Source organism: Cupressus sempervirens, chromosome 5 (genome assembly GCF_028749045.1).
Source record: "Cupressus sempervirens isolate cs-2001-9-10 chromosome 5, ASM2874904v1, whole genome shotgun sequence".
Classification (NCBI taxonomy): domain Eukaryota; kingdom Viridiplantae; phylum Streptophyta; class Pinopsida; order Cupressales; family Cupressaceae; genus Cupressus; species Cupressus sempervirens.
Genome location: NC_143122.1, coordinates 373,905,952 through 374,050,130, shown reverse-complemented (window position 1 = coordinate 374,050,130; position 144,179 = coordinate 373,905,952). Strand labels below are relative to the sequence as shown.

The following is a 144,179-nucleotide window of genomic DNA, read 5'->3' as shown; positions in this document are numbered from 1 at the left end:
TCTAGAATGCTCTAAATCTCAATTATATTCATCTGGCCAAGTCGCACCTTCTAGGTCACCAAAATGATGGTCAAATTGCATGCTCCTATTTTTTCGGGATTTTCAAATGCACTGATAGTTGAACTATGAGAGTTGGAACCTTTATTTGAGCCAAATGGGTATCCAAAAATGTAAAGACATAAAATAGAAACTAAGTCTAAGTACATTTTTTTGGGTGACACAGGATTGCCCTTATACCTCTGGATGCTCTTGCATCAGATATGGGTTTTCCTAAGACAATCAAGCACCTTCAAACTTGACTTTGAAGCATTCTTAGGAGGTCTCCAAAACCCGAAAAACTGTAATAACTTTCAAACCGTGGGGCCTTTTGACCTGATTCTTTTTCTAGAATGCTCTAAATCTCAATTATATTCATCTGGCCAAGTCGCACCTTCTAGGTCACCAAAATGATGGTCAAATTGCATGCTCCTATTTTTTCGGGATTTTCAAATGCACTGATAGTTGAACTATGAGAGTTGGAACCTTTATTTGAGCCAAATGGGTATCCAAAAATGTAAAGACATAAAATAGAAACTAAGTCTAAGTACATTTTTTTGGGTGACACAGGATTGCCCTTATACCTCTGGATGCTCCTGCATCAGATATGGGTTTTCCTAAGACACTCAAGCACCTTCATTCTCTTTAGGGGAAACTCCAATCAGTTAGATGATTCATCTCCCAACTCACTGATAAATGCCAACCATTTACACATCTACTCAAAAAGGATCAGAACTTCAGATGGGACCCTACTTGCTAGCACAACTTTGAGCTCATTAAGAAATACTTGGCTAACCCACCTATTTTGGTTCCTCTAGTTGCAGGGTGTCTACTCATATCATACATTACAACTACTCTTACAACATTAGGTGCTCTTCTAGCACAACTTGGTGATGCAAGCAAGGTAAGGGCTATTTACTGCATCAGTCATACCCTAGTGGGATATGAGCTCAATTACACACCAATGGAAAAAAGGCTTGTTTAGCCATGGTGTTTGCCACTCAAAAGTTGTGTCATTACATGTTGAGCCACACTGTGCAACTAATCTCCAAAATTGATCCACTAAAATATATGTTATCTCACACAGTACACACAAGGTGCTTGGCTAAATGGGTCATGCTTCTCAGAGAGTTTGAAATCCAATATGTTGATAGAAAGGCTATCAAAGGCCAAGCTATTGCAGATCACTTGGCAGATGCACCCTTGGTTGTAGACAACCCTCTCATTATGGAATTTCCATATGAACACCTATGTTTGATAGAAGAACAACCACCCTGGAAGTTATATTTTGATGGATCTTACACATCCCATGGCTCTGGTGTTGGCATACTCTTGGTCAAACCTCAAGGAGACTAGATTCCTAAATCTTTCAAGTTACAACTTTAGTGTACCAATAATATCTCAGAGTATGAAGCCCTTGTTGTAGGGCTCAAAATAGCCATTGAATGGAATATCATAGAATTACAAGTCTACGATGATTCCCAACTTATCATCAAACAAGCCTTAAATGAATACCAAACCAAGGATGACAAGCTACTACCTTAAAAAGAGTTGGTTGATCAATTAAAGGAACATTTTACTCAACTCTAGTTCATATAGATACCTAGACTATAAAATGAGGTAGCCAATGCCATGACTACTATTGGTTCCCTTTTGGAAATATCGCGCGAGGCTACACAGTATGAATTCTTGGTTGAATAGCTACATGAGCCCGCATATGAGAATGACAAGTCAACACGAGTATGCATCTTGGTTAGTCCCCAATCCCCATGGTACCATGAAATTCATGCTTACCTATTAAATGGTATCATATCTCCCCGTCTCACACGAACCCAACACCAAAACCTTATTCGTAGAGCTTCCAATTATACTATCATCACCCAAACCCTATATCATCGCAGTTATCATAATACTCTCTCTCGATGTCTACACCAAAACAAGGTTGCAATGGCTCTCAAAGAGGTACACACTAGAATTTGTGGTGCTCACACGAGCCGGATAGTTCTAGCAAAGAAAATCCTTTGAGCTAGGTATTATTGGCCTACTCTAGAGCATGATGCATGTGAATTTGTGAAATGATGTTTACCCTGTCAACAACATGCTAATCTAATTCAAGCCCCAACTCAAGATCTATAACCTATAGCACCACCGTGGCCTTTTTCCTATTGGGGGTTTGACCTTGTTAGTCTTATCACACCTCTTTCTTCAAAAGGACACAAGTGGATAATTACCGCCACTGATTATTTCACTAAGTGGGTCGAAGCAGTTCCCCTTGTCACTACCATCAGAGTTTAGGTGTCCAAATTTATCCTATATCATATCATATATCGCTTTGGCATCCCAGCTACCATATTTACTGACCATGGAGGTAATTTAAAAAACCTAAATATGGAAGAATTGTGCACTTCCCTTTACATCCATCATCATTTTTCTAGCCCATACTTCCCACAAGGTAATCGTCAAGTAGAGGAAACTAATAAAACCCTACTTAAAATCCTCAAGAAAGTTGTTAATGATTTCGGCCGTGATTGGCATTTACAAATCAATCCTGCCCTATGGGCATGCCACACCTCATTCCATACATCCACTGGCATAACCCCATACTCCTTGGTTTATGGTGTTGAAGTAGGATTAGCTATTAAGGTTGAACTCCCATCCCTCCACATTTCTTTACGGGGTCAAATATCAGATGAGGATTATAGAGTGGCTCAACTTACTCATCTTGATCTACTTGATGAAAAAAGGAAACACGCCTATGACCACCTCATGGTCTACAAAAATTGCCTCAAGCGTAATTTCAATAGGAAAGTCCATCCGCACCACTTTCAAGAGGGAGGCATGGTCCTCAAAGAAAACATGAAGGTTCAAACAGATCGAGAAAAGAAAGGAAAGTTCAAGTCCACACGGCTTGGACCTTATGTGGTCACAACATCTTTTGGCTCAGGGGCCTATCAGTTATCTACACTTGAAGGTGAAGTCCTAAATGATCCTACCAACATCATTCACCTTAATTCCTAAAAGAAAAAATCGCATTAGACAACAACAAAAAAAAGAGGTCAAGAAAAACAAGCGTCCAATGGTGAAAACTTGGCAATTCAAGCACCTTGGATAGGTACCCTAGTGAAAACCTAGCAATTAGGAGCCAGGTATACTTAACCTTTTTATTATCTATCAATGACATGCATCTCCCCCATCACTACTCCATATCTCATCACCCATCTCCTCGTGTTTTCAAGGTGTCCCTCATGGTTTCACTTTCATACCCCCAATCCAACTCACAACGCTTTCTTTCCATCTCCACCCCTTTGTAGCACCCCACCTATATCCTATATTATAGCTCATTCCAATATACCCCATGTATCATATCAGATGTACCCTACCATTGTACTCTACCACATGTATCTTATCAAGTTTTTTTTTTATCCTTGATCTTTACCATATATATCCTACTCGGCAAGTAGTATTCTGTGTATCATATCCTTGTACTAACAATTGTATCCTCTATTTCATAATCTTGTAAATACAACAGTATCATAATCCTTGTAACACTAGTTGTGTTGTACATATCACACCCCTGTAACAATAGTTATACTATAACAATGCTATCTCCTCATCCAGAGCTTCCCCCCTTTCATATGCACACCTGGTATTGTATTTTTTTGTATGTTCTTGCATCCCATTCATTGTATAAGATGTGCTTGTACATATTATTCAATTTTGGAAATATAGATAGAGTAACTGAGAGGGGGGGTGAATTAGTTACCACAAAAACAAATCCACATATCCCTTAGATTTCTTAAAAAACTAGTTACTGCTGTCATTCAATAAACACACAAAAAAATATTGTAACTCGGTAGATGCAATATATGTTAACTTATTACCAATCTTTAAGCATTCACAGTGATTGACATGCAACCATAAATAAAATAACATGAACACATGAGATACCAGATTTGACCTGGAAACCCAATATGGGAAAAACCACCATGTAACTAGCTACTGATTTTCACTCTTCTAAAGTGAGCCCTATTAGGAGCCAACCCTGTTAAAGGTTACAAAACACACTGTTAGGTGTGACCTTGTTAAAGGATTTAATCAACCTGCTAGGAGTGGCCTTGCTAGAGGACTTTAGAACAATTCAATAGAACTATCACCTTGTTAGAGGATTTACAAAATGGTTGCTAAACCGACTCTATTAACAAATTTAGAAATCACTGCTACAATGGTGAGAAAGTAACAATGAGTTGACTTGAATGAGATGCAACTGAATTGTTGATATAGATCTCAGTTCTATTTCACTAGATTCTCACTGATCGGATAAATCTTTGCTACTCCTCAAGGATATATGATCCTTCTTCAAAATTCACTTGCACTTTCCTCTTCACACAATCAGTACACTTGCATGCTTGCTCATTACACTTTAGAATTCACAACTTGACCTTTTATTTATACCTTACAAATTGTCAAGTCAACTCATTTGCAAGTTACAATTACCAATAATCATTACCTCAGTTGGCTACAATCATTACTTAAAACAATTAAGCTTTATTTTCCAAAATAATGAAATCCTTCATTGGTCGACCCTACTCAGTAGACACTACTCTAGAAATGATTTCCAGTGTTAACTAGTTGAAGCTCGGTGAACACTGCGAACTCTGCAAAATCTTTTGGAGACCAACTGAACTCAGTAAACACTAACTTTCCTTCGATAACCTTGTGATCTCAATTACCACTGACTTCTTCCTCATTTTCCTTTGATGATTGAGTGAGTTCAATAGAAATTGTTTCCATAGAGTAATTTCCAAAAATGCTCGGTAGACTCTAAAATTTGATATGCTGACCAACTGAGCTTGGTAGACTTTGTAATTTTCTTTGTTGACCAACTAAGCTCGATAGACTCTGTCTACAGACTGATATGATATTTGTGTTACATCAAAGACAACACACAATTGAACAATTGTATCCAACATTCTCCCTCTTTGGCATTGATGGAAACACAACATGTCATAGCAGATGAAATTTGAAAACAATTCTTTTTCTAATAGAATATTTCTCCCTCTTAGATTTTATGTCAAAAACTTCTCTAATGCACTAATCTCCCTCTGTAAAGGAATTACATACCTTCTTTCCTAAACAACAAACTCTCCACAAACAAATTCAAATTTCAAAAAGATATGATAGTACACTCTCCCTCTTTGAAAACACATGCCAAAGACAACACATATCAAATGAGTAACAATGTACCTTGAGTATTGATTCATATGCAATGTTTCCATGACTATGCTACATCAACTGATAGATCTTCAACTTGGTTCCTGTTGATACATCACTAAAACTTCATTTTAGTGAGCTTCAGATAGGGGGATGACCCCTAGCTTACCTCTTAGATACAAGAATGCATCCTTAGGTAATGGCTTGGTGAATATGTCAACAATTTATTGCCTTGTATGAACATATTCCAATCTAATCTCCTTATCTTGCACCAATTCTCTGACAAAGTGATATTTTATTGCAATGTGTTTGGTTTTGGAATGCATTACTGGGTTCTTGGATATGTTGATTGCACTTGTATTATCACAAAACATAATAACTAGTTCTTTGATCTCCACCTTCATGTCTTCCAATAACTATTTACACCAAACAATATTAGAACAGTTCATTGCTGCAGCAACATACTCTGCTTCTGTTGTAGATTGGGATGTACAATTTTTCTTTTTACTTGTCCAAGAAACCAACCTCTTTCCAAGAAAGAATGCTCCACCACTTGTACTCTTTCTGTCATCAATATTTCCTACCTAATCAGCATCAGTAAATACTTTCAAGTCCAGATTACCTCCAAATTTGTACCACAATCCATAATCTTTAGTGCCTTTCAAGTATCTCAAGATCCTCTTGATTGCCATCATGTGATTTTCTCTTGGTTTTACCAAAAATCTTGCTACAATACCAGCTACAAAAACAATATTTGGCCTTGTATGAACTACATACTGCAACTTTCCAATCATTGATCTATATAAGGTTTGATCTACCTCTTTTGATTCATCATCTTTGGTAAGCTTTAGTCCAGTACACATGGGAGTTCCAACTAGTTTACAATCTTTCATACCACATTTTTTGAGTATCTTTTTGATATATTTAGATTGAGTGATGTAGATACCATTCTTGCTCTACCGAATTTGAAGACCAACAAAGAATGTAATCTCACCAAACATTGACATCTAAAATTCCTTGTTCATTTGTTCTGAAAATCTTTGCATAGATCATCATTCCCTATAAACAAAGTATCATCCACAAATATTTTTTCCAAATAAAAATCTTGTTATTTGGTCCTTCCTTGATATACAAGCTACTGTTATCATTAGTTCTCTGAAAACCAATCTAAATAAGATAGTTATCCAATCTTTCATACCATGCTCTAGGGGCTTGTTTCAAACCATATAATGCTTTGTGGAATTTGCAGACCATGTCCTTCTTGTCTAGATCAACAAAACCTTCAGGTTGCTCACTGTAGACTTCTTCATCTAGAATACCATTGAGAAATGTTGATTTGACATCCATCTGGTATACCTTAAATCCTTTGCATGCATTATATGCAAGTAAGGTCTCGACACCTTCCAGTCTTGCAATAGGAGAAAAGGTCTCTCCATAGTCTATTCCTTCTTCTTGAAAGTAGCCTTTACATACCAATCTAGCTTTGTTTCTTGATACCTTACCATCTTCATTCAATTTATTTCTGAATACCCACTTAGTTCCAATCACATTTTTGTCTTTAGGCCTAGGTACAAGAGTCCATGTTTTATTCTTCTTTATTTGCTCTATCTCTTCATTCATAGTCTCAATCCAACTTTCATAATTTATAATGCATCTTTGACATTTCTAGGTTCAGAATCAACAAGTAAACATGTACCTTTTAGCTTCTTTTCATAGTACCTTTAGATCTGTCTCCAATAATTTGATCCGGTGCATGACATCTCCTGACATACTTGGCCAATATAGGTTCTTTGCCTTTTGACTAAGTTTTGTTGTCTTCATTTTGAGTTTCAATTTTTGGCTTTGGTTGATCTAACTACTACTCAGGTCCTTCAGACTCGGTAGGCATTGTCTTGGTAGCATCTGAATGTGACTTAGGTTCCTACAATTTGGTTTGAATTTCTTGCAACTCAGTGACTGAAGACTCAAGAGAAGTTTCTAGATTAACAAGTGTATTTGGCACTATATCAGGTTCAATGAAAACAAATCTCCTGTAATCTTTTGGTTCCTTTTTCTTTCTTCTTTAGTCCTTTCTGCAAACTCATCAACTTTTACCTGTGCACTTTCTATGACTTTGTGAGTAGACAAAGTCAAACATCTATATGCCTTACTCTTGCAAGAATATCCCAAAAATATGCCTTCATCACCCATCACATCAAATTTTCCTTTTCTAGATTCTTTCAAAATATAACATTTGCTTCCAAATACTTTTAGGTAACTTACATTGGGTTTATAGCCATACCATAACTCATAGGGGGCTTTGAATGAGTCCTTCAACTATACTCAGTTCAAGGTATGAACTGCAATGTTGATGGCTTCCTTCTAGTATTTGATAGCAATGTTCTTTTCAATCATTAGAGTCCTTGCATAGTCCATGATAGATCTGTTCCTCCTTTCAACTATTCCATTCTACTCAGGAGTTCCAGGAGTTGATACCTATCTTTTGATTCCTCTTTCAATGCAAAAGTTATTGAATTCATGAGAGATGAATTCACCACCTCTGTCTGATCTCACTATTTCCTTTTCTACTCTGGCAAAATACTATTTGAACTTCTCAAATGCTTCTGATTTCTCTCTCAGATACATGATAGTCATCATTATAGAGTAATCATCAACAAAAAGAATGAAGAACTTCTCTCCAGTATAGCTCTCAATTCTAATAGGTCCACACAAATCAATATGCACAATTTTCAAAATTTCCTCAGACTGATAGTTTTTACTTTTAAAGCTAGTCTTTCCCATCTTACCAATCTGACAATTCTTGCATAGACCAACATCAGGTTTCTTTATACTAGAAATTCCTCTTACTTTCTTGAATTTTCTTATTTTCACCAGGTTATCAAAATTCATATGACATAACCTTTTGTGCCATAATCAAATTTCTTCAACTTGAGCAATAAAACATGAACATTCACCAAGTTCAAGATAAAACAAGTTACCTTTTGTTTGCATGCCTAATCCAATAAGCTTTCCTTTGTCATCCACGAGTCTTGCCTTTCCATGCATGAATGCCACCTTGAATCCAATATTGATTAGTTGTGCCACACTCAACAGATTGTGTTTTAGTCCTTCAACCCAATAGGCATTATCACATACAAGCTCTTTGGTTAATGAGATTCTTCCTCTTCCTTTTATGCAACAAGGTTCATTATTACCAAACCTCACACTGCCACTATCATAGTCTTCAAAATTTTCAAACTTTTTTTTTTCACTAATCATATGATAAGAGCAACCACTATCTATGATCCATGTATCATTTTTTCTCACATGAGAGATAAGTGCCATCTTGTCTTCCTCGTCATTATCAAATTCATCTTTCATAAAAATGTAAACAATTTCATCTTCACTATTATCAGAATCCTTAGCCATGAAATATATTTTCTTACCTTTGCCCTTGAATTATTTGAAGTCTTTCTTGCCATTACACTTGTGACCTTTCTTCTCATCCTTGTTTTCTTGATTGGGCATCTAGCAAAAATATGACCAATTTTATGACATGAAAAATAGATTAGAGGAACTTTACCTTTGTATTTTCCTTTGCCTCTGAAATATTTCTTTGCAAGTAGAGCTTCAACAACCTCAAGATCACTGTCAGAACTCTGTTCTGATTCTTCTTCACTTTCTAACTGAGAATCCTATATCTTTTTGCCCTTTTCTTTGAGTGAAAGCTTGGCTTCAGATGCTGATTCAATGTTCTTTAAAGCTAGAACATAGTTGTCATAGTTGTCTAGCTCAAATACAATCAATCTTCCTTCTATGGCATCTAAATTTATCTTATGATTTGCTTCACATCTTCTTTCTTGAATTGCAAAAACCCTAACTACATAAATGGGAAGCAATGTTCTAAGAACTTTACTTACAACTATTTTCTCTTTGATATCTCCTCCAAAGCCTTGATTGCACTAATGCTTACTTTGACTCTTTCAACATATTTAGCAATGTTCTCATCCTCTCTCATTTTCATCTGATCAAATTGTCCTCCTAGACTTTCTATATTGGCTCTCCTCACATTGTCATCACCTCCATAGATATCTTTCAACTTTTTCCACATAGCAAAGGCAATTTTGCAATCCTTGATATCATCAAATTCTTCATAGCTTAGGGTTGATGCAATCTCTATCATCATGGTGTTATGTGTCTTCTTCTCAGGAATTTCATTAACAGATAATGTACCAAAAGGAGTTACATATACTTCATCAAGATATTTCAATCTTGTATCTCTAATGGAAGCCAGATGGAGTCTCATGAGACCTTGCCAAGCTGAAAAGTTATTCCTATTAAGCCTTGAAATTTCCCTCTTGTAAGACGTCTTGATCTTTAGCTTAGAACCTTGAAATCCTTCCTGCAAGCACCAAATTCTCTGATACCATTTGTTGGAAATATAGATGGAGTAACCGAGAGGGGGGGTGAATCAGTTACCACAAAAAAAAATCCATATATCCCTTAGATGTCTTATAAAACTAGTTACTACTGTCACTTGATAAACACACAGAAAAATGTTGTAACTTAGTAGATGCAGTGTATGTTAACTTATTAGTAATCTTTAAGCATTCAAGATGATTAACATGCAACCATAAAGAAAATAACATGAACACATGAGACACTAGATTTAACGTGGAAACCCAATATGGGAAAAACTACCAAGTAACTAGCTACTTATTTTCACTCTTCTGAAGTGAGCCCTGTTAGGAGCCAACCCTATTAAAGGTTACAAAATACACTGTTAGGTGTGACCTTGTTGAAGGATTTAATCACCCTATTAGGAGTGGCCTTGCTAGAGGACTTTAGAACAATTCAATAGAACTGTCACCTTGTTAGAGGATTTACAAAATGTTTGTTAAACTAACTCTATTAAGAGATTTAGAAATCACGACTACAATGGTGAGAAAGTAACAATGAGTTGACCTAAATGAGATGCAACTAAATTGCTGATACAGATCTCAGTTCTACTTCACTAGATCCTCGTTGATCAAATAAATCTTTGATGCTCCTCAAGGATATCTGATCCTTCTTCAAAATTCACTCACACTTTCCTCTTCACACAATCAGTACACTTGCATGCTCGTTCATTACACTTTAGAATTCACAACTTGACATTTTATTTATACCTTACAAATTGTCAAGTTGGCTCATTTACAAGTTACAATTACCAATAATCATTACCTCAGTCGGCTACAATCATTACATAAAATAATTATGCTTTATTTCCCAAAACAATGAAATCCTTCATTGGCCGACCCTGCTTGGTAGACACTGCTCCAGAAATGATTTCCAATGTTAACCAACTAAAGGTTGGTGAACACTGTGAACTCTGCAAAATCCTTTGGAGATCGAGTGAACTCGATAAACACTGACTTTCCTTCAATAACCTTGTGAGCTTGGTTACCACTAACTTCTTCCTCATTTTCCTTCGATGACTGAGTGAGCTCAGGAGAAACTGTTTCCACAGAGTAATTTATAGGAAAGCTCAGTAGACACTGAAATTTGCTATGCTGACCAACTAAGCTCGGTAGACTTTGTAATTTTTTTTGTTGACCAACTAAGCTTGGTAGACTCCATCTTCTGACTAATATGACATTTGTGTAACATTAAAGATAACACATAATTGAACAATTATATCCAAAAATTCAAGTCTCGTTGTGACACCATGTGTCCCTAACCCATCATCTATAGAAAAAAATTCATTGTCCCTTTTTGTCAATACCCTATACTTCCTAGCCTTAAAGTCCTTTCCAAATGTCTATTCCATGTTTTTTAGCCTATCAATAGCCAATCATCTTGATCTCTTTAGCAAAAGGTTACTTTTTCACACTTTTGTTCTTTCTTCTCATCTTTGGTTTTTTGTATATTTTTCTTTGGTTGCTTCTACGTGATTTAGTTGTTCCCTCCTCAAGGTTGTCATGGTCTTTCATATCATGGTGTGTTTTGACTGGGGGAACTCAAAGGCATGGTTGTGATCACGATCTTTTCCTACTTGTGAGTCAGTTGGATATCACCCTTGCATATTTCAACCATGTTTATATTTATGATAATATAATGAACTTGGGTGATATCATTTGCTTTTGGATCACCCCAACATGATTCCCACATTGATCTCTCTAGGACTCATGTGTGATGCTGGGGCAATCCTTGCATGCTTGTTTGATTCAATCCTATGTAATATTGGTGAAAAGGCCTTGATGTTCTTAGTAATCTTGGCAGGTCCCTAATATTCCTATATCAAATAAAGTGCTCACACTACATGGTGGTACTTCTTCATGAAGTACTCCACTCTCAAGCTTCCCATACACATCACATTTGTTTACTTGTTAGTTTTCTTCCTTTTCCTATTATAACCCATTATATCATCTTCCTTCACATCACCTACCTCTCTCAAACATCTGATTTTCCACTATCAGAATCTTTTGATTCGAAATCCTTATCATCAAACATTGACTTATCTACATTATCCTACTCTTACACCTTTTCATCCCTTAGGCTACGATTTCACCCCCATCATGATGTGATCCTTATCATAAGTCACTATCCTCACTCTAATCTCCATTATCCTCCTGACTACGAGTTTGTTGGTCACTCATTTTCCAACACCATCCCATTAGAGTTAGTATCTCCTATGTTTACAATCATTTTTTTATCATAGCTCATTATCCTAATTCAAGTATTGGTTTTCCCATCCCACCATCATCATTTGTCCTATCTCATTATTGTCATCATATCCTACATCTATTTACTATCTCCCCGCATCCTAGAATTTAGAATGTTGTATTATCATAGCTTGTGTTCATCTACCCTGTTATCATACCTTGGATCTCTCATTAGCATTAATTCTTTCATCCAATGATTAGATATTTCAGCTCACTTCGCACATGACATCATCAAAATTTATCATAAAAATTCACATTCAATTGTAGTTTGTGTTCATTTTAGCTTATCATAAGAATAATGCTCAATTGTGGTTTGTGTTCATTTTAGTTTATTATAAGAATCACATTCAATTGTAGTTTGTGTTTATTTTACCTTATGATAAGAATCACATTCAATTATAGTTTGTGTTTATTTTACCTTATCATAAGAATCATGTTCAATTATAGTTTGTGTTCATTTTACCTTATCATAAAAATTAGAATTTCATCTTTAGTTTGTGTTCTTTTTTAATCTATAATCCATCTTTAGTTTATGTTCATTGTAAATCAGAATTTCATCTTTAGTTTGTGTTCTTTTTTTTCTATAATCCATCTTTAGTTTGTGTTTATTTTTTAATTTGTAATCCATCTTTAGTTTGTGTTCATTTTAAATATGTCAGTCATCATTAGTTTGTGTTCATTTTAAACATCCTCTATACACATTCTCATCATCATAATAACAACATATCAAAACTATCATAGTAAATCACATCAAAACATATCACATCACATCTGCAATATCATAAGAAAAACACATCATCAAAACCACATCAAAAACATATCACATCATATTTGCACTATCATAGGAAATCACATCCTACATCAAAAACTATCTACAATATCATATCTATCCTCAAAACTCACATCCTGCATCACAAACTATCAGCAGTATCATATCTATCCTCAAAAATCACATCCTACATCACAAACCGTCAACAATATCATATCTCTCATCCCATGTCCCATCCTACATATCAAATATATCAGTCTCTCATCTACATCTAACCATATATAACCATACTTATGCAATCATAAGTCCATAACACATATCCTGCCCTAAAGAATGACCTGCTCTATATATATATCCCTCTCCTCCACAAATAATAAATGAATACAATCCATCAAAGTCCAAATATACAATCTCCATATCATACATATCACTACAACGGGTCTGTGCCCGCACAAAAATAGACATATATCTCAAAACTATCAATACATACAACAAAATACTAATCATACAAGTGAACCCAGCACTATCACTGGTCTCCCTGATCTATCATCTTTGTACATGGATCCTCCTTTGTATCCTTCCCTGCCTTTGGTGCTATTAGTGGTGGAGGTGGTGGTCTCATCAATCCTCCTCCTGTCCCCAAGCTCTCTGCCTCATCCCTCCTCCCCCTCATCCCTGTGTCTCACCTCTAGCTCTGTCTTGTCCTATGACTATGCCCTATATACCGAGACCTACCTGTCCTCTGTGAGCCCCTAGTGCTCCATCCATGCTCTCCCCCTCCATGCATATCTGTGTGGGTCCCAGCTGTCCTTGACTATGTCAATCGCATGTACTACTCTATCTGGTCTACTAGAACCAGTGCATGGTACCTCCCTCGATAGAATCCTACCCTCTCCCTTAGATCCTCCACCTCTACTCGTAGCCTCCTCAAATCCTCCATCCCTCCACCCACTTCCATCTACACTCTTAGCATCGCCACCTCCACCACTATTTTGTCCCGCTCCTGCTGCATGGCATCTAGTCTTGCATGTATAGACTACCTCTCTGGATTAACCACATCCAGCCTCCCCTCCATCCACCCCACCTTCATTTGCAGTCTCCCCACCTCTATACCTGTGCTATCAACCTGACCCTGTGCTACATCTCGCTCCTGTTGTAACTGATCTCACTCTATCCTAAGTTGATCTCGCTCTTGTTGTGTATCACGTAGTAGCTGGCTAGTAGCATCATGTGTCTATTGCAATGATGCATAATGGGTTGCCCATCCATCATCCCGTCCCCCTGCAAATGACCCTCCTCCATCACCCCCTGCTTGCCTCTGTGGTCTTGGCTCCCCCTCCTCCTACGGTCTCCTCTCCTTCACTGTCTCCTCTCCTCCTCTCTCTGGCTCTACCTCTCTCTCCTCTCCTCTCTCTAGTTGTGCCCCTCTCTCCTACCTCCCTACCCTTTGCCTCTATCGCACTGGCCCCTCCTCCTGTGCAATGACCTCTGCCCATTTTTGTAGCCCTCTCGCTACGTATCTCCCCTATTGCACTACTTGGGCTAGCTCTCCTACCACCACCACTGCCCTCATGACCTATGCTCGGCCTATTGGTCTCAGCCATTGAAACCCATCTTGGTACTCCTGAGTGGAACCTGCATCTGCTGCCTCGCCGAACCAGTCCCACTGCTGTGGCTCTAACTCTAGCTAGCCCCAAAGCAAACCCTCTCTCCGCAATGTTGGTCCATACATCGATATTGGCTCACGCATCACTCACTGATACTAGTTTGGCTCTCCGAGATCCACATGTCTCCCCTATTTAATTAATTAATCATCATCCCCCAGTTAATTAATTAATTTAATTAACTATAGTCCAATTGATAAAATCAAACGATAACCCAAAATTAATTTATCAATTAAATCCCTATTCCTCTATTAAATTAAATAAATTCTCAAATCTATTTAATTTAATCCCATGTCCCTATTTTATTAAATAAATCATTTAATAAAATATCTAAAAACCCTTAAATCATCCCTAAACCCTATCCTAACCCCTAATCCAACCCATTCACCCATACTAACCTCACTTAGCCACCTAACTAACTCATCCCATCAAAGCTAAGCTATTTGCCCTCCTAACCCCCTTTTTAAGCTAATCCCAATCCCCCTTCTAAACATGTGCACAACTTAAAGCAAGGGTTAAGACTTGCTAACCCAGGCTAAAGTCAAAATATCTTCTTCCCTCACCCTCCAACATTTATGACTCTTACATCCCCTTTTATGACTCTTACATGCCTCTTACATACTCAACCTCCCTCTTAGCTCCCTTGACCAACCCTTGTCCTATCCTCTCACCCTTGTCCTCCTTGTGACAAGTGTCACTTCCCTATTGGCTATAAAAAAGCACAATCCATGTGCCCCCTTTTGAGTGCATCTTGACCCTCCCTCACTACTTTTTCATCCTTGCATCTTGACCATCCATCTCTCTACCCCTTGGCCTATAAATGAAAACCTCTCCCTTCACAAAGATCATCCACCTTTCATGCAAAGTTATAATGCTATTTTGAGAGCCTAAAAACTACCACAATACCATCATAATGTTGAAATCCCTCCATACTTCCATTGTTTGAAACCCTCGTCCATACACACACTTGGTAAAAACCCCATCCTTTGGAAGCTTGAGCACATGAGCATACATCCTCTCCCATCAGGGACACCTCCACTTCATCATGGATTATACCATAAGGAGCCTAACATTCTTGGTTTTCTCCCTTTTGTGGTGATAACCATTAGTCCTATCTTAAGTGTTAACTACTTATGTTTTGTTAATCTTCTCATTTAATGGTTAGTATTCATGTTACTTTACTAGATTAGGTGATATAGAAAGAACTCATGGCATCCCTCAATTTGAGTGTATATTTCCTCTTGCAAATGTTTGTTTTGTCATGAATGCTCATGACAAAGCCTTGGTGTTGGATCTTTTATTGTTTCTTGCTTTTGCATTTTTTCTCCATTGTCTTAGGAATGGCATTCGTTGTTTAGATGCCTCAGATATTGTATTATTAGAATTTATTTTTCCTTGTGGTATTACATTCCTATTTTCCTATTTCTATCTTATTGAGTATGTATGTTCAATTTTGTCTTTAACCAATTATTTTAAGATAATTTAAATTTAAATTAATAAAATAAAATAAAAATGTTGTACATGTCATATTATGTCTCATTTACATTTCCCTATATCTTATAAACATATTTACTATGTCTCTTTTCCAATTAAATTATGGGCATATTTATATTCCCTTTTACATTACCATGAATGTTAAATCGTAAATATGGAATGTACTTTACCTAGTCTTACCTCGGTTTGTGGTGTTGATTTCTCTTTGAACAGGTGATGTGGGCACCTTTACCCAATAACTATTGTATCTCTTGTTTAGGGTAATGGGTCCAGAGAAGTCTGTACAACTACTTTTGAAAAGGACTTAATTCTATGTAGGTCGTCCCTTCCCACCAATTGCTAGGATTGGATGCACAACTTGCATTGGCATGGATTCAGTAGGAATCAATGGTGAAATCCTATGTACTCCTCTCTATCATTTATTTTCTTTAATGTATTTCCCCATGCTTTGTTTCTTCTTTCTTTGGCAGTTGGTCCCTCACATTGTTGACATATTCTTAGATGACCAAGTTGGTAGGGTCTCTTCTATGTACCAAATGAAGAAAGAAACATCATGTTGTGGATTCTAGTTAGCTCCAACCCACACAAGGTGGTTTTTGATAGTAAGATGGAAGATTAAAGCACCACCTAGCTTCACCTTCAACTTCTGCAGTGCCACATATTCAAGACTCTAAGCACTAGTGTAGATATGACAAATGGCTGCCTCCATCTTCACCCTTCATCCAAACTCTCACTACCTGCATCCTATGCAATTTATTGTGAAGTCGATCATGGACTCTACCGATGTTGCACAATGTTTTTCAGTGAGAAGATATCACAAATATATATCTCAAAGTATCCTTTCACTATCTCGTGCACAGTTCAATTACAATAGTTTATAATAGAGAATGATATTATTCTCCAAATCTTATGATACATTTTTTTTTCTTATTTCTTATTTACATTTTTTGTTGGCTCTAATACCATGTTATTTCAAGGATCATTTCTGCAAATGTAAAATCATAGCCATTGTTATCGATGATTTTCCAAATGCAGATTTGAGGACTCATACATATGAGAGGAGGAGACATGTCTCATGAAGAGACATATCTCTATGGTTAAACATCACTAGTTAACATATTAATATGATAATAATATAAATAAAAATAAATGTAACTCATTTTAAGTATATATGTAATATATTATTATATTATTATCTAATAATATACAACGTATAATATGTTTAAGATATTTATCTTAAAGATGATTTACCATCAACAAGGTATCTTATGTTAAAATCAATTTGATAGAAGCTAAAACCTTAACAATAATGAACTATGTCAGATTGTTGGAGAGGGCAAAGTTAAGATTAAGTTGCAGAATGAAAATCATTGGCTACGACATGAGGTAAGACCTGTTCCAAGGCTAAGTAGGAATTTAATTTTAGTAGGGAAACTCAGTGACGAGGGTTGTGTAGTTACTTTTAATGATAAAAATTGGAAGGTTTCAAAAGGTTCCCTTGTAGTAGAAAAAAGTGTGAAAGTAGGAACCTTATATCTTTGTACAAGTCATACTATTCCTTTGACTTTAATTGTTTCATAGAAAAATGAATGTTCAGGAATAGTTGTTGTAGTTAAGCGGGGAGAAAAATAGTTGTTTTAGATTCTAATTCAATGTTATGGCACAATAGACTTGGTAAATGAGTGAGAAAGGTATGAAATTACTTCATTCAGAAAAAGTTTTACTAGGCCTTAAATCTGTCGACATGGAATTATGTGAAAGTTTTGTGTATGGAAAATAAAAGAGAGTGAGTTTTGTGAAGAGTGGGAAGGGAAAAAAAGATGAGAAATTAGAGCTTGTGCATACTAGTAAAAGATTAAAATGTCTCAAATATGATAATGATGGTGAGTATTGCAATCATGAATTTGAAGATTATTGCTCCACTAATGGTATTCATAGATAGAAAACTGTTCCAAGGACTCTACAACAAAATGGAGTGGTTGAACACATGAACAAGATAATAATGGAGAGTGCAAGGAGCATGAGATTACATGTTGGGCTGCCCTTAAACATGTGGGAGAAGGATGTCAATACTATTATATATTTGATTAATAGAGGTCCCTCTACTTCTTTGTGTTGTGGTATTCCAGAGGAGGCATGGACTGGTAAGAAGGTGAGGTATTTTTCTCAAAACCTTTGGTTGTGAAACATTTGCACATATAGATTTAGAAAATAGAACCAAGATGGAAGCTAAGTCAAAGAAATGTGTATTTTTTGGATGTGGCATTGATGAATTTGGTTATAGGCTTTGGAATTTTAAAAATTGTAAAATTTTAAAAAGCAAGGAGGTCATATTAAATGAGAAAGTGTTGTACAAAAATCTGTTGCAACAAAATGAGAAGAAATAAAATGATTATGTAAGGTTGGATGATACTCCAAAATATGATGTTCCATCAATTCCTCATGATCTACAATAACTGCAAAAATAAATACTACACACCCAAATGAATGCTAGACAGAAAAAAAGGCTAAGTAGACCTCCATAAATATTTTCTCCCTCTTTGTACTCTATTTTACTAACTGATGTTGGTGAACCTGAATCTTATGATGAAGCTGTGCAGGTGGATACTAGGATTCAATGGGTGTCTATGATGGTAGAAGAAATGGAATTCTTGCTAAAAAGTAAGACTTTGGATTTATGTAAGTTGCCTGTAGGTAAAAGGGCTTTACAGAATAAATGGGTTTACAAGTTGAAAGAAGAGGATGAAGGTAAGAAAATATTTAAAGCCAAGCAAGTTGTAAAAGGATTTGCATAGAAAAAGGGCATTGATTTTGATGAGATATTTTCTCTTGTTAAAATGACTTCTATTCGTACTATTTTAAGTATTGTAGCTACTAAAGATTTGTATTTGGACCAGCTTGATGATAAAATAGCCTTTCTTCATGGTAATTTGGGTGAAGATATTTATATGGCATAACCACATGGATTTAAGGTCAAAGGTAAGGAGAGCGTAGTGTGCAGTTTGTAAAAAAATTATATGGATTGAAGCAAGCACCTCGACAATGGTATCTAAAATTTGACAATTTTATGCTTGAGCATGGATACATTAGGTGTCATTCAAATCATTGTGTTTCTTTTAGAGATTGGATGATGACAACTACATTATTTTATTTTTATATCTTGATGATATGCTTGTAATTGAGTCTAACATGGATCACATTAAGAGGTTAAAACAATAGTTAGCACATTTACTTTTTATGAAGGATTTGGGGGAAGAAAAACAAATCCTTGGTATGAAGATTTGTAGAGATAGGAAAAATAGAAAATTGGTATGATCTCAGGTTGATTATATTGAGAAGTGTTGTAATGTTTCTCTATGAAGAATGATAAATTCGTTAGCATACCTTTACCTGGTCATTTGAAGTTGACTTAGGAGATGTGTCCAAAGAAACAAGAAGAAGGAGATAAGATGTCCAAGATACCTGTAATATGAAAAATATAGATGAATAGGGTTTAGAATAATGCACATAAAAGAGACCCTAAAACAATATTCTACACATACATATAGATTCTTATGATATGGGATGTAAATAGAGGAGACTAATATTGAAATTAAGAAATAAAAAGGTACTTACCTCCAAAAAAGAATTGACTGAAAACCCCATCAGATAGTCTCAGAAAGTAATGATTTTTGGGATCCTGAATCAAAATTGTGAGATCTACAAAAAATAGAAATATTTTTCTTTTCTGAGCCAGGTCGACCTTGACCTAGGTCAAAAAAGTCAACCTTGACCCAAAAATTTGACCTTGACCTACACTACTTAGACAAAAATTTTGTTCATGGATCCCAAAAGTTCATCAAAAAGGGTACTTAAATCTACACTAATATTTGATATCCTGCACCTGCTCTTGCAAGAAAATGGGTTTTTCTATTGGGAGGGGGGGTTTCCTTGGTCAAACCTCGATTTGGAATCAACCTTGAAATTGAAATTGTGATATAAACAAACAAAGTAAATGGAACTATTCACCTTGCTTATGTTGTAACCCTTGTGGAGGATTTGAATCCTTAAATACATAAGTATGGATGCTCTAAATGAATGTAGAATAGAATGTGAGATGTCTCAAATCGATCGTCTTAGATCTTCAACACCAATATTGAATGGATCTTGGATTAGGAAGAGGCTTGAATGGAAATGGATGAATCTTCAACAAGAGGGCTCCATAGAGCTTGAATCCTTCAATGGCTACTAATGGATCTCCTTGATGAATTAAATGCTTGAAGGCTTGAATGCTTGATGATGGATGCTTGAATGCTAAAACTTGATAGATTGATTATGCAAAGAGCCCCTTCCAAAATGAGAGAGGATGGCTTCCCTTTATAGAGACCTAGGGCACAAACTCCTAGAGAGGCTAACATATGATAAATAAATTCCCATTAGGCCCCTACCCCTAGAAATGGACCTAGATTAAATTGTATTTAAGAGTTTACCATTTTAGAGACCAAAATAGCCAACTCAAAAGTGGGAAAACAATTCTTTCGAAAAACCTGACATTGAAAAATTATGGAACCTTGAAATTTGGACCTGGGGTCAAGGTTGAGGTTGAGACCTAGGTCAGGGTTGAGGTCATCCTTGACCTAGGTCAAGATTGAGGTTGACCTTGACCCTAAGGTCACAAACTTTAGGATCTCAGTCCAAAATGCTAGAAAAATATAGAAAGTAAGTGGAAAAGGGTGCACAATCAGGGGAAAAAAACCAGATCTAAGTCCAGGACCCATTCAAGGTGCTTGAAATGACCCCAAATCACTTACTCGAAGGGCTAAACTAGTCCTAAATTGAAGTGCTTCCATTTTCTAGCGATACATTTAGCCCCCACTTTAGCAAGAGTATGGACTCAATGCAAACTCATGGTAAAGGAGATCACAAAGAAAAAAATAATCTTATTGAAATCAAAGGGACAAAGGAATCCTCAAGCCCCTAGGGACTCAAGTCTTCATCAAATCCAAGATTACGATAAGAGAGACATCACTAGAAAGAAAAGAAAAAGGAGAGAGAGGAGTGGCTAGTTCACCCATTAAGATGTGTGTATCTCACTGTAAACCACACAAAGGATAGGATGGCCCACCAAGAAAGCACTTGATAATCACCCCATAAAGTTGTACACCTCCTGGTGACTTTGTGCATGTATGTAGTGCATTTTCTGACTGCTTTTATAAAGTACCCATGGACCCATATTCTCATATCACCATAGAATACATTTGTAAAATGCATATCTCTTTAAGATTTAGCAACTTATGTGTGTTACCTTTTGAGGATTTAGCATATTTGAAATTGAAAATGTGTGTCTCTTCAAGATTTAGCAAATTATGTGCATTACCTTCAGAGGATTTAGCATATTGAAAATTGAAAATGTGTCTCTTTAGGATTTAGCAACTTATGTGCATTACCTTCCAAGATTTAGCATGCTGCAAAACAAAAGGTTAGAGCAAAAATGCATAATATAGAATGAGGGAGGTCGTATATATTCCCCACTCCTTTAGATGGAAAAAATACATACTATTTTGACATGTTAAGGAAAGAAAAGAACAAGGATAAAATCTTCTTCAACATCAAGACAATATACATAGACAACACCCAGTCCAATCCAAGAAGGTCACAACTCCTATGAGGCCATGGAAGGGATGATTGCAAAGAGATATCATGCAAGAAGAGAAAAAGGTCACCCTTGTGAGGGATAGCACACAATTCAGCTTCCAAGGTGAGAGATTTGTCAACCATGGAAACCCAATGTCAAACAACAAAATAGGTTATGATTAAGGACAAAGATCCTCAATGCAAACCATAGCTTTCATGTATGATTGAATATCACATAATAGATAGATATTTCTTAACCAAGGAAAAGTGGATCCCAACAAGATAGAATAGAAGGAGATGGCATCAATTCCCCAAAAGCATAGGAACAAGGATGAAAGGGGACCTATTATATTGCTCACAACACTATACGATACAAAAAGCCCCCAAAGATTAGGCTAACATTGTTTACATAATGTGGAGCTCCATAATAGGAACATAAATGTTATTTAGAGAAAATAGGATTGAAATACAACTCATTGCTACATGATAAATAAATAACTGTACTATCAATGAGCTGCCTAATCTTATGATGTAAAGCTTGGCATTCATTAGTAGAGTGAGCATGAAATCTATGATATAAAAAAAAAAGGAAAAGTCGTCAAGTGTGGACTATGTTTCTTTTTGCGTTTAGGTCTAGTAATCATCTTAGCATGAAGGAGTTTAGGCAAAAGAACTTCTTGGTCAAATTCCTTCATAGGTTTATCATGTTTTGAAGTTTTATTTGAGATATTGTTAACATTGATTTGTTGTTGAGGATTAAATCCCAATCCATAAGAATGCTCATGCCCCTCATTTTGTAAGGGCATTTGAATTCCTTGTTTATGCTTACTACATACTTGACCATTGAATCCTTGTTTAACTAGGAAATGATAGCCTGAACCATAATAAGAAGCCATATCAGAAGGAGTCAATGGAACTTCATTCAACATTAGTAAGTTTGATAGTTTCATTGTGGATAGAAGCATCGACAATGTTGTTGCGAAGGGCATTAGAAGTAAAAAATCATTGTTCAAACTCTCTTTGTTGCTTCACAAAATCAAGATCAGAAACCTCATACTCTGTAATAAATATAGAATTAAAATCCAAGGTTCCCCAATCATCACCAGGAATAACATTAGAGGAAGAAGGATTACTATTAGAAATAGGATTAGTGTGGTTTTGAGTATTTAGACAAGGATTTAGTGCATCATCCACATGAAGTGTATACATTATGTTGTTATGTATAAACTTGACTTTACGGTGAAGGGTGGAAGGGATAGCATGCATCTCATGCAACCAAGGTCTACCCAAAAGAAGGCTATAATTGAGAGGTCTAGGCATAACATGAATAGGTGTATTTAGGATGACTAGACCTACTTTGATAGGTAAGTTAATAATTCCCAAAGTGTTCTTAGTAATGTTATCAAAGCCACGTATAGGAACATTGTCAAGTTGAATAGTTGAAAATTTGACTTTAATTTCTTTGAGCATGTCCATGCTACAAACATTAAGCCCGGATCCATTATCAATCAATGTCCTACGAATGATACTTTTATTGATAGTTACATCCACCATAAGGGCACCATATTGATTTTGAACTTCTTTAGAAGGTAAATCCTTTTGAGTAAATAAAATGTCAAGAGCACTCAAGGTAGCATTCCTGCATTATAAGAAGTTATTGATGTTCTCTTGATTAGGAGGTGGAGTGGGAAGAGTTGCTAGAGCTTTTTGCAAGGCATCATGGTAGGTAGGTGAAGTTTGAAGAAGCTCCCATAAAGATATCTTGGCAAGATTATTTTGCAATTGGTTTATCAAATCATACTCCTTTCTATGAAGACGAGGTGGAAGAGGAAGAATGGATTAAGAAGGTGGCAATGAAGTAGAAACCACCAAGTTAGGTTGAAGGTTACTTCTTGTACGATATGTGTGGGCTATAGAACATTGGTCATTGAAATACTCTAAAGACTCCATAGATTTATCTTTGATAGTAATGCAAGGAAAACCTTTGATAGTCAACAAATGTTTTGGATAAACCATGTTAGTTGTATCAACACTACAAACAAATTCATAAGAAGGAAGCAAAGAAGACATCCTAGGAGAAGCTAAGGTAGAATCTTCATTCTCATAAGATCATTAAGGAAATTTGTATCATTCTCCACTAATATCTCATCACTAGAAGGAATCCCAAATGAAGATAAAGCATTTATAATGTCTACATAAGGGGAGTATGTTTTAGAAAAAGAGTTATCATCATGTATGAATATGTCATCCATTAATAAATCACCCTCTTGTATGAAAGCTTCTTCATGAGGAGGGGATAAATCAATGTCTTTATCCATGGGATCATCCACAATGGTTTCATGAGGAAGAGAGTAATCAACATCCAAATCTTAAGGTTCATCCCAAATAGGGGGATTATCATCCCTATCAATAAGGCATTTGAATACACTTGAAAACAACTTCTGCCACATGATAAATAGTAAAGAAATGCATAGAAAATAGATCTAGATATGCATTCAAATGAACTTTATAAGGATGAGAAGGAAATCAAACATCAAAAACATAGTAAGGGCATCTAATTCCACAAAGCAATGTAAATGTTTTTGTATTTTTAAAGAAATTTTTTTTTTTTTTTTTGAGATATAAATGCAAAAGCATAAAAGAAATCTACTTTTGTAAGCATGTAAAATATAAGTCTAACACCAAAAAGAAAGAGTTGTCTATCGCGGGTTCACCAAAATGTAATATGAAGGTGAACACACAAGATAATATGAAGGGAATCTAACACCAAAAGCACAATAGGGCATCTAATTCCATAAAAGAGAGGGGGTAAGCTTGTCAGGTTCACCAAAATATAATATGAAAGTGAGAACACAAGATACTATGAAGGGAAATCTAATGCCAAAAACACAATAGGGCATCTAATTCCACAAAAGAAAGGGGGTAAGCTTGTCAAGTTCACCAAAATGTAATATGAAGGTGAACACACAAGATAATATGACGAGAAACATAACACCAAAAACACAATAGGGTATCTAATTCCACAAAAGAAAAGGGGTAAGCTTGTTGGGTTCACCAAAATGTAATATGAAAAATATAGATTAATAGGGTTCAGAATAATGCACATGAAGGAGACCTTAAACCAATATTCTACACATACATATAGATTCTTATGATATGGGATGTAAATATAGGAGACTAATATTGAAATGAAGAAACAAAAAATTACTTACATTTGAAAAAGAATCAGCTGAAAACCCTATCAGACAGTCCAAAAAATTATTGATTTTCATGTTCCTACACTAAAACTATGAGATCTACAAAACCCAAAAATATTTTTCTTTTCTGAGCCAGGTCGACCTTGACCCAAAAAGTTGGCCCTAACCTACATTTCTCTGATGGAAATTCTATTTGTGGATCTCAAAAGTTCACCAAAAAGGGTACTCAAATTTGCACTGATATTTGTTGTCTCGCACTTGCTCCTACAAGAAAAAGGGTTTTGTTTGTCCGATGATTGGGGGGGGGGGGGGGGGTTCCTTGGTTAAACTCCAATTTGGAATCAACCTTGAAATTGAAGTTGTAATATAGATAAACAAAGTAAATGGAACTATTCACCTTGCTTATGTTGTAACCCTTGTGGAGGAATCGAATCTTTGAATCCACAAGTATGGATGCTCCAAATGAATTTAGAATAGGATGCAAGATGTCTCAAATCAGTCATCTTAGATCGTCAACACCAATCTTGAATGGATCTTGGATTAGGAAGAGGCTTGAATGGAAATGGACGAATCTTCAAGAAGAGGGCTCCATAGAGCTTGAATCCTTCAATGGCTACTAATGGATCTCCTTAATGAATTGAATACTTGAATTCTTGAAGATGGATGCTTGAATGCTAAAACTTGATAGATCAATTATGAAAATATCCCCTTCTGAAATGAGAGAGAAAGGCTTCCCTTTATAGAGATCTAAGGCACAAACTCCTAGAAAGGTCGACATATGAGAAATAAAATCCCATTGGGCCCTTATCCCTACAAATGGCCGTAGATTAAATGCTATTTAAGAGTTTACCATTTTTGAGACCAAAATACCTTACCCAAAAGTAGGAAAATAATTCTTTCTGAAAACCCAACATCCATAAATCATGGAACCTTGAAATTTGGACCTTGGGTCAAGGTCGAGGTCATCCTTGACCTAGGTCAAGGTCAACCTTGACCTTGAGGTCGTAAATCTTAGGATCTTGGTCTAGATTGCTAGAAAAGTGTAGACAGAAAGTGGAAAAGGGGGCAAAATCAGGGGGAAAAAGCCAGATCTAAGTCAAGGACCCATTCAAGGTGCTTGAAATGACCCCAAATCACCTACTCAAAGGGCTAAACTAGTCCTAAATGGAAGTGCTTCCATTTCTGACAATACAATACCTTATGCTTCAATTGTAGGAAGCTTGATGTATGTTATGGTATGTACAAGGTTGGATACTACACATGTAGCGGGAGTCGTTAGCATGTATATGAATCATCCAGGAATTGAGCATTGGAATGTAGTCAAATGGATTCTCAGATATTTAAGAGGAACATCTAGTAAGTGTTTACACTTTGGGGGCTCTACTACTGACTTACAAGGCTATGTTAACTCAAATTTGATAGGGGATATTGATACCGAGCGAAGTAATATAGGTTATGTATTTATTGTTGGTGGGGCAGTAGTGAGGTAGGTTTATTGATTATAGAAGGTTAATTCTTTATTCACTACAGAGCTAGAGTGTGTTGCTTCTATAGAGGCAGCCAAGGAGATGATATGACTTCAGTTCTTCCTGAAAGAATCGGGATGCCCTTAGAAGGATAGTTATTTGTTTACCGATAGCTAGAGCCATCTTGCAAAGAATTATACTCCACATTCAAAGACAAAACACATATAGTTGCGGTACCATTTCATTTAGTTTGTTTGGATGATGGATAGTTAAAGATGGAAAAGATACATACAGATGAAAATCCAACATATATGTTTACAAAGGTAGTGACAAGGGAGAATTTGTACTCCTCTTTAGCTTCAGTTGGTCTTCTAGACTAAACAAAATAAAAGAACATCAGAGAAAAGGGTGGTTTAATACTCCAGTGGGAGCCTCATGGAGTAGCAGCATCACTATAGGATTAGTCTCCAAGTGGGAGATTGTTGTTTAGTGTGGAGCTTGATCAGTCCCCAAGTGGGAGATTGTTAGTTTGTGGTGACTAATTAGGGAAGTACTATACATACTCCATATTCCTCAACAAAAATACTTTTATAAAAGGGCTCAGGGATTTCATAAGGTGTGAAGTGATAATTGCTTCTTGTGACAATATTGAGCTATAAGGGATTACAAATTGTAATCAGGTTATAATCATTGGATAATAATAATATTGGACTCACTGTTTGGTGGGCATAGCCCAGGGATTGGATGAACCACGTTAATTATTAATCTCTTGTGTTCTCTTCTATGCAACTTATTATTTTATGATATTGACTATATTTCCATGTAATTGTTATTTTTGTCTATGATAAATCCTACATGTCTGTGTGTGTGTGTGAGAGAGAGAGAGAGAGACTGTGATAGAGGAAGCAAAACCACTATTGATCTTTGATATTGAACTAGGGTTGCCTTGCCATTTCCTGAAATCAAGAGATTGACATAATAAACATATGAAATCAACATTCATCTTCAATGACCAATGTAGATGACATAAAAAGGTAATCTAGAAAAAAATAGGTAGTATAAAATGACAATCAAGGAAACATATACATGTAATGCCTTTAAAAAATGAATGGCAACTAACAAAGAAATGACCGATACCTAGAGGTTGTGTTACAAGACCCTATAGTCAATAAACATCCTCCATAAACCATATTTCTTAAGCATGATAGCAATAAGAAAGAAAATAAATGAGCATAATTCTCCAATGTATTATAGGTAGTATAAAAATGATAATCTCACATTCTAATATATATGAAAGTGTGAGTTATCTTACCGATAGTTTTACATTATCCAATGTTAAAGCTACCTTATCCATAATTTAATGCAAATGCATTAAAGTAGTGATTTGAAATTTAATTATTAAACCAACTCAAATAAACAAAATTTTATTTATTTAATGGTATACAAATATGCTTAACTAAAATTTGAAAGTATTTTAGAAGGTACGAAAGGAAATCAATCACCTAAGATTTAAGTCATATAGTAGGGTTATTCATTTTATTTGTTGATGGTAAAGATAAATTGTGTTGTTTTATGTATTGGTTTTGTTTAATTAATTGAATGAGCATGTGAAGTGTTTGCAAATTATGGTTACAACTTACAAGTGATAAGGTTGCATACCTTTGATTTTGGGTACACAAACAATGGATGTAAATAGTTGATAAACAATGGATGTAAATTTCCTTAATGAGCATATCAACCACATCTTATCTAAGATCATTCTTAGTCATGTTTTCTTTTACGTGAACCAAGTGTTGTAGCATGAATTTCTCATACCCATCACCTATTATTTCTACAACTTGAATATCTCCATATTCAAAACCTAACATGACAAGAATATGAGGCATTTTCATAAGATAAACATTTCTCTCCATGCAAATTTTGATGTCCAAAAACTTAATTTGACAAAGAAATAGTTGCAGTGCTTATAAAAAAGATGCAAGAAAATATGATCTATAGTTACTTCACTATTCAACATGTTGAGGTTAGAGGAAGAATATTACTAAGCTCTAATTAGAAGAAAGAGCTTTCCCACATCTAGTTGCATCTTCAAAATGCATTCTATCATTAGTGCAATAGGAAAAGGAGTGTTTTTAATGGCAGATAAATAAATTTAGTATATTATATCATAAAAGTATAAAGATAGAGTGTCATAAACCTTTGGCAAAAAACCCTATTTCTCATGTGATAAGGAAGTTCTTACCCTATTTATTTGTGATCGCGTCAGTTAGATACAAGAATAAGTTTTTAATGCAGCTCCATGAAGTCACATATTACATACTAGTAAACAGTTAAGAAGGCATAAGAAGAGACATTCCATTATGATTTTAAAGACAATGGAGAAAATATTGGAGGGAAAGAAGATAGTCCCTTGCATGGAGAAGAAGAAAATGTTAGAGCGAGGAAGGTTTGAAGGGGAATAACATTAAATTGAGAAGCAAAGGATAGTAAAAGTACAACAAAATAGCAAGAAGATGGCAGTCCATTGACAAGCACAAATAGAAGTCCCATGGAGATAAAATATGCATCTACAAGGGAACAAGGAATGGATATATAGTCAACTAGACAAATACATAAATACATGAATCATAGGAAAATCCATGAAGTCACCTATTACATGCTTGTGGGCAGTTAAGAAGACAATATAAGGGACAATCTATACTAATTTAAAAGACAATGGAGAAAATATGAGAGCAAGAAGATAGTCCCTTGCATGGAGGAATAGAAAATGCTATAACATTAAATTGAGAAGAAAATTTTAGTATACAAAAAACAAAAAAGCAAGAAGGTGACTGTGTTGGAATGCACAAATAATAGTCTCATAGAAGGTAGAATATGCATCTATAAGGGAAAAATGAATACATTCATAGCTAACTATGAAGGAAACTCAAGGGGCATAGGGAAAATGCAATGAACAAAAACAAAAGGAGAAAAGACAGTGGAGAAAAGAAAAGCCATGAGATAAACAAAATCATTGAAATGAAGAAGGGAAAAATATGTAAGGTATTTTCAATGTGAATTAAAATAAGCATTAAGAATCAAATAGGAATCCTTAGATCCTTTCACAATGTGGAAATGTGAAATATAACAATCATAAAGCAATGAGAGAGTGATTTTTGCTATCTTTTCAGTTCAAAACTCTATAGTAAACATCTTTTCAATTCTGAACTCTCTAGTAAACATCTCTTCAATTCAAAACTCTCTAGTAAACATCTTTTCAATTCAAAACTCTCGAGTAAACAACTTTTCAGTTCAAAACTCTCTAGTAAACATTTGATAACAATAAAAATAAATAAATTATATTAAAAATATTGTGTCATGGGATATTGTATACCTGAACTTAAATATAATAATATTTTTTATAAGTTCATGGTTTATGTTTAGAAAGTATAGGAGGTGGAATCTTCTCTTGAAATAAGATCAACATTTGAAAACATTTTGACATTTGAAATATGCTCTTGAAAGAGAAAAATAACACAAACCAAATTAGTTTGAAGCCAAATTTGGGGCTTTAGTATAAAATGAACCCTTAAGATACTATTTGAAGGTTCCAAGGATTGGGAGTGAGTATTGCATACACTTTCTTTAGAAAAGTGTGATATTTGAGGCATAAAAACTATTAATTTTGCCATTTTTTTGAGTTCCAATCCAAAATACCATGGCGTAATCTTTTGATATGTTAGAATAGAAGCAAATGGGTATCTGAAAGTGCATTTATTTTTAAGTTCTTTGAAATTTTTTTGAGAAATGAAATTAATTCAGTTGTTGGAAGCCTAATTGGCCTACTAGGCATAATAGACAATGTCAATGGTGTTTTCTTAACAATTGAGTTTGTGGGACTTTGAAACCTCGTTGTTTGAATTGAATTGGCTTAGTTGATACCTTAGGAACCCTTGGGGGTCATAGAGAAAGGTAAATACAAGTTTGAGCCATTTGGGCATATTGAATGTATTAAGGAGCATTGGCGATAAGCCATATTTGTTTAAAACATGTCTCAAAATCAGTATAGTGATAAGAGATTTTTATCTAGACGTGATCATAGTTTGAGAAGGTGATTGAATTTTATAGAATATACATGGATCCTAGGAGTACTTGATCATGAATAGGTCTAAGAATGAGAATGGTTGGATCTTGAATATTATCGAGCTTTTCTTTATTTCAAGGATAGTTTAATATTTTGTACTTGGTGTGGCCAACCACATGAAGGCAGAAGCTCAAATTCCCTCCCCACCCCCGAATATAAATATGAATTCCTCATTAATATCTAACATTCTTTCATTCTTTCATCCATTAATGAAATATAATGTTCATTCATAATCACACGAAGTAAAAATCCAACATCCAAATCTAACATCTAATATTCATTCATTTTTTCATCATTAATAAAATATAACATTCATTAATTAAAATGTCACACTCATTAAATATGTAACATTCAATAATATTTATTAACATTAGCACATAAAAGATTATATTGTCCAACATCATCATCCACATTACTTTGGCTATCCTCCACCTCATCTTGTTGAACACTCCTTGGAGTTGAAATACAAAAGGTTATATTAATCAAAAAGTCAATTGCAATTAAATTGTTTTAAATAGATTAAGGATTGATCATAGACCTCAACATTTCTTTCATGCCATTGATCTTCTTCTTCATCCAACTCATCATCGTCGTCGTCGTCGTCGCCATCATCATCCTCATTTTCGTCATCCTCATTACCATTTTCATCACCATCACCATCACCATCACCATCCTCATTTTCGTCATCCTCATTACCATTTTCATCACCATCACCATCACCATCACCATCACCATTGTCATAATCATCATCTTCTTCTTCTTCTTATTCTTCATGAACATCTTAATCAAGATCATCATCATCATCATCTTATTCTTCATGAAAATATTAATCAAGATCATCATCTACATCATCTTCTTCTTCTTTGATCTCTTCTTCTTTTACCACATTATACTTTACCAATCTTCCTCTTGGATCATGTCTAAAAAAAAAGACCAATCCAATTTATGTGGAACCACTAAGTAAAATTCCTATTTACATTGGCTTGGAATAACATAGGGCTCATCCCCAACTAGCTCAGATGACCTTGTATGATGCAGGAGCATCTTGCATGGTAAAACTTTAAAAAATAATAATAATAATAATAATAATAATAATAAATAAATAAATAAATAATTTAAAAAAATTTGGAGGAGAGAGAAAGTGACAAAAATTAGAGGAAAAAATAAATAAATAAAAAGGGAAAAAGGAGAAAAAAGAAAAAAAGGAGGAATTTCTATTTTCGAGGTGCATAGGTGGCATAAAATAGAAAAGTAAGAAATAAAATTTTAAAAATGGTTGTCATTCCATTTATCGAGGTGTGTTGGTGGAATTCTAGAAAATTATGGATATTGTAGAAGGTTATGGAAGTTGTAGAAGGTTGTGGATATTGTGTAGGTGGAATTCTAGAAGGTTGTGGATAAGTCATGCATTGGGTGGTAAGTGCCTATTTAAGCAAGGCATATGAGCATTTCTGATCAAGCTTGGAAAGGTGAAAGCTATGGAAGGTGAAGCTTGGAAAGCTTTGGAAGGAAAAGCTTCAAGGTGTGAAAGTTGGAAGGTGTGAAGGCTTCAAGGTGTGAAAGAGAAGGAGGAAGTGAAGAGTGAGTTTTCCTGAGTCTATGGACAGAGTGCCGAATGTGAGGCAGTTTACAGTAGGATTGTGATGGAGTTGTGAGTGTACACAGAGCGTCAAATGTGAGGCAATTTACACTTGGATCTTGGATAGAGTTGGAGAATAGCTAGTGCCTGCGGTTTAGAAACAAGGAGGTTGCTTGGTGGCTTGCGAGCATAAATTGAGATCTCAGAGGTTTCTACTAGAGTGTGGATCTAGACTAGCTTGGGCTTGGATTGGATCTTTAGAGATCTTGTAGAAATGTTATTGTAATTGCTATTGGATTTTCAAGTATAATCAAATTGCATGGGAAGCATTTTGTCTCTCTTTGTCTCATATTGTTGCATTCTTGGTTATGAGTTGGTAAGGGTGGTGTGGCCCTTCATCAAGTGGTATCAAAGCATACCTTCATCAAGTGGTATCAAAGTAGTACTACATCAAGTGGTATCAGAGCAGTACTGCATCATTGTATTAACCATTATAAATCCATTTTCATGTTCAATAATAGTTAGATTAGGATCATTTTCATTGAGTCATAGCCTATACCATTGGATGACGAAGAGAAACATTTTGAAGGAATTGAAGTCACATTCAAGTATATCATCCAAAATTCTATAATATCAATTTTTAGACTCTCCAGAATGTATGTCATTTCTTGATGATATATTTTACATCTCAAAGATTGTAGTTATCTCGAAATCACAAGTTTGCTTCATGTCATCCATATTGTTGATGCAAAATTTATAACCATTGCACCACATAGCCTTGTGGTATTTGAGCTACAATAATATGTCAAACATGTTATAAGAATGCAGTGTGACTTGATAAACATACATGTCATTAATAAATTTATACATACCTTGTGACCTCTTAGGCCATATGCTAAATTGATTTCCTTTTGTGTAACATTAGAATCTCCATTACGATAAGCTTATTTAACCAATAAAGGCACATTTTCTCATGTTACTATGTAACCAAATTTTTTACATCATTCAATCCATACCATCGTCCAATCAAGATTGTTTGAAAGATACAAATGCAATGCATCCCACTCTCAACCAACTATACAAAAAATAAATAGACGACTTCGAAATGATTTAATTTGAAGATTAATAATTAATTAACTTCAATAAAATCTTATATTTACCTTTCACTTTCCTTAATCATCTTTTCCCCATCAAGTACTCCCCTTCAAATTGGTTAATGGGGTTGGGATCCCAAATGCAATCTATATGGAACTTTGCTTCAGTCTTAGGAAAATATTTAGTAACATAAACCATAGTCCAGTATACCATATATCCTTTGGCCACCATAAAACCCTCAGGACATGCTCTTTTCCAAACCAAATCCTTTAAAAATATCAAGTGTTCCTTAACCATCCACATTGACCTAGTGCATACAGGTCCCCACATTTCAATCTCCTCAACTTGGTGTATGAGGTAGTGTTCTTGTGCATTGAAAAAAATTGAATGTAGACACTTGCATTTCACACATTGGATGAGGAGTTTTTCTTTTCCAATATTTTATATTATCTTTATGGATATATTTAGATGACAACCACCTCAAGAGATTCAAGACAAAAAATTAATAGGTACGAGACTTCACAAAATAATATATACAATATATTAAATAACAAGAAAAACAAATCACGAATATAATATACCTATACAACAAATTGAACAAATATCACTACTTACCTCATGTATTTTCCAAGATCATATATGACTTTCTTGACATTATTATTGAAGTGGTCTGGGAGACATAGAGGTGACACATAATACAACAAGTATAAATTGATTATTTCATTATTTTCTAACATATTAGAAAACAAATACATACAATTTACAAATATATAGTAAATATATAAAAACATCAATTATCTTGATGAAAGTTTGTCAATCATGCATTCTCAACCCTGGGCCAAATTCATCTTTCTTTCATAAGAGATTGCTTGTGTTTGGAGAAAATCTTGTGGGAAATCGCATATTTTGTATGGCTTCTTTTATAGCATTGCTTTGTTTCTTTGTTAATAACCAAGAATTGACATTTATATTGATATGATCTCCATGGGTATTTAATTGAATGAGATCTTTCATTGCATGAGTGGATTCATGAATGTCAATAAAAATTTTGACAATTTTTTCTGTTATGCTTTCCATCCAATATTTTCCATAATGTCTTTGTTACATTATTTCCAATATGCATAGAATCAAATAAATGCACAACTTGTACATCCCCACAATAGTGAAACCTATAAAATAGTGTGAAATAACTTTTTAGTCCCTTTGGAAGGTGGTCATTGATGCCTTGACGACCTTCATGGTCATCAGTTACGTTAGCAATAAACAAAACATAGTAGAAAAATATAATTTTCAAACATAAACCATTAGGTGGAATGACATTACCTTGACGATTAATTATATTATATTCAAACTTCCATAGCCAAGGTGTCATCCTTCGTAGCTTTGATGTAGTATCTTCTTTCCCATTGAAAAGATGGTTTTTCGACACTTTGACACTTATGATTCTTGTGGAGGAAGTGCCTACACTCATCAAACACTTGCTTTCTTAAAGTTTTTAAATGATGAGACTTCATCTTTGGACCACAAATTGGACATGTAAATTTTCCTTGTGTTTGAAATCCTATAAGATAATGATATAATTGGATTAAATATGTTTGTTTTCACAATTATAATTACCGTGCACAACTGGCATGCTTTAACATACCAATAAAATGTGTTATCGCTAAGACATAATGTATTATCCATACAAGCATCACATGTAATTGAAATTGTCTTTGTGGTACTACTCTAGAGACGTCATACATAGTGACACCCTTCCATAACTCCAGCATCTCATCAATATATACATTAATATATTTAACTTGGTACTAACCTAGTTGAATGAACAACATTACATAATTATTGTGATTGTTTTATTGCAAAATTTATAATTACATGTACATAACTATTAAATGGAAAAACAATACATGGAACAATCATTGCCAATATGATTTTCTCCCTCTTTATTGGCATCTACGAAGGAATGTTTTTGTTGATAACAAAAATAGGCCACACTGAGTAAAAAAATATTATCTCTTCAAATGGATTCACACTATCCATTGCCAATGAAAGCCTAAGATTATGAGGTTTTTCTTTATAGTATGGCCACTTTTCCTCTATGTCCCTAAATATTGAACCATTAGTATGCATTCAAATAAATTCATCTCGACTTCTATTTTGTGCATGGTAATCCATAAATTAATTCAAATCACTACACCTAAATAACCATTGCATACATGGAATAATGTAAATATAAAAAAGAACCTTGCAAGGCACATTTTTTGTTTTTTTGATCTATTTGATATCTACTCATCTGACATTTAGGGCATTCTAGTACAATTTCATGTTCTTTATCATTCATAATATGATCATTGGGATATACATCTATTGCTTGATACTTCATTCCAATATCTTTCATAATGGAAAATAGTTTTTGGTATGAGTGAGCCAGAATATTTAATAGTGGCAACAAGTATTCACTTATCGATCTACAACAAAATATAATTTGTTCATATAAATAATATTAACAATACATGATTCACTCTTTATTAACTATAATGAAAAATATGACATACCTTAACATACGTGATAATGTTATGTTAGATAAACCATTCAATATAACCTTCAAATTCACCCACAACAATACAACAAAAGGAAGATTTATTTGGGATCCTTCATAAAGGGTCACATCTACCTTCTCAAGTAGAGGCATATCATGAACACCAATGTCATCATCATGATCGTCATCACCTATGTTGGTACCAAATGTGTCATGAATCAATGCATTTGTACCATCATCTTCAAATGTATTTTATGGCGTATGATCGTCATATTCCATAGGAACATTTTCTTTAGCTTTGACATTCACACATCAATGTTCCTCCACTTCTACATCCATATTCTTTGTATTGTGGTGGTCCACATCATGTTTCCTATAAAAAATTATGGACATAAATTAAACATGACCACTGATTGCATCAAGAGATTTATTATCAATATAAACTACTAAAATGATATAATGAGCAACTTGCTAATGGATGATAATCGACCCCCCTTCAACATGACCATGGAGGCTACAATGTCTCTTAGTTGCTTTGATGTTAAATCTTCTAATCTTTAGGCCCTTGCAATTTTTGTAAGCATTAACATTTTCAATCACCTCTTCGTTTGAAGTTAGACCACGATCTAGCAAGTGTCTTCCTATTTTCTTCTTTGCTTATATTATGTGACATGATTCAATGGGCTATCAAAACTTTGGTCTATAACTATCTAAACCTAAGCAAAATGATGCTTTGAGTACACTAGTCATCGTAGACCTAGTTATATATGGAACTTAAAATATTAGTTATGAAATGACGTTTCAGTATAACATACAAAATTGAAATAGTTGTACATAAAAAGTTTGTAGAAAAAACCAAAAATATTGAACCAAAACCACCTTAGACATGAAAAAATATATGACTAATTTATATAAAGATAGTTTGATTAAAAAAATATATTATATGCCAAGAACTATTGTAGAACACACAATTATACTGAGAGGGGGGTGAATTAGTATAATAATGATTTTATCAAATTAATTTTTTAATCCAAAAAATAATTTAAATACTGAAATAAATAATTATGCACATGAACACAATAACACAAGATTTACATGGAAACCTAATGTGGGAGAAAACCATGACAAATAAATATTTTTTATATAAATTTGTTCTTTTATAATGTTTTATAGGCACCAACCTACTAGAGGCTCCAACCCCTATGTTTATGAGCACCAACTCACTAGAAGCTCAAATTCTCACACTTTGCAAGCTCCTACATACTAGAAGCACTAACCCACTGCACGCACACTTCTTTTCACCTTGGTAATGTCGCTAACTCAAGTAATGATGGATGCACTATATCCCAATTTAAAGCGAGCCATAATCTATACTCTTCCTTTGCACTTATATCTCTGACACAAAATTTTGAATATATGTATTTTATCTTCCTTCACCTTTTCTATTTCTCTATAATAAATATATAAATTAGATTTAAAAATCTAATTGTATATATATATTCTTTTTTATTTCAATTATGTCTTCCTTCGCTTATTCCACTTGTATTATTATTTCCATTGACTTCTTTATTGACTTCAATCTTCCTCTTAACACATTCTTCTTATTCCATAGTCTACACAACTCCTTTATTTTTTATCTTTTTGTGTTCGTTCTTCATTACTTCTCCTTTTTACTCTTTTTTTTTTAATGTCCTCTCCACATCTTCATATTTCTACTTCTGTTCACACTCTTATATTTTTCCATTTTATTCTTCACATCATTCTTAATTTATATAACACAAAGAATGTGACTTTTTAAGTTATAAAGATTATGCCTTCTCATAAATAATATTGTCTAATCATAATCACAAAATTTTATCCAATCCTTTAAATAAATTCTTTTCCTTAATATTAATAATATTTGTAGATAGCAACTATAAGAGGTTTTGATGCACAATATATCCTATGAAACATTTTGTCTTCAAACTCCAGATATTATCGTGTCATATTATTGTTGTACTAGCTATTAAATTCCAGTCAGCATCCTCGTGTACACATTGTGTTAGTATGAATGCGAATGGAATTACTTTAAGGGAGTATCCTAAGAATTGCTAGAACAATTGGGGAAATTACTAGCATGATTGACATGTTGTATTCATGATTGTGTTTGTCATTGAGGTCAACATAGCATTGTTTCTATGAAGACTTACAGAGTAGAAGATAGAGAACAAGGTTGTACAGACTGTATATTGATGATAAGGTCAACCAGAGTTAAGGATGTGTTGTACACTATATCTTGATGACGTGGACAAGTGCACATACAGAGAATTGAAGACATGCAGAAGATATGCTTGATTTATAGAAGACAATAAGAAGACAAAGTACCTGCTAAGTGGTTTATGATTATTGATTTGTATCTCTTACCAAGGATAGAATCATGATGAGCATAGTTAGACAGTGACTGTAGACATCCTGATGATGGTATTAGCGAGTGTGCAAGGTTAGAGGTTGCACGTGTGAGAAGTTGTAAAGAATGTGACCCAACAGTGTTGTGTAATTGTAAAATAATTAATTATCTTAAAGAGGTCCTATTATAATTAATTGGGAAAGACTCAAAGATGACTTAAGGACTTATTTTGAGGATATGGTATAAAGAAAGGATACTTTCCTTGTGAAGAGTGTATTCAAGTGTGTGACATGAAAAGTATTTAATAAATGTGAGTAACCAATCTGATGGATTATTGGACGTGAAGTTGGTGATTTGATATCAAGATCAGAAGAAGAGAAGTTTGGTCATTGGACAAAGAAGAAGCTATACACTTATATTATTTTGAAAGGAATAATACAAAGATTAGTTGGCCAGTGATTTCAATGGTCTTGCCCTTGAAGCTATTTGGATAGTGGGTCCATCTGCCTTCTACAACTCCTAACAGGGTTGGAATCTCCTAACAGGGACTGATATGTACTAAATGTATTTCATTAGCTCCTAATAGAGTTCATCCTCTAACAAGGAAATTTTATATTAGTACATCATTTTGTGGGTACCATCCCCACCAATGTTTTCCCTCTAATCAAGGGTTTCCCTAGTTTCTAATTATTTTGTTCACATGCTTAAGGATTAATAAGGTTGATAAAAAATGTAATAGTTGGATAAATGATTCACCCCCTACCGGACCTTCTCAGTTATTGCAGTGGACTTTACTTTCTAACAATTGGTATCAGAGCATCAGGTCCTTGAAGAGAAAGCTTAACAACTTTGGGAGATCAACGACAAGTCACTTTGGAAAAGAAAGTCCTAAATTTGATGGATTTAATTATGATAACTAGAAGGAGAAGATGAAAACTCATTTTCTATGTATGGGTCTAGGATATTGGTTGATGAAAAAGACTAAAAAGATGATTGTGGAAGAAATAAAACTTTAGGAATGCAGTGAAGCTGAAAGAGATGTGTTTATGTGTAACATGCTTTCCAGAGAAGCATTATTGTCATCTCTTCCTTAGAACACATACAATCAAGTAAAATCCTTAGAATCTACTTTTGAAGGTGATAAGCATGCTAAAAGAGTCAGACTACATAATTGGATATGTTTTTTTCAAGATGTTAAAATGATGCAAGATGAATATTTGAGAAGCTGTATTGGTAGAATATTAGAGATTGTTGCAAGAATTAAATCTTGTCAAGGATCTAAAGATGAAGATGAGATTATATGGAATATTTTGAAGACATTGACAGCACCATTCATAAAAATAATGCAGATGATTGAGCAAGTAATACCTTGCACTAATAATTTTACTGGAGAGACTTTACGTAGAAGATTGGAAGTAGCTAAAGTAAGCTTGAAGCAATCTGGAGAATTGTCCATAGTGGATATAACCTTTAGTGCATTAATTGTTTGTCCTTCTTTATCAAGAAGTGCAAGCACTAGTGGGGACTATGCTAGCAACAGTAGATCTAGATTTGAAGAAGATATAAAATTGAAGAAGGAATATTCCTACTTGTAAGAAGAGAGCTAGATGGTAAGAAAGTTTTAAAATGTTGGACATGCAATGAATTTGGTCATTATGCTTCTAAGTGTCCTAAAAGAGAGAAAAAGTATAAGAAGAATTTTAAATCTAGAAGACCTAGAGATTGTTTGTATGAAAATGAACATAATGAGTTTGAGGAAAGAGTTCAGAGAGAAAGTGGCGATGAATTATGATTCGTGGCTATAAAAGAAGAGAACTCTGAAAATGAAAATAGAGAAGAAAAAGCCCTAGCTTCACAAGTTGAAAAGAAATCTGATTAGATTATAGACAATGGATGTTCACATCATATGACTAGAGATATGAAGAAGTTTGTCAAGTTTAGAAATCATGATGGAGAAATTGCTAGAGTTGGTAATAATGCAACTTGTCACATCACATGCATAAGATCTACTACTCTTGAAGGAAAGACTAATATTGATGGTGTTTATTTTGTTGATGGACTAAAACGTAATCTACTAAGTGTTAGATAGTTGGTTGATAAAGGTTACTAGTTGTAATTCACAGAGAAGACATGCATTATGAAAGAAAAAGATTGTAAGTTGATTGAAACCAATATAAGATCCAGAGGTAACGTGTTTCAATTGAACCCTACAGAAATAACTTATTTTGTTGCAAAAGTGGATAATAATTGGCTATGACATAGAAGGTTTTGTCACATAAACTTTGGTAATATTGTGAAGGCCAGTAGTATATTTGCAATCACATTTTTTCCTAGTATCATAAAGCGTACTAATGTTGTTTGCAAAGAATGTATTATGGCTAAGCAGAAGAAGGTTTCTTTTCCAATGCAAGAAATTCACTACCATAGAGAAATTGGAGATTTTTCATACAAACTTGAGTGATCCTACTGGAATAAGAGAATTCTATGGAGAAAGGTACTTTATGAATTTTGTTGATGATTTCACTAGACTGATGTGGGTAGCATTTCTTAAAGAAAAGTCTGAGGCATTTGATAAGTTTAAGGTGTTTAAGAATAGAGTTGAGAATGAATCTAGTGTAAAGATTAAATGTTTGAGATCAGATAGAAGTGGAGAGTTTACTTCTAGAGAGTTTAACATCTTTTGTGAAGAAAATGGAATTAAGTATCATCACCCAAGACTCCTGAGAAAAATGGGATTGCAGAAAGAAGGAACATGTCTGTATCAAAAGCAGCAAGAGATGATGTTTGAGAATGATGTATCCAAGACATTTTAGAGAGAAGCAGTCAACGCAGTAGTATACACCATGAACATAGTACAAATCAAGAAAGGTACAAACAAGACTCCTTATGAATTTTGGTTTGGACATGCACCATCAGTTAAGTATTTCAGAATCTTTGGAAGTAAGTGTTACATAAAGAGAGATGATGATATTGGTAAGTTTGATCCAAGAAGCAATGAAGGAAGAACTAGATCTGATTGTGAAGAATGAGACATGAGAATTGGTTCCTAGGCCTAAAGACAAAAATGTTATAGGAACTAAATGGGTATTTAGAAATAAGATGAATAAACAAGGTGAAGTTGTGAGGAATAAAGCAAGATTGGTATGCAAAAGATATTCACAACAAGAAGGTATAGGTTATGAAGAGACATTTGTCCCTATTTCTAGAATGGAAACAGTAAGAATAAATCTGGCTTATGTAGCAAATAAGAAGTTTAAAGTGTATCAAATGGATGCAAAGACAACATTTTTGAATGGAGAACTTGAAAAAAAACTCTACATTGAGTAGCCCGAAGGATTTCCTTTGATAGAAGAAAAGGACATGGTATGCATATTGAAGAAAGCATTGTATAGTCTAAAGCAAGCACCTAGAACCTGGTATGCAACGTTGGACAAATATTTAGAAAAATTAAGATTTGCTAAAGGTATGACAGATAGTAATTTGTATTTGAAAGAAATTGAGAATGGAATACTAATCTTTGTAATATTTTTTGATGACATTTTGTTTGGAGGTAATGATGAAGCAAGTGATAAGTTTGTTGATGAAATGAAGAATGGGTTTGAGATGAGTATGATTGGTGAGATGAATTTTTTCTTGGGTTTATAGATTGTACAGAATAGTGATGGTATTTTCATATCACAAGAAAAGTACATGAATGATTTGTTGAAAATAATTGATTTGGAAAATTGTAAGCCTATTGGTACACCTATGATAACTGGTCACAAGTTATCTAGCAAATATGAGATAGCTACAATTAAGCAAAAGAACTATAGATCTATGATTAGAGGTTTGCAATATTTGACTCACATTAGACTAGATATAAAAAATGAAATTGGGATAGTAGATATATTTCAAAATGATCTTAAAGAATCTCATTGTGTAGCAATAAAGAGGATATTCAAATATCTAAAAATTACACCTGATTTTGGACTATGGTATGATAGATCAAGTGATTTCACTTTGTGTGATTATACTAATGTAGATTGGGCATGTAGTATGGATGATCAAAAGAACACTAGTAGTGGAGCATTTTTCCTTGGAGGAAGATTGGTTTCTTGGCTAAGCAAGAAATAGGACTGTATTTCACATAACATAGCAGAAGCAAAGTATGTAGTAGCAGCAAAAAATTGTAATCAGATCGTGTGGATGAAGCAAATGATGAAGGACATTGGAATAGAATTTTCAGAACCTATTATCATACTTTGTGATAACACAGGTATAGTGAGTATGTCTAAGAACCCTATATTGCATTCTAAGACTAAGCATATATATATCAAGTATCGTGTTTTGAGAGAGAAAGTTGCAAACAAAGAAATCATATTGGAGTATATAAGTACAAAAGAGCATATTGTAGATATCTTTACGAAGCCTTTTCCTAAAGTTACATTTGAGTACTTGTGAGGTATGCTTGGAGTTATGCCCTTGCCTACTTCCAAGCAAATGATGCAGAAATTGCATCAATCCAGTGGTACAGAGCACTATTGTTTGTCTGAACTAAATATGAGCAGAGTCATCAAGGACTCTTGATAGATGGTTTTGAACAATGTCTTTTGACACTTGAGTTGGTTGAAGAATTTGAACAGACAATTAACATAATAAAGCCTTTGTCATTGTTGTCAATGGGGGAGAAGTATACATGAAAAAATCTCTTGTGTATGGGGGAGAAGTGTTATAATGGATGAGAGTGATTGATGTCAATGAGAGAAACATTGAGTTGGGGAGAAATTGTGAACAATTGATTCCCATCCATGTAAGATTGTGAAAACACAGATGAAGAAGTTGTTCCTATAAGCGAGAAGTGTGAAAATTGATGACCATCCATGAAAGAATGAGGGTTGTTCCTAAGAGTTAGAGTGTGAACAATTGATGTCGATCCTAAAAATGAGAAAGCACAAACAAAGCAGTGTTCAAGTGGATTTCAAATTTGATTGATGAAGAGGATTTGAAAAGAAGAGAACAACAACAACATTAGTAGAGTTTGATTTGGTATTCTTAGAACTTGGATGTTTTTCATCTATGTTGTCATCAATGCCAGAGGGGGAGATTGCTAGCATTAATTTTGATGGTATTCCTTTGGGGCAGTATCCTAAGCATTGCTAGAACACTTGGGGAGATTATTAGCATGATTGGCGTGTTGAATTCATGACTATGTTTGTCAATGATGTCAACATAATTTTATTTCTATGAAGACTGGCAAAGTAGAAAACATAGAACAAGGTCATACATACTATGTATTGATGATCAAGTCAAGAACAGTTAAAGATGTGTTATACAATGTATCCTGATGACATAAATAAGTGTGCATACAGAGAGTCAAAGACATACAGAAGATATGCTTGATTTACAGAAGATAGTAGGCAGAAAGAGTACCTGATAAGTGTTTTTTGATGATTGATTTGTATCTCTTACCAAAGATAGAATTGTGATGAGCATAGTTAGATAGCGACAGTAGACATCTTGATGATGATGTCAACGAGTGTGCAAGGTCAGAGGTCGCACATGTGAGAAATTGTAAAGACTATGAGCCGACAGTGTTGTGAAATTGTAAAATAATTGATTATCTTAAAGAGGTCTTCTTATAATTAATTGGGAAAGCCTCGAGGCTGACTCAAGAAATTATTTTTAGAATATCGTATAAAGGACGAATATTTTACTTGTTGTTGCAGAGTGTATTCAAGTGTGTGAAATGTGAAGTATTTGGTAAATGCAAGTAAGTGATCCAAGAGATTATTGAACGTGAAATTGGTGATCTAGTATTGAGATCATAAGAAGAGAAGTTCGATCAGAAGACAAAGAAGGAGCTATGTATTTCTATTATTGTCCAGTGAGTTCAGTAGTCTTGCCCTTGAAGCTATTTGTACAGTGGGTCTATCTGTCTTCTAGAACTCATAACAGGGATTCAAAGTCTCCTGACAAGGACTGATATGTACTGAATGTATTTCATTGGCTCCTAATAGAGTCCATCATCTAACGAGAAAATTTTATATTAGTACATCATTTTGTGGGTATCATCTCCACCAGGGTATTTCCTCTGATCAAGGGTTTCCCTAGTTAACATATCTAATGTTACTGTGTATGAATATCGTGTAATGATTGTTGATTATATTGTTCAGATGCTTAAGAATTAATAAGGTTAATTATATGGTTGTTGATTATATTAAATAAACTTGGCCAAAAAAAATTTGACACTACCATATATGACATACACTATTTTTATTATCATTCCTTAAATAAGATGGCTACTTATGGACAAGCTTATTTCTCATACAGATCACAGCCTTCAATGTTTATGTTTTCCATAAACTTTTCCAAATAATGATTTCACTCATATTCCCTTTTTCATTTTATCGTTCCTTCTAAAATGTTATCAATGTCTTTGTATGATATTCGATTAAAAACAGCTTGTGTCTCCTAATTATTATTATTATTGGCATTAGTATTTGATAGTTGCTATGTACTCACTGGCTTTTATTCAATCTTATTGTTGATTATCGTTCAAACTCTATTTCAATATATTTTGTAATCCTTTTTTATGCACTTTCACCCTCGGTTCATGTGTTCTCTACGGGTGTACTTGTCTTACATAAATATCAATCATATCTGCTTAAAACATTAATCACTGATAAATTAAACTCTATTATTTATTTATGTTTTAATGTTTCTCTGTATCCATGTGCTAACATTAATCTTCATCTAGTCTTTTATCTCCAACCTTATTGCAAATACTTTCATCGCTTATGCAGAATTATTCTTTGACTTGTAGTTATCAGAAAACACCCAATGCCATTCTCTTGTGATCTTCAACAAATACACGTTGTTGCATCGTTTGGTTCTCTGGCTTTCTATCATCGAATTTCTAATCGCTCTAATTAGTGTATGTTAATGTTACTTAGATTCACATCATCTTCTATTGTTGAGAGAATCATTGTCACTTCTTACTAGGGTTCCATGTATTAATTACCTTAATTTGTTGGTTTTGCTAGCCAAGCATAGACGGTGAGTATGATTGTATTATATCTTTTTGTACCCATATGCATTACTTGGCTCTTGTGCTTAATAATAACCAACCTTTATACTGCCTAGGCATTCTTTTCCTCTATATTGAATATATATTCTTGCAGACTCTATCTATAAATAGTTTGTCTGAACATTATGTCGAGAAGTTGTTGTTTTGATAGGTATGAATAACTGTCCTCCTTTATCATATGGATTTGTCGTTACTCTACTATATTACATTATACCTTCTATGATATCTATATATATATATATATATATATATATATAGCATTGTTGTCTATAAATGCCTTCAACAATAATCTCATAGAGATTCCTTTCATTGTACCTTTGACATCGATGGTATTTACACTTACAATCTGTCCATCTTTGACATGAATGACAATATTTTTATCAATGTCCCCCTTTGTCATTGATGGCAATCTCATCTCTTCTAGTTCTCCTCTTTTTTTTTATCTGTCCCCCTTTGACATCAATGGAAAAGGGATGGCTATTAATATTTCATCTATAAAACTGTCATCAAATACTCCCCCTGTGAAAGTTCTAGAATACACCCGCTAAGAAAAAATCTTTATTATACTCCTGCATCTTCTCCTTTGAAGATCCTTCTCAATGCTTTGACATCAATGCAATCAACTATCCATCTTCTTAATGTGATCAATTTATCTCTCTTTTCTCAAAGGGTAAAATTATTACTCTCATAAGTATCTCCCCTTAAGCTAGTTATGCATCTCCTCTCAACTAGAAGGTGTATGAACTGCAAGTAGCACTTGCATTTGTCTCTCCTTCTACTTTAGTTATCTTTCTCCATACTTTTGTAGTCCTTCCCTTACAATTTTTTTGCCTCGAAGACCATAAGAATTCATTCTTTTCTTTGTTTAGCTCAATTTTATTTCTCCATGCAGAGAAAGATATTTCGTATTTGTTACTATTATAACCTCTCTTCTATTATGTATTTGATTCCATAAAGCAATGTTCGTAATGTTGTGCTAAGTGCCCATGGCTATGTGCAGGATCATGGTAGGCCAAAAACTAGAGATGAGAAAAAAAAATAGTCTAAAAAATGTTCAAAAGCAATTTGAAATTCACTCTAACATTTTCCCCCCAATCCTAATACCAATGCAAGAAAAAACCACCTAGGCATATTGGGTACCTAATAAATCATATACACGAAACCTATGCATAGGTTTAGAAAAATATCCAAACGGTTTTTATCATTTTCATTTCACCAACGACCTCCACTATTGAGTATAGGAAAATAATTTGGGTATAGAACACAAGCTTCCCATTTTCCACTCCACTTTGCATCCAACCACAGGTAGGTTAATTTTTTTTTCAATTGATTTTATTGATTTTAATTTTTTTTTAAATTAGGATTTTGTAATGAAAATAAATTGTTTTAGTTTTATTTATAAATTATTCATTCAAATTGTAATTCTATGTTTATTTACATTATAAACAAGCATGGTAGACCCTAACCAATCTCTTAACAATTCTGTGCCAAACGATGATCCTAAAAATAATCCACAACCACCACTACTCCTCCAAAACCCTCCTCGAATTTAAGAATTAAATTCAAGAAAATCTAAATTAATTGAGGGTTGTGCAACAAACATATAACACTATCCCTACTTTATCTTCCATCCTAGCCACCATTAATACTATTGGGGCTAATATTCAGACCCTTATCGAGCAACATTATGCAACTCTTAAATTTGAAATGTTGCTCCCGCCCGCATCACAGAAGCTCCCGCTCGTGTCGTCGCTGAAGCTCCCTGAGCAGAATGAGGATGGGCCAGTTTTGCCTACACCTAGCCCTGGCCTTGGCCTTGTTGACACTGCTTTGTTTTCTGGGTTGCGCGGCTGTCCTCCGGCTGTTCCTACTGGGTCGGCGGTTGAGACTCGTGGTTTTGCCTTATCATATGCAAATGTTGCTGCCTATGAGGTAACTTTAGGTGGTTGGAATGTGAGGTCGGATTCCCAGGGTGGCTTTGGGTGTCCAAAGGCGCATTTGGGGTCTAGGGATTCAGTGCCAGTTGTTGTTGGCAAATTGCTGATTCTGGAATTAGCTCTGTCCATTGTTGAGGATATTTCTGAACAGTTGGATGATTTCTCCTCTTCAACCGCTATATTCCGCTTCAAGGGTTTATGGCCCTCACTTTTGGACTTGCATGCTTGGATTGGTCATGTATGGGAACCCTTTATTTCTGGCATAGCTCAGATTTACCCTATTGCCAGGGGTTTTTTCATTGTGAAGTTTGATTATTCTGATGACAGAAATGCTATTCTTCGTCGGGGTTTCTCTTGGGGTGAGAAATTTCCCTTGATGGCTAAACCTTGGTTCAAGGACTTTGAACCATCGAAAGAATCCTTTAACAAGGTTCCTCTGTGGGTCAGATTTCTAAATCTTCCCCTTCACCTTTGGGTGGATTCTATTCTGGAGGCTGTGGGGGAGGCCCTTGGGGACTTTTTGCTTGTGGATACTGCTTATTCAAATGTGTTTCGCACCACTTATGCTCAGATCCTAGTTGAGGTTGACATCTCCAAGGGTCTCCCAGCGAAGATTTGTTTGGCTTCTCCGATTGGATCTTGGGTCCAGAGTCTTGGTTATGAAGGAATCCCTTTCCGTTGCAGGAAGTGCCATATGATGGGTCACCTTGCTGCTTATTGCCCCTTTGAGAAATCTAGACCTAAAAAGTCTCCTTCTTGGTGGAAGAATGCTTCGGATGATCACTACACTATGTGCAAAGACCCTTCCGTTGGGGATGGTGAATCTTCTCTAGTCTCTCAGGTGGTTGCCACGCCTGCTTTCCTAGATGGCTCTCTTGCGGAGTTAGTGCCCTCCTCTGTTCCACCCTTGTCTGCAGATGCTTCCTCTATTGATGCTTCTCTGGTGGAGGCGAAATTTGTTCTTCCAACTCCCTCTCCCGCCCTAGTTTTGGATGTTCCTCTTGGTCCTTTTGGGGGCTAGGACACTGTTGTTGCTCATGCCCTTGCCCCTGTTCTGGACTTTCCTCCTGGTTCAATGGGTGGCTTGTTGGCTTCGGGCTCTTCTAGGGAGTTTGTTGTTTTATCGGTTTCCCCTGGGCGTTCTACTTCTTCAAGGGATTGGACTGCTCAAGCAGCCAAGGTGGAGGATGGTTGGACTGCGGTAAATAGAAAGAAATCTAGGCCATCTGCTCCTCCTTTAGAAATGAATCTTTGATCATGCAAGGGAGGCTCTAATTCAAAGGGCAAAATGTGATGTATCTGGCCCAGCCTCTTTGCTAGATCTTTTGTGTTGGCTGGTGATAGGCTTTTTTGTCACCATGGTTACCCTTAGTTTGGGGGGTGACCAGTTTTGAGTTTGTTTGTTGTGACTTTGGTCTATGCACTCATTGAAAATCCTTAGTCTTGTATAGGGTTTCAGGCACCTTTCAAAACCTATTTATCTTATCAAAAACATTATGCAACTCTTTGTTAACATGATGAGATACATCACGAGTTTGATGATGGCTTGGATTATGATGGGTTTGCGGCCCTTAATATTAGTAAAAAAAAATTAACAAACCTATTTTCTGACCCCAAAACTAGTAAAATAGTTGACCCTAGAAAACTAAAATTGTCAATCAAATGTTGCACTAATGAGGCCATTAGAATTTATTTTTAAGATCATTGGTGGATGATTTTTGACAAACCATCACACAAAAATTTAGAGGTGCTCATATATTTCTTGAGAAAATTATATGTTGAGTTTATCAAAGTGCTTAAAGTTAATTATTGGAGCATGAGGCCCAACATGGGCGTAGGAGATGGATCTCTACGGGATAGTCCCAGGGTGTAGTGAAAGAAAGCCACCATATTTGTCCCCCCTCCTCTAATGCACCATCCTAATGTCATCGTTGAGGCTAGTGTGACATCTATTAGAGTCTTTCATCATTTAAGCAGTCTACTAGTCACCCAGACTAGGTCATTATTTTCTCCTCATGTTGATGGCGTTGATGCTAGTACATCTGGCAGTTCCTCACATGTTTGTGTGTCGCATACTTGTGTTATGTGCAAGCATATTTATCTTGGTCCCATTACCGGTTTTAAGTTTTAGTTTGAGGTTGGGGACGATGACATAGTAGACATGGCTACAAAGACATAGACAACTCCTGCGAGAGACGAGGAAGGGCGGGCAGAGACATGGAATCCTTATGTTTTGATAAGTCTATACATTTGATTCATCACAACATTGTTAATTTAAAATAACATTTATATTTTAAAAATGACAAATTCATACTTATATACATTATGTGATTCATTTATGTCCAACTAATGATAGAGGAGGACATGAAAGATTTGGATGTTGTCACACTTTCAGCCATTTCATTTGACCTTGAGACCTCTATGGTGTGTGTTATTTTATTACTAGTTATTCTTTAGTTTACTCTTGTATTTTACATGATTTCTCATCTTCTTTTTCTCTTGCGGGTTTCACCTATCAATGGGGGACAGTGTGAGGGGATTACGCCACCAACCATTGACAAGGGGATGGTAATTATATGTTTTAAAGTCATTAAATGCATATATAGATATATATATATATGTACTTGTCGGATATTTGTACTAATGAAATGTTATTACACTATTTATTTTATAGGGGGCGGCCTCTGATGATGCACTGACCCAAGTTCGGCATTGCAGACCCTCAAGTATTTACATTCGTTGCAAGAGCCCTATAGTATGTATATTTATCATTTATTTCTTACTTAGCTTAATGTTCTTAGATTATAAAGAAATGATTGTCATCATTATAACAACTATATTTTTAATTATTGTAGGAAACACCTAATGTGATGGAGGTGGTCGGCAAGGCTTTGTATCTTTTCTCACTCAACTAATATTTGTCAATGAGAGATCACCCAAGGTAAATAATTTGAATTCTTGATTATGTTATCATTAATAATGTTATAGGTTAAGTAGTAGATCAATCTGACAACCATACAAACATATTTAGGTCGGACGTGGCAAGGTGCCTTCTTTGCCAAGGACATATGTGAGGACTCTTGAGCGGTGAAGGAAGGAGTGGAGAGAGGTAAATGAAGTTACCTTCATTATTGATCAATATGCATTTGAATAAATTTATCTTTGATATGTACAAATCATTAGATTAACTAGTCTAACTTCGATTTTTTCTTTTTTGTTCATACAAGATCTAGTAAGTTCAGAAAGTGCATCGAAGAAGCTTTGTTTTGATGATCCTCCAGTAGCCTAGGATATAGTAGTTTTTTAGGGATGCCTTAGGGAACATTTTCAAATGGCATATGCCACGTTTTATGTATAAACTTTGATTTCATAGACATATCTTGATGTCATGCACCATATTTTGTATAAGGATGTACATGTCTACATACATTTGCATCAAATTTGCATATTATTATATATTTTGATATATTTTATTATTGAGAATTGGTGTCTATGTGTATTTGAATAGTGCATGGAACCTTGTTTGTTTTAATCATGTTTGTTAGAATCGTATTAATTGGAATCTCATTCATTGGAATCATGTACATGGTTTATGAAATCTTATTCATTTTAGTCTTGTTCATGGTTTATGAAATCGATATCACAATAAGAGAACGCAATTGAACTCCTCCAAAAATTGAAGCAACCCCAAAACCAATATCCCTTAAGAAAAAATAGCAAGAAGCCAAGACAAGCCCTTGAAATTTTTCAACATCCAACTGACCACAAACACAATGAACAAACAAAACAACAAGGGCTCTAAGTTACGACCCTCGACGATCATTTCTCAAACATGCTTAGTGCACCTTGTGAACACTTCGGTGTGTGGTGCTCGCTAGTGACTCTATAGTCGAACTAGGGGTGTCACCAGGGTTCACCCTCCCATCTGCAGCTAACAACGCTAACAAATTGATGTCTCAACAAATAGTTTCAAAGTTACATAGTGGTGGACCAATTCATTGAGGATCATTGCAAGATTTGATATCAACCAAGATCGCTTTTCAATTTCAAACAAAATTTATCCTCCCAAAACTAAGAGAGGTTATTTTGGGCATCAATTTCATGGTCTTGTGGCATCTAACAGTTTGTTGATAGGCCTTACAAGTTTCAAGTTATGACCCTTGGAAGATCACTGCCCAAACGTGTGTACAGAACCTTCGAGATGTTTTAGTTCGAGGTAGTGGCGAACATTCTAGGCTCCCTATGAATGAAATAGTGGTATCACTAGGGTTCACCTGCCCATCTAGAGCTAACGATCTTGACAAAACGATGCTACAATGAACGGTTCAAAAGTTGCATGGTGGTGCAATTCACACAAAAACATAAGATTTGGCATCGACTAAGATTATTCTACCAATTTCAAACAAAATTGAATCTCCCTTAACTAAGAGAGGTTATTGTAGAAATCGATATCAGTCTTGTAGCATCTGATAGTTTGTTGATAGGCCTCATGTGCTCTGACTTGCAATAGCTCAGAAGATCTTACCGAAACATGCTTAGGGCACCTTGGAGACGCTCTGACTCGAGGTGGTTGCGAACTTTCTAGGCTATCTATGGAAAAAATAGTGGTGTCACTAGTGCTCACCCACCCATCCAGACCTAACAACACTAACAAAATGATGCCACGACGAACGGTTTGAAAGTTGCAGAGAGTTGCACCAATTCATTGTGTCAATTTCAAACGAAATTGAATCTCCCATAATTGAGAGAGGTTGTTGTAGACATCGATATCATTGTCTTGTAGCATCTGATAGTTTGTCAATAGGCCTCAAAATATTCAACTTATGACCCTCGAAAGATCGCTTCCCAACTGTGCTTAGGGAACATTGGAGACGCTTTGGTTCAGGGTGGCCACAAACATTCTAGGCTCTTCATGGATGAAATAGTGGTGTCGCTAAGGTTTACCCACCTATCCAGAGCTAACGACACTAACAGAATGATGCCATGATGAATGGTTTGAAAGTTGCATAGTGGTGCACCAATTCACCAAGGAACGCTACGAGATTTGGCATCAACTGAGATCACTGTGTTAATTTCAAATGAAATTGAATCTTCCAAAACTGAGAGAGGTTATTGTAGACATTGATATCATGGTTTTGTAGCATCTCATAATTTTTTGATAGGCCTCATGAGCTCCAAGTTATGACCCTTGAAAGATCGTTGCCCAAGTGTTCTTAGGGCACTTTGGAGACACTCCAGTTCGAGGTGGTCACATTTCATGAACTATATATCTATATAAATTGACTCAACAATTATAAAAATAATATTACTGATTCATAATTAATAATATTATTCAAATTAAGAATCAATAATATCATCCTATAATTAATATCATTTGAGCTAACAAAATCAAAGGAAATGCCTTAGTCATTGTAGCTTGTGAACAAAAGATGTCGTGTATTCAATAATAACCTTCAATGCCAAGATTTAATATAATTACTACCACTCAAAATAAACTTGAATAAATTATTAGTAAAAACATGATTATTAATTTGGCAATCAAAAATAAATATTATTAAGGCAATGTCCTTTATATGGAAGTGTCCACTCTATTAATGATTTCTCCAAATTTAAAATAATTATTAATGATTAAAATGCCTTATGATAATAAAATATATTGCAGCCACTACAACATATATTCATTTACTTTCTCATCAAATAAAATACCTTTATTTATATTCATCTTAATTGTAAGATAAGTTGAAATGGTACAATTATAGCTAAGATTTCAAATTATTATTATTATGAAGTAAACAATGATATACCATTAATCATAGAGATACATGAATGAGCAATAGATCCATCTCAAGCGTTACAACGTATCATAGAGAGATCTTAATTGTAAGATAAGTTGAAATGGTACAATTATAGCTAAGATTTCAAATTATTATTATTATGAAGTAAACAATGATATACCATTAATCATAGAGATACATGAATGAGCAATAGATCCATCTCAAGCGTTACAACGTATCATAGAGAGATGCTAGATAACTTAAGGAGGGACTATAAAGATGGGAACAAAAAATCAAAATAGATATTCACGAACAACATGTTTCATAATTTGATTATTTATAAAGGTTGGAAAAGAGTGACAACCATAGTAGCATTGAAATATTATAAGGGAAACCATAAATCTGAAAATGGATTTTCTAACCGATAACCAATAAGGAGGAAATAAGAGAAGAGACCATTTAAAAAATCTGCAATATATTCAATCATGTGGCAGCAAGGAAAGTGTAAGGCAATCTCCATTATTCACACCAAGAGTGATCTGAATATTGTAAGGTCAAGATTATATATGAAAAGAGCCAAGTAATCTCATCTTTGGAAATGAATCAAGATAAAGTCATGTGGTGGACATTAAGAGGTAAAGTTAAGGTATGGTTGTATTTTATTCCATGCAAAATTATATTATTTTATTTCAACATTAAATAGAGTACTATGTTATTTTTATATACAATAACGAATTATTTACATGTATGTTAAGAAATTTACATGTATGTTAAGAATTATATAAATATGATTAGCATATAGTAGAATCAATAATTAATTTCATAAAAGAAATTATTTATGCATGTATAATGGAATAAATGATTGACTACATACTATATCTTGATTCAAGTATATTTTGGTGGAGGGCATTCGTTGTAAATGTCATGATATGATCCAAACTATTTTGGTGGAGGGCATTCATTGTGAATGTCATAGAATGATCCAAGTATAAACTCAGTGGAGGACATTCAATATGAATGTCATATTACCATCCAAGTGCACTCGATGGAGAATGATCCAAGTATAACTTGATGGAGGGCATTTGTTGTGAATGTCATGAAACGATCCAATAATTTGGTGGAGGGCATTCATTGTGAATGTCATAGCACGATCCAATAACTTGGTGGAGAACATTTATTACATATGCTAATCATTTAAAAATTGGACAGCTTATTAAAGATAAGAAATATTTAAGTAGATTTATCATGAACTTACCAATTTCTTTGTAGTGATTATGATCTCAAACCAACCCTAATAGTGGGGACATTACATCACAATCGTTTTGGGCTCTCCATGGATGAAACAGTGGTGTCACTAGGGTTTACCCGCCCATCTAGAGCTGATGCAGTGACAAAACAATGCCACAATGAATGGTTTGAAAGTTGCACAGTGTTGCACCAATTCAATGAAACACTATGATATTTGGCATCGATCATAATCGTTGTACCAATTTCAAATGAAATTAAATATTCTAGAACTATAAGAGGTTATTGTAGACATCTATATCATGGTCATGTAGCATCTCATTATTTGTCAATAGGCCTCACAAGCTCTGAGTTACAACCCTTGGAAGGTTGTTGTCCAAAAATGCTTAGGGCAACTTGGAGAAGCTTTGGTTTGGGGTGCTCGCGAACATTCTAGGCTCTCCGTGGATGAAATAGTTTTGTCACTAGGGTTCACCCACCCATCCAAATCTAATGGCATCGAAAAAATGATGCCACTATGGATAGTTTGAAATTTGTATAATGGTGCACCAATTCACTAAAGAATACTATGAGATTTAGCATTGACCAAGATCGCTATGCCAATTTCAAATGAAATTGAATCTCGCACAATTGAGAGAGGTTATTGTAGACATCAATATCATAGTCCTCTAACATCTCATAATTCGTCAATAGACCTCACGAGTTTCGAGATATGACCCTTGGAAGATAGTTGCCCAAACATGCTTAGGGCACCTTGGAGATGCTTCAGTTCTCGGTGCTCGCGAATGTTCTAGGCTATTCGTAGACGAAACAATGGTGTCACTAGGGTTCACCTGCCCATCCAAAGGTAATGCCATCAATGAAATGATGCCACGGCCATGCTTTAGGGTCAATTGGCAAATTTTTACAATAATTAGAATTTGTGACACTGTTATGTAAATTCCACTTTGAATATTGTATATATGGCCAATATTAATTAGATGAGCTAAAAATATGATTTTTGTTCTCCCTCCATGTTATTTAACAACTTTGACCACTTTGATCGACCTTTGACAAATACAGACTAATAGACTAAATGGTTACATCAATGTCCATAAGAATTTACCATTGGAATCCATTATATGAAAACACAAATTAGTGAACCTTATGAAAAGATATAATTAATCAACGAGTTCTTATGTCCATGATAACATATGTCCCCTTTTGACCTAGTCGATGATAACATGGGACATATTATATTAGTTCTAATGGGTCGAAAGGGTTCATAGGGTACCTTATGACCCCTTTCGACCTATTCCATGCTAACAGATGTCCCTAGGGGACCCAAGACCACTAGGGACATATTATATTCATTCTAATGGGTCGAATAGGGTTGTAGGGTATCCCATGACCCCTTTCGACCTAGTTCATGATAACATATGTCCCTAGGGGTCCTAGGACCCCTAGCGACATATTAAATCTGTTCTAATGATTGAAAGGGGTCATAGGGTGCATTATGACCCCTTTTGACCAATTCAAAGATAACATATGTCCCTAGGGATCCCAAGAACCCTAGGGACATATGTTATTTGTTCTAATGGGTCCAAACTTATGACCCTGTTCAACCTAGTCCATGATAACATATGTCCCTAGGGGACCAAGAACCCCTACGGACATTAAATTCATTCTAATGCATTGAAAGGGGTCATAAGCTTTTGATGCATTCAATGAAGGGACATATTATATTTCATACTAATGGGTTGAAAGGGGTCATAGAGTACCCTATGACCCTTTTCAACCCATTCAACGTTAACATATGTCCCTAAGGGTCCTAGGACCCATACGGATATATTATATTCATTCTAATGGGTCAAATGCGGTCATAGGGTATCCTATGACCCCTTTCGACCTAGTTCATGATAACATATGTCCCTAGGAGTCCTAGCACCCCTAGCGACATATTAAATTCATTATAATGGGTCGAAAGGGGTCATAGGTTACCCTACGACCCCTTTTAACCTATGACCCCTTTTAACCCATTCAACAATAACATCTATCCCTAGAGGTCTTCGAACCCTTAGGGAAATATTATATTCATTCTAATGGGTCGAATGGGGTCATAGGGTACCGTATGTCCCTTTTCGACCTATTTCGTGACAGCATGTCCCTAGGGGTCCTAGGATCCCTAAAGACATGTTATTATTGAATGGGTCGGAAGGGGTCGTAAGGTACCCTATGACCCCTTTCGACTCATTAGAATAAATTTAATATGTCGCTAGGGGTATCCTATGACCCCTTTCGACCCATTAGAACAAATTTAATATGTCGCTAGCGACCTCTTCAATGATAACATATGTCCCTATGGGTCCTAAGACCCTTAGCAATATATTAAATTTGTTCTAATGGATCGAAATGGGTCATAGGTTACGCCCTATGACCCCTTGCAACCCATTCAACAATAACATCTCCCTAAGGGTCCCATGATACATAGGGACGTATTATATTCGTTCTAATGGGTCAAATGGGATCATAGTGTATCCTATGACACCTTTCAACCTAGTTCATAAAATATGTTACTAGGGGTCCTAGGACCGTGAGGGACATTAAATTTCTCCTAATGGGTCATAGGGTACCTTATGACCCCCTTTGACCATTCAACTATAACATGTGTCCCTAGGGGTCTTAGGACCCCTACGGACACATTATACTCATTCTAATGGGTCGAATGGTACCTTATGAACCCTTTCAACCTATTCCATGATAACATGTTACCCTAGAGGTCCTAGGACTCCTAGGGATATATTATATTCATTATAATGGGTCGAAAGGGATCATAGGCTACCCTGTGAGCCCTTCCGACCTATTCCATGATAAGATATGTCCCTAGGGGTCCTAGGAACCCTAAGGATATATTATATTTGTTCTAATGGGTCAAATGGGGTCATAGGGTGTCCTATGCCCACTTTCGACCTAGTCCATGATAAAATATGTCCCTAGGACCCCTAGGGACATATTAAATTCATTCTAATGGGTTGAAAGGCGTCATAGGGTACCCTATGACCCCTCTTGACCCATTCAACAATAACATGTGTCCTTACGGGTCCTAGGACCCTTAGGGACATATTATATTTTTTCTATTGGATCGAGAGGCATCATAGAGTACCCTATGACCCCTTTTGACCCATTCAACGATAACATATGTCCCTAGGGGATGTAACACCACTAGGGACATATTATATTTTTTCTAATGGGTCAAATGGGGTCACAAGGTATCCTATGACCCTTTTTTACCCAATCCATGATAGCATATGTCCTAGGGGTCCTAGATCCCCTAGAGACATTAAATTTGTTCTAATGGGTCAAAAGGGATCATAAGGTACCCTATGAATGGGTCAAAAGGCCCTATGACCCATTTCGACCTATTCTATGATAACATATGTCCCTAGGGGTCCTAGGACCCCTAGGGACATATTTATTCATTATAATGGGTCGAAAGGGGTCATAAGGTATCCTATGACCCTTTTAGACCTATTCCATGATAAAATATGTCACTAGGGGTCCCAAGACCCCTATGAACATATTATATTCATTTTAATGGGTCAAATGGGGTCATAGTGTGTCTTATGACCCCATTCGACCTAGTCCATGATAAAATATGTCCCTAGAGGTCCTAAGACTCCTAGGGACATATTAAATTTGTTCTAATGGATCGAAAGGGGTCATTTGACCCATTCAATGATAATATTTGGCCGTAGGGGTCCTAGGACCCCTAGGGACATATTATAGTCATTCTAATTGGTTGAAAGGGGTCATGGGGTACCCTATGATCCCTTTTGACCCATTCAATGATAACACATGTCCATAGGGATCCTAGGACCCCTAAGGACATGTTAAATTCATTCCTAGGGGTCCTAGGACTCCTAGGGACATATATTATCACTGCATGGGTCAAACGGGGTCATACGTTACCCTATGAACCCTTTTTATCCATTCAATGATAGCATGTGTCCCTAGGGGTTGTAAGACCCCTACAGTCAAATTAAATTCATTCTAATGGGTTGAAAGAGATTATAGGGTACCCTATGACCCCTTTGACCTAGTCCATGATAACATATATCCCTACGGGTTCAAGGACCCTTAGGGACATTAAATTCGTTCCAATGGGTCGGAAGGGGTCATAGGCCCTTTTGATCCATTGAATGATAATATATGTCCTTAGGGGTCGTAGAACCCTAGGGACAAATTAAATTCATTCTATTTGGTCGAAAGGGGTTGTAGGGTACCCTACGACCCCTACCCTATGACCCCTTTCGTCCTAGTTTATGATAACATATGTCCCTAAGGATCATAGGATACTTAGGGAAATATTATATTTGTTTTCATGGATCGAATGGGGCCATAGGATATCCTATGATTGCTTTTGACCCATTAAATGATTACATATGTTCCTAGAGGTCCTATATATATTCATTCTAATGGGTTGAAAGAGGTCATAGGGTACGGGTACCCTAGGACCCTTTATGACCCCATTCAACGATAACATATGTCCCTAGGGTTCCCAAAACCCCTAGGGACATCATATTCATTCTGATGGGTCAAAAGGACCCATTCAACAATAACATATGTTCCTAGACATATTGTATTCGTTCTAATGGGTCGAAAGGGGTCTTAAGGTACCCTATTGCCCTTTTGGACACATTCATTGATAACATATGTTCCTAGGCGTCCTCAAATATTGTCATATAATGGGTTGAAAGGGGTGATAGGGTATCTTAGGACCCCTTCGAACCCATTCAATGATAACATATGTTCCTAGGGTCCTAGGACCCCTAGGGACATATGATCTATTTATTTTAGTCGATATACAATATATCTTATAGTAATTAATTTGTATGTTGTATATACTATATCATAGAATATAATAGAATGCATTAAAATATAATATGTTATAATATAATATATTATAATATTTTATATTATAACTATATATATTAAATATAACAATTTATAGTTAAAAAGACTACATATTATTGTTTAATTAGGACCTCATTTATAACAATTTTTTTTAAAAAAAATTGTATACCACATGGATCATGGAGGAGACAATCTAGACCTCTCTTTAACTCTAAATCCACACCCTCCATTTTTCATGTGATTGTTTTGACTTGTTTGGTGGGGAACTATCGAGTATTGGATATTTTAGATACCCAATATATCGGATATCCGATTAGGCTTTGTTTTCACCAAGCCTACTTGGTCAACTCAAAAAATGTGAATATGCAGTGTTTAGTGGTGTTCCAGACTTCAATGAGGTATCTGATGACTTCTAATCTGAAAAAATTAACTAAAATTAAAAGGGTTTCTAGAGGACATTCTCAACTTTGCAATGATATAATTGGTGTCAAGATATTAGTCCGATAATTATTTATTCCTTATTTATGAACAAAGATACCTATAAGATGTTGATTTATATATTGATTGAAAAATAGCTATAACTTTCAAACCGTAAAACATTTTGAAATTCAAAATGGGTCACAATCTATGTTTCACCTAATACAATAAAAAATGGTAGTGTTTTGAATTAGTTAAGGTGGTTAGAGACACCTTTTTTCTAATAACATTGTAGCAGAAAACTCATAATTAATTATTTCTTTGGAATAAAAATACCAAAAAATATGCATCACATATGGGCATGAGTCTACTTCTCATATCTAGAATCTTATAAAAAATATTATTATTTGACTATGATTAAGGTGGTCAGAATACACCTACTTCTTATTTGTGTCCTATAAACTTTTTTAACACTGTATTAAAATATGAATATTTGACTGAACAAATTAAGTTATTTTCAAATAAGCCCTAGTAGTTTAGAAACTGCATTCAATTTCCTACAGATTTTATTCTTACAACTTTCTAATATAAACTTCATAACTAACTCAAAATTGCATGTCAAGTTGACATAAACCTAATTTATTGATTTTAAACTGTCACTTAAGGGTATAGCTTGGCCCACTATGATCCTGCACATACCCCCATAATGATTTCTTCTTCTCCATCCATGAAAGCTTTCATTTTTTGTTTTGTATTATCTTGCTATATGACCGAAGTAATTGCATGAGTAATAATATCCATAGAAATATTGTTGTACTTCATATTTATGTTCTTGGCTAAGAAAAAAAGCTTTTGTTGATTCTATCCTCCTTTTCTTTTGAATTTGTGCTTGGCTTTTGTTGAACTTGGCCCTTAATTCTCTCTTCACCTCTGATAGGATTTATCATCACTTCAACGTATCTTTCAAGTTCTTCCTCTTTCGTTGAAGAATATCCGATACTACTTCCTTCTTTGATGAAGCCTTTGAATGTACAATCATGATTTTTTGAATCTATTTCATAGCCTATTCCTATCTTTCTTGTGGGTGGTCTTTGACTATCAACTATATTAGTTAGAATTTTAGAACTCTTTTCAAACTTGAGGCTAGTATTCAGCTTGACAGTGGCTTTCTCTAAATCATTTTTCAACATGATGACTTATTCCTCTAATTTGGCATAATTTGCTTCTTTTGCATTTAATTTTCTCATCATCTCATCTTGAGATTGTTTGGCTTCTTCTCATTGTTCTTTCAAAGTTTCAATTGCATTTCGTAACTCCTTTTGGGATTCATATAATTCAGTAATTTTTACTTTCAGTTTCTTATTCTTCTTAAGCTTTCCATTTTCTATGTGAACATAAAGAAGTTCTTCCATGATATCAACATCTTCTTCCTCGTTGTAGGCCTCTTCTTCATCTTCTATAGATGTAGTGGATTCTTCTTTGAGTTTTTCATCATGCGGGACTTCTTTTGAGTCTGATTCATTATTTTCTTTTATCATCTATTTTCTATGATTTACAAGATCATCATGATTCATCATATCAACATTTTCTATCGCCATGTGTATTCAAAGTGCCATCTCATTACATATATTTGACTCCATATTATCACAAGCATTTGATTCTATAATATCAAAACAATCATCATTATGTATAGAGTTGACTCCTTTTCAAAGAATTCATTATTGATCACTTCATCTCTTGTATCCGATGCATTATTATTTATATTCTTCTTCGTATTTCCTTTCTTTTTTTCCATGTGTGCTCACTAGATCTACCTTCAAGCCGCTAGGCTTTATAGAAGGAACCCACTCTGATACCAATTAAGGAGCAAACAATTATACTAAGAGGGCCAAATTAGTATAACAATGATTTTACCAAATTAAAACTTTTATCCAAACAATATCTTCAAATATTGAAATAAACAATTATGCATATGAACACAATAACACAAGATTTATGTGGAAAACCAATGCAAGATAAAATCGTGACAAATAAATTATTTTATATAAACTTGTTCGTTTACAATTTTTTATAGGCTCCAACCCGCTAGAGTCTCCAGCCCTTATGTTTATGAGCATTGACTCACTAGAAGCTCCAAATCTCACACTTTGCAGACTTCGACCTACTAGAAGCACTAACCCTATTGTTATCTTTGTGGGCACCAACTCATAACACACAAACTTCTTTTCACCTTGGTAATGTTGCTAACTCAACTGATGTTGGATGCACTATATCCCAATTTAAAGCCAACCAAAATCTCACTCTTCCTTTGCACTTATATATCTAATACAAATATTTGAATATATGTATTTTATTTTCCTTGCACCTTTTTTATCTCCAATAAATATATAAATTAGATTAAAAAAATCTAATTATATATATTCTTCTTTATTTCAATTCTTTCTTCCTCACTCTACTTGCATTATTCTTTCCATTGACTTCTTTATTCACTTCAATCTTCCTCTTTACACATTCTTCTTATTTCATGATCTATACAACTTGTTTATTTTTTATCTTTATATATCTATTCTTCTTTACTTCTCCTTTGTACTCATTTATTTTTATGCCCTCTCCACGTCTTCATATTTCCACTTACATTCACACTCTTCTCTCTTATTTTTTGATTCTTCACATCATTATTTATTTATATAATATTAAAGAATGTGACTTTTCATGAAGTTATAATGATTATGCATTCTCATAAATAATGTTGTTTAATCATAATAGTAGAAGTTCATCCAATCCTTTAAACAAATTCTTGTCCTTAACATTAATAATATTTGTAGTCAGCAACTATAAGAGGTTTCGATGCATAATACATTATATCCTAGCATGAAACATTTTGTCTTCAAACTCCAAATATTATCATGCTAGATTAATATTGTGCTAGCTATAAAAATTGCAATCGACATCCTCGTATGCATTGGATTGATATCTCTTGTCTTATTTACTGCTTAATCATTTGTTTCATCTTTTATGCATTCGATTGATGCCTTTACTCTATCATTATCATTTCTAAGTTTGCGTGCGCACGTGCGTGTGCGTGTGCGTGTGCGTGTGCGTGTGCGTGTGCGTGTGCGTGTGCGTGTGCGTGTGCGTGTGCGTGTGCGTGTGTGTGTGTGTGTGCGCGCGCGCGCGCGCATAATTGATAACCACTATAGGAAAATATGTTAAAAAGATTTGCCACAAATTTGTGTTGACACTACCATATATTGCATACACTATTTTTATTATAGTTCCATAAATACAAATGCCTACTTGCGGGCAAGCTTATTAGGGTATATCAATGTTACTCAGATCCATGTCATCTTCATTGTTCAAAGAGTCCTTGCCATTGCTTACTAGGATTCCATGTATTAATAACATTGTTTTGCTATTATTACTCGCAAAGCATATACAATGAGTATGATCATATCTTATCATTTTGTGCCTAGATGCATTACTTGGATTTTGTGTTTAATAATAATTAGCCTTTATATTGCCCTCATTTTTCATCATTATATATCTAAGCATTATTTTTCTATCCATATTGGATATATATTCTTACAGCCTGTATCTATAATAGTCTACCTGAACATTATGTGCAGAAGTTAATGTTTTGATACGTATCAATGATTGTCCTTCTCAATGTGGATTTCTCTTTACTCTGTTGTATTACAAGTTCTTCAATGATCTGTATACCTTCTTTGATTTCACCTTTTTCAATCATATATATATTTGTTTATAAATTCCTTTAACATTAATCCCATTGGGATTCTTTTGACATTGATGGTGTTTACACTTACAGTCTGTCCATTTTTGACATCAATGGCAATATTTCATTCAACTATATCAAACTGTAGAAGACTAGGGGAAAGAACAACACCATAATTAAACACTACAGTCAGAAGTATAACATACAATAGCAAGTTTTATTATGCAATAGGTCTATGAAAGATTCAAGTGTGGATGTACAAATGCCTATGCTATCTTCGTGTTCAACCACTAAGCTAGCTTACTCAATAATTTGTTAACTAAATTCATTATTGATAGTTGAATGGATGTTGCTCTTCGATTCAAAAATTAAAACACAATTAAAATTAGATATTTATAAGTAAATCAAATGATGGATTGAAAAATATTGCTACTATTAACTCAGAAATATTATCAAGAATGTTGTTCAAGCAAAAAAAAATACGCATAATTTAACAAAGAAACAATACACAGGATTAATGTATTTTCCTTCATAAGTTTTCTAAGGACTCTGTCGTAGACTACAATGGACACCAACATTGACATGGTCACAAATTCTATGAGGGAGATAGAGGGTAGTTATCTCACTTTTAATCAAAGTTTCCTCCATCATTATGATAGTAGATTGCAACCAATTGATTTGAAACTTGGATTAAAATATTAAGACACAATCTAATCTAGAAATAACATTGAATTTATTTAAATTTTGAATTAAGAAATCTCATATCATTAATGTTTAATAAACTATGTTATAGACAAAAATCTATAATCAAACAAACATATATGTGAAAGACGTTATTATATCTCCAAAAACATAAGTAGCATGAAACAAGATGTTTGATGTGTTTTCATTCGGGCCTAATAAGGTCATGTGGACCAATACTCAAGTCCACGAGTCAACGCTAGTCAAAGGCCCTAAGGGGAAGGCCCCAAGGCCACTCTTCAATAACTTCCATCAACATTTGGAACTACTCTAAAATATAATCATCATTTAGCATTTTAATGTTATAGGTCCAAATGATTATTGTTCTTAACATTTGGAACTACTCATCTACAATAATCATCATTTAGTAATGAGATGATCAAACAAGAAGAACAATTGAGAGCTTAGATTGACACAGTTTTCAAATGATCATATGAAATGAAATGGGCGTAAGTAGAAAGAAACTAGAAAGACATTATGTACAAATAAAGGTAAGAAATGGATGGGTTTGGAGTACTCAGTATAGACACTCTGCATTCAATATGTACATATCATCATTCGAGATCAAATGGGTCTATAGGATTATACACACAGTGAACAATAAAGGAGGGAATTGAACATACCAGGGGGGTCCCAAGGATCACACTCGTTGAGTTCCACTTCAGTAATGGCACTTCTTGTGAAATTGTTCCCTACAACCTTTCTCATGAGATAATGTATTATGAGCTCTTCATCAATAGGATGGAACCTAAACCCAGGAGGCAGTTGTGCACCATTGTTATCATGACTATAACCAAAGTTAAGAGCCTCCATTATTGAATTCTCTCCTTAATCTGGCCACTTGGCCTTTTGCAAAATCTAATCAGTGGGCTGTGGGGAGATGTTGTGCTGACTTTTTATATAGGTGTTAGGCAAGATGGGAAAATAGGACAGGATGGGATGTTCGGAGAGGCATAGATCAAAGATGAATACACACGAAAGTAAGCGAATGTATGTGTTGTTAGTAATGGTAGAAAGTAAGTGAATGCAAAATTAGGTCATAGGGGAATAAGAAGGAGTCAATGGGGCTGTAGCTAAGGTCAATAAAGGATTATATTGATGGCCTATTGTATGTAAAGAGGAGAGAGCAAAGAACTTGTCATCAAAACACCAAATCAAATCCGTGAATAGCAAGGAACTGCATTGTTCAATGTCTAGTCATTCATCAATGTTTATATTCTTACCTAAATCCCAACTATTTCTCATCAAATCCCATCGAGCTTTATAAATGAAAACCCCACAAACCAAAATTTAAAAAACACATTGTCAAGGTCGATATACTAAATGAATATATGAATGCCATGGGAACGGGCTGCTTGTAAAGTTAGGACATGGGACTGCGTTTGTGTTGCAACTTTGTGCTAATAGGAAATCATCCCAAAAAGATTAGGGCTCTAGAAAGGAGTACAATGTAGTCCCATAATTAAATGGTTGGTATTGTGGATTATTAAAAATCCTTTCATTTCATTTCCTTTTATATAATTATTATAACAAATTAAAAAAATTAGCAATCATTGGCAAGTTTCCAATGTCAACTCTTGCCTTGTTTTAGACCAAGTATTAAGACCAATGGCTATTTGAACGTTCTTACTTTCTAGAGTATTTATTGTGTAACAAAATACTAAGTCAAAACTTGTAATTACTATCAACATTAAAATTTGTAAAAATGAATGAAATCTGGCAATGTTGTGTCCCTTGAGAAATAGTTGGGGAAAAAAAATCATTAATTAAACATATGAAAGAATGCAATCAATTTAAATGACTCAATTTATACTTATGAAGGGTATGTTCTTAACTATGAAGTAGTTTAACTTGAGTTTATTTGGCAATATGATTATTAAGTTTCTTATATCTATTGTGTGATAAATGCATAATCTCCACTTTATAACTACTCATGGCATCTACTTAGAAGAAATTATAATTAAATTAAATTATTTAATATCAATACATATCTTGGGATTTGAGAAGAATATGTATCTCAAGATTTAAGAAAAAAATTTAGTTGTATGCACCATTTTACTCATATCTAGGAACTAATGACTAATAAAAAGATGCGAATACTAGTGTAAGAAGTTAAAATTGGAAGCTCACAAGTACAAGTGCATGTAAATTACAATTCAATTATTTAATCAATTTTGATTAGGTAATTTTCTTTTACAATAGGTCAACTCAATTTAGTAAAATGAAATTGTAGACATCTGAATTAGAGTTTGTTGAGCCTTGAGAAGAAATGGGTTTTTAGTGGGGGAATTAATTGCATTTGGGTGCATAGATTTGAAGTAAGAGGTGACTTTGTTTCCTATTTATCAAGGAGAAAGAAATCTTAGATGTGACACATGTAGACGGACTATCTCTAAAAAGTGGAATGAAAGAACTTGTTTCTACAATAAAGAGGTGGTGGAAACTGAAAGCACTCCACCTTTGAATGTGCAACATATGAGAATCTCCAACATAAAATGAGGACAATTTAAAGGTGAGCAGTCTAGAAGAACTATTTGAAGAGGCGAGACTTCACAAAATAGTGGGTTTCCTAATCATGTCCAATAGCGAAATTGCCAACAATAAAAAGAACTTGAAATAAGATTAATGGTCTCGTGGATGCTATTAAAACTCATTTATTGCATACTTGTGTATGTCTCATTATAAGTGTGAATACATATAAAACGAATATTTTTATGTATAAATATGGCAATTGATCATCTGCATTCATGCTCACAGCATTGAAGTTTTAAATAGCCAAACAGCCTTTTATAATCAATCATCATTATAGGAAGCTTGCACTTCACATTAGTTATTGGGCGTGGAATTCTTAGCTATAAAATAATTTGAACTAGAGTTTATTTAGCAATGTCCTTATACCTTGTGTTGTAGTGTGGGATAAATGCATAACCTACACTTTATAACTAATAAGTTAGATATATAATTACATTTGGACTAAAATAGCAAGATCGTGGCATCTATTTTGAAGAAAATATAATTTGAGTAAATATTTTAATATCAATACATATCTTGGGATTTAAGAAAGACTTTAGTTGTATGCAACATTTTACTCATATTTAGGAACTGACTGATAAAAAACATGTATATTAGTTGGTAATGTTACAATTATAAAGTCCATATAAACTACAAGTCAATTAATTAATCAATTTAATGAAATGAAACTGTCGACATATGAGTTAGGTTCTGTTGAGCCTGGGTGGGTGGGGTTGTATTTAATTAAGTCCCTTTGGGTGCATAGGTTTGAGGAAAGAGGTGACTTTGTTCTATATTTATCAAGGAGATAGGAATCTTAGATGTGAGACATGTTGATAGACTATCCCTAATGAGTGGAATGAAAGAACTTGTCTTTTCTGCAATAAAGAGGTGATGCAAATTGAATGCACTTCATCTTTAAATTTGCGGCATATAAGAATATTGGCACACAATATGAGGGAAATTTGAAGGTAAGCAGTCTAGATGAGCTAATTTGAAAAGTCAAGACTTGACAAAACAGAGGGTTTCCTGATCAAGCTCCCCAGCAGAATAGCTGATGATAAAAGGAACTTGAAATAAGACTGATGGTCTCGTGGATGTCACTAAAACTCATTCATTGCATACTCATGCATGTCCTGTTAAAAGTTTGGATACATATAAAATGAATATTAATAGGTATAAATAAGCCAGTTGATCATCTGCATACATGTTCATGGTATGGAAATTTTAAATAGCCGAAAGACCTTAACAATCAATTATTCTTATAGCAAGCTTGCGCTCCACATTAGTTACTGGGCATGGACTTCTTTTTTCTGTTTTGTTATGAAAAATCATGCATGTGGGTTGTATTTGTTTTAGTTGGCCTCCTACCAAAATGCTAATGACTTGCTCATAATGCTTCCTTGATTCAATAAAAATGGTATGTATGTACGCCCACTGGTATGGGTGTATTCCAGATGGATGAGAAACCCTATGTTTACTCAGTGAACCTTACAACACCAATTTTGAACATAATCAATGTCTGTATTGTTAAGTAAGTTACAAGCAATAAAAAAATATTCGCATTTTTTTCCCTAACAAGAAAAATGTTGAGCATGACAATACCTGGTTTCAAGACTTACAGAGCTGGTGCAGGATCGGGCGTGTTTGGTCAACTGTCTTGGCTTCCATCATTGGCTGTGTTCTATGTCTACAGAGGTCTGATATCTGATTCTCAAAATTCCTTCATTTTACCTGATCTATTTCAGATTAAAGTTTATAAACAATCTTCCAAATCTCAAAAAATCGGGTGATTCTATACAGCAACAGTCAAAATAATATTTAGAAAATGATATTCAGTTCTCACCTGGATTATTGCTGCTCATGTATAATCTACCCAATAAGATTGCCTACCTTGGGGTCATATTAAAAGATAATAAAATATGACAGAGAAATATGAAGGAGTTCTGGAAGACACAATTCAATCAAATTTCAGGATGCTAGATTTTCCATGTACATACTATTATGCTAACTTGATTCTACATCTTCAATCAGCTACAAGATTGATGGAAATATGACAAAGTGATAAAGCATGAACATGAAAGAGGAAGGAAATAAACACCAAAACTGATTCAGTATTACGTAGAAACCTTTATATTTTAGGGATACAAAAGTTACTTGAATAAGGCCTTCAAAGGCCAATAGTGGCATGTTGTGATGGTTAAGTTGTTGTGTTGTTATCCTTGCCATCAAGGTTCAAATCTCATGGGGATGAGGTCCCCCGTTTGTGGCCTCACTGGTTCATTGCTCCAGGTCAAAGCGTTTACCCCTCTTTAAAAAAAAAAAAAGAATAAGGCCTTCAAAGAGGTAGATCAGCAGAAAAGAAATATGCAGTAGCCACCAGGGTATTCGGGCACTGTATCAGATTTATAAGATGAAGACCAGGATATTCAGGTACTGTATCAGATTTATAAGATGAAGAGAAGTTTTACCAAACAAGCCTGAATCCCCATTCTTGCCTTGGAAGCAGGGAAATATACTAGTTTATTATGTCCACAAAGCCTTGAGAACCAGGCAAAGCCTTTTCATAATAGCAATGATGCAAGAAGTCAGAAATCTCAGCTAGCTATTCAGATGTCCCAATATTTGTGACCACTTGTGAGTTCATACCAAATTTCAGCAGCAATATTTAAATGGATGCTGCCAGTGCTGCTGAACTTTAATGAGGTAGAAAATCTACAGATAGATTCGAATCACATTCTAAACAAGAATGCAAGCAATTTGACTAGTATCAGAAAAAATTGATTGAATAATCTTTAGAAGTAACAAGATGTGATTAAGGGAGACCTTGGCAATTAACTTAAGTGTTTGAAATAAATCTAAATGAGTTTGATATCTTGCTTTCTCACGTTTATTTTTTTCATATTATAAAATCAATGAGGAAGTTTCAAACTGGTGGTTTATAATCATCTTTCGAACATTGACTTCTTAATCTTTGGTCAAGACTTAAGAACCAGATGGACCATTATTGAGAAGGTTTCTTTAGAGATAAGACAGTTACAAATTACACTAATCCTCCCAAATGAAAGATTTCTTCTGAATCCAACTTACAGTCTCCATGAATACTTGATGAATAGAACTCTGTTACTGGCAAATTACTGCTAAGTTTCAGACCAGTTGTTAAATAAATTGGTGGAAATTAGCCACCTGGACCAACAATGGGCTATAGAGGGGCCAGTAGCTCAATTGATAAAGCACTCCAACAGAAAAGGGAAGGTCCTAGGTTCAAGTCCTTTCTAGTCCATATAAATTGTAGCTAAACATGTGGTAGTACTAGAGCCAGGGTAGGGGCCCCAAGTACCTGTTATGTGGCTTAAGGTGTGTGCTGGAAATGAGTCACACCCAGACTGCCAATGGACTGGCCATAGAGAGACCAACAGCGCAGTTAAGAAAAACTATAGTAACAAATGGAAAGTCCTAGCTGGTCCATATGAGCTGTAGCTCAACATAAACATCAAAGTTGGCTATGAAATTAAATAGCTTGTCCATGTTAAATGATCTATAATCAAATGCTGTTGACTTTTTGCTGAATTCCAAATCAATTATTGATCCCTAGCTTGTCAAGTTGTTCCCAAGTCAGAGTCATGGGACTATGAGGTTTAGTTTTCTGGATTGACAAGGAAATAATTTCATGATCAATGAATTATCCAGCCAGAGTCCACGATAATTTTAAGATATCTGTAGCCTCTTTCCACCAAACCCGTACAAATAAGTTGATAAAGAGCTTAAGGCCAAGCCCTATTGCACTGTTTCTCACGCATGAGTTTAGCACCTCCATAAAATTGTGCAACAAAGTAGTTAAATTCTGCATGTAGTGTAATGATGGATTCACAATAACTATTTATTAAATTCTCTTTCAATACCTCTTCCTCACATAACTAATCGCACTCTTATACCATAATCATGTAAATACATGAAAGAAAGAAAGAAACAGTACAATAATTTCCACTAATGAACTAAAAAGATCAAAAGGATTGAAAAGGACAGCAGGTAAAATAGCTCAGGGCTAGGACAAAAAGGAACCCTTGATACATACAACATTGCACACTGCAACTTTTGATTGAAATGTATATTCGTTACAAGTTGGGATTCTCAAATAGAAGATTTGGCAATATTGAAGAGGTCAACCAGAAAGATAGCTTCTTGCAAATTGAGCATTATGTTCCAATTTTCACTGTTGGTTTACAATGTTGCACTTTTACCATTAATTCTTGGATTTTCCTGTTCTGCTCATTACTGCCCACTCTCTCAAGTTCATCCACAAGATATTTGTATGTAATATATTTTGGGACTATATTTTTCTCTACCATTTCCTCAAAAAACTGGCAAGCTTGATCTAACATGCCAACTTTGGAAAGCTCATACACTATTAAACTATAGGTTCCAAGATCAGGAAAACAGTCCTTGCTACGCATATCTTCTAACAAATAGGAAAGAATTTTCATTCTTTTCATCCTGCAGCACATCTTAAGCAATGGATTGTAAGTTTGAAGATCTGGCTTACAATTGTTTTCTTCCATTTTGCAGAAAAGTCTCAAGGCATTTTCCTCCTCCATAAATTCAGAAGTCACAGCAAGCAAGGTATTGTATGTAACAATATTGGGTGTAATACCCTTCTTTGGCAGTTCCCTAAGGACTTCATATGCACTTTTTAATCTGCCTCCTTTACCTAGAACAAAAATCAAGGAATTGTAAAAAGCGATATCAGGGGTGCACCCACTTGCTTTCATTCTATCATACATTCTCAAAGCTTCTTCAATTTTCTTTGCTTTGCCTAGGGCACGCATCACAATAGTATATGTTACCACATTAGCAGGACAACCCTTCTCTTGCATTTCATCTAGAAGCTTATCAACCTTATGAAAATCCTTATCAAGACAATATGCTTCAATAAAATTAGTGTAGGAGACAACACATGGGCTGAATCCATGACTTTTCATTTCTTCTATAGTCCATTCTGCCTCCTCAAACTTCTTTGCCTTGCACCATCCATGAATCAAGGCATTAAAAGTGTGTGCATCTGGGGGAATTCTGTCCTTCAAATCTACAAAAATATCCCACACATGTTCTGCATTTTTTTGCTTACAGAGCACATCCAAGAGCACATTCATGGCTGCAGTGTCCATTTCAACACCAAACTCTTCCATATCATTGAATGTCCTGATTGCTTCTTCCCACTTTTCTGCACCACCATATCTCCTAATTGCTTTTGTAAAAGTCCTCAGTGAAATCAGCCCACCAACAAGCTTCATTTCCTCGATCAAATTCCACATTGCTTGGAATTGCTTCATTTTTCCCAGAATATCTACCATTGTATCGTAATCTTCTGGACTGTGCCTGTAAACAGGGAAAAATAATTAGGGATGGACACTTTTGCAAATGTAGAACACTTGAAAAAGTTTCCCACTTCAAGAAGTAAAAAATGTTAAGTACTATACGCTAAAATTTTAAGAAGATAAAATTCATTGCCAAAACCAATACTTGCAAATTTAAGCAAATTTACTTTCATAGAAAATTTGTTGGGGTTAAGTCAACCGATAGAGAGTTCAGACAGAGCCTCGCCAGGTAAATGACCAAAGTTAAGAGCTTGATAGGCTTAATCCGATCAAGGAATCCTTAATCCGACACCCAGTTTCTTTCTCTATTTCATAGGAGTCCTTAATCCAACACCATTTGGTTTATTATGCAATCAATCCTATTGTAGAGAATTCTATTCAAAATCTATTCCCATCATGGTGATGGGATCTTGTGGAAAGATCTCTTTGATTGCATAGGAGATGCTTGCTTGGAGCTCAATCTATCCTTTGCAACTGAATCTTCAAAACCCAAAGCCTTTTGGATGGCATCTTGCAAATGAGCTTGTGGATCAAATGCACTAACCGATCCTTTGAGGGGCTCAATTAGGCCTTCCACAAAGAAGACAATAAGCCTCTGTTCTGACGCAATGGAAATCATAACTGCAAGCCTTTGAAATTTCGCTACATGATCTTCCACCCCACGTTCTTGCTTCGGCTGTGGTAGCTCTCTAAAATTAGTTTCTGGATGCCTCCTGCCAACCTTTATATCGGCCTTTGGCTAAATTCCTACAATGTGGTGATTAAATTGTGCCCTTCTGTTACATGTCGTGGCACCACCATTCATGAGCCACTCCTTCAAGATGCAAAGCGGCAAATCTTATAGCCTTTTCTTCAAGTACTGGGTTCGATGAGAAATATGTATCTAATTTGTGCAACCAAACCTTTGCTGAAAAATTATCAACACCATCAAAAGTTGGAGTAATGATTTTTATCAAACAGTGTTGAATCTCTTTCCTCTCTTCATAGTTTCTCCTTCCATGCCTAGTTTCTTTCTACATTTCATAGAAGTCCTTGAAGGTCAAATCACTGTGTGGCAGGGAAAGGCATAGTACACATCATTAAATATTTTCATGTCTTCCACTGAACCCAATTGTTCTTCGACACCTCTTGATGCTTCTATGTCTAGAATTCTTGCCTTGAAAGTTATTGTATCAAATGTAACTTTCCCACCACCAGCTGAAGCTCTCTCTCCACCAGAACTATTTCCTTTGGCACCATTTTAAGTGGCTTCTCAGCAGTTAGTTGATGGCTGTTGAGCCATCTCCCTCATGCTGGTATGGATCTCTCTGATCTCCCTACCAAATTCTTGGGAATTCACTTCATCACTGTCCCCCATTGCTGCCTTTTCTTTTCTTTGCTTGTATAATCCACAGGCTAGCATAATGCCAAGCTCTGATACCACTAAAATATACCCACTTAATTATTGTGTAAATCAAACCAAGACATGGAACTGGGGTAGCAGAAGAGGAAACATTAGAATTCAGATTGTAACAATGAACCAATTCAACGATTTCACAATTTTACAGCACCAGTTTGTATACACAAATATAAACTGTGTAATATTCAGAAAATACTCATATCTTGGCAATGTTCAGACATTATTAACTGCAGGGACAAATCTGAATTTACACAATCTAGCATACCAATTACCAGCATACATGCAGACCTCTCACATATCTACATCTGACTTTGACAATGTTAGAAAGAAGAGATATTACTCCCGCACATCTGGAAATATATGCAGTGATAAGTTTGTGTTAAGAGGCACAAATATAGAAAATCGATATGGGTGGTAACTGTCTTAGAAACTCTCCCTGTCTGAATCACAGAGAACTCCAGTGGTGACCTAAATGGACTGGAATAGTACTACACCCTGTTTTATGACATTGTCAATACTTTTAACTTCTATGTCAATGTGTGGTAAATATGCATGCAAGATTGAATTTACATCAGATAGATGCTTTGAAATGAGCATATGTAAATTTTATGTTTTTCATTAATGTTCAATGCTATATCAATATGATTATCGCTTTTTTTTAATGTATATGAAGTAATTTATCTGATGGGTTAACAAATGTTGTGATGACTAAGTTGGATGCAGGATGATACACCCTACCCCCCAAGATAGAGAGGGAGAGCATCACTAGAGAGAGGGTTATAGACAAGGAGAACAATGGAGTAATGCCATCTAAGTTCCACACACACACAACCCATCACCTAGCTTCATGTTGTCATTTGTTTGTGGTCAAGCTTATTATTTGAAGTACTTTATATCACTTCAGATAAAGTGTTGATTTGAACCTATGGAGATCCTAAACTGTCTAGATTTAATACTACAACTTGGTTCGATAGAACTTGAGTCTAGTTTCATGTTTTTGTCAATTATTTATATATTTAATTGATGTATATACTATTTTGAATTCATCAATACATACATATGTGTTTGTGTTAATATGTATAAATGTAAACATGTGTCCATAATAGATAAAAATTAATATTTATATGTGCATGTATGTATAGATATATATACATCTACATAAGAGTATATATGTATGAGTGAATGAAAAGAAAGGAAAATGTATGTTTATGCCAATGTTATATATTCTTATAATACTGGGATTAAATTGTTAAGTGGCTTAGCTGCCAAGGTATTATAACTAAAATTACTTCCTTATCTCAGAAAGAAAATTCATTGAGCAAAGCAGTATCACTGTACCAATTTGCTTAGCCAATTTCATATGGCTTAATATTGGCTGGCATCAATATATGTAATTTTGTTTAGTGATATCTAAGCCACCAATGGACCGATATTGGCAAGCCTAGGTGACATATACTTGTTTGTTCTATCTTAAACAATAAAATTCCACAACGTCTTGTGCTGTATTCATAGCTAATCAAGCTATAGTTACTATGTCGGTAGAAGAGCGGTCTCCTTTGCAATATGCTTTCATTTCTTCAAACTGTTATTGGTTTCACATTGATACAAAGATCATTATTTTATGCCAAAATGCTAAGTTGGTGAACATTTTGGCAACCTACTTTGTCTATCATGCTTGATAAAGCTTTGCATATCGATTCAAAAAAATTTCACCTGGACTTGTGATGGGAGGTTAGTAATTTGTTTCGAACAATAATTTCTTAACTTTCACTGGTAACTCTTTAAAAGCAGTGAGAGCAAAACGAAAAACGGATTCTTTGGGCATGATGGAAAGTGGAAAGATGAATATCTTTGGAAGCGAATGTTTGAAAGATGTTTTTTAAGGAGCTTGAATCCAGTTTTTCTTTTCAGTATGGATTATGGTATGTTTCAGTAAGAGCTCGAAAAGAGAAAAGAAAGTATGGTTATTATAATAGTTTGCGAACTTTGTGAGTACTCTCCAGTTGTCGAGCACTCTATTTTTTCTAGGTGAGTTTTCACAAGTTTAACTATTGTGTTTTTTTTCTAAGTTGCTGATTCGGGTTCGGGTACGGATTCGGATTCGGGTTTCGGGTTCGTGGGTTCGGGCAAAAAAAAATTTCCCCATTTGGGTTCGTGAGTGTATATATATATATATGCAAAAAAAAAAAAAAACAAACACACATAGTTTTTAATAAAACTAAGTCATTTCATAGTATGAATATATCAATGTTACTTGATTATTGATCAATGCCAAATGTCAAAGATAAACATTATATACTCACTCATTAATCTATGTTAATGTTGTAAATAAATCATACATTGAATTACTAAAATGCAAAATGGAATTTCAAAACACAGACTACTTCATCAAATTGATAGATAATAAATTATGATTTAATAAAGTTTGAAACATGGTGATAAATCTTAAATGACTCAATGAGTCAATGACAAATGTTTAAACATAGTTTATCAAAGATGCAAATGCCCTTCAAGGGTCAAATGGGTCATCAAAATATGAGGGATCAATGGCTTCATCCTCATCTATATCATTTTCCTCATCATTGGAATCCAAACCGATTCTACTAGCCCCAGATGCAGCCACATCCTCCTCCTCCTCAACATCTAGCAAGGCAATTCTAGATATATCTTGTACAGTCCTATCCAAGTTAGAAGTCTCAGGTAGTACATCCCACAACTTCTCTGGTCCCTTCTTATATCCTAGATCCTTGTGTGATAGGAGGCGCCAGTTGTTGTGAATAAATACCAAGTCCTCTGATTTCTTCGAACCCAACTGGTTACGCTTCACTTAGTGGATAAAGGAGTATGTACTCCAATTCTGCTCAGCAGTAGAAGAGCTCGCAAACTAGAGAGACAACCAACACAATTTTAAAAAAATAGAAATTGTAATTTTACAATACAATAGGAATTTATGAGTGCTAATTCGACAAGCTAAGTGGCCATAAGAAAAGGAAAAAAACTTAAATACATACTTGTGACAAGATCTTAATGGCAAGATGGAGGTACATGTAACTTTCCCCCTGTAAGTACCACAATCCAATGGCATCCAATCTACTTTGGTCATTGATTGCATCAGGTTCTGCATTTTTCCCTGAGACAAAATCTACAAACTCTCTCCTAACATTTGATGCCACATCAAGATCACTAAAGAGCTTGTTAAGTGCCCTCTTATACCCAGCAGCAACTTCAAGGTCTCTATATGGTGCCACTCTACCAAGAATAGCAAGTATCTCACCACTATAATATCTAGGAGAAAGTGCATATGCCAAGAGGTGTAAAGGTGTAGTCATCTCGTTCCAACAATGTAGAACAATTTTCTCCACCTTATTGTACAAGGTATCCTCAGGATCCTACTCTCTCCTCTGAATGACCTGGGATGTCAAATGATGTACATGTAAGTTATCTTGATGTAGTGTTAATAACTTAATTAAAATAAAAAATCAAAATCTCTCAATAAACAAGGATAAAGTATTGTATAAAAATTTAAACTTACTGATTTCATTCTTTCTAGCATGGAGTCCATGGCATCATATATGTTCCCCAAACAAGGCTCATCCATGTCAGCATACCGAAGCATAGACACGATGGGCTCGGTGAGTTCTAATACATATTCCACCCTATTCCAAAAATCATCACTCAAGATCAAATCCTTTACAGTTTTGACCTTTTTTGTATCAGCATGATTCCATCCACCCCATTTGTTGCTAATAACCATTTGACACAATGCCTCTTTCACCCTCACAAGTCGTCTAAGGATGATTGTGTGTGAAGCAAACCTTGTTTCAGCAACCTATTACCATGTTAATTCAAATTGTAAGTTAATATAATAACACAAAAATTAAAATGATAAATGAAGCTAAATAAAGTTTAAAATTTACCTTCAATAATTCCAAGCAGGAAAAAGTTCTGAAAATTGCTTGTGACATACAGTGGTTTGTCACAAACATTTGGATCTGCTCACCCTCATACACTTTTTTCATCCATTCAATTTGGGTGCCAATTGCTTTCATCACCAAGTTCAAGGTGTGGACAGTGCATGGTGTCCAAAAGATATGCTCATATCGTGCTTCTACCAAAGCACCTGCAGCCTTACAAACTTTAGCTTTGTCCGTTATTTCTTGGACAACATTGTCAACTCCAACGGACTCTATGGATTCAATGAGAAGTTGGGCAATAAAATTTGCATCCTTTACTTGCCCTTCATAATCAACCGCCTTCAAAAACATTGCCCCCTTGGGGCAAACAGCAATCACATTTATTAATGGACGGTTTTTGCAATCTTTCCATCCATCAGAGACAATGCTCACCCCCGTTGGGATCCAAGATATCTTATTGGTTTGAGGAGGTTTTCTACATTCTTTCTCTCATTATGCAATATGGTGGTTCTCAACTTTTCATATCCAGGGGCTCGGTAACCACGAGGTGCTTCATTTATTGCTTTCACCATCTCTCCAATAAGGTGATCTCACTAGATTGAATGAAACACCATTCATAATGAGGCAACGCCCAATCTTCATGTCAGCAATTTCTCTCTTCTCATTTTCAAATGCTGTATCTAATGGGCCTCTCTTGCAGGATGGGGGTGTTTCTATTTCATCTTCATCCACAGATGGGGTAGGTAGGAAGAGATGTGGTCTAGTGGTTGTTTGAGAGGGCGGTGTTGGTGGTTTTTGCTTTGACTTATCTTTTTTTGCCTTTGACACTAACCTATCATCCTCTTGTTGTTCTTTTAACATGTCTGCTATTTAAGGAGCTGGCAACCCTTTTTTACCTCCCTCTAGGGGCCCCTCACACATGGAAATCCCTTGACTTGGTGGACCTATCAAATGATGTTCAATCCGGTAATAGGAGCTTCTATATTAGTTTTGGCAAAAATTGTATTTCCATATATACCCTCCCCCTCCAACACATTGCTCAATTCTTGTTGTATACTTCCACAAAGGAGAGCCTCTATCAATTTTAAATCTTTGGGATCCCACCCCACCCACTAAACCCTAAAAACTCATTCTTGGATTCTTGCAATCTATTAGAACAAATTTAAAAAAATATTTCAGAACTTATACAAAACTTGATAAAATTTAGAACAATAAATATTTTTAAAAAAACTAAAAACAAACTATGAAAGAAGCAAAAGGAAGGATCAAATGCATACTTGGAACCAGAGTAACGAGAATCGCCATAAAATCGCCTGAATCGGCGATTCGGCGATTAGATTCAGCAATGGCGATTTTTTTGGAGTCGGAAATCGCCATTGCCGATTTCTTCAAGTGAATCGCCTGAATCGCCGATTCAGGCGATTCAGGCAAAAAATCGCATGAATCGCCTAGAAAAATCGGCAGGAATCGCCCGCGGCCAATAAAGTATAGAGTTGTAAAATTTTAAAAAATTGCTTGGTTTTTTTACTTTGTTTTTGACCATTTCTCTTTGTTATAACCCTAAAGGGCCTTCTATTTATTTAACATGAGTAGAAGAGAGGAAAAGTGAGAGAGAAGAAGAGAAAAGAAAAGCCATAGGTTTCTAACCAGCAAGAAAAAAGAGCACAAAAGAGATCAGCAATCCATTTGGGGAGGCCATCAATTGCATTGGGAGCATTAGGGAGCCAATCTCAACACTCCTCAACTCATTTGCAAGAGGTAAGTGCTCCTTTTTTTTTTGCATGTTAGTGTATTATGCATTTTTTGTTAAATTTTTATAGTTTTCAAGATTTTTAGTTTAGATCTTGAATGTTCTTTATTTTTACTAAGTTGCAAACTAGGGTTTGTTGTTTTGTAGCTTTTATTAGCTTCAAACTTTGATATTTTACATATAAATTTTTATTGCAGCAGCCTTTGCTTTCATTTTTTGCAAATTCGCAATGGGTAGAAAAGATGAATGTTGGAAATATAACGAAGAGTTTCCTGGAAGAACCAAATATCAAACAAAATGTATTTTTTGTAAAGAAAAAATAACTTCTGGGGGTATTTATAGATTGAAATACCACATTGCTGCTATACCTGGACACGATGTTACAATTTGCACTCACCAAACTCCTGAGGCAAAACGCACTTGCTTAATGGCATTAGAAAAAATTGAAAAAGACAAAGCCAATAGGAAAATGCAACTTGAAGGGTTAAGGGGTATTGGCTCCCATGTTCCCGCATCCGCATCTGCAGCCGCATCCACATCTGCATCTGCATCAGCTTCTGCATCTGTAGGTTGTGTTGGAGAGGGTTCTTCTAGGCCTCATTTTTATCCTAGTTCTTCTGCTCGTGCTGGTGCTAGTCGGTCACATACTGAGACAAAGTCCCACACCAACCTATTGCAGCCTAGAGTGCGGAAAAACAGAATGGATAGTTACTTTGTGCCCCGCACTACTCCTGGTTCCCAACCCACGCTTGAGGGCATGGGTTTGAACAAGGAAATTCATGATGCTGCCAGAAAGGAGATATGCAAATTTTGGTACTTTTGCAACATTCCATTTATTGCAGCCAGGTAATTGATTCTTTTTTCGTTGTTTTCTTTAAAGTTAAAATTAAAAGTAAAAGTAAAACTTTAATTATATTTACTTGTTTTATAATTTGAGTCTTTGACATCTAAATTTTTATTTGTGACAGGGCTCCTTATTGGCAGAACATGATAGACGCGGTTGCTACTTGTGGTCCGGGGTTTAAAGCCCCAACTGAGGCTGAGTTGAGCGGATACCTCTTGGATGAGATGGTAGAGGACATGAGGGCTGAGCTCGAGGAGAACCGAAAGGAGTGGATTGCAAAGGGTTGCACCATCATGACTGATGGTTGGACAGATAGGAGGAATAGAACACTCCTCAATTTTCTTGTATCCTGTGGAGGTAATTGATCATTCTACTTTCCTACATACATAATTGTAAATTTTGATTTGTTGAATGCTAATTTGTTGATGATCCATTTAATTTTAATATTCTAATTCGTTGTTTTGTTACTTGTAGGATATACCATGTTCATCAAATCCATTGATGCTTCCGCACATGTAAAAAATGCCACATACTTATGTGAGGCTATTGAGGAAGTCATAGCAGAGGTGGGAGAACAAAATGTGATCCAGGTGGTGACGGATAATGCAGCAAGTTATGTTGCTGCAGGTAAACTTTTAACTTTTCAAGTTTTGAAAATAAATTTATTTGAATTTTGAAATTTGAATTTCTAATTGACTTAAAATTGTTGTAGGTAAACTTTTGATGGAGAGGCACCCCACCATATTTTGGTCCCCTTGTGCGGCACATTGCATTGACCTCATGTTGGAGGAAATTGGCAAACTTGAGTTTGTCAAGTCATGTGTGGAAAGGGCAAAAAACATATGCAAATTCATTTATAATCATTCATTTGTCCTTAGCACAATGAGGAAGTACACAGAAGGAAAAGAGTTAGCTCGCCCAGGTATCACGAGGTTTGCCTCGAATTTCATCACCTTGCAGTCCTTGTTGACATCAAGGGATGAATTGAGGAGCATGTTTGTTGGGCGGGAGTGGATTTCCTCTTCCTATGCTACGACCACTGTAGGGATAGATGTGGCGGATTGCATATTTGATGAGGATGGTTTTTGGAAAACCGCTAGAGAAATCCTGTAGGTAAATTTATTGCAATTTAACATTTAGTATTTTACTTTTACTTTAAGTTATATTATTTTATATTTAAGTTTTGACTCAAGTTTTTTGTTTTACTTTATATGTAGGTCACTGAGCCCCTTGTAGCTTTGCTACGAACTGCTGATGGGGAGAAGCCCTCTATGGGCTACATTTATGAGGGCATCGATAGGGCCAAGGAGGCCATCAGAGCCCAATATGCAGGAGTGCAGGAGAGGTATGGCCCTATTTGGGACATCATCGATAGGAGATGGCAGAATCAGCTCCATCGACCCATCCATGCAGCAGCTTACTTTCTGAATCCGGCATATCGTTTCCGTCCTGAGTTCAAGGCGGATGCGGAGGTTCTCACTGGCTTATACACAGTGATTCAGAGGTTGAGTAGCGATGAAGATAGCGCTGCTGCGATTGTTGAGCTAGACCAGTTCAACAATAAAGAGGGGCCACTTTTCTCTAGCAGGATGGCCATAAATGCTCAGACAACACTACAGCCAGGTAAAAATTAAATAATATATTCAATGTTTATGAATCTAGATTCTAATCTTAAAGTTGATTATGTAATTTTAGAGTTAACTTGTAATTTGTAAATGAGACTAATTGTTTCTATTTTCAATTTTTCCCTTATTGCAGATAGATGGTGGCAAATGTTTGGGGCCACAACCCCAAAACTTCAAAAAATTGCCATTCGTATTCTGAGTCAGCCAAGCAGCGCTTCTGGATGTGAGCGCAGTTGGTCCATGTTCGAGCACATCCATTCGAAGAGGAGAAACAGGTTGACAGTGCAGAAGTTGAATGATATTGTCTTTGTTCATTACAACCTCCGTCTTAGGATCAGACGGATTTTGGGCACTGACTCCTCTCCGATCATTCTAGAGGAGATTGATCCAGAATCAGAGTGGCTCACAGAGGTTGTGGATCCAGTCTTCACTGAGGAAGACCGTGTGTGGGTTGACCAGGTGGATATAGAGGCTGAGGCAGCTAGAGCACGTTCTTCAGGCATTGGTAGACGCACACGTGCACGCACAGGCACAGGCCCTAGCGACATTCATGAGCCCATCTTACATGCGGGAGATATGGCTCGGCAGTCCTTTAGGACCTACATTAGACGCCTTGCTACTAGGCAGACTGGATACTCAGAGGCTGAGGCTGAGGCTGCAGCCGAGCTTCAGGATGATGTTGAGGATGATGATGATGACTATGAGTCTGAGGCTTGAGCTGGAGCCTTGTTTTTATATTTTGTTTACAGATATTGATACTGAATCATTGATAGACATATGTTTCAAACTTTCATGAATCTTCATCTTAGATTCTTACATACATTTATGATTTGATGTCTTATGGATCATCTTACATACATTCTATGATTTAAATCATTGTGATCATTTGATTTCTATTTACTTCAGCTAGCCTACAATTTACATTTTAGATAACATAGTTACAGATGTGATGGATTTTATGTTCCATGTTTATGTATGTTAAGTTTTAACTTCTATTTGATGATGTTATAGTGTGTTTAAGTTATATTCAATAAAGGGTGCATGAAATAAGTTTTAAATTGTTAAAATCTTTAAATTTAAAGGGTTTTTTCAAATTTGCCGATTCATTGCCGATTCACGATTCGATTCGGCCTTGCCGATTCCGATCCGATTCCGATTCTTGTTACTTTGCTTGGAACACTCAGCACTGATTATTTGAAGGATTTGAGACTCCACAAACAATCTCTACAACCTTCTCTTCAAACTTGCAAAATGGCCCCACCAAAATGAGAGAGCAAAATGACAAAGCAAATGAAAGATTAGATGAATGAAATGCATCTAATAGGCCTTACTTTAGGGTTTGGCAAAAAAGAATAATAATAAAACATAATTTTAATACTTTTTTGGGCCACTTTTTGGCCCCACCTGCTGCAGATCTGCCCGGATTCACTCGGGTCCGCAACAGGTCCGGGCAGGGTCTGCATTTTGCCCTGTGGGTCCGCCCGGGTTCGTGCAAAATGCGGACCCTACCCGGACCTGTCGCGAACCCAGGCTCGAATTCGAACCCAGATGAATCCGGACCCAGACCTGAGCTCCAGGGTCTGAATCCGGTAACTTAGGTTTTTTTAGACAAAACATGTGGGTAAAAATGTCAATGTAGCTCAAATGTTGGTTATGATGGAACTCTATTTTTTCACAAAAATAAGGCCTCCATTTGTGAATAATGTTGAAGATTGATGATATCAAAAGGAATTTATAAGCATAAACAAGATTGCTAAGGTAACCATTACCAATATTGAAAGTACGAGGAGCCAAACTCACTGTTTGAATGAAGTGGAAATTACATTCAATTTGTCAAACTTGTTGAAGTACTATGAATATAAATTGAAATAATTCTATTGGCAAAGGTGAATAAAGCATCTGCAACTTGCATAATGTATACATAGAAGTAGTGATACATGGATACACTTAGCCAATGGTAAAATATTTTACAGCATATAGAGGTCAGCATACTAGGGATATGATTTACTCAGTCAATGAAATATATGCTCTCTTCAAGGAAATATCTTGTCCTAAGGAATTCAGACCAAGTTCTAATCAAATGTTTGTTGGGACTGACAAAACATTTAGCACTTTAATTACAAATCACATTTCTGGCAAACATATGGGGTCATTTATACAAAAGAAGTCATGAAGTTTAGAAGTCTGAAGGTATGATGTCAAACCTGTAGATAGAACTTGCATGATATCAGATCTCTAGAACATGAGCTATAATGGAGACGAATTTTGAAGATTGAATTCAATTGGGGTGTACGAATTATGTGGTTTGTTTCATTCAAAGGAATACGATGGAAGACCAAGTCAAACACAATCAATCAAATGACAATCTTTAGCACCAACGAATAAACTGTTAAATATGAAGCAAATATAATTGGGGACACGGCAACTATATCCTTCATATCTCCCAGAACGGTGATGATATTATCATCAGACAATGATCTGCATATATAATCACAATATGATTATCATACATCTTCCAGTGAGGAAATAAGTGTGGTTAGTATACTGTAAAGCAACTACATACGAAGTAAACATGGATGTGGATATCAAAGTAAGCATGAGCCTCGGTTGCTGAAGAGTGGTCTTCCAAGAGATTTTAGGGTTTTGGTGTGATTCCATCTATGCTCTTCATTCTGCAACCATTGAGACTTTAGCGTCTATGCCTCACAGAGCCGTCTGAATAAGAGAAATATTATTTTGACCTCTTGATAAGTTTATATCTGACAATGCTTTGTATTTGTTGCAGATAAGGAAGAGGGGAATTGGGCAAGTATGGGCAGATTGTTGTCTTCAGGGACCCGAGCGAAGGATGGAGAACTTGAACATACCGTTGTGAGTTAGAGGTTTATTTGTGAACCCAGGCATAATAGAAAAGAAATCTCGTATTGATGGACAAGTCCAAACAAAGCCCAGAAGCCATACAAGCGATCAATGATATACATCTTCAGGAGTTTGATCATGAGTGCCATTCAAATATGCACAAAAACAGAGTTGAGGGAGTAAGCGAGGAATGAAGGTCAGATGATGTGTTGAATTCTCTGAACGGTGCTTCCATCCTATAGCGTCACATCATTTTGAAGACTACCAATTTGTTATCCCCCACATTATAATCCTTATCATTAAGGAGTTTCGGTTATAATTCTCTCTTATGGAGTTATAAAAGTGAGCGGTGAAAAGGCACGATTGTTCGTACTTGTCCTTTCACATATATATAAATACAAGATCTAATATCAAACAAAACAATTCATATTCATATATACTTTCCAAAAAAATCATATTCCAATTATTATGCAGTTTGATATATTTTATTCTTTCATTGGTAAAGAAATGATTTTTTGAACTAAGCCTGTGGATCGTGGATTATTGAATAAATTCTTATGTGATTCTAAAGTCAAACTGCATTGGATGGATCATCTGTAAGGAGTGTGTAATGACCCTTTTTAAGCTATACCTCAAGTTGCTCTTGGTTCCGGTTTAAAGATTTCAATATTCACTTTATATTGGAAACTATGTGAAAATTGTAATTATCTATAATAAAATCCAACCTTTAAATAATATACATATGTATATATTTGATAATTTGTAGGTGAGATAAATTATAGTTTCCAAACTCCCTTTATTATAGTCAACTTAATATTCTTCTCCTATAAATAGTTGTGACTTCAATATTTCTCTCCTATCGATTAAAGATCAATAATGAACTGGATTGTTGTATTAAGAATGATTCAGGCCTCACGTACTGTCTGATGTGGTTGTTCCTGCACAGCAGATTGCGGATTGGTTGTCGCTTGTATGACTTCGATGCCTCGGATCTCCTGCCTTAATTGCCTTAATCAAAGTGCATTGATTTCAATGTAGTTTCGTTACTCTTGATGTTCGCCGGTATTAAGACTAGTCTTATGTTTTTGTTTCTCCTTCCACGCGGGTATTATGTTGATGGTGCTTTATTCATTTACAGAACCGATTTCTTCTTCTTCGGTGAATGAGATTTGACGGTGTTCCACGTCGTTATAAGGCTGACGATACTTGCACTTCCCTGCTTGTATTTCTGATGATTGCAGAATGTTGATTCCACTTTCTTGCTCCACGTATTAATATGAACTCGATGTCTTTGCTTAATCTGCCTCCTCCTTCGATCTATGTCCTTACCATCTTAAGTAAGCGGCATCGAATTTTGGAGAGGTGTGGATGCACCGACGAGACGTATGTTTGTATTATTATCATTTTTATTATGATTCGACTTGTTATTGAGTTTGTTCATATGTCGCACACAGGTATGTTGAATATATATAAGGTGTTCGTAATATAGTTATATAAGGGTTACATTTAATTCAAAGAGTATCTGATTTATATATTTTATAAGTATTAAATATGTTATATAACATTGTGTGTTTATTATAACATATTCAAATAAATGTTGTTATAAATATAATACCATATTGTATTATTGTTTATATTAATTCTTGTATCATTAATATATATTATATTGATTAGTCTATTAATCAATTTATTATAATTATCATTAGTTATTAATATCATATATATTCAAATGTGAATATATTATAATCTTCTTTGGTTTCATAATGTAATTATAATATTTATTATTATCTATTCATTATTATTCTTAATTATTATCATTGTATAATATGTTATTCAAATATTCATATATCCTTAAATTTGGGCTCATGACAGAGTGTCTCCCGTGCAATTTTATTTCCGGCATGATCAGTAAGAAATATTTATTTTATTTTATTTGCGTGAAGCTTTAGAGTTGGAACATTATATAGCTTCGTCCTTTATAATTATTATTTTTATTTTATAAAAAATTTACATGATAGATAAGTGGACAGGATCAATTATAGCATTTTAAAATCGAATATCATAGATATTGAGAAATATTCAATTGTTTCTAAAATTTGTGTCTAGTTGGTCTCCGAACCACAAGAGTTAACATACATTCTAGACTATTTTATAATTGCATCCATATTTTGATCTATCGCATCTTGATTACTAAATTGTTTATAATTGATGTGCATAGAATTTTATAAAGTTGTATGTTTTAAACTTATAACACTGACCCTATCGCCCTTCGGCACTGGTCTTTATATTTTTCATAATTCGCAATCCATACACTGGCAATCATTTCATATCTTTCCTTTGAAGAATTAATATATTCATTTGTTGCAACCATCAATAATAATTATTTTTATTTTAAAAAATGCATATATTCATTTATTATTCTCAATTAATTATTTTTAAGTTTTAAGTTTTCTAAAATTCTTGCCATTTGGGAAACTTTCAATACATTCGTATTCTAGTCAATCTATTATAAGCATCTTGGATCTAAGTGTTTTGTCCAGGATCAGGTGCACCCATCTTGGTTTTGCAGAGCTAGGAGTGTAGAGAACTCAAACTATATTGTTCAGTTCCATCAAGTTGGCCATAACCGGTTGGATATCCCAGCATCGAGTTGGCAAGACTCATAGGATTCCAATCTGTGGTTTTGGGAACCAACAGATTAAAAGGCCTTTTTGACATGAACCATGCATTTTCTCTTCAAAGAGATGTCAATATTAAATAAAACGCATGTTAAAGGTTTTATAAATGGGGTAGCATAATAAGTGGGCTTAACATTGGAGGAAACTCCATGATTAAACGCCTCAGTTTCCAGATGCTCTTTGCCACCCTCCAGATGTGGAAGCAGATGTGTTATGATTCGGAGATGAAGGTGGGTGCAGCCTAATGCACACAGGAAGAACTACAACTCCATGTGGATCCCTGTGGACGCACATCCACAGGGATTTGCAAAGCTTCATGTGTGCATCTACAGGCAACCCCATGCATCCAAGCACATCCAAAGGCCCAACAGGCATAAAAAGGCATAGTGACATTAAAACAAAAAAAAACTTAAACATTAGCCAATAACATTTTTTAACATTTTTGCCACTAAACCCTCAAACTGCCCTACTAGAAGCCATTCATTGTTTTTTCATCTCATTTTGTCTGTTCCTTTGCTCTCTTCTCAGTTGGTCTCCATTTTGGAAGTTTGAAGTGCAATTGATTATTTTCGAACAAGAGTGCTCGTGGGGTGCCAGACAACTTCCACAAAGGAGATCTAGGCATCTAAGATAAGCATTTGATCCCATTCTTGAATCTTTTAATGAATATTACCAAGATTTGGATGTTTTTTTTGGAGTTTGGGAAGAAATTTATCAAGCTCTTTTCATTTTTTTTAAAGAAATAAAGAAACAAGTTGAGCTATCTATTTCAACATTTTTTTATATTTTTTTGCACTTGTATGCTTGACGTTCATAGTTTTTCCCTAATTTAAATTTATTTTTTTCTTAAAATAGCAAGAAATCAGATTGTATTGTGCAAGAATGGTTGCCGCTAGTAGCGAAAGTTCAAAGGGAGGGAAAGGAGCTGATGAATACAAAATTCAGTCAAGATCTCCTTTATAGAGACATACCACAAGAACATCTCAGGTTGTAGGAGGTGGGTCGTATATTTGGAAGTGTTATGTATGTGATGGTAAACCATTCAATAGCTAATATTCTTGAGTAAAAAATCATTTTATGGTCCCTTCTGGTAAAGGAATGGGAATCTGTAAAGGCAAAAATAATAAGCAGTTGTTTGTTGCACAAATAGCAAGATATGTAAGAGAACATGAAGAGGCTGATAGATTAGTTAGAAGATGGTAATCCATCCAAAAAGGAAAAATATAATTAACCACTAAACGAATTGTATCCTCCAAACATTCATCTTTGTTTGTACCTTCTAAGGAAGAGGAAAATGTAGAAATCACCATCTGCAAAATAGGTCCATTGGACACGGCATTTAAAATGGAGGCAAGAGAGCTTGCTGGTCAAGCCATTAGACATTGTCTTGACTCTCTATGCATATGGTCTTCCTTTCAACTTGGCGAGATCACCATATTGGAAGGAGATAGTCGCAATAATGTACCAGCTAGTTGTGCAAGTCCTACGTACGAAAAGATGTGTACCACCATATTGCAAAAAGAGAGGACTTATATAGAGAGATCTCTTCAATCAATTACAGATTCTTGGAAAACTACGAGAGTTTCTATTGTTTCCAATGGATTGGAATATACAAGAAGAATAATGTGATTGCAGTGTCCCCCAAAGGGGTAATAAAGTATTTAATATTAATGGTCATTTAGATATTTTAGATATTTAGTCCTTTAGGCAAATTTTAGTTTTTTAGTTAGTTTCTAAATAATATGGAAAAACTTTCATATTGTCATATTTTTTGAAAGTTTCCATTTTGTTTTCAGTTATTCTCTATATAAGGGGACTACATCTCTATATTGTAATTAATCTTTTATGAATACACATTTTCATATCATGTATCAGAGCAGGTTGATAAGATTTCATAAAATTTGGCAAAATTTTAAGAAAAATTTGAGCCTCTTTTGATTTGGAAATTCTTCCAAAAATTAGTTTTTTGATTTTTTGAAAGAAAAATCATTAGAGATATGTTATGAAATTTTTAGTTTGTCTTCAAGAATTTTGCTGAAAATCGCACGCTTGGTCGAAAGTTTTGATTGCGCAATTTATTGGTTTCAGCAAAAGTCTCTAATTTTCAAAAGTTGAATGTACTTGCATGTGCTTTTTGTGAGTTACACGTTCTTGCATGTGTTGTTTTACCATGCAAAGTCTCATGTTTTGTCACATGAAGGTTTCTCTAATGGGTTTTTGTAATGTAATTTTTTCCCAAAAAATAATATGTATGGTTTTACCATGTATTCTCAAAAACGATGAATTGATTCTATTGTCTGGTTTTGATCGACTTTTCACCTCAAAATCATGTTTGGTTTTTTCCAATTTTTCTCCCTAGAAAATCATGGCATTTTGCAATCTATTTTGGGGTTCATTGCTCATCTGCAAAAAGGGTTTAGCTATTTTTTCTCAAATTCGTGGTTTCAGTTTCATTTCAATGCCTTTGTTACCCAACATCATGGCTTCTTGGTCATGAACATTTTGCAGATCCAAGGAGGGTCTCAGCAACAGCAAAATGTTTTGAAGAACTTGTGACCAAAAGACAACAGTTAGATGATGACCATTAAGGGAGGGTATTAGAATATTATAATATTGTAATGTTTTTAGAGGTGTGTCCACTCAGGAAAAAGGACAACACACATCTTGTTGGAATCACCGTTGCCATTACACCAAAAGCTCGAGTTGTCAATGAACGTCACAACAGCCAAAGACAAGGATCCAAGAGAGGCAGTTAAGCACATGTCACAAATCCATCAATTTATGCTAAACGATACCTTCACCTAGAGGGGACGGAGGCACCAACCTCCCAACGATCCCCCCCCCCCCCCCCCCAACCGAGGGATTTGAACCCATAACGCAACAATCTGATACCACTTGGTGGAATCATCATTGCTGTTACACCAAAAACTTGAGCTGTCAATGAACATCACAACAGCCAGAGACAAGGATCCACAGGAGGCGGTTAAGCACATGTCACAAATCCATCGGTCTATGTCGAACGGTACCTTCACCTAGAGGGGATGGAGGCACCAACCTCCCAACACATCTAAGAAGGGTTCACTTGTCACTATTGTGGGAAGCATGGTCATATCCAGAGGTTTTGCAAACAACGGTCGGCTGATCAGAAGACCAATCAAGGAGAGTCTCAACAACAGGCTCATGTGGCAGCACAGTCTGAGGAAAAGAAGGAATCAACATTCTATGCATTTTGATTTGGAAGTTTTATGTCTAGGTAGTAAATAGAATAACCATTATGTTACAATTTTTAGACTAGAGCAATTCAAAATTGATTGAATAGACAGAAGATTTTGTATATCAAAAAAAAATTTGAATCAAAATAATTGTGATTTACAAAACGATTGGAAATTTCTGAATATATTAACTTATCTGAATATGAACAATATCTAAGACTTCGGTTTGAATTAGGATTCCTGAGCAATAAATATGAAGATGATTGTTCTACAATAAGACTTCATTTCTATCGCCTTTTATGGTTTCCTATAAGAACACTTTGTCCACTCCGAAGAAGGGTGTGTCGCTCAGAACAGAATTGATGACTTATTGAATTTCAAATAAATTGTCTTGGGTAATAGCCTCAGACACAGCATTGTTTGAGACAGTTCTTTTGAAAGATGATGTGATCTCAGATAATGATTTTGGCATTTAAAATATCAGCCAATAATTACAAATAAACATATGTTTGACGATGATCTCAGACAGTAGTACATCAAACAATAATCTCTCATAATATTATCTAAGACGATGATATCCTTGCTTATGCTATATGATAATGATTTGTCATCACAACATTTTGATTCTAAGCAATTCAAGTGAGTTTGTGTTCTATTGTTTTCTATATGAAATACAATTAGCTATTAATATGAGGAATGTTCAGTTAACAACCAATTGACATGATTATAGAAACAGTTCGTTAAGACAAACAAAAATTAATATCATTTGTAACTGATAAAAATTATAACAATTGTAATTGATATGGAAATAGAATCACTTATGGGAGTTAATATTATATGAATTAATATTTAATAATCATGGTAGAGGATATAGTTGATTATTTGTTAAGATAAGATAATATTGATGTCCACGGAAAACCAACAAGGTTTATGGGACTGAGCATACAAACAGAAGAGCTGGTCAAAGCAGAAGCACCAAATGGTAGCAAAACAAAAACGAAAGCAATACACAAAACAAGAAAGAAAACAAGGTAAGGACTAATGGTCCTTCCTTGTCACAAAGAAATCAGTAATAGAGGGGTAAACCCGTGACCTATCTATAGTCTTAGAATGTCGTGTAGAGCCGTTGTATGACTGACGCTGCCTGAAGAGACTGATACAATGTCTAACCGATCTAGAATGAGAAGTACTGGAAGACCTTTTCAAACCCCGTGGGGGAGACAAGGGAGAGAAAAAGGCAGTAATGAGCTGGTCTGAAGTACGCCCCTGAGGTATATAAAAGATTGTAGGGTAGTCTCCTGAAGATGGGTGGCCTACTAAAGATAAAGTGCAAGACACCACTGATCAATATAACTGAAGAACATTGAAAGAGAAGAACACTCTCTGAAAAGGCAATAGAATCTCCCTCTAATCTCATAATAAAGAGGACATTGAAATATGAAGTGGATCTCAGTCTCAACCTCTGCCAAAGAAAATAATTGACAAACCCTATCAGCCCAATCCATATGGTGATCAGTCTCAGCCCTGAAGCGGTGAGAACCCACTCTAAATGAGCCTAAAAAAAAATGCAAAGCATGGTTCCAGCGCTGATAGAGATAAGTAGGGCAAACAGTAATACCATCCTGAATCACAAGAAAATGCTCAGCATAAAAGGCCATCCCAAATCGCAGACCTCTTGGGGGATTACTCTAGGTAGTGGTAATGTACTGTCTGCAAATATCCTATCTGACGTGCTCATTCAACTCCTGATGTGAGGGGAGAAGATGAGTAGCAGCAGCAAGTGAACACTAGTATGGAGGAAGACGATCAATATCAATACCAATCGAACTCAACAAAGAGTTGGCTTGGGTGTACCAACAACGAGGCCTAGTGGAGGTGTCAAATCTCAAAATCTCAACAAAAGAATAGTATGCTAGATGAGAGTATCTATGCCGGTCAACACCCGACTCCATAAAACCACGAAGTTGATGAAAGAACCAAATCAAGTAAAAAATGGTAGCAAGTTTGAGAGGATGAGCGCCAAACTCAGCTAGAACAATGTTGTGAGGGGTGAGTCTGTGACATCTTATGATAAATTGTAACATCAACGTCTAAACCCTCTCTATAGAAGCCCAATCTGAAGCAATAAGAGAAGGCCCCCAAGTCACCGAGCCATAGAGAACAGTCGAACGAACCAAGAAATAAAAGGGATTGTTAATTCAATCTTAATAAATCATCATTGGATAATTAATGACATGAATAATGTCTATATATATATGGAAGAAGGATGAAGTCATAAGTTTAAATAGTTTATTCATTAGTGTCTCAAAAAAATTATTTGAGACATCATTGTGAATCGAATATGTCAACCTCCTAATGCTAATCTTCAACACTCCCTCTTAGCTAGGGAGGCTTTCATATTGGGTAGAATCATAATGATCACATCATTATGGTTCACCATAAACATCACAATAGATTTTATGTTCTCGGATATCACCCCATGAGATTTTGAACATTATGTTGATATCACCTCATGTGATATTGAACATTTGCTATCTATCATTATGGTATTTTCCTCGGATATCACATTTTTGTGATATTCAACATTTTGTATCTATCACTATGGCATGTCCTTCAAATACCAACTTATGTGATATCGAAGATTGAATATCTTTTATGTTCTTTGGATACCACTTCATGTGATATTGAACATTAGATATATGCCATTATGTTAAGTTCCTCAGATACCACCTTAAGTGATAGTGAAGATTTATGCCATGTTCTTCGAATACCACCTTATTTGATATTGAATATTAGACATCTAACACAATGGATTTCAATATATCTTCAGTGTGAGATTGTCACCTTGCAATGAGGATTACAATCTGAAGTGTCTTATCATTGTGAGGTCATCACCTCACAAAAATATCCATATCACAACTATGCTCCACAAAGTTTCCGGGATGGGAACATTTTAGGGGATAGGGACGTGTTTCCAATACAAGTATGAATCGAAGCCAAAGTTTAGGGGACGGGACCTCAAGCGATGACGATTAAAAACATAGGGGATCTTTTTATATAGAGAGACAGAATTCAAATATGCATATCATAACATTGATAAACCATTCGTCATAGACATTTTAGAAGATCAATACATGGAAATTTATCAAATGACAAATAATAAGTACTTCCATTATAACAATATCACATACATATATAGCAAAAATCAAAATGCCTAAAGGCTCCAAGTATCATGCATGAAATCAGGATGAAATAAAGAAAAGTCCAACTAAAATAGTAAGTAGTAAATACTAAATGCAATATTTCCCTAATGTTGTTGCTCTATGTGTTTTTCTCCTTCCCCTTAGCAAATATGTCAAATCTAAAATTGAGTAGAAGTGTTAGTGCTTTAAGTCCTTATTTGTAATGTCCCCATCTTTTTAGCATCTCAGTGGAGTTCTTAGCCTTTAGATTCTCCAAAGTTTAAGTGGAGAAATAAGAAGAAATTGATTAAATTAATTTCTTATGAAGTCATTAAATAGATTACAATTAAAAGGTGACTTTATATTTTAATTAATTTAATTAAAAGAGTGACTAAAGTTAAATAAATAAATTAAAAGAATCTTCTAGAAGGAGGAATTAAAAATTATTTTGTTTCTTCTAGAAGGAGGTCCATCTATTGGAGGAAAAGAATATATAGGGAGGGAAGCCTCATTGTTGAGCATCGAATGTGTTGCCATTTACTCTACCTGATAACTTGCGGAGCCAAGGGTTTCTACAGGTGCTACATTGATAATTGGGAATGAACACTCCCATTGATTTGCATAACTATGGTGGTGAAATATCTTTTGAAGGGTTGCAGCTGTTGGAGAAGACAAATCAGTCTTTTCTTTGTGGCCTAGGGCCAAATTTGTGGAGTGTGATTGAAGGAATAAGTCGGATATTGCTACAATACAGATTTGCTACAGTATCATTGCTTCAGTGACGCTGCTACAATAACACTACTACAGTGATGTTGCTACAGTGTCATTGCTACAATGATTTGCTACAATGACGCTGCTACAGTGTCGTCGCTCCAGTGATTTGCTATACTAAAATTCAAATTTTTGGAGCAATTCCAGGTTTCTATCTATTACATTTTGCATTGTTTGAGAGAAGATATTTAGGGAATCGGTAGGGTTTTTTATAAATCTGTTGTACACTAATTTATATCAGAATTTCATTTCAAGAGTTGTCAAAAGGAATTAGAATATCATTTAAATCATAGCATGCATTGCCTTAAGTCTCATTGTTGAAGATGCACATTTTCTCATTTGTAACTGTTCCAATAAAACACAAAAAAATATTTGCATCACTAGTGTTAGTCATTTGGAGTTTGCAAGCATATCTCTTTTAGTTTGGCATTTAGGAACAATCAACATTCAAATCAGTGTTATATTCCTTGTGTCCAAAGTGTTTGACGAAATGTCAAACGACTGAATTAGGGAAGAATTTGGTGTTTCACGAAGTTATAACCAGTTGGGGTTATTACATTACTGCTATTGCTCTATGTTTTTTTCCTTCCTCTTAGCAAGAATGTCAAATTTAATATTGAGTAGAAGAGTTAGTGTTACAGTGTTTTAATAACTAAATATGATTTGCATATTTGATTATGTCTTTAAGACAAGTAGGGGCCCGCACAAATGGAAAAAATTATAAGGAAATAAAAAAATTGAGGGTGTTTTGTCTTTACCCAACTCACTAGAAAAATGGGGATGGACATAAGTTTCGAGGATGGCCCCAAGTTTCTTGCAAAAAAAAATTGTCGTTTCGGGGACATTTCCAAATTTGACAAAAAGGGGACTGCTCTGGGGACAACAAAAATCAGTCCATGGGTCCCCGAGATAGGTATGACCCCAAAATCATGGGGGACGCATCCTTGTGGAACACTATATCACTAGTACAAGAATATCAAGAATTTCCAATTAGGATGAAAGATACATTAGTGTGTGTGTGTGTGTGTGTGTGTGTATAATTCAATGAGTTAGAGTTTTGATCTCAGTCAAGGCTTCATTCTCTACCATACCAAGCTTACCTCGAAAGCACTCAAACTTAAATTTGGAGAGAGGGTTTGTTACAATGCTAGTCGTTTATTCTTCAATACTAATGTATCTTAACTTAATGGCATTTCTTTCTACCATGTCTCTTGCATAGTGATACTTGATCTCTACATGCTTTATTCCTTCATGAAAAATAGGATTTACATAAAACTTCATACAACTTTGACTATCACAATGAATGATAGTGGGCTTTGAAGGTTTTCCAAACAATCTCGTAAGAAGCTTCTAGGGCCAAATTACTAATCGTGCTCTCATACATGCCACTACATATTCAGCTTTTGTGGAGATTTGTGCCATTGAAGATTGTTTCATGCTTCACCAGGAAATCATAGCTGAGCTTAAACTGAAGCAAGAACCAGAGGTGCTCTTTCTATCAGCAACACATCCTACCCGGTCAGAGTCCATGTACCCATGTAGCTTCTATTAGGATCAAGCAATGCAAGGGGGTGAATCAATATTGCGACACTTCTAAACCTCATTAGTTTAAATAATTTACTCATTAATGTCTCAAAAAAGTTATTTGAGACAGCATTGCGAATCGAATTTGTAAGCCTCCTAAAGCTAATCTTCAACAATCCCTCTTCGCTAGGGAGGCTTTCATATTAGGTAGAATCATAATGACCATATCATTATGGTCCACCATAAACATCACAATAGATATCTACCATTATGTTATGTTCTTCGGATACTGCCTCAATTGATATTGAACATTTATGCCATGTTCATCGGATACCACCTTATGTGATATTGAACATTACACATCTAAAATAACGGATTTCAATAAATCTTCAGTGTGAGATCATCACATCACAATGAGGATTACAATATGAAGTGTCTTATCATTGTGAGATCCTCACCTCACAAAGATATTTGTACCACAAGTACAAGAAAATCAGGACTTTTCAATTAGGATGAAAGATACATTAGTGTGGATGTGTGTGTGTGTGTGTGTGTGTGTGTGTGTCTAATTCAATGAGTTAGAGTTTTGATCTCAATCATGACTTCATTCTCTACCATACAAAGCTTACCTTGAAAATACTCAAACTTAATTCTAGAGAGAGGCTTGGTTATAATGTCAATTGTTTGTTCTTCAATACTAATGTATTTTAACTTAATGGCATTTCTTTCTACCATGCCTTTTGCATAGTGATATTTGATCTCCACATACTTTGTTCTTTCATGAAACGTAGGATTTACAAAAAGCTTTATACAACTTTGATTATCACAATGAATGATAGTGGGCTTTGAGGGTTTTCCAAACAATCCTGTAAGAAGCTTCCGAAGCCAAATTGTTGCTCATGCTCCCACACATGTTGCTACATATTCAGCTTCTATGGAGCTTTGTGTCACTCAAGATTGTTTCGTGCTTGACCAGGAAATCATAGCTGAGCTCAAACCGAAGCAACAACCAAAGGTGCTCTTTCTATCAACAACACAACCTATCCGAAATGCAACGTCTATTCGGATCAAGCAACGCAGGGGGGTGAATTGGTGTTGCAATTTAAACCAATTCAACAATCTATAACTTTATCATATGCAACCATAAACCACAATGCATAAAAGTAAAGCGTACAAAAATGAACTCATAATACCATGATTTATTCTTGAGGAAACTTGGGCCAAGGGAAAACCCAGTGGGGATTGAAGCCACAAGATTATGCACTAATCTGAAAGAATTTCTATTAGGAGTCATTACAGAGCATTGAGTGCAAGAAGCCCTACTAGGAAACAAGACCTTGTCAAAGGTCTGCAACCTTGTTAGGAGTTGAGAACAAAAAGAGAACTCGCTACTCAAGCATGAGATTTCATCCACCTTCTAAACTCACTGTCCAAATACAGAAAGTGTATTACATCAGAATGCCTGATTAGTTCCACTGAAGCTCGCATTTACTCTAATTTGAAGTTAAACACAGAGTTCCCAAACTCACCGCAAGTTGGGCTAGTTAGCGAGAAAGGTCACCATGGCTGAGTTTTGGTCAAAACCTGCCCAACTCTGGAGTTGGCCAAGTCTGTTGCTAGAAACTTGGCCGACAGCAATATCGTTTTGGCAGTTTAAAAACATTTTTTTTTTAAATTAACATTTCTTTTTTGCATTTCTTTTCCCTTTAACCCTAAACGTTATAGTTCTTGTTATGAAAAAAAGAGAGGAAAAGTGAGAGAGGAAGAAAAAGGAGAAGTCGTAGGTCTTCAGCCAACAAGGAATAAGAGCATCAAAGAGACCAAAAATTACTATGGGGAGGCCATAGGCTTGCATTGAGAGCATCAAAGAGTCAATAGCAAGACTTCTCAACTCAATTGCAAGAGTTAAGTGTTAAACTTTGTAGATTTTGTTGATTTTTTTGGGTATGTTAATGGATTTTTCATTGTTTGTTAAATTTTTTTAGTTTAGAACTTTTAACTATCTAAATCTTGAATACTTTTTATTAAATTGCTTAAATGAAGTAGAATAAGAGCAAAGTGCAAACCTTGCAATTTTTAAAGAAAAATATTGTAAACATGTATTTACAATTTTTTCTCAAAAACATGTAGGGTTTGCTGAATTTTTATTAGTTTATAACTTTGTAATTTTTTCTTATTGGAGCAGCCTTAACATCCATTTTTCACAATGCCTTAGAGAAAGATGAGGCTTGGAAATATACCAAAGATTTCCCTAGTAGAAAAAATAATCATGCAAATTTTTTTTTGTAAAGAAATCAACTTTGGTGGCATCAATAGATTCAAATACCATGTTGTTGGCATACTTGAGCATGATATTGAGATATGCAAAAAATAAACTCCCAAAGCAAAACGTTTTTTTAATATCCTATTAGAAACACATGAACAAGAAAAGTTAACTAAGAAGAGGCAATTGAATGAGTTAAGTGCTATTGGCTCCCATGCACCCACATCTACTTTTGCATCCACAAGTTCTGTTGGAGAGGGTTTTACTAGGCCTCCCTTTCATCCTAGAGGTACTGCTAGTGCTAGTGCTTCTGCTCCCGCTAGTTGCACAATTATCTTTCATCCTAGAGTGCGGAAAATGAGATTTGATAGTTATATTGTGCCACGCAGCACTCCTAGCACACAACCCTCACTTGAGATCATGAGTTGGAACAAGGAGATTTATGATGCTGCAAAAAACAAATTTACAATTTTGGTACATTTGCAACATTTCATTTATTGTGGTTAGGTAATTCTTTTTTATTTGATTGCTTTAAGCTTTAAAGTAAATTTTAAAATTTATAGTTTGAATTTGAAACTTTGAAGTTGAAATCTACTTTGTCTAATCATAATCTATTTGTGACAAGACTCCTTATTGGCAAGGCATGATAAATGTCATAACCATTTGTAGTGTCAGGTTTAAAGCTCCCATTGATGTTAAGTGTCCCCCCTCTTGTTAAAAATGGTGAGCTAAAGGACCACCAATAGTCTTGGAGCCAAAAGGGATGCACCATCTATAATTTAAAGTTTAAGATCATTGAAAGTGCAAATGTGACAATTAATAAGAGATTTTAGGTGCAAAAGAGATTTTTTAATATGATTCAAATGACGAAATTATTAAGGTGGGCACAAGTCAAAGACCAATTCAAACTCCAAATGTAGAACAAGAATAGTTCTTTAAGATAAACAATGGGATTCATGTTCACATTGAAGAACCAAGAGAAGAACGAAAAACACCAAGATATGTAGCTTTAAATCATCTTGATGAACAAATTATTGGAAATGCAAGTAGTGGAGTAATGACTTGAGGAAGAACGAGAAATGAACTATGTTTGATTTCACAAATTGAACCTAAGAGTACTGTTGAAGCATGTAAAGATGAATAATGGCTTAATGCTGCGAAGGAAGAGCCAGAGAAAATTGAAAAAAATAATACATGAGAATTGGTTCCTAGGCCTAAAGACAAGAATGTTATAGAAACTATATGGGTATTCAAAAAAAGATGAATGAGCAAGGAAAAGTGGTTAGAAACAAAGCAAGATTGGTATGTTAAGGTTATTCACAATAGAAAGGAATTGATTCTGATGAAACTTTTACCCCTTTGGCTAGATTAGAAGCAATTAGCCTTTTTTTTGGCATATGCAACTAATAAGAAATTTAAAATGTATCAAATGGATGTTAAATCAACTTTCTTGAATGGAAAATTGGAGGAAGAGGTATACATTGAGCAACCAAATGGATTTCCATTGACAAAACAAGAAGACAAGGTATGCAAACTTAAGAAAGCACTTAATGGATTGAGAGAGCTTGGTATACGAGGTATGCAAACTTAAGAAAGCACTTAATGGATTGAGAGAGCTTGGTATACGAGGTTAACTAAATACTTGTTGCATTTGGTATTTAAGAAAAGTAGTGCAAACAATAATTTATATCTGAGTGTTAATATAGATGGATTGTTGATTATTGAAGTTTTTGTTGATGATAATATTTTTGGAGGAAATGATGAGGTAAGTAACAAATTTATGAGGAAATGAAAGGTGAATTTGAAATGTCTATGATAGAAGAAATGATATAGTTTATTGGATTGCAAATAACTCACACTGAAGGTGGTATCTTTATATCTCACACTAAATATCTTAAGGAATTGTTAGTGAAGTTTGGTATGGAAAATTGCAAACCACTTGGGACACCTGTGGTTGCAGGATGAAAATTGACTATTGCGATTGATTCCCCTAGCACTTTTCAAGAAAGGTACAAATCTATAATTGGTGGTTTACAATACTTAACTCACACCAGACCTCACATAGCAAATGCATTTGGTATTGTGGCAAAATATCAAGAAAAACCTAAAGAATCACACTCCGCAGCAGTAAAAAGAATTTTTAGATACTTGAAAAGAACTATGGAATTTGGTTTATGGTATGATAAATCAAATGATTTCATATTATATGCTTATACTAGTACAAATTGGGTAGGAAATGTTGATGACAGGGAAAGGAAGAACCCTCAAAATTTATCCCCAAACCTTGTGGCTTTGTACATAATGGTAATATGATCCCACTTAGAGATTCATCAAATCAATTTGTTTCTATGCGTTCATTTAATATAAAAGCCCCAAAACCATCACCATATTGCACCAAAACCAAGGGCTTTCTATTACATCCCAATTTTTGACCCAATTTAAAATGTTCATATAGCCGTTGAAGTTCATGTGAAGTCAACTGACAGTTAAAATTTGTTATGGTTAATCATTATAATTTCATATAAAGATGACATGCTAGTTAACCGTTATGATGATATTTTAAAGCTATTTTTGAAGTTGGTTATTTATCATGAATTCATGGGAATTGAAAAGGTGGTTAGCCATTATGATCATTTAAGATTAATAACTTGTTATAGTAATATGATTTAACGATGGACAAATTCCTTGTAGGAAGCAAGTCAAAGGAGTGGAAGCATTGTCAGAAAAGAATTGGGCACAGGGGCATCACCATCACTGGGCAAATGGGTATGAATCTTGAATCACCATAGTTGAAGACCTAGCAATTGCATAACAGGATACACACACTGGACATGCATGTGCTATTGGACAATCATTAACACATTAAAAATTTTAAACTTCGCATACCTTTAATGGTTTATGTTGACTTTCTCATCACTTCAATATAATACATATATATGTACATGCACATAGATATAAAAATAGGGTGACACCATAATATTAATTTATACAAGTTTATACTATTAAAATATGTATATCTAAATGTGAGCACACCTTGAGAAGAAATGGAAATAAAATAATCTTTCAAGTGTTACACGCATTTAGTTATGCATACCTTGGTAGGTACAACCTTGGATAAATATTAAATATGATGTCACTATTATAAATATGTGTGTGTGTGTGTGTGTGTGCGCGCGTGCAAATATGTATATTTGTATATAACTTTATAAATTATCCTTTTGATTGAGTAACCTTCGAGTTATCCTTCATATTTATTTATTTCCTTGCAAGAGACGTGAATGAACACTTGTCATCATATATTTATCGGTGGTTCAAGAAGACAACCTTTCTTCTTTATTATAACCACCCAAAGAGTCAAAGCTTCTTGGAAGCTTTTATATTTCTGAATGTCTTCTTTTATATACAGGTCGGGAGAACCAAAAACCCGTGTTCTGCATTTTATACCTCTGCTCTTCTATGTTTCTCTTATCTCTATTTTGCTATGAATGATTGAGGACAAGCCGTAATCATTGATTACTCAAAGCTCTGCACTTTTGATTACTCACGTCAAGAAGAGTTGGTCGCATAGAGTCAAGCCAAGCTCCACGCTTTCCTGATCAGGGCATGTGGTCAGCCTTTTCAAATCATATTTTGTTATGTTTATTTGCATTTGAATTTACAGCAGTACATAATGCATCTATGAATTCCATACATCATCATTGAATTGCAGTATCGAATAGACATTCGATGAGTCTTTTCTTTCCACATTCAGTTGTGATCAAATGTATATGATATGCTCAGACGTCTCTGTTACTGTTGGTTTTCAAAAACAAACTATTTCTTTGTAAGTCCATTAAGAGAAGTTCTTGGGTCATAAAGATTGTGTTATGATAGCTGAGGTTCAGCAAAGGAGTTGGATTACTCCAAGATTCGAGCACCTAGGACTCAACCGACCGTATGGCCAAGAAAGAGGGTGAAGAGGTGAGAAAGAAATCTGCAAGAACATGAAACTAAATCAGATGTGATACAACAAATATGTTTTTAAAATAATCATTTAATAGCTCATGCATGTCCAATTCATTCTCTATTGTCAAGTTGAGTGATGTGATTAAGTACTAGGATGCTTAGTGGTTGACAAGGTGTTCTACGTCTATTCTGGGTAGGGAGGGCCTTTCTAAGTTAGAAAAAGTGTGGGGATAAGTCTAAGGTCCATGATTGGGAGGTTAAGCCCTTGAAAATATTTTCCCTCTCCACAAGATGTCAAAACGTGCATCAAACAAAGATAAGTTGTGCATTCAAATGTTTGTCGGAAACAAGTATTTTACCCTTATGATGTTTATACGAGTAGAATATATGATGGATTGATTTATATCATTGATTCAGTTATTCCTTTAATGAAAGCAACTTTTCATTTATGTAAATGGTAACCGGATAGATCGATTGATCTTTCAACTAAACATGAAATATAACTTTATGCAAGAGATAGGTTTGTCACATGGATTGTTATTTCAGTGTTTCATTTATTTGAATAATAGCGTATTTTCTAACTAACTGTTATTGCCATAATTAGCAATGGAAGGTACAATAGTATTTGACGCCCTAAATGATACAATGTTATTTGGTGCCCTAAATGATACAATGATATTGATGCCCCAATTGATATAGTGGTACTTGATGCCCTAAATGATACAATGATATTTGATGCCCTAATTGATACAATGGTATTTGATGCCCTAATTGATACAATAGTATTTGATAGTAATTGTCATTTGTTCCTAAGTGGTATTTATGGACTAACTTGGGTTTTGCAAAAGCATCCCTAGACAGATTTCAATTTCAAATTCTATGGTATGTACATTTTAATTTCCTTAGTAAATTCATTGATGGTGTCTTCAATTGTTAGTTACGGAATTTCTGTTTAACTGGTTGTAACCGTAATCTCATTCACATGAACATAACTGATACAACTGTCTTCCTATGAAAGGAAGTAATTTCTTTGATATGTTAGTTGTTAGTTAAGCCTAGACAAAGCGGATGTTACACTTTCTAATTGGATGCCCTACAAACACTTCTGAGATCAAATAAATGATCCTACACCTTCTCCTTGGTCATATAAGACTATTCCAATCATTATAACATCACCTTTTTAAGGCAGATCTCCTGCTGCTGTAAGGTAACCACCAAAGCCATGCACTTTCCTTCACCAAAACCACAAGATATCCAAGCGAAAATAAGTTTTCTTGCATATTTTGTGTTTGGAACATATATTACATGTTAATAAGGTTCCATTCCATGAATATCAAGCGTTAATTCATAGAATGGACCTTGCTTATGTTGAATCTACCAAACTATATGGAAAATGCACTAAAATCCTTGATTACAATCAACACAAACGGTCAAACTGATACAAATTGATCAAATGACCATGCAATGACTAGAAAAGGAATGGGAATAAGATATCTAACTCATCAACAACACCCAACAAGTCACCAAAACCTCCAAATCATTTATTTTGCAAAAAAATGGTATTCTTTTATTGCTAAAATGTTGAAATGTTTGTACAATCACATGCCACAATACTTCTCTAACCTTCCAATGCCTTGATCAGAGGCTTAAATAGGTGTAATATGACTCCCACAACCAACTCCAATTAGTTGGGATTCATTAAACATTAAAACAAACCTAAACTATAGTTTCCCTCCTAAATGTAACTAACCGTTACAATTCAAAAATTTGAATTTGTAACTTTATTTTTACTGACTTCTACTAACTTTAAACTTATCAAACTTTGACAATGAATCCCTCTAAGATACATTAACATCATTATTGACCTTACATGACAAATTTGACTCTTTGATGCAAAGCAACTTGTGATAATTCCAACACTAGGTTTCCCTAACTAATTGCACCCTTAATCATCCAATGCTTAGTCTTCTAGGAGCCTTCCCAAGCTCTCCCTAAGGCCTTTTCCTACCTTCCCAAGGATTCTTGCGAACGAGCCTAAGCACTTTGTTACTAATTCAATAGTGTTGATGTCAAATTGCTCCCTTCAATTGGTCAATTACCACAATTTCCCTACCAACCATGATTCCAAGTCATTTAGCTCTCCATTACCTTCAACTCAGTAGATTTGATACCTCTTTGCGATTGGAACAATGGGTTCTACTCAAACTTTCAAGATTTAATTAGTTGCATTAGGTGACCTAGTAGGCCTAATTGCATTACCCTTCCTATTTGAGTTTTTAGCCTTTACCTTTCATAACACCTGAACAACCCCAAGAAGAAACCACCATACTAGACACCTATTTGGAGGTTCTCTACAATATCAAAGAATTGGCTATGGGTTTTTCCGCTTGGTCTAAGAACTCAAATTGAGCAATTTTCAAGCTTATTAGGCTTTCCTAGACACCTTAACAAACAATGCTTGCAGCCTTGCTTCAAATCAATCAACCAATCAATCCAACACCTAGATGAAGTTTGAATAAGCTAGGAGAACCTCAATCCATCATCAAATTCTACCATTCAATCCTTTATTCCCTATTACAATTGCATTTCTATTGCTCCCTGTCTCAACACTACCTAGTGATCAGCCTAGGGCATTGATGCAAAAATAGCAAATCAACAAAAGCAAGGCCAAAAATGAAAGAAATGAAAACTATACAAACTAACATAACATTCCACCAAGCTATTTGGATTTTTAATCGTAGAATGTCAAGCTCTCCTCAACTAGAGCACTTCAGAACTTCAAACCTGGTGCAAAAGAAAGGTAAAACAAAACTCTACAATCTACCAATGCTGAACTCACAAAATGTCACAATGGTGTACGTTCACAGTATGGAAAGTTATTGAGAAATAGAGCAAAACCTTATCAAACTTGCCTTTATTGATTCAACTTCTTCAAAAATCAGTTTTGCAAGGCTTATATATGTGCTCTATGATCAATTAGGATCATTTCCAATTGCTTGTCGGGTCATTTGTTGCATTCTTGCAACATTTTGCAAAAAGATGCAAAAGCTGCCAAGTTGCATCTTTGTAACTTTTCAAACAACTTTGCAATTTCTCATCTCCATGACTCCAAACTTGTCCAAGATGGTCCAAATCACCTAGAAACCATACTAAACCCCTAAACAACCTTAATCTATCCTATTTACAACACTTTCCAACTTTGACCACTCTAGGTGGCTTTAGACCCAAAATTGCTCATAAGCAACTTTTGAACTTACAAACCAAAATTGGACTTCGATAAGCTCAATCTTACTAGATTTGTTGCCTTTGAGTCTTATAACATCCAAAACACTCGCAATACACCAAATCACACCAAAATGTCTTCAGTGCTCCTACACCATACTCCCGAGGCACAAAGAACTCAAGTCCCTTGAGTAACAAAGTCTTGAAATATTTTGCCATGTTTGAGAATGTTTGTTTCTGTCATCCAAGTTGCCTCAACTTCAGTTAAGGTTGCCCACTTTACTAGGTACTCCTTATACACCCCTTTCCTTGTCTTTTTTCTTACCTTGGAATCAATGATGCTTTCCAATTGTAAGGGTTGACTAGGTGGCAAGTTTGCAACCCAATTTAAATCAATTGCTAGTACAACGTCTTGTTGACCAATGTTTGAAGTATGTCCTTTGTATGCATAGAGATAACTGACATTGAATATTGACGATATGCCAAGGTCAAGAGGTAATTCCATCTCATAGGCATTGTTGCAAAACTTATGTACAATTTTGAGTGGCTTAATTTTCTTCATCAACAGTTTTGTGGGTTTACCTTTAGGTGAACCTTTCTTTCTTAAGATATGCCACGACCAAGTCTCCTACTTTGAACTACACTTTCCTTATTGTATTGTGATGCAGGAGCATCTTGGGTTTGCCCGATGGCTACTTTGGGTTCATGGGAGGAGGCTCGGTAGTTGTTTTGGAGGGTGCTTGGACTGATACTCGGTTGAAGAAGAGGTGCTCGGTAGAGGTTACTCAGTCATCTCTTGGCAGTTCTTGGTTGAGAACTCGATTGATGAATGGACTCAGCAATCCTGGAGGTGTTCAGTTGTCGAAGGAGCTTGGCATAGCTTGGGGCACTCGGTCATTGAAGGCATTAAGCAATGCTTGTGGGAACTCGGCACACACTAGGAGCTCGGTGAAGCTTAGTTACAGTGTTGCCCGAGTTGCTCGGTCCTTGAAGGAGTTCGATTGCTAGAGGAACTCGAAGTGTGAAGGTGTTCTCGACATATACTGCAGGAGCTTAGTTATGCTTGATGGAATGCTGATTCTCGACGTAGTTTCTCTGATGCTCGGTTAGGTCTTGGTTCTGTGTTAACCAAGTTGTTGGTGGGCTGACTTGAGCATTTAATTTGGGTTGTAGGTATTTAAAATGTGTTGCAGCCGACTTGTGGCTTGCCTGGGCATTTAATGTAAGGGTTTATTTTAAACTGTAATTGCTAGGCCGACTTGTGGCTTAGTTGGGTATAAGTTAGGGGGTCTTGTGGAGTCTTAAGGCATTCATTCATTAGAGTGAGTCATGATGTAGTGTGGGATCCAGCATGGAGAAGATGGAGTAGTTGAATGAGCAAACTTTTCCTAAGTGTGTGGACAGAGCATCGAATGTGAGGCAGTTTACACCTAGATCTTGGGTAAAGTTTGAGAAAAGCTAGTAACTAAGGCTTGGGAACAAGGAGATTTCTCAGTGGGCTTGCGAGCACAAGTTTAGATCTTCCTTGGAGCTTTCTGCCAAAGTGTGGATCTGGACTAGCTAGGGTTTGGGTTAGATCTTGAGGGATCTTGCAGAACAATTTTTGTAATTGTTATTGTATTTAGCCAAAACCCGGAAGGCCTTACAGCCAAGCACATTGCATGTAAATAGTTATTAAATGAATCAAGAGTTGTTATTTGGTATCAGATCTTATTTCTTTCATTGTTGTATTGTTTCCACTGTGTGGTTGTTTGTTGGGGGCTAGGACATCTCCTTTGGGGATTCTCCTGCCTTGCACTGCATCATATTGTTAGCATGTGCCTTGTATTTGTCTGCACTTTGTTGCAATGTTTTCCTAATCTATTCATGAATATCTTTCATACTTTCACCCAAAGTACTTCTCCTATCCATTGCTCCTATGTCTCTGAGCTCCATAATGACTCTAGGATGACAAACATAGACAATCTCAAAGGGACACTTCCTTGTGCTTTTGTTTACTAAATCATTGTGGGCATATTCCGCTTCCCCAATAACTAAGTCCATGCTTGACCATGTTCCTTGGTTGAACTCCTTAACAAGTTTCACAAGGACCATTTACCACTTTAGACTGGCCATCAGACTCAGAAATCTGGAATCCCTATCACTCATAATGCTAATGGGAAGTCCATGAATCCTCACTATCTCCTTGAAGAAGAGGCATGTAGTTTAGGATACATCATTGGTGCTTTTACAAGATATGAAGTGTACCATTTTACTAAAATTGACCACCACTAGATACACACTATCAAAACCCCTAACTGTTTTGGACGGACCTAATACAAATGCGTACTAAGGTATTCCCACAGCCTAGCAAGTATTCATAAAGGTTGATACAAGCCTGCATTGGATGATGTGCACTTGACTCTTTGGCAAATAGAGCATTGCTCAGCAAATTGTCTCACATCACTCTAAACTTTAGGCTAGTGATAAAACCTAGTAACTTGTTCTAATGTCTTGTCCAAGCCAAAATGTCCAACAAGACTACCTTAATGTTTTTCCTTGATGATATTCTCTCTCATGGAGCATTGTGGAATATATAACAAAGGCCCTTTAAACAATAAACCATCCTGCAACAAATAGTCACAATAAAGAAAATGGGATGTATTAGCAAAGTTTGAACATATTTTATGTCTCTAAAAAATCTTTATCTTCTGCTGTAGACTCTTTAAGGTCTCTACACCTGCACTTTGCAACTGAATCTCTTGAATAGTGAGCAATCTCCTACTTAAAGCATCTGCTACCTCGTTTGTAGCTCCCTTTGTATGCTTAATTGTAAAGGTATATGCTTGTAGTTGTTCCACCCACTTCAAGTGCCTTTGATTAAGCCTCCCCTACCAAATTAGGAAACTAAGAGCATGATTATCAGTATGCACAATGAATTCTTTAGGCAAGAGGTAATGCCTCCATTTCTTCATGGCCTAAACCATAACATATAACTATAAATCATAGGTAGACTACTTGTGTTTGGCTTCATTCAATTTTTCGGAGAAAGAGGCCATAGGATGATCTTCTTGACTTAGGACTGCTCCTATAGCCAACCTGTTAGCATCACATTCAACTGAAAACACTTGGTTAAAATCTAGTAACCTATGTGAGGGCAACTCTACTACCTTCTTTTTAACAACTCAAAACTATCATTTGCTTTCTCAATCCATACAAATTGACATTTAACTCCACCCTTAATGGTATTTAAAATTGGTGCACATACGAGGCCAAAACTTCTTATAAACTTCCTATAAAAAGAAGTTAGACCATAAAAACTTCTCACATCTCCTACTGATCTAGAAGTAGGCCAATTAAGTATTGCCTCTACCTTGGAGGGATCTATTTTCAGCCTTAAGGAACTCACTCTTTTCCAAGTTGATCGTCAACTTCTAATGTAGCTCCTTCAATACCATACCCAAATGCTTTAGGTGCCCTTCCTTAGACTTGCTAAGGATTAGTATGTCATCAAGGTAAACGATCACAAATTTGCCAATAAACTCTACAAGTACATCATTCATTAACCTCATAAAGGTGCTAGGTGCATGTGTGAGCCCAAAAGGCATCACCAACCATTCATATAGGCCTTCATTAGTCCTGAAAGTTGTTTTCCAGTCATCCCTTGGTCTGACTCTTATCCGATTGTGCCCTGGTTTCAAGCCCACTTTGGAAAAGTAGCATCACCTACTAGATAGTCCATTAGGTCCTTTATTCTAGGCATAGGAAACCTATATCTAGTAGTGATCTTATTAATGGCCCTTAAATCAGTGCACATTCTCCACTTACCATCCTTTTTAGGCACTAACGTTGTTATGACTGCACATGGGCTTAAACTTTTCCTTATTAGACCCTTATCCAATGGTTCTTGTACATTTTTACTTATCTCTTCATTTTGGATAGGTTTCATCATGTAAGTAACTTTGTTTAGTAATGTAGACCCTCATATGTGGTCTATTTGATGGCTCACATCCCTCATAGGTAGTAATGTATCTAGTATTTCTTTGACCACTATGTCTTTGTACTTTTGTAGGTACTTCAGAGGATTTATCAAACTTTCTTCTATAGGCTTTACCATAACAGCATACGCTTGTTCCCCTTTTGTTTTTAACACTTATAGGAACTCTTTCCCACTTAACAACATGACACTAGACCCTAGTTGTTTGTCTTCTCCCTGATCAAGCAAAGGACCCATTTGAAACTTTATACCCCCCTTGGTTATCACATAAGATTTATTCTCACCATCATGAATGGCTTTTACATCATACTGCCATGGATGCACTAACAAAAAATGGCATGCATCCATAGGGAGGATGTCACACAAGACCTTATCCTTATAGTTTCGTATCCCAAACACTGCATAAGTTTGTTCATCTACCAAGACATGTTGGCATTTATTCAACCATGACACCTTATAAGGACTAATATGAAGGAGTCTTTTTCACTGCAACTTTTTTACCATTTCTAAGGCTACAATATTCTCAATAAACCCTGAATGAACTATAACTTTGTAAATCATACCATGGGAGTTACATGTAGTTGTAAAGAGTGTCTTCCTTTGTGGAGGCTCTTTGTGTTTGGGCGCCTTCAATAGGGTCCTTTCTTAGCATTAGGTTTTCACCATCAAGTATTGGTTCTGCTTTGCCAATAAGTGAGGTAACATTGCAACTATCCTCTTCTTGCACCAGATGAGTTCTCCTTTCTCCCACATGTGAGCTTGAAGCCTTTTCTGGACATCCACTCATAGTATGCCCTATATGCCCACAATTATAACAATTACCAGTGAAAACAATAGCACCTCTACCGTAGTTTCCAAATCTTACCCTAGAGTTACTCCTTCCTCTATAACCTCCTCTATATGATGTGTCTCTTCCACTGCTTTCTCCACTACCTTCTATCAATGAGGTTTCTCCTCATTTGTTAAATGATTGAGTTTTTCCAAATGAACATCTACCTTTATAACCTCGTTTACCCTTGCTTCTTTGATCTTGTTCTCCCCTTCTCCTAATTTTGTCCTTAGCCCTCAAGGCCAATTGAAAACACTGTGAACAGTGTCAAGAGCCAAGATGCTCATCTCATCTTGTATGTTTTGCCTCAATCCACTCAAGTATCTTGCTAGTTTTTCCACTTCATTCTCTTGCTTCTTGGACCTCAAATTGAGTTTGTGGAACTCTTCAATATAGGCATTAACATCTAGGTCTTTGTGCTTGATGTTTAGCAATTTCCTAAGCATTTGGATTTCATAGTCTGTAAGGATGAATTCAGTTTGGAGTCTTATTTGCATTCTCTCCGAAGAAGTAATCTTCTTCTTGCCCACTTGCACACTTTCTTCTTGCATAATATCCCACCATACTAGAGCTAAGCCTTTCTAGCCTTTGCCACACACACCTATTTGTCTTTTGATACTTCCTTGAAGTCAAAATGGTTGTTCATCACATTTATCCAGCCCAATAGTTCTCCATTCAAATTACCATGAAAGATTAGTGATCCATCACAATACTCCTTATTAATAGATTTAAAGGCATCAAGAAATATCTTCTGCTCTTTAGCCAGCTCTAATGATACAAAAACTATCACTGAGGGTCCCGATTCCTCTTCTTCCTCATCATCTATCACATCTCCCCATTTTGTCAAAGTACCTTTCTCTTTTCCCTTCTCTTTCTTGGCTTCTTTCTCTTGTGCCTCATTAAGCATTTTTTGTACTAATTGCTTAATGGCTTTTGGATTCATTGTCTTAGGAGGCATTGTACCAACCTTAGATTCTCTAAAAAACACCGACTCTTGGGTGTTTGGCATACACCAAACTTTTAACTTCAATCCTAGCGTTGATACCACTATGATGAAAATCAACTTGTGATGATCCCAACACTAGGTCTCCCTACCTAATCTTACCATTAATCATCCAATGGTTAGTCTTCCAGGAGCCTTCCCAAGGTCTCCTTAAGGCCTTGTCCTATCTTCCCAAGGTTTCTTGTGAGCAAGCCTAAACACTTTGCAACCAATTCAATGGTGTTGATGTCAAATTGCTCCCTTCAATTTATCAATTGCCACAATTGCCCTACCAACCAGGCTTCCAAGTCATTTAACTCTCCATTACCCTTAACTAGGTGGATTTTATAGCTCTGACATTAGAACAATGGATTCTACTCAAACTTTCAAATAGTTGCATTAGGTGACCTAGTAGGCCTAACTGCATTAACCCTCGTAATTGATTTTTTAGCCTTCAACTTTCATAACACCTAAATAGCCCCAAGAACTAGTCACCATTTTGGACACCTATTTGGAGGTTTCCCCCCTAAGTCTGAGAAGACAAATTGAGCAATTTCCAAGCTTATTAGGCTTTCCTAGACAACTTCATAAACAATGGTTGCAACATTGCTTCTAATCAATCAACCAATCAATCCAACACTTGGATGAGGTCTGAATAAGCTAGGAGAAACCCAATCCACCATCAAATTCTACGATTCAATCCTTTACTCCCTGTTGCAATTGCATTTCTATTACTCCCTAGCTCAACACTACCTAGTGATCAGCCTAGGGCATCAATGCAAAAATAGCAAATCAACAAAGGCAAGGCCAAAAATGAAAGAAATGAAAACTATGCAAACTAACCTAACATTCCACCAAGCTATTTGGATTTTTAATCGTAGAATGTCAGGCTACAGCCATTTTCCATTCAAAACCTTGGCAAGAATAGCAAATCAACAAAGGCAAGGCCAAAAATGAAAGAAATGAAAACTATGCAAACTAACCTAACATTCCACCAAGCTATTTGGATTTTTAATCGTAGAATGTCAGGCTACAGCCATTTTCCATTCAAAACCTTGGTTTGTGAGGGTGTGTAAGCGTTAACTTCAAAACCACAGCTCTACTCAACCAGAGCACTTCAAAACTTCAAACCTAGTGCAAAATAAAGGTAAAACAAAACTCTACAATCTACCAATGCTGAACTCACAAAATGTCACAATGGTGTACAATCACAGTATGGAAAGTCGCAGAAAAATAGAGCAAAACCTTATCAAACTTGCCTTTATTGATTCAACTTCCTCAAAAATCAGTTTTGCAAGGCTTATATGCACTCTATGATCAGTTAGGATCATTCCCAACTGCTTGTCGGGTCATATGTTGCATTCTTGCAACATTTTGCAAAAAGATGCAAAAGTTGCAACTTTGCAACTTTTCAAGCAACTTTGAAATTTCTCATTTCTATGACTCCAAACTTCTCCAAGATGGTCCAAATCACCTAGGAACCATACTAAAACCCCTAAACAACCTTAATCTATCCTATTTACATCACTTTCCAGCTTTGACCACTCTGGGTGGCTCTAGACCCAAAATTGCTCATAAGCAATTTTTGAACTTACAAACCAAAATTGGACTTCAATAGGCTCAATCTTACTAGATTGGTTGCCTATGACTCTTATTACATCCAAAACATTCACAACACACCAAATCGCATCAAAATGTCTTAGGTGCTCCTGCATCACTCTTGGACCCTTATTAACCCCTTATTACATCAATTTTATTTCTGGGTGGCTCTAGACCCAAAATTGCTCATAAGCAACTTTTGAACTTACAAACCAAAATTGGACTTCAATAGGCTCAATCTTACTAGATTAGTTGCCTTTGATTCTTATTACATCCAAAACATTCACAACACACCAAATCACATCAAAATGTCTTAGGTGCTCCTGCACCACTCTTGGGAACCTTAATTACAACTAATTTTTACATTTGTATTATTGGTTCCAAAGACCATTATTGGCTTCAGTATGTCCAAATTGACCTTTATACCTTCTTGACTCCTTCCATGGTCCTCTAATGCCTTCATGCTCCAAATGGATGGCTTGGATACTCCTGCACCATACTCCTCACCATTAAAAAGATTCTTGTCCCAAGAAGTGAATGTGCTGCTCCAAGTACCATGTAGCCTCTTTGATGGTATTGTCCTCTCATTTTTGTCATGAAACATGAAATCTCCAAGCATCACCTCTTAGCTTCTATAACCTGCATTCACCTTGTTAAAAACATTAGTATTAAAGCAAAATCTTTGGGCCCTTGTCTAGCACCTTGTTCCTTCGACTTGTTTTCTCATTCCATCTGATATTTCTGATTTGTTTTTCTCTGCAAAATCAGAGCTTTGTCCACCTTTTCCTGTCTTATAACAGAGCATTCAATATTCCCCACTCTTATAGTTTCTTGACCTCTTTGCAGCTGCTCAACATGCTTATTTTGTACCCATGCATGCAACTGTTTTTGGTGCTGCTTTAACCCCTCCTTCCAACTTGTATCAACATGTTAGATTCCTGTACATACCTCTGCTATTTATCACCGAAACACATCACAATCTTCTCATCCTTGTCACTACATAGTAAGGGATTCAACCTATACTTCTTGCCATCCTTGTGTACAATGTATTGGTTTGAATAACCATTATGGATTGTCCTCCTTGAATGTTGCCAAGGTCTTCCTAAAATGATGTGTCCACATGACATAGGGATAATATCACACAAAACTTAATCAGAATATGCACCTATTGAAAAGTCAACAAATGCTTGTTCCTTAACAAAGATGTTTTGATCATTGCTAACCCAAGTGGCATGATAAGGTTTAACACGTGGAAACTTTTGCAATTTCAACTTATTAACCATCTCATATGAAATCAAACTGTCATAGGACACTGAGTCAATGATCAATTTGCATAGCTTACCATGACTTAAACACTGAGTTCTGAAGACAATTACCTGATCTGATGTTTGCTGCTGCATATGCCCTTTCCTTACCATAAGAAATGCACCTTCTAGCAATGGATCTCCTAAATGTATCACTGGTTATTCAATTTTCTCCTCATGTTAGTGCAATCCTTTTGTCTTTGCCACTGTCTTCGTCTTCCCATTTAGGACATTTAAAGGATGGATGCCCTACCTCGTTGCAATGGTAGCATCTACCAGTGAGCTCATGTGTGCCTCTTCCTCCACCATATCTTCCTCCACCTCTATAACTGGAGCCCCCTCTTTGCTTTGAGTAGACCCTTTGTCTTTAACATCTTGCTCTAGTGAGTCATTTGCAGACCTTCCCCCTCTTCCTCTCATTGATGAACCTCTTCTATTATTGCTGCTCTACCTGTCATTCTTCCTCCTTAACTTTTCATCTGCTCTAACAGCAAGTTGGAAACATTCCCCAAGTGTTCTAGGCACATTCAAGCCTGTCTCATCCTGTATGTTGAACCTTAGGCCATTTAGATAACTGGCCACCTTCTCATCTTCATTCTCCACTCCTCCTCTAACGCTCAACCTGTAATATTCCCCCTAATGAAATTCTATATAAATTACAATTGTCAAACATATCTAATTGAAATAATTATGTAATTGAATAAAATAGAATGACTAAGTGATTATGAGTAAATCAATAATACATTGATTAAATTGCCAAAACAATATTATCAAATAATTACTCTAATATAAATAACTAAAATAGTTTACATGAAAGAAACAATAATCAATTAATAAAAGAAGCAAATATCATTTTATACAAAATAATAACTAAACAAATTAATATAATTTAACAATTAATAAATAAACAAACTAAAAAATATCCTAAACTAAATACCAAAAAAATGTGATGGCATCAGCACCATGATCGGTCATGCCAATTGGTATGAGCAGTATAGAACCGCAGGGTCAAACATAAGGGAAGAAATGTAGAGAGAAACAAATAAATGAGATCGCACATGGATTGCAGGAGGACTAATTGCCATAGAAAAATATAAATACATGGGGGACGTTAGTTATATGGTAATTTTCAAGGAAGGAGAATTAAATAAATGTGAGTAAGGGTGGAATTTCAAAACAAGTCAAAAGAATATTGCCATTTGTAAGGCCCACCAAATATGGAGCTTTGAAACTCGAAATTGTAGGGAGAAGGACATGTAAGGTATGTGAGATAGAGGTAAGTATTTTATTAAATAGAAATGTTGCCTTTATTTGTTAAAGAATTTTATAATATGACTTCTCTTATATATTATTATTATTATTATTATTATATGGCCATATTTATATATGGAAATTTACAAAACGTATTTATGTGTTGAGCTTATTAATGTTAGAAAAAATGACTTTTAGTTTAAAAGATGGTAATTAAAGATGTGATATTATAAGAATAATTAATTAATATAATTCATATGAGGATATAATTGATCAAATTCCATAGTGCCGATGTAGAGTTGACAAGTCATTTCTATATAAATGGCTATGTGTCAATGTAGAGTTTGAGGTCATTTACAAAATGTTATGAAATGTCTAAGTTGGCTGATATAGATAAATATTATTGAAGTTATTTGATATTTTTATGAAAGATCCATATTGCCTATTATGGTTAAGGAGACTAATATCAAACTCTTCCTGTTAGTATTAGAGATGGGTAAAATTCCCATTTGACTGACATGAAAGGGATGTAAATCAAGCTCTTCATATCAAGTATTAGAGATGGGTAAAATTCATGTTTGGCTAACAAGAAAGAGATGAGACTCAAACTCCTAGTGTTAGTATCAGAGATGGGCGAACTTCCCGTTTGGCTGACATGATGAAGGTGGAATACAAACTTTTAGTATCAGCATCAGAGGTGGGTGTAATTACCCGTTTGGCTGACATGATAGATGGATATTTAGTGTTGGTATCAAAGTTGAGCGTAATGCCCATTTGGCCGACACCACCTAAATGGATATAATCTCTATAATGTTGATATGTGAGAATTATCTCCATCTGACCAACATGCTAGAGGTTAATATAATGGCCAAAATATTTTGATTAGGTCGGCATATGCTTGTGAATCTTAAGGGGGATACTCTAGAGAAGAAGATAAATAACTAAGGGTTAGGAAACCCAGTCTAGAGATGTCTTCAAGATTGGGGTTTTAGGATAGAGGGTAGAATAGTATATCTAGATTTGTTATTTTTTCAATACTAACATTTATTTTGCAAATAAATATTGTCCCAAATAGCAGGGATGTTATACAACTTGTGGAATTGTTTTATATAGTCCATTACATTCATATCCCTTTTTTGAAAGTTTTGCCTCATCCTCTTGTTTTTATATCCAAGTCATTTGGTAAGAATTGATCTTTCACCATAGCCTTCATTCTTCCCCAATTTGCAATCTTGTCCAGTCCCCTAGTAAACCTTTCATTTTGTACACTTATCCACCAAGTAAGGGTGATACCCTTCAATCTAGACTTTGCCAATTTTACCTTCTCCTCATCAACATCCTCAAGTTCAAAATGGTTCTCAAGTGCTTCTATCCAACCAAGAACTTCCTTGTTGTCCATTCTACCTTGGTACATAGGTAGATCCATGTTCCCTCTTCCTCCAATACCTTGTACTCCTTTGACCAATCTTACAAACCTTATTTCTTCAACATCATCCTCTTCTTGTTTATTCTGCTCATGCACTTGCCTTTCTTCTTACTTTTCTGCTTCTTCTTGGTTCGCCTCTCTTCTTGGTTCCTCTCTTTCCTTCTCCAATGCCTCAATCCTTGCAAGATGTTGAAGCCTCGCTCCCCTACTTTATCTATCCTCCCTTTCCTTTGCACCCTCTAATTCCCTCCTCTCTTCTCTCCCTATTACATCCCAAAATTTTGACCTAATTAAAATAAGTTATAGCCATTGAGATGATTAGTTAAAACTATCATTTTCTTGATCATGTGAAAAGGGAAGTTATAGTTAACCATTTATTTCATGTGGAAATGGTTGATATAATAGAATCAGTTAACAGTTATCATGTTTAGTTGTTTATTGAAAATGGTAGTTAGTCATTGTTTTATCATGTTTACTTGTTTATTGAAAATGGTAGTTAGTTGTTGTTTTATCATGTTTACTTGTTATTGATAATGGTAGTTAACCATTGTTATAGTTATCAGTGATATATTCTAATATTGATTTAAATGGAATAACTTGTTATTATTGTGGAAATGTTGCACTGGTGGTTGTAGGAGCAGACGAAGGGGAGAAAACATTGCTAAACGAGATTTAAGGAATGGCGCACCATTCTAGTCCACTGTTCGATCACCAGGTATGACCTCTAACTATCTTGATGAGGATTTAGCGACTTCACAATAGAGTACACCACTGGACAGCTATGAGCTACTTGGACAAATATATAAAAAAATAATAACAATCATTATCTAAAATTCTTATTCAGAACCACTACCTTGGTTGTTTTTTATGTCATCTGTACTTCATCATCACATATATATGCGTGTGTGTGTGTGTGTCTAGGATGCCACCATGATATTAAGATAATATCTATAGTTCGTACCTACTAATATGTGTGTGTGTGTATACGTGTGCATTTATCGAGAGGATATGATGTTAGAAATAAACCATATTTCTCTGAACTACACATGTATATAGATATATGTATATTTTTAGGTGCAACCTTAGATATAATAATAGCATGATGGAATCATATGTTTAAATTAGTATATATGTGTGTGTGTGTGTGTGTGTGTGTGTGTGCATATATATAAATGATTAGAAAAAGGGGAACTTTTAATAATTCAACTTATATCTCTTCATGAGAGGCAACCATGTACACTTGGTGCCACCTTTCAAACACGGTAACCTTGAAACCGATGTTGAAAACTGTCATCTTGAGCAAAGCAAACAATCAAGGTTGCAGCTCACTTGAGCCAATACAAGGGAAAAGATATATTATAGCATGTCTGGCTTCAGACAAAAACAATCTTCTTCATCTCACCAGAACAAAATGCTTCTTATTTTCAGACTACCTGGTTCTCATTGAAATCTTTTTAATCACCAACAAGAGTCGGCTCCAAGTCGTGCAAATTTGAGGCATCAATCTTTCTGACAAATTGTTAGACCAGGTTATGTTCTATGACTTTGCATTTGATTTCTCTCTGCCTAATTGTTTTCGAATTTATGCATTTTGTTATTGACCAATTAAAGGCCAATGTGCAAAGAGCACAAATCCACTATTTGTTTGTTTTCATCTTTGTCATACGACTTCAATGTTTATCTGTTTTCCTCTCTGTCACGAATTCCATATTGAGAAACACTGTAATATAAGTCTGGTTGTTACAAGAACATAACACAACATCGCACAAGGATGGTGTAATCAGTACATCCGCCAATGCATAGCAATCCATGCTCATTATAAAGTTTTATATCAGAATGAAAATTACTTTCTCCAAAGACTCACCCTGGCTGGTATAGCCAATGAAAGAGGGTAGAGAGGAGAAAATCCCTGCAAGGGAAAAGTAACAGAAATCAGATCTTTAATATATCTAGAACATGGTAAACTATATGATGATTTTCTAAAAGAACATCCAAGATAGCTCATGATTGTCCATTATGTACATGTTGTTAAGTCGAGCGGTGGTGATTGCGTACTAGAAACCCATCTAAATTCTTGGCCAAGGTCGTTTAAAGGCATGCTTGCCTATTTTGATCACAAGATGTGGGTGGTGTCAGTTAATCAAGCGTGCCCGACTATTACTGCGCGGGCATTCTAAACACCGGCATGCTCGGATGCCTAGACTATAGTGCCCCAAGCCTAACCCGGGGTAGGGAGGCCTTTCTTGTTAAAAGATTGTGTGGGGATTTATAAGATTCGAGATTGGAAGGTTAAGCCTATGTCAATACTTCTCCTCTTACCAAATAGCCAAGGCTTGAACAACAAACTTCAATTATTTTCAATTAATTTCAGTATGTTTTCTGGATCCTTTCTTGCAAGTTCATTTATCGTACTTAATGTATAAATTGCAGAATATTTAGAAATGATTTAGATTCTTTTTGTTTGTTATAGAAATCAGTTAGTTATTTCAGTTTGAAAGTTAATTCAGTTACCTTCACATGAAATGGATTGTAATTGTAAAAGATGTTTACTTTGGTAATATGGTTATGGTGTATTGCTTTCCTATTTGTTTTACATTCATTTGGTAATCTATTCAAGTTACAAATTTCAGAATTATGTATCTATATTCCAGGGTTTGTTCTAACTCCTCTATCCTTCTTGCCATTTGGTTTTTGGGTGCCATCTTCTTCAAACACTTGTCTTCCCTCAAGGATCTATTCACTTCTCTGATACCACTTGATGCAGAGGTTAAGGGGCTTTAAGGCTCTAAGGCCAAACTTGTTGATTAAACGCCAAATGTCACTATGCTTCCTTGCTTGGTAATTGTGATAACATAAGGTTATTAAAGGGCAAATCGCAAACTAACACATGCCTATGACTCTCGATGATTCCAAACATCTATTCCAACCTAATATGGTGTGATTGAAGTGGTCTCAAGGTTCTAGCCCTCTGTTTTATATGCAAACCCCGAATTCCTCCTTTTAGGCCTAGTAGCCCAATTAGGCCTCCAATTGCAGTTTTTGGACATTTCCTCCAAAACCTCCCAAAACACTTGGCAAACAAGTCAGGTTTTTGGATACCCTTTTCAGAGTATTACAACATATCAAAAGTTTATATATAGTTATCTTGGACCATACCCTGTTGTCCACACAACCTGGCACTATTTTTAGGGGTAAAATAATACACTTTTACAAAGGAAGTACCCTCAAAATTTATCCCCAAACCTTGTGGCTTTGTACAAAGTGGTAATATGATCCCAATTAGAGATTTATCAAGTCAATTTGGTTCTATAAGTTCATTTAATATAAAGCCACAAAACCCTCACCATATTGCTCCAAAACCTAGGGCTTTCTAATCCTATGCCCTCCAAACACTTCTGAGATCAAATGAATGATCCAAAGCCTTTTCCTTGGTCATATAAGACTATTTCAATCATTAAAACATCACCTTATTGAGGCAGATCTCCTGCTGCAATATGGTAGCCACCAAAACCATGCACTTTCCTTCACCAAAACCATGGGATAACCCTACAACAATCAGTTTTCTTGCATATTTTGTGTTAGGAGCATATATCACATGTTAATAAGGTTCCATTCCATGAGTAACAGGCATTCACACATAGAATGGACCTTGCTTACGTTGAATCTACCAAACTGTTACGGAAATATGCACTAAAATCCTTGATTACAATCAGCACAAATTGTAAAACTGATACAAACTGATCAAGTGACCATGCACTGACTTGAAAGGGAATGGGAATAAGATATCTAACTCATCAGCAATGCCCAACAAGTCACCAAAACCTCCAAATCATTTATTTTGCAAGAAATGAGTATCCTTTTATTGCTAAAATGCTTAAATGTCTCCACAATCACATGCCACAATGCTTCTCTGACCTTCCAATACCTTGATCAGGCTTAAATAGGTGTAATATAACTCCCACAACCAACTCCACTTGGATGGGACTCATTAAACTTTGAAACAAACCTAAACTATAGTTTCCCTCCTAAATGTAACTAACCGTTATAATTCAGAATTTTGAATTTGTAACTTTATTTTAAATGACTTCTACTAACTTTAAACTAGTCAAACTTTGATAATCGATCCCTCTATGATCCATTATCATCATTATTGACCTTACATAACAAATTTGACCCTTGGACCCTTATTAACCCTTATTACATCAATTTTAGTCCTAGGGTCCTTATCAAGATCCTTAGGACAACTAGCTTTTACATTTGTATTATTGGTTTCAAAGGCCATTATTGGCTTTGGTAGGTCCCAGTTGACCTTTATACCTTCTTGACTCCTTCCATGGTCCTCTAATGCCTTCATGTTCCAAAAGGACAGCTTGAGTGCTCCTACACCAGAAGTGTAGACATTGTGTTTGTGTTCATTGTACTTTATTTGATACTCTGGATGAGTTACAAATTGTTTGGTGAAGACTGGTAGCGGACCAATGAGCAGGAAAATATGCAGGAGGCAACTGCAGTATTTTTGTCATAGCCTGATGGTGAGTAGGAATTGATGATGGCGAGCAAGAAAGTTGTTAGAAGACTTGTTCGTACATGTATGTTCGAATTTGTGAGTCATTTGGCTTATTCTAGAAAGGTCATTGATGTGTCACATGTGATGCATTTTACTGGCAGTTGACTAGATCATTGTACCATGTTGAATGTTATTGGCAAGTGTTACATTCATATTGTAACATGTGGAACACTTCATGTAATGTTTGTATAATTGCTTGGAAATGTGTGTATGCCTTAGCATGGTCCTATGTAATTAATTGTGCATTAGGGAAGCCCTAATAGTCCGATGTAATTAATTATTTGTAATTGGTACAAAAGAAAGTTATTTTCGTCATTGTAATGTATGGAATGACAAGACAAGTATGGATGCGAGCCTTGATGCTGGATTGTCAAAGCAGAGCTGAGAATTTGTCAAATGCTTTGGGAAGAGGTATGAGCGGAATTGATCATTCCAAGTGGACTTCAAAGGAACAGTGTGAGCAAGTGAATTGTAGAGCAGTCAGTTAATATTGCTGGATTTGTTATCCTTTTGTAAAGGTGGTTTAACCTGTTATCTTTTGAGAAGTGAGCTTGGGCAGTGTGCCTTTTATTCTCATCAACAGCTAACAGGGTTGGAAACTTCTCACAAGGGTTCAAGGTCTCCTAACAGGGATCTGTCCTTTAACAAGGACTGTTATACTAAATGTACTGTATTTGACTCCTAACATGGTCACATCCTTTCACAAGGAATTTATGTATTAGTACATCATTTCATGGTTGCCATCCCCATTGGGATTTTTCACTTTGATCAAGGGTTTTCCTCGATGACAAAAATCAGTGTGTTATGGTGTCTGGTTTCTTGTTATTGTGCATTGTTGTTTTAATTGTCAGTAATAAGTTTTATAAGTTTAAAATTAATTATATTTGTGCACAACTGATTCACCCTGTGGACTTTACTTCTTAACAGCTTCAACCATTTGCTTACAAATCTATCTTAAAAATCTCACTCTCAACTACAACTTCTGATAACATTCTGTTATAAAAACAAATTCCAAAATCCATTCAGCAAACAGAATCTCCCAATCGGTATATGTGGAGAGGATGTTGGCAAAGATTCTCGAGTTTGACTTAACACTTGTCAATTGCATTTGTTTACAGCACTCAAAATCGGTTCCTCTGTCACCAGCGCTTCTTCACCTAGGCTTTTCCAACAACCGTTTTATGCACATCCAGCAACGACTACGGTGCAGGAAACATCATTTCATTGACGCACGTTGCCAAACAATTTGGCTTGATGAATAATCCATATGTAGGCCGAACAGTTAAAATGGAATTCCTCATTGGATTCGGTGGTGTTTTACTTTTGGTTGCAGTGTGATTTCTTTATGTTACATTGAATTTTTTAGGCTTCGACAGGTCAATATTTGTAAGTCTAGGTTAAGTCCCTATTTTTATTTGATAATAGGACATTTGGCATTGTGACTTCTTAAAACATTATTGTTTGTGAATAGGAAATGGAGTTGATTGGAACGTGACTTCTTAACGTTGTCGGGGTAGTGAATGGGAAACGAAATTGATTGAGTTGTGATTTATGAACACATTTTCAGTTCAATTATGTTTGTTTGTAATCTTCTTGTAACTGGAAAATGTTTATTCTTGTGGGAGGGACTGTCGTAGTAATTATTCGCCCATTTTTTCCTTGGATTCAGCAACCAGTTTTCCTCCAGGAACGTTCAGCAAATTGTGTGTGTATAACTCAGAGAAAAATAGCTAAACCTATTTTTAAAGGTTTTGTTTGAAAACTCACATCCATATTCTTGTAAAATTGAAAAAAAAGTTAACAAAGCCTAAATTTTGAAATCTTAAAAATTGAATTCCCTCAAAAAATAGACGAAAAAAAAAAAAATCCTTACTTGTAACCACACTGTGATCCAGCCCACTTGAAGAAACCCAATGCAGATCTCCAGTCAGTGTTAAATTTCTTGAATACTTGTTCTACCAGCCCCGCGGAAACCTTCACACCACATTCATCAAGAGCTTTCTGAATGTCCTGAGGCTGAGCCTTAAGAACTTGGATAATTTTGGCCACGTCTCTGTCGACGTCTTGAATATTTGTCTCTACGCGTTTGTCTACTTTTAAATTCCTTGAATCTATTTTAGTGTCCAGAAATCTCCTGACATTTACCCACAAATCTCCATTATTCTGATTTTGATTACCACTCTGAATCTGCTTTATCCATGTGCGAAGATCAACTTTGTCAGTTTGGGTGCAAAAATTAAGCACGCTGAATAGCTTTAACCTTTTAAAAGCGGCCACAGATATATTCAGCGGCTTGAGGCAAACCATTTCAGCTGCTGCCCTCATTAATCGCTTCGCCTATTATGAAGATTCTTCAACTGAAATGTTACCTTTCTAACCCTTTCAATTTAAAATGCCAGCACTTGCATGATCTAAGATCTAATTAAGTATGACATTGACAAAGATCAAGATTTCTACTGATCTTTTTGTAACAAACATATCAATCCCCCAAAACATGATTACTCGGCCTTCTTTGTGAAACTGTTTCTTCTATGGTGCATACAGAAGAGTGATTAGTGAGCAGCTTTAACATGTCTCTAGCATCTAAATGCGTTTAGAGCCCATCGACGATGAAAAGCGTATCTCTGCGAAAATCACCCGTCCAGGCCGATCGCCGACCAATGAGGGAGATGATCTACAGTTAATTTTGCTAAAAGATGAACAAGAGAACAATATTTGTCCGTTGTCTATGCAGCGCCCACAATGTACCAGGGGAGAGGAGGCGTAATGTGTGAGTCTGATTAGGGAGATGTAAGTAGGCTCGTTAGGAGTTCATACGTATAGATAATATTTTTTGAAATGTAAAAGAAATAAATTTGATTAATATAAGGTCCAAAAATGAATAATTTTAAGTGAATATTAGTTTTTTTTAAATGTGTATTAAATAAAATTATTGAGCTCCTTTTTGTTGGAAAGTCAATCTATTATCTTATTGACAAGGTCTAACATGTCTTTAACTAGGTCATTCGATACAAAAACTCATAATGTGTCTAATGAAATTGAAAACATGTTTGATTGAATGTATATTATTAGTTTAAAGTCAAATTAGACTTGTTGCCTCCACCAAAAATCAATCTAAAGATAAAACATTGACGCATGAAAGTTTATTGACTCAAAACAAGTTGACAATTGGCAATGTAATGTAACTACTAGGACCACTAGGGTTTATCAAGGTGCGACTAACCCAAAATATTTGACATAAGCCTAACTCATTATTCCAACCATAGTGTTCCTTCATTCCACTTAAGTGCACATCTTATGATAACTTCAACATTAAACCATTTGCATAAACAAATAAATTTGTGTAAGCCACCACTGAACATTCAAGAGGTAATCACATCTCAAATTAAAGCAACAATTGTATGAATTCTTCCTAGTGAAGTTGGAAATTCAAAATTCAAATCAACACCATTCCAACACAATAAGCTTGGAATAAACAAGTGGACTTCAAATCAGTCCATTCATCACATTCATGGCAATCAACATCCATCAAAGAGCATAAAGAATTTAGGACACCACAAAAAGAATTCAAGTTAATGTTTCAGGCATCCAAACTTTTATTACTACTTTCATAGTTTGAAGTTATTTGTTTGGTGATTATGCATATTTAAGACATTTGTTTATGTTTTTAACCCTTCATTGTCTTATTATCATACATTTTCAATTTTCAATTTTCAATTTATTATAGGACTGCATTTTTTTCTCCATATTCACTTTTTTGTTTTTTTGTATTCTTTAAACCCATACATATTGATTCACATCCTAACAAATTTACGAACTCCACATAATGTCCTTTGTATCAACTCCTTCATATGTTCATTTCAATTCAATTGTCTCAGTTTTAACATGAAGGTTCTCGTCCTTACAAATTTATAAACTTCACCTAATATTTTTTGTATTATATCTTTAATATTCATTTCCTTTTTATTTTTTTCATACCCTTACTAGTTGTTTAACATCTCCACGGATTGTTTTAACTACTTGAAATTCAATTCACTTTCCAAATTTACAAACTTCCCCTATTGTTTTTTGCATTGTTTCTTCCATGCTCGTTTCATTTTTAATGTTATATACCCTTGCTAGTTGTTTGACATCCTCCTAGTTTGTTTTGATTTCTTGACTCTAAATTCACTTTCACTTTTCTATTCTTTCTATACCATCGTTGTTGTTCAATTTATTTCTACTTATATTTTATTTCTATGATTCCTTCATATCCATTCCAATCTAACTATCTCAAATATAATATGAAAATTTGTAACCCTACAAACATACAAACTTTACATGTTAGTGTATGTCATTAAGTAGGAGTATAATGTTTTTGAGTTACTTTTTTGTTATTAATCAATTTGTTGAAAAATATGGATACTCTACAAAATGTGCCTTTATCTTATGGTTCTTATAAATTTCTCTATTTCAATGAATTTTTGAATTTTTATTTCATATTTTCCCTTAGCTATCCATATTTTTGCTTGTAATATTTTTCTTTTCCTTGTGCAAAAAACTAACAATAGAGAATGGGTGTTCATGACAGTTGCAACATTTCAGAGGAGGAACGCTCCATTTATCTGCATGTTCTTGAAACTAGGCAGGTGGCATCAAAGTGAAGCAAAAACTCTAGAAAGCTCGACATCGGGAAAACCTTGGTTGATTTCTAGATTTTTTTCAAAGCAGAATGTCAAAGTTGATAAAACTCTTCAACAACAACTATCATTGTTCTTGGTAAGGACCCATTAGAGTTAGTATTCATCATATTTGATTATAATAATTTTTTGTTCTTTCTTTCAATGCTATTATAGACAATGAATTTTGTGCAAATTAGTTTGTCAATGTTATTCATCTATTACTTTTCATAGTTTTTTTCTTCTTTTTATTTGTATCTCACTTTTGCAAAGCAAGTGAAGAGGTAGAGTTGAAAAAGAGTCTAGAGGTGGAGAAAGAAATAATAATTGAATGGGGTAAAATAGCTTTTACAAGTAATTAGATTCATATAGATGGTTGATTAAACCATCAAAAAAATTTGCTTCCTAGCATAAGAGGAATTGTAGATTATTTCCATATGGAAGCATTTAGATTTGACCAGTTCAGAGGATATTTTCTTCAATTTAATATTTCAACTTAAAGTATGTTTATTTCTAATGAAATTGATTTGATTATATTTGTGTTTGAACAACAAAATGCTCAAATGAAAATAGTACTTTTCTTTTTCCATTTTGATTATTGTGGGTCAAAATTTTGATGTAGTTATGAGATGCAAATAACTGGAGATCACACATACCTCTTCTAGAAGGAAGCAAGATTTCCCAAAAAATCTATCAACCTAGTGTTTGAATTTTCTAACATCTAGACTCTAGTTTTTCATCAGGGCTTCTCATGTTATCTTCAAATATAATTCTACCACATTTTTTTGATGAAAAATCTCCAATTTTACACTAATGTCAAACAGATGACCTTTCCATGAATTTGAGGCTCACTTTTTCAAACCTAACATGAATGATTCCAGGGCTCTTTGTGTTTTTCTATAATGCATGATCTTTTATTTCTAGGAGTTTCTCATTCTTATGTGCATTATTTGCAACTTATTATTGTCTAAAGTTTGAGTGATTCTTATCATAACCGTGAGTTCAAATCTCCCCAAGGCCATGTCATTTATATTATTGAGACTCAAATATTCAAAATCATTGTTAAGAAGTGAGCGCTATGTATATAGGTGGTAGTGAGAGTGAATATATAAGGTAACTATAGCCACTTGGGTTTAGATTCATATTAAATAGCTCGATGGAGTGTCTTATTCGTACTCTGATCTCCAAAAGTTTTTTAATCAACAAATGTTTCCCTTTTTTCATAGATGTATTATAAATGGGTTAGGATTTATATTTTATGTCTTTTCTTATAGGATGAAGTATTTATTTACCAGTGCTCGAAACTATCGAGAGGCAATATTTATATTTTGTGTCTTTTTTCCTTATTTCTTATTCTACAAGCTTGCTTCTAATTTGGTGGGCAAGAAATAATTGTGCATAGTTCTGCTAAGGCATCATATTCTACAAGTCAGTGGAAGTCTACAGATTGCCATGGGTGTTTATCTACCTCATCCATTTATTCAAGTTAGTTTTCTCCATGATTTCAATGAGTTTATTCTAGTTTTCTATTATGGTTGCTTTTTTTAATTCTATATAAAAATTTAGTCTTAAGATCCAGTACAGGAAGTGGTTATGTAATAAAAAATAAATATTTATATTTAATTTATTGGCAATAATCTACAACATTTTTGAAATGCCTTACGCAAACCTTTTTAATAATTTAACCATATTTTTGTACAGGTGGGTGCTTTTTTAAACACATATGTTTCTCAAAAAAAAAAAATTGACTAGTATGAGATGAAAAAAAGTCATAAGTGGGTAGTAGATTACTTTAAATGTCTAGGGTTAATTATGAGCATGTTACATTTTTAGTCCAACTAGTTTATAATTTTTAAGCCCATTTTCAATCCAACTAGTTTGGAATTTTTAAGCCCTAATGCAGTAGGTTTTGGACATGGATGATTTTTACGGTTGAGACAATGTGGCAGTGACAAAATGGAAACTAGATTATATGATTGGGATTCACACAAAGAAATAAATAATATTAATTATGACATATAACTTTACACATAATAAATTATTTGGAGGATCTTATAGTTACAATGATAGCCAAAGTGTTGTGGGGAACAAAAGTAGAAGAACCGTACAACGATCCATGCATATTGAGATCCTAAGCCACTGTGGCATCTAACTAAAAATATTTCCTTTGAAAGATTGAAAAAACTTCATATTTTTAACTTAAGATCATTCATTTTAATACTTTTTACTTGAGATGCTTCATTTTAAATAAAAATCAAAGCAAGGAGAGAAGGTTTTGATAAGAATTAGTTAACCCGATAAACGAAAACAATATTTTTCTTATCTAAGGAGATAATTATTTCATACAACTCAACGAACCCCCATTCGAGTTTCTATATGATTTCAGTTTTAAAGCAGCAATCACATTTTTTTATTTCTATTAATAAAAGTTTAGTTAGTAGATTAGACAAACAATAAATGATAAAAAAATAGATTAAAAACATATCCTAAAAAGATTGGCTTGGGTTGTCTCAAACAATTGGTGTATGAAGATCGGTCCCCTTTACTTAAAGAAATAATAAAAACACCCCCTAAAATATTTTATATTTATAAATTAATCATTAAACTCCATGCATCCAATTAACTATCTATCAATCATTCTAGAGATGATTATGAAGGATGAACCAATGGAAATACCATGTTTAGTTGTTTGTCAAATTATCCTTCAAGGGATGTATGTTGTACAATATTTAATTTGTAGATTCCACTATTAAATATCTTTCAAATTGATATATTTGTATTAGGTTTTTATTGTGTACTACAAAGCATTTTCAAACTTAACTTCTTTAGTGTTGTTGCCACAAAACTACTCTAACTTATTACCCAACAATCCAACATTATGTCACAAATGATATATTAATTTCATATGCAACAATATCAAGAGTCTTAGAATGATTCACAACAAAACATTAGAGTAAGTGGAATCCTTGAATTACATTCTAAATTAAGGGCCCATTTGGTTGGTAGATTTGGAATGGAATTAGAATTTTGAATTCTAAAAAAGTTTTAATTCATTGTTTGGGTTGGCACAATCGAAATTGGAATTAGATAAAATGAGAATCTGGTATGCCCATTTAACCCCTAAACCTTGGATTTGGTTTTCCATCTAAATAGGTGGAATTGGTGGTATTCTCATTTTAATTCCATTTTTATACAAAACAAGCATTGCACAACAATTAAAAATAATTTTTTCTTGAGGTCTGGATGACCTATGTTGTTTCCCACTTAGTTTTTCCTTCCTTCCGGTTGCCCCCACTTCTAGATAATTGTATTCTAGTTTAGTCCCTTTGTTCATTATGCCAGAAGAGGCCCCACCTCCTGCAGGTTCAGGGGCTGGAAACGTTCGTAGCACACTTTGCTTCCTCGAATTTTTTGCCCACCTCTGGTTTTTCCCGCCTCTAGTTTTTCCCGCATGTGGTTACTCTGTGTAGGTATTTGCTTTCTTGAAGTTTGGGCTCTTTCTCTCTCATATGGTCTTTCTAATTGACTGTGTGACATAAAACTATTTGTTGGTGGCAATAGAAAAAGAAGGCATTGACATCAGTTGGCTCTGCGTCGATACCATTCTCTCTTCCGAACATTTGTTTTCATTTCCCTACTTACTTGTGGTCTTTCATTATCTAGCATTATGCTTTTTCATCTTTTGTTTGAGCTTCAGAAGGATTTTATTTTGTTGGTACGTCATTAGGGCTTTTGGGTTTTTCATTTCAAGTTTGACAATGATTCGAGGCCTTTGTCACATTTGCCTATGAATATAGGACAAATTAGTTTTGTTATACTTGATAAATTTGTTAAGAGTTCTAGGGTTTTAAAGAAATAGTCATGATACTCTTGATATCTTGCCAAAACTTTATAGTTATCTTTCTAAAAAAATTAGTGTCTTTGGCGAGTGTTTTAGTGCAAGATCATTCATTGGAGACATTTCTTTTGTGTTTTTTTTACATTGTTTTAATAAATTTGAAGGGCTTGTTTTGTCTTATAGGATGTATTAATTTTAGTCAAACTTAACGAACCCTCTGGAAATCTTCGTGTTGTTATGCATGTCTTTATGGTTTTATTGTCTCTGTAAGAGGTGAACTCCATTCCCTACAGGAACAAAAGCCACTTAAATTAGATGCCAAACATCTTTCCAATTTGTAGTGAAGCCCAACAATATCAGAAGAAACCTTTGATCCAGACATAGATGGGACCTAGCAAATGAAAAGACACCGTGACATAATCTTCACCACTATTAGAGAAACTAATACCAAGAGAAAATTAAAGGTCAATCTTAAAATTTAGTTCAAGGGTGGTTTGTGTAATTCTTAAAGAAAAATGAGTGAAAAATATGGAGAACAGGTCAATACACAAAAAATGAAGATGCACAAACAACCTTTGAGAGCAAAACATACAATGCCTCATGTATCTGAATTAACTGATGTATTACACAAAACAATCCAGAAAATGTATAAACTTCTAAGGTACTAGACTTTTGGCTATTTCTTACAGGGATTGCCAAAAAACTATATACTTCCATACTAGTGACTAAACTTTTGTTGTAAAGTAGGGTTGAATTGTTAGTTAATCTTGGCAACCATTTCTTTTTTGATAGTATATGATCCCGAAAATAATGTTATTACATTATGTAAATCGAATTCACAAGTGCATTTGGGATGGAGGATTCATATCTGGTGGCTTTTTCCATCTCTTTTTCACATTTTTCTGTGGAGAATACTTTTTACTAATTTTTTTCTAATTCTTTCTACCTCGGGGATATCTATATTATTTTCTACCTAGATGTCTGCTACTTGCACCTTGTAAAGATTACAGGCGTCACATCCATCATGCATGTTTTCATATAAGAAATTGACTTGTCTATTTAATCCTATAATGCTTCCTTCCTGACTTTTGTTTAATCCTATAATGAGAGGTTTGGTTTTTTTGGTCATGAGAGTTCTAGTTTCTTTTTGGATGAGAGGTTTGGTTTTTTTGGTCATGAGAGTTCTGGTTTCATTTTTTGTACATTGGGTGTTGTAATTTGTTGTCTCAACTATCAAACATATCTTGCTCATACAAGGACTTGACTACCAAATGATTCCACCTTCTATGAACCAGCGCTCAGTTGAGGTTTCTAGAATTTTTTTAATCTTTGGGGGTTTGATATTGCCTATAATCTTTTGGTTCATAACTGGGGGCTTCAGTGTCTTCTATGGAGAATTCTTGTGCATTTTTATTTTTTGAGGCAGTGGACTTTTAGTATGTTAATTATATTGTGTTGGTTTTTAAGTAGCAGTATTTTAAAAAATTAGTTTTAAATTTTGCTTTGTTTTGTTGGTAATGAAAACTGAATCTTATTGATGAGAGTATATTTTCTTTTCCTAAAATAAGACATGCATCATGTAAAGTTCCAATGGGTGATAAAGAAAATTAAAATTGGATTTACAGTTGGAATTTTATACATAATGAAATTGGAGTAAATTGATTTGGAAAAAGAGGAGAATTGCATTAAGATGTGCACATGTGAAGCATACAAAACTTAAGTGCATGCAAGCCATTGTTGCATATAACAAGAGCTTGTTTTTCCCAGACCAGAAGTTGTTATGGATAACATTATGTATTAAGTATACCCAACCTAAGGAAGTGCAAGCTATTTTTGCATTTAACAAGTGTTTACTTTTCTTTAATCAAAAGTTGTTCTAGATTGCACTATATATTTGTGGCTTTCCATGTTGAAATTGAGATTTCCTCTGCTTTTGAGAGTTAATTTAATCATTTGAACATTTTTTTGGTTGACCTACTTACTATCCTTTGGGATTTGTGGTCTTCCATTTATCTAGCATTATGCTTTTTCATCTTTTGTTTGAGCTTGAGAAGGACTTTATTTTGTTGGTTCGTCATTAGGGCTTTTGGGTCCTTCATTTCAAGTTTGACAATGATTTTATTTTGCTGAAGATGGAACATGGGAGAAACAACAAAGGAAGCCAACATCCAATATTTCCATCTTCAATCCAGCAATCCAATCATTCTTTCCAAGTAAGCATCTAATTAGTTTTTCATGGCTTTGCAGTCCTCCTCCATTCAACATTCATGGTTTTTCATGGCTTTTACATTTAATTATGGGTTCATGGAAAATTTGTAAATTTGATTTCATTTGCATTTCCCATCATATCACCAAGATGAGGAAAACATATACTTGAGTATCTTTTTTTGCATTTGTGAATTATGTGAAGAGACTAGGTGCTGAAATTTAATATCTTCTACATGATAGGGTTGTGATGTGTAAATGGTATGATTAGTGGTGTTTCTTCAGTGACTAAATAGGTTATTAATTGTATTTTAGTAATTTCATAGATCTAATGAAATGTGTATCCACATTATGTTTAGGTTTTTGATGGATCTATTGAAAAATAAAATCATTCTAGGACACGTTGCCAGGAAGAGAAGAGTCATATGTACTCTTGTAGTTGGTCTTGTTGCCTTCGTTGCATCTATAACAACATCTGCACAAGAAGGTAGAAGAGAAATACATAAGCAGAAAAGAGGTGAGATTCCCTTTTATAAATGTATTATCTATTTGAATGACATTGATTGTCATAATCAAATTTGAATGAGCAGAGGAGCCTTCTTTCATCTAGCAACTATTCTTAGGGAAAAAGGAAGCATCACAAATACGGTGCACTTAATATTGGAAGAACAACTTGTGATGTTCCTTCATACCCTTGGCCATAATTTGAGGAATCGTAAGATTGCCCATAACTTTGGTCACTTAGGAGAGACAATCAGTTAATACTTCCACAAAAATTTTGATAGCAATCTTGGCACTCCATAGTGATTATCTTTTGCCACCTAGTCTAACCACTCCCCCAGAAATTAGTGGGAAGGATCATTTCGATCCATACTTCAAGGTAGATATCCTATCAATACATTTTTTATTTTCTTCCCTATGGATGCTATAATTGCATGTTTGTTTGATTATAAATTTTCCTATTGTAGGGTTCTATGGGAGCAATTGATGGAACTCATATTCCAGTCACTGTTGATGTTGACACTCAAGCTCCATATCATGATAGAAAAGGTAACTTGTCACAAAATGTTTTGGGTGTGTCTTCATTTGACTATAAATTTCAATGCATCCTTGGTAGATGGGAAGGGTTTGCTATAGATAGTCATGTTCTAGCATCGGCTCTTGCTAGATCCGATCCATTGGTGGTTCCCCCAGGTATGTCAAATGTGTTTATATAGTGATGCATATAACAATTAGTACAAAGTTATATTAATATACTTTTAATTAAATGTAGGTAAATATTATTTGGCCGATGTTGGATATCCCAATGTACTTGGATTCCTTACACCTTCTCGTTGCACCCATTACCACCTAAAAAGTTCTCAAGAGAAAACCCCATAAACACTCTTGAAGAGTTGTTTAACCATCGCCACTCCTCACTCAGGAATGCAATAGAATGCATGTTTGGCATTTTGAAGCAATGCTTTCCTATCCTGAGGCAAGCAACGTCATATCAAATCATGACCCAAATGAAGATTGTTTTGGCATGTTGCATATTACACAACTTCATTACCATAAAAGATGGTATTCCTTTTGAAATAGACATTGACAAGGAAGATGACCACGAGGGGATACATGTACCAATACTTGAGATATATGGGATGACTCAACGTGATGGAGAGGATTGGGCGAAGTTTAGAGATGACATATCAAAAAGGATGTGGGATGATTATAGATCTCGATGATGTTACACTTTTATTACTAGCTTGTGATTTTTGTTATATATATTTTCTGCTACTCAAACTCTTACTAAATAAACAAATATTTAGACTATGGCATGAAACATGAATGTTGAGGAGTTCACATTGACATGTTGTTGATGTTCACTAGATTTTACTCCATGACATATTTTTTCTATTTAAATAAACTTTGTTATTGCCATGCTTAGAGTAGAGTTGGATATGCAAGGAGTTTGATGCAATGATAAAATGGTACTGTAAGATTGTGGCCCAGATCCAAACATCTCTCATTTAATGGATATGTGGTGTGTTGAAAGCATGGACCATTTAAAACTAATCAAAGGGAACCTATCCAGGTAGCTTTCCAAGGGAACTTATCCATGTAGCTTTCCATTTTGGAAAATCGCAAGAAAAATGAATTGGTACCAAAGATCCAGCGAAAGACAAAAGAAGAATGCTATTTTTCTTAATTATTACATAGGTTTTTAGTGTATTGAAAATTTCATCACAAAATAGGTTTAATGTCAAAACTAATTAAGATGGCAAAATACAAGCCTAGAGTATACATCATTTTAGTTTTTCCCAATGTAGAAATACCTATCTGTAACTTCATTCCTTTAAAAACAACCCTGAACTTTATCATCTATTACCTTTTGAGCATATCAAATATTGAGGTGCAGAGTTGTAATGGTGATCAACTTTTTGTCCTAATCTGTTGTTCTATGGCCTATGAAATCTTGTCATGCATGAAAACTTTAACCTACAAAATTGATCATCTTATGTAACACTCATTTTTTATAGTTTTTTCTTTACAATTCACACATTTTTATAATTAAGTGCAGGAATGTTGAATTTGTAATCTAGTTGATTGAATGACTTTGTACTTCGATGGCATTTTGCTCTTATTTGTTTTATCTAACCACCGATATGTTGTGATGTCCACAGGTACATAATACATTTTCATAGGGTTTACATAATACATGTTCATAGGGTTTTTAGCGATGTCCATAGGTATTGACTGTGTGAAGCCATTGGTATGTTTTCAAAATGATTGCTAGAGCATTTGGAACATTCCAAATGTACCCTTTTTGAGAGATTTTTAATTTGGTGTATTGTTTCCTAAGATATATGGTTTGAAACATTACAGAATAATACTACCTTTTTAGTTTGGACCCATTGTGAGATAGTCACACCTATCTTATTTCTTTATTTGTTGATATGCACAATCTATGTTCTCAACCATATTGAATGCTAGTTCTAATTAACCTAATTGATGGAATATAACTACTCTGTCTATTTTCTTCAACATTGTTCATGTCATACACAACACTGCTGACAAGCATGGAAAATAATGATGTTGAAGTTGCTCAAGCACCTTTGAATTCTTCCAAGAAAGTGTTTTGGAAGCCACACATGGAGTGAAGGTTTTTGGACTTGCTCCATGAACAAATCACTCTCGGACATAAAGGTGAGGGCAGATTTAAAAAAGAGGCATGGACTACCATTGAACGAAAGTTCAATGCAAATTTGAACATGAACTTGTCCAAGGACAATTTCAAGAACAAGTTGAAAACTTGGAAGCAAGGCTATAGAATAATGAAAGAGCTGAAAGGTACTAGTGGCTTTGCTTGGAATGAGTCAAAACAGACTATGGATGCGGATGATAGTGTTTGGGAAGAACTCTTGAAGGTAACATGCTCATTCAAATATGTTTACCTTATTTAAAACCAAATTATTTTCAATGAACTTCAAATAAGTAATTCAATATTTATACTAACATGCAAAGGAGGGAGTTTAAAAATGCTAGAGTCTTTAAAAGGCGGTCTTTCCAATACTACAATGATTTATCCTTGATTGTGGGTAATGATATAGCTAAGGGTGCAACAGTTTCCACAACACAAGAAATTGAAGAAGGACACAATATGGATGAGACTATAGATCTTGACGATGATTATGGGGATATGCATACACCTATTAGTACTAATGTTGGTTTGGATGATGTGGATATGAATATTCCTATGTCCAATTAGGGTAGTGCAGGAAATGGAAAACATGCTCATTCAGCATCATTGTCAAAGAGGCCTAAGAGGAAGAAGGCCAGTATGGCTAGTTCTATGGATGGGATGTCTCATTCAATAGATAAGCTAAATGAGACCCTCCTTCAGCCTCAACTTATTGAATTAGTTGAATAGCATAAGCTAAAAGACTTGCAAGATGTCTATGTTGCACTCAAAGCCACTGGTGAACTTTGTATTAGTGCTTTGATTGTAGCATTTGACACCTTCGTGGCTGATTTTGATAGAGCCAAAGGGTTCTTGATCATGAATGAAGAGGAGAGAGTGGAATATGTGATCTGATTTAGGATCTACAAGTTTTATGACTTAATCCCAACAATTAGATATACTTTCCCGATCCAAGCAGTAAATGTGTGGCTATGTATTTAAAACTATTGAAATTACAAGAAGACTAAAGCATAAAAACTTAATTTAACAATGTTTTTAATTACATAAAATAGATAAATTTAAAAAATTGAGAGAATAGGAAAGAGATAGAAGAGACGCAAACAATTTGATAACAGAGTTTGTCTGGTTAGGAATATGTCTCCAGGTTTGCTTCTCAATTTGGGGACCACTTTATTGATGTCGCCAAGCAAAAAACGCCTTCTTACAACATCCAAGCTTCAGTCTTTACAGTCTCTCTCATTTGCACTTGAAGATAATAACTTCGTGCTTATAATAATCTCTCACCTACAACCTCTCTCAAGAATTACAAAAACTTCTCCCAAGAGCAAATTTTCCTTCCAAGCTCTAATTGAAGAATACCTTAACAAAAGGACTACAACCCTTTTTATACAAGAAATTTCCCTTATTTGGTATAAAACCAAATAACAAAATTTACAGCCATATCCCCATTTTAAAATAACAAGTAACCTCATTTTTTGCTTTTATAATTATAAGCCTTCCAAAAACAATGATAATAAAGCCAACACCTCCATAATTATAGGGGACATAATGACAAAATATTTTAAGAGGGAATTTGTATAAAACAACTTCTCGTGCAAATTCCAAATTATATTTGGAATTGGTTTCCCAATATAATTTAAAATTCCTCTAAATTTCTAATGACATAATGATGACATCATCAATATTTCTTCTTCTTTTTTCTGAACTTTGAATGATGATAACTTTCACATACGTACTCTGATTTTGATGAAACGAAGGCTATTGGAAAGGTCTTGATGAGCTCTTTAATTTGACACCCATTGTTGAACACTTTCAGGATAGTCAAATTTCAGCCCTAGTTCACCAATTTGACTCAAACTTTGACAAAGCATATCTTGAGCAAACGGGCTCCTTTTTCACCCATTCAAGTTGCATCGGATTTAATTTTCCAAGCTCTTCACAATGATGTCATTTTTGAGAGATTTTGAGACTACAAAATTTTTTGCCTTTCTGAATCCACCTGGATCAATATGTTCGCATAAAGTTTCTAGGGCTACAGTACCTTTTAGTTCATATACTTTTATGACTTGTTTTATAATTGTTTAATGTTGCAACTTTGGTGATTAACATTTTGTCTGATGGTTATAGAACCTATGTTTTTGACAACTATTTGTCAGTAATTTTGGATCTGGATATATAATATATATTTTTGAAGCTTCTTTTAAATTGGATCTGGATTATACTCACAACTGAAATGAGATGTTAGCCTCTATTGAAGAGCACAAATGTTAGTAGCCTGTGTATGCATATATTGGAATCAATTTTTTAGATGTTGACCCTAGATTTATGTTGTGCTACTTTGCTGGTCATAGTTTTGTAACTTTTCAATTTATATGAGTGATGGTGACCTTATGTGGATAAATTTGGCTCGGTAATTGTAAGTATTAGCTGTGATAGACCTATTAAATGTATTAAGATTTAGTGTTGTGCTACTTTGCTAGTCATAGTTCTATAACTTCTCAATTTATATGAGTGATGCTAACACTATGTTGATAAATTTCGCTCAGTGAGTTGTAAGTATTAGCTATGATAGACCTATTAAATGTAATTAAGATTTATGTTGTGCTACTTTGCTGGTCATAGTTCTGTAACTTCTCAATTTATATGAGTGATGCTAATCCTATTCACATTCTATTTGATGGTTATAGAAGCTTTAAGATTGTCATAACAGAAGCAAGATTGCTTTATTCATCTCAAATTCTATCATTATAGAATGGAGCAGATTCTAATATTTTTGTTATAAAAGTGCTAGTGCTATTTTTGTTGTCCAATCTTGGTGTAAGCTATAGATGTTGTATTAAATAAACTTTGTTATTTCTTCTAGCCATGGCTATTGTTTTGATAGATCTTCCATGAATTTGAAGCCACTTCTAGGCTATTTGAACTTGAAAGAAACTTGTGTTCGCCCTTTTGCTGAATACATGTCGCCATGAGAGTGGATTTTCTCAGAGTTTTTTGGATTCAAACGTTGTACTTCTCTTGTATTTTTGGCTTTGCTCCTTATCATTCATGAGCACTTTTGCTATTTTTCTAGAAAAACAAATGAAAACCTTTTTTTTTTAATCAAATCTCTGAAGTGATCCCATTCATATAACTGTTCCTTTGTCTTTATAGCTGCATGAAACTTTTTTCATCTTACCAATTTATTGATATAGGATACATGGTTGTGTGTGATGTGCCAACTTATGAATGCCCATGTGGTGTTGGTCTGTGTCTAGTAAGAGTATCACACATGAAAAAAAATCCAGGGCATCAATTTTTGAGTTGCCCTAACAAAAAGAAGGTTATTAATGGCATGCTATATATTATATCTTTCAAATTAATGACATGCAATCTCTTTGATATAAACTAATGTTGATTTTGTATTGTAGGGTAATGATGGTTGTGGATATTTCAAATGGGTTGATATCCTTTGTGTAATTTCACATGATGAAGGAACTGAGGGCAAAATGTGTAAGGCACGACAGGTGGGCAAGGCTAGCATTGCTTCAGCCAAAGCTGAAAAATAAGATCAAGGAAATGAGTGTAGAACGTGTAAGGCCCATGAGGCTGAAATAATCTTTTTACGTAGCCTTGTACGTGTAATTATTGGCCTTGTATGTGTAATTACTGGTCTTGTATGTGTAATTATTGGCCTTGTATGTTGGAACAATATGTGACAATGACCTTGTATACATACAGTTGGCAAATTATTTGTAATGCAATGATAATTTATTAAATGTATTTTGTTTTGTATGGAGTTAGTATTTTTAATGTCACATTTTCAATCAAGTGAAAATGATATATTGAAATACATTTCATTCATGTTAAAAAACTTAATACTCATAATTTGGTTTTATATCATCTGTTTGCTTGTGTGAAGGGAAAACTGTGCAAATTGTTCAAGTATTGAATTTTCCTTTTTCTTTCAACTTTTTAGTGGCTCTCTTTGTTTGGTTGGTTGGTTTAGTTCAATTTCAAAAAGCAATAAAAGCAATATACAATAGCCATGATTTCAAAAAGAAATATACAACAGCCATGATTCAAACTTTATAAATGTTGCCTACAATAGATGTTGTATATAAAAAAAAAGATTGGCAAATTGTTTATAATGTAACGATTTATGCAATATTTTTTTTTGTATGGAGTTAGTATTTTCGTTGTGTAACATGGTTTTAATACGATAAATTAAATCACATTTTGTGAAAATGATATATTATAAATATATTTCATGTGTTAAAAAACTAAATAAAAAAGGTAATGCTTATTTTGGCTAGTATTCCAATTCCACAACGTGCAACCAAACGAAGGAAATGTGTATTCTCATTAGGAATTCCTAGTCAACCAAACGGTCCCAAATTGAATTCCCTAATCATAATCTGGATTCCAAATTCTAGAATTCCAAAGTCAGCATTCTGAATGCCAATGCTTAATTTATATTCCAGCAACCAAACGGGCCCTAAAGGACATAATGGGGTCAACAATAAGCATATAATATATAATATGTAATTATCATATCTTCTCTTACAGCTCATGGTTTCCAAAGTTGATAGATATAATTTATGTTGCCCCTAAAGGAAAGCTTATCTATCATTGCAAAACCCTTAGTCATTTATTAGCCAGTGGTGGTTGACCATCACTGTGGCTAAGTCATCATTCAAGCCAAGTTGTTAAGAAGAGAAGTGAAGAAGTTTACTTGATGTTGAGGCAAATATAGTCATTGAGTGCATAAATGTCACTGTGCATTTTAGTGGTTGTCAATTAATTCAGGAGGCAACATGGGTCGAGCGATCCAGAAGAGAGATTTAGTTATAGTTGAGTCAAGTTCATGCCAAGGCATAAATTGGAATAGCCGAGCTGAGTGCCAGAATCTATATGAGTCGAGTAAAACATTTTTTTGTACTTTTTGAGTTTGAAATGACACAAAATCATAGGTAAACCATTTTTCTAAGTTGGAAGTGTGTTTATATTATCAAGGAGTCAATTATAGTGGTAATTACGCCTATAATTGTGGATTATTAATCCTTATGCTATGGGATCAACCAAACAAAAAAATGGAAATAGCAAGTGACAGAAAGAATCCTAATCATTGATCAAGATCTAGAAGCTTCACCATATGGCTATTTAAGGAGGGTTTAAGACCTAATTTTGTGTTGTCAAAGTTGTAAGAGAGAGGATTTCACAGTTGAAGGTGAATCAAAGGTTGAAGGACTAAGGAAACCAAGTAGTGTAGAGAGGAGATAAAGTATATCTATCACATTGAGGTGATTTTATATTGGAAAGAGAAGATTTACCATCAACAATCAAGTGAAAACTGAAGAATCATGGTACTGATTACACTCTAACCAATGTATGAGGTGAATCTTTTAATAGATTTGTCCTAACATGCCTTTTATAAATCTCCTAAACTAGTACTCACTTTATTGTGATATAAAAATCCTTTTATCAAGGTAGACTTAATAGTCTTGTAATCTCTTGGTTGGGCATACCCCTCACAGGGTAGATCATCAGAAGTGATCAAACTTTGTAGCCCTAACATGCACACTTTATTGCTATAGCAGTGAAGATTTTGTGGGCAACATCCCCATAGTAGTTTTACCTTCACCTTGGAGGGTTTTTGTGTTACCATATCTAGTGTCATGTGTCAATTATTGCTTATCAATTTTATTCATGTTATTAGATGTTAGATTTGATATTACACGTTCTTAAATGATGATGCATGGTCAAGGTTAAGGCAAAGATGTGTGTGTTAAATTAAGTATGAATGTGATTCATGATTTTCTCTATTAGATTTCCAATAATTTAAGCCACCAATTTAAACATGAAAGATATTAATGGCTTCCACTGATGTATTAGAGCAGATTAATAATTAATTATTTTTGTAGGTATGTTAAATGCATTTAGGCTAGCTTCCTTCTATTCATTAACACCAAGATGATATTAAATGGACTACTTAAATATTGTCTTTCAAATGGGTGTTTCTTGTGACAATGTTAATATACGATTACACCAACCATAATTGGTGATAAATATCTTGGCACAATTTTTTCATAGTTTATATAGTATTTAAAAGATAAATATTGAAACCTAATTACTTAAGATAGTAAGTTGATTAAATTCCTTTTAACATTTCCAAATATCAATGTTTCATATATAGATTGTCCTTGTTAGTGACTCTAATTATTTCAATTTTTCTTTGTGAGCAATCTATTCAAAAATCTTGTATTGACAATGCAATTTGATATTGATTATTAGTTGTTGTGTTGTGATTTTATTCTACATTCCCATGTTTAAAACTAGAAACATTGGCTTTTCAGCGAAGAAATATTGGACAAGGAAAAAAAGTTCACATTATAATGTTAGAAACATTTTTATATTTTTATAATATCAAAACTCAAAAATAGACTTTAGGTTTGAGCCCAGGAAAATCAATGACCAACATTTTTGGGTAGGGAATACTAATGGCGTGTTTTTTTAATTCTAAAAAAGGATAGTGATATTATGCAAACATAGTTTTATTTATATTGAAGACCAAATTTCATAAACAAAAATGTATTATTTTAAACTTCAACTTTTCAAATTTAGTTAACTATTTGAGGGATAAGGATCAAAAGGCACAAACTCAAGTTGTAGCAGTACAACCCTTGTTCATGTATTGCTTTCTTCATGTTAATTTTATTTTCATTTTTTATACCCTTATTTGTTGTTTGACATCCTTGTCGTAGAAATTTTATTCATTGGTTCATTCAATTCACTTTCACTTTTTTTCTTTTTATATCATCTTTGTTGTCCAAAACATTTCCACTTATCTATCCTTTATATTGTTTCCTTCTTGTTCGTTTCTATTTGACATCCTCACATGTTTACAACCTTCACTTATTATTTCTTGTATTGTCTCCTTCTTGTTAGAAAGTGATCAACACTAAAGGAATAGATATTTTGATTGATGGCAATATAATTAGTCGGTAAGATCACTTGACTCAATGACCTGTTTTGGCAGTAAGTATTTGAGAAAAAAGTCTAAGTATTATGTAGTAAGATAGTGTATAGTCAGATAGTTTTGATCTGTGAGAACAAGATATATATATTAGATATGGACATAATTTTGGAATATGGCAATATAAGGTTTATATATTGTTCAGATAAGGTCGCATATGTTTAGATGTTGTTGTTAGAAATAGGGGGGATCAGTGTTCCACAAAATTTTGTCCCAACTATGGATATTATTAACAATCTTTAAACTTGCATATATGATCAAATTGAAAAGTAAATATAACTATAACACAATGAAACTCATAACACCATTATTTGTTAACTAGGGAAACCCTGGCCAAGAGAAAACCCCAGTGGGGATGGTACCCACAAAATGATCCACTAATCAAAACTATCTTGTGAAAGATATTGACCTTGCTTGGAGTCTATGATATTTGTATAGTGTACTTGTCCTTATTAGAGGACTAGGCCTTGTTAGAAGCCTCAACCCTATTAGGCGTTGGTATTACAATACAAATTATTCAAGAAGAGCCCACTACTCAAACAAGCAAATAAAACTTTATAATGCTATCAACTATGAAAGATATACAAACATTAACACAAACTGCTAATATCTTCAATATATGATTAATCCTTTTGGATTTTTCTTCAAAATCGGTCATACAAAGGTTCTTCTCTGTACTAGCATCAAATTTTCATCTATAATGATCACAAAAAGTGTACATCCAAACATCATATCATTACAATAAAATGTCACACATTGCTAAATCAAAATGTTCTTCCTTTATACCAAATTCTTTCATCTTGTCGGCCTTGTTGCTTGATACTTTGCTAAATATTTTGAATTATCTTTTTGCATGTAAGGGCTTCTAGGATACACTAAACCCACAATAGTGGGTAACACTTTTTTGCCTAAACTGATATTGAACTGTGAATTTTTAAATAAACTTTCACTTTCAAATGCAAATTATTGTTTTACAGTTAGGAATTTGAAGATGAAATAAATTAGAGTTTTTTTAGGATTTTCTATCTAGATTCTAAATTTAATTTAATTTTTTTTTTAATTGATTTTTTTGAATGATTTTTTCTCCCACGAAAATTGGTATGTTATCCTTATTTTGAAAGAGTGATGTTGCTTTTGACACAACTTTTTTCTAAAATAGATATCAATTTTATTCTTTTGAATTTAGTTTGCTAACATCCATACCAAAATCGTGGAGGTGGTCTGATGTCTTTATCCTTAGTTTTTCATATTTTATTGGAGTTTAAAGTTGACGTAACACTAATTTGGACATACGTGGCTTTTGACACATCTAACTTATTATATATTTACCTGATTTCAAAGTTTCTTTTTTTAATTGAAAGAGGATTCAAATACAAAGATTGTAGCTATTTATCAAAAAAAATATTCTCTTAGTTACTATTTTTCCATGAGCGTCCAAGATAGAGGTTTATTTTTTATAATGAACCTTTGTTCAATTCACGTAAAAAATGTATACCTGAAAAATTCAAAATGTACCAAATTCATAGTCATTAGAAAGGTCATTCAGAAGAGCTTCTATCATGAATAATGACATGTCTTCAGTGCTTCATTTGAACTTGGTAATTGAGCCTAGAAACCATGAAAACACTAGAAATCTTCTAACATTTGGGGAAGACTTGCAATTACCTAGTTTCGATAGAAACAAAATCTTCAAGTTTCTATCGAAACTAATAAAGTGGGTTACACATATGGTTAACTGACCCTAGGTAGTTTTGATTGAAACTCAAGTCGCCCTTTAGGGGTTTATTTTTATTATAAAAATTGTCATATAAATAATATATACTTTTCAATTTTAACATTCAAATCCAATAAGATAATTTGCACTTCAATTGGGAGGGAGGAAATATTTTGCAACTCTATTTTCAAATTTTGGAAGAAAAATTTGCAACATGGGCAATAAAGGTAAAAGAGCAAATAAATATGCATGAAGAAGAACTAACAAACAAGAAGATGAAAATTGTCGAAAAACTTTAGTAGGATACTATAGGGGTAAGGTACACATATGCAATATTTTTTTCCAATGCATATTTAACATATAGTGTACAATCGTATTCTAGATATTTTGTATGTATATAGTTAGGATTAGGGTTTATCCAATTCAGAATATGGTAAATATTAATTTAGGGTTACTATTAACTTAATATTAAGGGTTTATTGAATTATAAATATTTAGGATTAGGTTTTATTAAATTATGAATATTTAGGATTAGGGTTAATTACATTATGGTTTTTAAATTATGAATATTTAGAATTAGGACTCATTTTAATTATGGTCTACCAGGAAAACCTACTGAGGTTGGATGAGGTTCATCCCAAGTTCAAATAGGTATGTATGCACATATCTCTCGCAAGCATAATCTCTCTCTAGATTTCTAGGTCTAGAGGAAAACTATATTTCTTTGATTTTTAATTTTAGAGATAAATCCCCTTACAAACTTGCTTCATTTTATTTTTTATATCATGCATGTGTAGTAGTAGATGATGAAAAAGTTGGACATGAGGAAATTTAAGATGAGGCAATGGATATCAAAGAAGGATCATCTGAAGGTTAGATAAAATTATATTTAATAGTTC

The 144,179-nt window shown here is 34.8% G+C and overlaps 5 protein-coding genes across 6 annotated transcripts; 3 read left to right on the top strand and 2 right to left on the bottom strand.

Annotated features, from left to right (window-relative positions):
- Nucleotides 1–70,218: 70,218 nt before the first annotated feature.
- Nucleotides 70,219–123,486, bottom strand: LOC149556305 (uncharacterized). The gene is made up of 2 exons (XM_089830530.1): nt 122,543–123,486; nt 70,219–71,548 (listed from the first exon to the last, which is right to left on the bottom strand). The coding sequence occupies exons 1-2, from the start codon at nt 122,992–122,994 to the stop codon at nt 70,369–70,371; spliced, it is 1,632 nt and encodes a 543-aa protein (XP_089686656.1). The 5' UTR covers nt 122,995–123,486; the 3' UTR covers nt 70,219–70,368.
- LOC149556309 (uncharacterized) lies at nt 75,346–76,775 on the bottom strand. Its single transcript, XM_089785849.1, has 3 exons — nt 76,479–76,775; nt 75,958–76,356; nt 75,346–75,830 (listed from the first exon to the last, which is right to left on the bottom strand). Exons 2-3 carry the CDS (start codon nt 76,273–76,275, stop codon nt 75,774–75,776), a joined length of 375 nt encoding a protein of 124 aa, XP_089641975.1. The 5' UTR covers nt 76,276–76,356; nt 76,479–76,775; the 3' UTR covers nt 75,346–75,773.
- LOC149556308 (uncharacterized) lies at nt 78,123–79,471 on the top strand. Of its 2 annotated transcripts, none has more exons than XM_089830529.1 (2): nt 78,123–78,618; nt 78,811–79,471. In XM_089830529.1, the coding sequence occupies exon 2, from the start codon at nt 78,840–78,842 to the stop codon at nt 79,458–79,460; it is 621 nt and encodes a 206-aa protein (XP_089686655.1). In that variant the 5' UTR covers nt 78,123–78,618; nt 78,811–78,839; the 3' UTR covers nt 79,461–79,471. The 2 variants fall into 2 exon arrangements, with proteins under 2 accessions (XP_089686655.1, XP_089686654.1); XM_089830528.1 differs by having other exon boundaries at nt 78,808–79,471.
- LOC149556307 (uncharacterized) lies at nt 79,586–80,567 on the top strand. The gene is made up of 3 exons (XM_089785851.1): nt 79,586–79,811; nt 79,929–80,081; nt 80,167–80,567. Exons 1-3 carry the CDS (start codon nt 79,598–79,600, stop codon nt 80,565–80,567), a joined length of 768 nt encoding a protein of 255 aa, XP_089641977.1. The 5' UTR covers nt 79,586–79,597.
- On the top strand, nt 80,586–81,979 carry LOC149556306 (uncharacterized). The gene is made up of 2 exons (XM_089830527.1): nt 80,586–81,077; nt 81,213–81,979. The coding sequence occupies exons 1-2, from the start codon at nt 80,726–80,728 to the stop codon at nt 81,794–81,796; spliced, it is 936 nt and encodes a 311-aa protein (XP_089686653.1). The 5' UTR covers nt 80,586–80,725; the 3' UTR covers nt 81,797–81,979.
- Nucleotides 123,487–144,179: the final 20,693 nt, after the last annotated feature.

Excerpts from the sequence above, each read along its gene's own strand:
- LOC149556309 (XM_089785849.1), bottom strand. The coding sequence starts at position 76,275 with ATGACTACACCTTTACACCTCTTGGCATATGCACTTTCTCCTAGATAT. Across the intron at positions 75,831-75,957 it reads CCATTAAGATCTTGTCACAA|TTTGCGAGCTCTTCTACTGC; the intron begins GTATGTATTTAA and ends TTGTCTCTCTAG.
- LOC149556308 (XM_089830529.1), top strand. The coding sequence starts at position 78,840 with ATGGGTAGAAAAGATGAATGTTGGAAATATAACGAAGAGTTTCCTGGA.
- LOC149556306 (XM_089830527.1), top strand. The coding sequence starts at position 80,726 with ATGGGCTACATTTATGAGGGCATCGATAGGGCCAAGGAGGCCATCAGA. Across the intron at positions 81,078-81,212 it reads TCAGACAACACTACAGCCAG|ATAGATGGTGGCAAATGTTT; the intron begins GTAAAAATTAAA and ends CCCTTATTGCAG.
- LOC149556307 (XM_089785851.1), top strand. The coding sequence starts at position 79,598 with ATGATAGACGCGGTTGCTACTTGTGGTCCGGGGTTTAAAGCCCCAACT. Across the intron at positions 79,812-79,928 it reads TTTTCTTGTATCCTGTGGAG|GATATACCATGTTCATCAAA; the intron begins GTAATTGATCAT and ends TGTTACTTGTAG. Across the intron at positions 80,082-80,166 it reads AGCAAGTTATGTTGCTGCAG|GTAAACTTTTGATGGAGAGG; the intron begins GTAAACTTTTAA and ends AAATTGTTGTAG.
- LOC149556305 (XM_089830530.1), bottom strand. The coding sequence starts at position 122,994 with ATGAGGGCAGCAGCTGAAATGGTTTGCCTCAAGCCGCTGAATATATCT. Across the intron at positions 71,549-122,542 it reads GGATCACAGTGTGGTTACAA|GCACAGTCCAGAAGATTACG; the intron begins GTAAGGATTTTT and ends CCCTGTTTACAG.